The 123,476-nt window shown below is 37.9% G+C and overlaps 11 protein-coding genes, 3 long non-coding RNA genes and 1 pseudogene across 38 annotated transcripts, besides 67 other annotated features; 7 read left to right on the plus strand and 8 right to left on the minus strand.

Moving 5' to 3' along the window:
• Window positions 1-3,661: 3,661 nt before the first annotated feature.
• tplus3b (testis-specific Plus3 domain b) lies at window positions 3,662-5,437 on the minus strand. The gene is made up of 2 exons (NM_165407.2): window positions 4,008-5,437; window positions 3,662-3,958 (listed from the first exon to the last, which is right to left on the minus strand). Exons 1-2 carry the CDS (start codon window positions 5,257-5,259, stop codon window positions 3,891-3,893), a joined length of 1,320 nt encoding a protein of 439 aa, NP_724376.1. The 5' UTR covers window positions 5,260-5,437; the 3' UTR covers window positions 3,662-3,890.
• Window positions 5,438-5,487: 50 nt separating this feature from the next.
• Window positions 5,488-5,608: a mobile genetic element.
• Window positions 5,609-5,926: 318 nt separating this feature from the next.
• On the minus strand, window positions 5,927-6,548 carry CG15219 (uncharacterized protein). 2 transcript variants are annotated; one of them, NM_143919.2, is made up of 3 exons: window positions 6,387-6,548; window positions 6,152-6,333; window positions 5,927-6,087 (listed from the first exon to the last, which is right to left on the minus strand). In NM_143919.2, exons 1-3 carry the CDS (start codon window positions 6,435-6,437, stop codon window positions 5,961-5,963), a joined length of 360 nt encoding a protein of 119 aa, NP_652176.1. In that variant the 5' UTR covers window positions 6,438-6,548; the 3' UTR covers window positions 5,927-5,960. The 2 variants fall into 2 exon arrangements, with proteins under 2 accessions (NP_652176.1, NP_724378.1); NM_165408.3 differs by having other exon boundaries at window positions 5,927-6,103.
• A 169-nt stretch (window positions 6,549-6,717) lies between these two features.
• Window positions 6,718-6,806: a mobile genetic element.
• Window positions 6,807-7,897: 1,091 nt separating this feature from the next.
• Window positions 7,898-8,340, minus strand: CG10834 (uncharacterized protein). Its single transcript, NM_136287.4, has one exon. It carries the CDS (start codon window positions 8,278-8,280, stop codon window positions 7,987-7,989), a length of 294 nt encoding a protein of 97 aa, NP_610131.1. The 5' UTR covers window positions 8,281-8,340; the 3' UTR covers window positions 7,898-7,986.
• A 1,659-nt stretch (window positions 8,341-9,999) lies between these two features.
• On the plus strand, window positions 10,000-11,485 carry CG6675 (uncharacterized protein). 2 transcript variants are annotated; one of them, NM_136288.2, is made up of 2 exons: window positions 10,000-10,197; window positions 10,259-11,485. In NM_136288.2, the coding sequence occupies exons 1-2, from the start codon at window positions 10,152-10,154 to the stop codon at window positions 11,383-11,385; spliced, it is 1,173 nt and encodes a 390-aa protein (NP_610132.3). In that variant the 5' UTR covers window positions 10,000-10,151; the 3' UTR covers window positions 11,386-11,485. The 2 variants fall into 2 exon arrangements, with proteins under 2 accessions (NP_610132.3, NP_001286130.1); NM_001299201.1 differs by having other exon boundaries at window positions 10,271-11,485.
• A 201-nt stretch (window positions 11,486-11,686) lies between these two features.
• Window positions 11,687-11,801: a mobile genetic element.
• A 223-nt stretch (window positions 11,802-12,024) lies between these two features.
• Window positions 12,025-14,028: a mobile genetic element.
• A 53-nt stretch (window positions 14,029-14,081) lies between these two features.
• Window positions 14,082-15,680: a mobile genetic element.
• A 1-nt stretch (window position 15,681) lies between these two features.
• Window positions 15,682-15,831: a mobile genetic element.
• A 260-nt stretch (window positions 15,832-16,091) lies between these two features.
• Window positions 16,092-16,483: a mobile genetic element.
• Window positions 16,473-22,219, minus strand: lncRNA:CR46480 (long non-coding RNA:CR46480). Of its 2 annotated transcripts, NR_167867.1 has the most exons (2): window positions 21,971-22,219; window positions 16,473-16,752 (listed from the first exon to the last, which is right to left on the minus strand). It is a non-coding gene; the product is annotated as a long non-coding RNA:CR46480 (long non-coding RNA). The 2 variants fall into 2 exon arrangements; NR_167868.1 differs by lacking the exon at window positions 16,473-16,752 and having other exon boundaries at window positions 21,684-22,184.
• Window positions 16,481-16,720: a mobile genetic element.
• Window positions 16,717-18,186: a mobile genetic element.
• Window positions 18,192-21,984: a mobile genetic element.
• Window positions 19,913-21,786: a mobile genetic element.
• A 154-nt stretch (window positions 22,220-22,373) lies between the features above and the next one.
• On the plus strand, window positions 22,374-27,650 carry CG3651 (uncharacterized protein). 3 transcript variants are annotated; one of them, NM_001273752.1, is made up of 6 exons: window positions 22,374-22,449; window positions 22,982-23,216; window positions 23,287-24,717; window positions 24,777-25,064; window positions 25,126-25,252; window positions 25,818-26,187. In NM_001273752.1, the coding sequence occupies exons 2-6, from the start codon at window positions 23,073-23,075 to the stop codon at window positions 25,973-25,975; spliced, it is 2,148 nt and encodes a 715-aa protein (NP_001260681.1). In that variant the 5' UTR covers window positions 22,374-22,449; window positions 22,982-23,072; the 3' UTR covers window positions 25,976-26,187. The 3 variants fall into 3 exon arrangements, with proteins under 3 accessions (NP_001260681.1, NP_001260682.1, NP_610133.3); NM_001273753.1 differs by lacking the exon at window positions 22,374-22,449 and having other exon boundaries at window positions 22,876-23,216; window positions 25,818-27,650; NM_136289.4 differs by lacking the exon at window positions 22,374-22,449 and having other exon boundaries at window positions 22,876-23,216; window positions 25,818-26,156.
• Window positions 22,519-22,638: a mobile genetic element.
• On the minus strand, window positions 25,321-31,178 carry CycK (Cyclin K). Of its 3 annotated transcripts, NM_176069.4 has the most exons (2): window positions 31,135-31,178; window positions 29,300-30,934 (listed from the first exon to the last, which is right to left on the minus strand). In NM_176069.4, the coding sequence occupies exon 2, from the start codon at window positions 30,757-30,759 to the stop codon at window positions 29,557-29,559; it is 1,203 nt and encodes a 400-aa protein (NP_788083.1). In that variant the 5' UTR covers window positions 30,760-30,934; window positions 31,135-31,178; the 3' UTR covers window positions 29,300-29,556. The 3 variants fall into 3 exon arrangements, with proteins under 3 accessions (NP_001286131.1, NP_788083.1, NP_788082.1); NM_001299202.1 differs by having other exon boundaries at window positions 25,321-31,178; NM_176068.3 differs by having other exon boundaries at window positions 29,300-31,178.
• Window positions 25,367-25,467: a mobile genetic element.
• Window positions 25,663-25,718: a mobile genetic element.
• Window positions 28,809-29,172: a mobile genetic element.
• A 438-nt stretch (window positions 31,179-31,616) lies between the features above and the next one.
• Window positions 31,617-31,759: a mobile genetic element.
• Window positions 31,760-32,061: 302 nt separating this feature from the next.
• On the minus strand, window positions 32,062-32,163 carry CR43240 (annotated as a pseudogene).
• Window positions 32,164-32,256: 93 nt separating this feature from the next.
• On the plus strand, window positions 32,257-33,471 carry lncRNA:CR43241 (long non-coding RNA:CR43241). 3 transcript variants are annotated; one of them, NR_048037.1, is made up of 3 exons: window positions 32,257-32,483; window positions 32,539-32,735; window positions 33,154-33,471. It is a non-coding gene; the product is annotated as a long non-coding RNA:CR43241 (long non-coding RNA). The 3 variants fall into 3 exon arrangements; NR_048038.1 differs by having other exon boundaries at window positions 33,269-33,471; NR_048039.1 differs by lacking the exon at window positions 33,154-33,471 and having other exon boundaries at window positions 32,539-32,992.
• CG42748 (uncharacterized protein) lies at window positions 32,257-67,257 on the plus strand. Of its 11 annotated transcripts, NM_001273755.1 has the most exons (10): window positions 35,369-36,143; window positions 41,755-42,007; window positions 42,631-42,804; window positions 42,867-45,316; window positions 46,707-48,032; window positions 55,834-56,444; window positions 57,657-57,851; window positions 59,549-59,757; window positions 61,226-61,375; window positions 62,714-65,874. In NM_001273755.1, the coding sequence occupies exons 2-10, from the start codon at window positions 41,860-41,862 to the stop codon at window positions 64,021-64,023; spliced, it is 6,573 nt and encodes a 2,190-aa protein (NP_001260684.1). In that variant the 5' UTR covers window positions 35,369-36,143; window positions 41,755-41,859; the 3' UTR covers window positions 64,024-65,874. The 11 variants fall into 11 exon arrangements, with proteins under 11 accessions (NP_001260683.1, NP_001260684.1, NP_001097190.2 ...); NM_001273754.1 differs by lacking the exons at window positions 35,369-36,143; window positions 61,226-61,375; window positions 62,714-65,874 and adding exons at window positions 32,257-32,483; window positions 32,539-32,735 and having other exon boundaries at window positions 42,870-45,316; window positions 59,528-60,647; NM_001103720.3 differs by lacking the exon at window positions 61,226-61,375 and having other exon boundaries at window positions 42,870-45,316; window positions 62,714-67,257.
• Window positions 33,187-33,738: a mobile genetic element.
• Window positions 34,582-34,881: a mobile genetic element.
• Window positions 36,486-37,117: a mobile genetic element.
• Window positions 46,071-46,163: a mobile genetic element.
• Window positions 46,316-46,550: a mobile genetic element.
• Window positions 49,097-49,170: a mobile genetic element.
• Window positions 49,211-49,352: a mobile genetic element.
• Window positions 50,940-51,652: a mobile genetic element.
• Window positions 52,659-53,676, plus strand: dunk (disrupted underground network). Of its 2 annotated transcripts, NM_001042919.3 has the most exons (2): window positions 52,659-52,663; window positions 52,790-53,676. In NM_001042919.3, exon 2 carries the CDS (start codon window positions 52,862-52,864, stop codon window positions 53,600-53,602), a length of 741 nt encoding a protein of 246 aa, NP_001036384.1. In that variant the 5' UTR covers window positions 52,659-52,663; window positions 52,790-52,861; the 3' UTR covers window positions 53,603-53,676. The 2 variants fall into 2 exon arrangements, with proteins under 2 accessions (NP_001036384.1, NP_001188863.1); NM_001201934.2 differs by lacking the exon at window positions 52,659-52,663.
• Window positions 55,135-57,504: a mobile genetic element.
• Window positions 60,459-60,514: a mobile genetic element.
• Window positions 61,004-61,045: a mobile genetic element.
• Window positions 64,294-64,842: a mobile genetic element.
• On the minus strand, window positions 66,756-70,179 carry Clamp (Chromatin-linked adaptor for MSL proteins). Of its 2 annotated transcripts, none has more exons than NM_001014498.3 (7): window positions 69,924-70,179; window positions 69,416-69,679; window positions 69,156-69,356; window positions 68,673-69,102; window positions 68,339-68,612; window positions 68,086-68,289; window positions 66,756-68,023 (listed from the first exon to the last, which is right to left on the minus strand). In NM_001014498.3, exons 2-7 carry the CDS (start codon window positions 69,569-69,571, stop codon window positions 67,588-67,590), a joined length of 1,701 nt encoding a protein of 566 aa, NP_001014498.1. In that variant the 5' UTR covers window positions 69,572-69,679; window positions 69,924-70,179; the 3' UTR covers window positions 66,756-67,587. The 2 variants fall into 2 exon arrangements, with proteins under 2 accessions (NP_001014498.1, NP_610137.1); NM_136293.4 differs by having other exon boundaries at window positions 67,002-68,023; window positions 68,086-68,274.
• A 367-nt stretch (window positions 70,180-70,546) lies between these two features.
• Window positions 70,547-70,576: a mobile genetic element.
• Window positions 70,577-70,703: 127 nt separating this feature from the next.
• On the plus strand, window positions 70,704-71,240 carry lncRNA:CR44809 (long non-coding RNA:CR44809). Its single transcript, NR_124437.1, has one exon. It is a non-coding gene; the product is annotated as a long non-coding RNA:CR44809 (long non-coding RNA).
• A 1,056-nt stretch (window positions 71,241-72,296) lies between these two features.
• Window positions 72,297-72,372: a mobile genetic element.
• Window positions 72,373-73,867: a mobile genetic element.
• A 112-nt stretch (window positions 73,868-73,979) lies between these two features.
• Window positions 73,980-74,295: a mobile genetic element.
• Window positions 74,296-74,428: 133 nt separating this feature from the next.
• Window positions 74,429-74,664: a mobile genetic element.
• A 419-nt stretch (window positions 74,665-75,083) lies between these two features.
• Window positions 75,084-75,238: a mobile genetic element.
• A 144-nt stretch (window positions 75,239-75,382) lies between these two features.
• Window positions 75,383-75,853: a mobile genetic element.
• Window positions 75,854-76,450: 597 nt separating this feature from the next.
• CG3635 (uncharacterized protein) lies at window positions 76,451-85,027 on the plus strand. Of its 2 annotated transcripts, none has more exons than NM_136294.5 (3): window positions 76,451-76,638; window positions 83,774-84,502; window positions 84,564-85,027. In NM_136294.5, the coding sequence occupies exons 1-3, from the start codon at window positions 76,486-76,488 to the stop codon at window positions 84,957-84,959; spliced, it is 1,278 nt and encodes a 425-aa protein (NP_610138.4). In that variant the 5' UTR covers window positions 76,451-76,485; the 3' UTR covers window positions 84,960-85,027. The 2 variants fall into 2 exon arrangements, with proteins under 2 accessions (NP_610138.4, NP_001246131.1); NM_001259202.1 differs by having other exon boundaries at window positions 84,644-85,027.
• Window positions 77,032-77,078: a mobile genetic element.
• Window positions 77,541-78,678: a mobile genetic element.
• Window positions 77,765-77,993: a mobile genetic element.
• Window positions 78,284-78,429: a mobile genetic element.
• Window positions 78,738-78,859: a mobile genetic element.
• Window positions 78,884-79,061: a mobile genetic element.
• Window positions 79,824-80,196: a mobile genetic element.
• Window positions 81,629-81,998: a mobile genetic element.
• Window positions 83,193-83,684: a mobile genetic element.
• Window positions 85,028-85,180: 153 nt separating the features above from the next.
• Window positions 85,181-87,006: a mobile genetic element.
• Window positions 87,007-89,002: 1,996 nt separating this feature from the next.
• Window positions 89,003-89,277: a mobile genetic element.
• A 19-nt stretch (window positions 89,278-89,296) lies between these two features.
• Window positions 89,297-90,104: a mobile genetic element.
• Window positions 90,105-90,561: 457 nt separating this feature from the next.
• Window positions 90,562-115,412, minus strand: Ir40a (Ionotropic receptor 40a). Of its 3 annotated transcripts, NM_136296.4 has the most exons (7): window positions 115,199-115,412; window positions 114,567-115,135; window positions 114,242-114,505; window positions 113,761-114,184; window positions 97,287-97,791; window positions 90,781-91,010; window positions 90,562-90,723 (listed from the first exon to the last, which is right to left on the minus strand). In NM_136296.4, the coding sequence occupies exons 1-7, from the start codon at window positions 115,299-115,301 to the stop codon at window positions 90,620-90,622; spliced, it is 2,199 nt and encodes a 732-aa protein (NP_610140.4). In that variant the 5' UTR covers window positions 115,302-115,412; the 3' UTR covers window positions 90,562-90,619. The 3 variants fall into 3 exon arrangements, with proteins under 3 accessions (NP_610140.4, NP_001286132.1, NP_001260687.1); NM_001299203.1 differs by lacking the exons at window positions 113,761-114,184; window positions 114,242-114,505; window positions 114,567-115,135; window positions 115,199-115,412 and adding an exon at window positions 99,327-99,589; NM_001273758.2 differs by lacking the exons at window positions 113,761-114,184; window positions 114,242-114,505; window positions 114,567-115,135; window positions 115,199-115,412 and adding an exon at window positions 98,894-99,225.
• Window positions 91,986-92,198: a mobile genetic element.
• Window positions 92,570-92,835: a mobile genetic element.
• Window positions 93,688-93,768: a mobile genetic element.
• Window positions 93,944-94,351: a mobile genetic element.
• Window positions 94,803-94,925: a mobile genetic element.
• Window positions 95,601-95,650: a mobile genetic element.
• Window positions 96,703-97,100: a mobile genetic element.
• Window positions 101,026-101,659: a mobile genetic element.
• Window positions 101,894-110,526: a mobile genetic element.
• Window positions 102,141-108,125: a mobile genetic element.
• Window positions 102,444-107,587: a mobile genetic element.
• Window positions 110,527-110,956: a mobile genetic element.
• Window positions 113,514-113,567: a mobile genetic element.
• A 335-nt stretch (window positions 115,413-115,747) lies between the features above and the next one.
• Window positions 115,748-115,919: a mobile genetic element.
• Window positions 115,920-116,463: 544 nt separating this feature from the next.
• Window positions 116,464-116,789: a mobile genetic element.
• A 407-nt stretch (window positions 116,790-117,196) lies between these two features.
• Window positions 117,197-117,583: a mobile genetic element.
• Window positions 117,584-119,312: 1,729 nt separating this feature from the next.
• Window positions 119,313-123,476: part of a mobile genetic element that runs on past the window's edge.
• Window positions 119,346-123,476: part of a mobile genetic element that runs on past the window's edge.
• Window positions 119,510-121,955: a mobile genetic element.
• Window positions 120,269-120,614: a mobile genetic element.

Consider the following 123,476-nt stretch of genomic DNA (forward strand, 5'->3'; position numbering starts at 1 on the left):
CTGGCCAAAGGAACTGGGAACAATTATGAAGAGCTGATATAAAGAATTAAAGAGACGCTGCGTCCCAACACCGTTTTGAATTATTTTTTTAAATGATGCTCAAATGTGGTAGGAACTTTTGAGACATCTTAATTCCAATCTAGATAAATTAGACGTTTATGGAAGGGGGCCCGCCATCTAAACACTAGTATTTCTATTTTCATATTTTTGTTGGATTATGCATTTTTATGAGCTGCCACCATCCGTCCACTCACTTCGGGGATCCTCCTTCAGCTTGTTTGCGTGTTGTGGGCTTATCCTTTCATAAATGGGTCCAACGGCCAGCTGATTTATGCTACCGCAAGCTGAAGCTGTAGTTGTTGTTCGTGGTGCATCCTCGGCAAACGGGCGTCCTGATGTAGATGGCGGTGTGCAACAATATAACAAAAGAACAGAACAGAAATTCCACAAAACAACATAAAACCGATTGATTTATTTTGACAATACTGCCATGCAGCGCCAGTCCTCTCCGAAACACCAGTTTTCATCCTCACAACACCCACCCACCGATGCCACGATCCCCGAGTGCTACAAATTCTAGTTGCAGCTTCTGTCTGGTTACCTTTGTTGGTCGTAGTGACCTACCCATGCTGGGTGTGCTCTGTCTGGGCTTCAGAATCGGACCCATGCCAGTCCACATCGACATGCTTATGTTTCGTTCGCAATTTGGCCCGAACGCCGCTCATAACCACTTTCTACTCCCGGCGCAGGACAAAAGTTTTCCGCTTTGTAAAATATTATATTTGCACATCTTTCTTATTTTAATCCTTCATTACATTCGTTGGTCGTGGGCATGGCACAGCTATCATCCCCATCTGAATAGTTTTCATTCCTCACAATTGGATGGGTCCACTTTGCTAATTGGCCTTAACAAGTGTCAACTGTTGTGTCTGGCTCATTAATCTATACTCATAGTCCTTATTTGGTTTTTATACCAATATACTGTAGACTATGCTAGACCAGCTTAGTTTACACGTAAATTGATTTATTCGAATAAATACAAATTCGTACATAGGCTAAGACGATTATTACATTGATCTAATTTTGGATGATTACTAATAATTAAGAATAATATACGTATGTATATGTATTACACTGTTAAACGGTCGAAGGAGCATCGCACACAAGATATATTACAACAATTTGTTAAAAACACCTTATTTGTTAAAGTCCAAATGAGAAATCTGTGGCGGAGCAATTGCTTCTCTCTATCAGGCCCATGTGGCTAACATCTCCCATATTAATTCCAGCTTGGAGGACTCCGATGGTCATTTGACTTGCATTCCTCATTCATGGTTTCCAGCAATGTACACCTGTCTCATGATATTATTGACCCAAATTAATAATGTTGTCAATGTTTCGCGCAAGTTACTTGATTTAATTTATACCAGTTCTCTTCTTAGCTCCTCAATTGCTCTCGCCGAAATTACTATTTCCTGTTCTGACCAGCCATTATGTTTTAGCATCAGGTTTTTAACTTTTCTCCCGTTTGTTAGGGAAATTCCAAAATTTAATCTAAGTTCTGCCAACTTAAATCTCCATAATATCGAATGCTTGTGTAGAGACTAACTGCAACAACTTCGTATTAGCTCTCAGATCGACTCTTGACAGCTGTACGACTTCAACCGAGGTGCGTCGTTCCGACAAATTGCCGTGGAATACAAAAGTCCTTACGAAGCTAAAAAATTATATTTTATTATAAGAGGTTTGTTCAATGGGGTAATCCAGTTGATGGGGAAAGCTACAGAAAACACAAAAGGCAATTTGAGATCCTGAGCAAGTTCTTATATTGTATAATCAGTATATCTCTGAAGTTGAAATAACCTCAAGACCCATTCTGGCGCCTTGATAATTCCAAATAGAATTATTCGTCAATTTCTTCAGCGATGACATATGTATGGCAACATTTCAGCTAACACTGATGTTGGCATCTGTAATGACGACATTATCGATGATATTTGTTATTGCTTACAATTCTCTAATTACATGCTGTACGCAGATGATCTTAAAATATAGATGACAATTAACACTAACAGAGACAGCTTCTTGTTTTAGTCTGATTTGGACCGAATTTGAAAGGGTGCACTAAAAATAAACTGCCTTTAAATATAAACAAATGCAATGTTGTTACATAAAGCAAATGCATATACAAATGCAAGGTTGTAACATATAGCAAATGCTTGTCAACAATTGCTCCTTCTCACTCCATAAATAATTCAACTTTGTCCTTGTTAAATGTGATTGTCGACCTGGGGGTTCTTTTTGGTAGGAAATCCCAGTTTTTTGCGCATTTGAATTATATTCTTCCGAAGGCGTATGCAATTTTTGGTTTGTTAGGTGAACATGTTACATACATATGTACGTTTCAACGAATCTAGTATATCCTTGTGCTCTACGAGTGACTGGTATAATAAAGAAAAGAAAAATTTGACGGAGACTCGGTTTTAACATAACATTTAAGATAACATTTCATTTATTTAGTTCATTCATAATATGAACATGAAATTTTCGTCCTCTATTAGTATCATACCCAGTGGTATAGCTTCTTTACAAGTTAATAGAACCAAATGACTGTTTTTGTGACTCTATTCGCCGAGCGATTCAGAGACAACTAAACTTCCTTTAGAGCTCCCTGTGATGATATCTTTCTCGTCTCTACAACCTGTCCATTTACGCAGCCAGCACCTTGCACATTGCGACTACAAAACTAAAACTGTTTGAAGTTGCTGCTGGTAAAAATTTCGAAAAAATATGGATCGGGCTCAACCATTTGGTAGATCTTTATAGTTCGCTGTCCCTCTTTGGAGTAGAGTTTCTATGTGTAGGGTTACTATTGGCTGCCTTCGTGTCTTCACCCATTTTGATTCTTATGGCCTGGTTTGCTACAAAAATGGCACTTCATGCGCAATGATAACTTCCGCTTCTAGCGTTCTGGACCACTAGTACTAGTGTCTTTGGCGACTTTTGATCAGTAAGGCATACACAGACAAAGACTCATTAACAAAATGACTACCGGTGTCTCTACACTATCGTATCGTTCTCGGAATTCTGGCCACTTAAATTCTGTAGCCAATTGTAGCAAATTTTGTATAATCGCATGGACGCTAATCCTTCTAATGAGTTGTTTAGTGCCAATAACAAAGATCTTCTTTCCAAAATATTTTCTAACATAACTATGTCGACAATTTTGCACCACGCAGCAGCATCGTCATTGGCAGTGTCATGGTTAAACTTTAAACGTGCTTTTTCTTTCTTCTTCTATTTAATTATTGGTCTTTCCAATATCTATCGATATTCCAAAAACATATTGGCCACGCCCACTCTAACGTCACACCCACTTTGCGTCCACCATCGTAGACGTCCATCCACCGAAAAGCCGTAGGAGTCATTAAACAATAAAAACTTTAACGATAAAAAAATTTGAAATTATTGTTCCGCTCTGTCCCGAGCTGAGTAAAGGGCATGCACTTACTTAGTTGATACGACAAATGAAATCACTAAAACCTGGTTTTATTGCCCGAACTTCGTAGAGTAAACATTTGATCCGTCGTAGATGGAAGAGTTTTTGACCCCATAAAATTTATATTTCCAATTTCCATCGATATGCCAAAAACATTTGTAAAACGATTTGCAAAAACGTCGTATTATTATAATGTTATTCCTAAAGGGGGGTAGCTTTACGTTACACAGGGATATAAACTTTTAAAATACACGACTTAATTCTGGGCAAGCACATATTAAGTCGGCACTTCCATTTGCCGCTCGATAAATAGATAGAATAGGTAGAAATAGCTCGATAGAACTACCGAACATGTCAACAAAACATCAATAGATTGCACTGCCCGTGCAATCTAGCCTTTCATTATCTCGTCCCAAGGGCTATTGAACTTCACATTCGGGAAAATTTCATGAAAAGGAACTATAAAGAAATAGTATTACTTTCGTTACATCTAGTAAAAAGCCCTTACCCAATCCCGTGGTATCTAATTCAATATTAAAAGTGTGTAACCTTTGCGAATGGAGATCTTTCTCTGTCCCTTTCTCCGTCTCCGTCTCCGTCTCGACATCACCCTCTTTCTGTTGACTTTCCATATGAATATCGTTGACCATAGCTGAAGAATCCACGCAATCTTCAAATGCTTTTTTAAATCGACTGCGACTGACTACAGCACTTTTTTTATACTTTCGTCGCATATACTTCTCCAACTCATGTTGTTCGGGCTTCGCGGTTCGCTTAACAAAGGAACTTTTGCCGCCGGAAGGCACACCCAACTCGTGCCGGTAAATGGTAGGCACATGGACCCCGCGTGTAGAACTAAGGACTTGGTACCGATGCTGGCCAGTTTTTTCGATCTGGGGTCTGGGTTCCTCGTCGATCTCTAGGATTTTCTTCTCCAACACTTGCACTTTTTCCACGTCGTTCATACCCGCTGCCATATCACGCTCTATAATTAGACTAATTTTTCTGTAAGCGGCATTCTGTTTTATACCAGCTTCTTTTTTGTCTTGAATCAGCTTCTCCACATCAGTTTCAGTGTACGAGTATTTACAGGCATTTTTTACCTGCACCTGTTTTTTGGCGATGTCATTAAGCGTTGGTAAAGTGCATCGATTGCGCAGATTGGTTTCCAACCACAACAAGAATTCCTTTTGTGTAATTGGCTGATTTGAAACCACGTCTATACGTGAATAACGCTTTTCGGAACCGCACCTCAAGACCAGGATCAGATTGGTACGCTTACCGTCTACCCGGTAGTCCTTACTGTCCTGATGCAGAGCAATAGTTTCGTAGATGGAGTAGACTTTTCCAACATTTAGCCGCACAAAGGATCCGATCACAGCCTCCGCAAAAATAGGTTTACCCAGTAAGTTCTTTATGTCGTTCCGTTTTAACACTGCTCGACTCAGCTGTTCCAGGTTGGATACGCGTTCTTCGCTTTCTACGTTCATTTGCGGATCGTTTTGGGCTGTATTCTCGCTCTCACTGTTAGGCGAGGAATCGCCGGAATAAGTCTCTTTGACCTCGATATTTACATCCTTACGCGTTTGTGCCTTGCAATCATCACTAGACTTCGTCTGCTCTGCACTGTCTTCGGAACATTTTCCCTTGCTCAATTTAATGGTGCGAATTGCCAATAATCGCTCAAAAGCATGTGCTGTTTTGCCACCAGACTCCAGTTTATTTGCGATCTTACGTCTTGTCCGTAAGCGCTCATCCATTCTGCAATCCTCTTCGTGTCGCTGCGATGTCCCTGCGCTCTTTCCCAACTTCAATGGAATGTTGAATACTCCTCCCACTCATAAATCGAGTTCGATCTAATTCAGCGAGACATTCAAATTTGGAAGGATCAGCTGTAACATGAATTACCAATTACTTTTAGGCTGAGCATACTTTGTTCGGAATAAAATGTTACTCGTATATTAATATATATATATATTAATATATATATTCGTTGAACAGTATGTAACAGGCAGAAGGCGTTTCCGACCATATATTCTCGATCTGGATCTCTAGCCGAGTCGATCTAGAAATGTCCGTCTGACCGTATAAAAGTCATATCTCAGGAACGCAGCTTGCAGAGGCTGCGTGTTCCCACGCATCTTTTTAATTGGTTTTCAATATTGCAATGTCAAAGACATTCTGGTGAATATTAACATGCACATTTTTTAAAATATACATATTTTTCTAACGTGTATATATTTCCCTTTCCCACTTTTGAAAAAGGTGTTGATATTTTTTTAAATATAAAAAAAAATATAAAATAAAATAAAATATAAGTTATATTATATATAAATATAAAACTACCACGACCACAATTTTTCAAAATTTTCTTTGTCTTGTAAATTTCTATCCGCCCAAAACTGGAATAATAAGGCATACACATTTCAAAATTTATTTTATTAAATTATATCAACAATTTCTACGAAGTGCATGGGTTTACTTTAGTAGTATGGATTTCCATTGCCCCGCGACTGATAAGCTTGACCTTCTGGGCCGCCAAGGCCGGGCAATGTATTATAGTAGTCGCCTTGCCCACTGCTCCGCTGCTGTTCCATTGGAGAGCTAAAAAGAGCTACACGAATTCGAGGAATATATTGTATATATACATACTAAAGCCCGTTGCGAGAGTTCATCTCACGAAGCATTTTTGTGTATCGCAAGGGACTGCGATAGCCAGGACCACCAAGCGATGCAGATGCACCATTAAAATTTGAAGAACCTTGTCCGCAATTACTCTGCTGCTGGCTATATCCATGGCCACTGCTCGTTTGGTTGTACAGCATTTCAAAGCCCTTTAAAAGCAAAGATTGTTTGGGCACAACAAAAACTCTTGCTGTATACTTACCTCGCCACCTTGGCTATAACCATCGTATTGCATACCATTTCCGTATTCCATGACTGAAAATTTTGAAAAAAGATTTTACTTGACTTTCTTATAAAATTTTTACAATTTTTTTTTTTTTTGTTTTTTAGAGATGTTTACAGTCCGAAACCTGAAATGAAACTGGAAAAAACTGACAAAATGCCTGGGAGGTGTACAAAATCAAATGTCACTTCTATCATAGATAGTGTGATGAAAAAAAGGAATAAAATTTAAATTATTAAAATTTACATTTTTTTTTTTATTTGTAAAAGTAAAGTCGTATATTTCCACACACATATTACTTACCCTAAAAAGTATATACAATATATTCTGGAATAGGATCAATAGCCGAGTTAATCTAGGCATGTCCGTCTGTATGAATGTCGAGATCTCAAAGACTATGCAACTTATGGATTAAGAATGCAGATTCTGATAAAGCCTATGCTATGCAATATTGCTTTAGTTACTTATTTTATTATTTGTTTTGCTTTTCCTATGGATATGTCAAAAAGATTTGGGCCACGTTCATGCTATTACGGCCAAAATTTTGAAAAATGTTTGGATACTTTTCTATTCACTTTTAAACTTCCTCAGTTCTAAGATATGAACAAGAGAGAATGCTTTAGCAAAAGTGTCTTTAGTCTGGCTGTAACTTGTATTGTTAATAATGTGTTCATTTGTGTTCTCCAACTCTTGGAGCTTTTACATTTTTGGATAATATATTTTTATGTATTTCGATTATAGCTGTCTCTCTTGTTTTATTTATAGTTTCATCAAATAAAAATATAAGTTAGTCCGTTAGTCTTGATATCTTTTAATTTGGTAATGAAATACGTTAATATGACGTTCGGTTATATTGTATAATTGCAATCACCCATGGCACCGTCTGATGTCTGATGTCTGCTATATCGCATATCAATGGAAAATTTCAAAGAAAATAACAAAATAGAAAATATTATTATATAAACATTTTTTGGCATATTGCTAGAAATGTAAGGCCAATAGTAAGATACAGAGTGAATGCACTTTTCAAAGTTGTGAACATTACAGGTTTGTTGTAATCTTTTGGCTCTTTCTGGCCATTTTTTATAAGCGATCCGGATACCTTATCTAGACCATTGCAGCCAAAGTTCCTGCGGGGTAAGGACACGGATAAAGTCTGTAAAATCGCCATAATGGTAATCAAAGCAATGCAAGTCCGGACAATATGGCCTTCCCTCCCTAGGAAAAAGCAATGAATATGCAAACGGCACAGAGTGAGAACGTCGCCGAATAATTAAAATCGAGCTGGATACCGTTTTTAAGCCAGCGGGAGTGAGATCTTCTTTGGCCGGATTAGAGATACCGGCAAACACTTTACGGCGGACAATTAAGTGCGGCTCGTAATCGGTCTGTCGTAATTATAGCGACGCGCCGCGTATTTATCTAGAGCAATTAACGCCAAGCCGGGGAGGGCCAAGTCGTATATTTTACATCACCAAAGATGCGCAATTGGACCAGACGCTTTCTCAACTTTAATTAAAACTATATAAGGGCAAATACATTCAGCGAAAAAGAATATTACATGGCTTAATACAATGATTTAGGTGCCTGGATTTTGCACTACAATAATGATGTAGTTCTCGGAGGGCAGCACAATCACCTCGTGAACCTTGGTGCGCAGACGTATTGTCACCAGCTCATTGCTGGCATCCAAATTGGTAATCATTTTGGCCGCCTTATAAGTTAAGGTGCTGATCAAGGCCGCGTAATGCACGGTCAAGGTGTACTCCATGGTGGTCTTGATTGGTATAGCGAACGGGTCCAAAATAATTATGCCAGAAACATTGGGGTAGTTTTGATAGCGTTTCAGCAAATCCTCGATTTCCGCGGACATTATATATAGGACAGTAGTGTACTTTTAAATGTAATTTATCGATATATATGTATATATGATATTTGATGTGAGTGTTGATAAGTCGCACACTAAGGTAATCGATTATACGACTACTTTATAAATACAGCTCTAAGGCAGATAAAATAATATACATAAATATAAAAAATTAATTGATACGGCGTTTTAACCGACGTATACACCACCCATGAATCTATGTAGGTCAACTATAGCTCAACTATGATGGGATAAATACCATCTTAAGTGTCCTGAAATAATTTTATCTCATCAGATTTAAGAACATCTCACTATGGGAAGTTGTACCACTTTTTCTGGCCGAAATTAATAACTCAAGAACGGGTAGAGATATTAAGATAATTTTTGCAATGGGGTTTATTTTTTGTGGCTTATAATTCCAGACCGGAAAAATATATTTCATTATTTTTTTTTGCATCGGGTTACACTAGCCAATTTCTTTTATGATACCAAAAGTTGTGTCCGCGGCACCGCCCCTTATATTTAATTAACTAATTTTGTATAGGGATTTCCCTAATTCCCTATGCTTTTTCTAGTCCAAGCTAAAAAAAATTAATCTCGTGGTAGTGATTGCATATTAAATTATTTTACCAATAATAACCACAAAAATAATAACAAATTAATTAAACAATTCAACAACAGCCTTGCTCTTATGCTGAAATTACTCTGAATTTGAAAAGGTAGGGTTCATCATAAGCATTTAAACTCCAGTTTACCGCGTTTTCGATTGCATTTACACGCATTTGGCTTCGGCAGCAAATATCGTCAGAATAATCCAATCCAAATTAATTAGACAAAAGATGTAGCCTGGAAACCTTTTTATCTGGCCACAAATTGTCCAAGCCCGCGGCGCTAACACCAATAAAAGCCTTAGTTATACGACTAATGTATTTGTAAAATCAGTTATACATTCTCAGCTACGATCACGATCATACTATTCATTCTTGATGGATTGTACATAGATCAAGACAACTGCTTTCAAATTTAAGCTTTATTATCGTTATCAGATTAAGAACTATCTTTGCAAAGCATATGAAACGACTTGGACTTCACTTTTACTTTCGTCTTATCTGTATACTACACTTTAGATAAACAATGTAAGGTTAATGTATGGTAAGAACTATTGATTGTAAACGTCACATTGATAATTAAAATCAGGTGTAAATAAGGCGTTTAACCTTTCCGATGTGCGCCGAGAATGTGCCATGCCTTTTGAGTCTGTTATAATCGGTGCAGTGCAACGTCATAAAGATCATATATGTACATGCATATGTAGAACCGGTCATTCGAACGAAAACACACGTTTCAGTGGGAATAAACGCGTGTCTGTTTTAGAATACGGGCAATGCAATGCATGAGATGGGCAATTCTTAATCAGGGGCTGAGTTATGGGGCTTTCCTACCTCCGCTGTAATAACGTTCATCTGTGGCAAGTTTATACATATCTGGTTTGGGCTGAATTTGTATGTTGGTATTAATATGAAATATGTTATTTACGAAAAAGTTGTGAAAATTTGCATAAATCGGGTGCGCGCAAATGTAGCTACATCTAATTTTTGCGTGGTTCTCTTTGCCGCCCCCCTTGAGCACTCTATTACAACTCCTCCTCTGTTCGAGCGAGATGCCGATCTGAGTCGCTTGAGCTTTTCCATTAGTTGGCGTTGCCCAGCTATGACGTACTGGGTTTGTCTCCGAACATAGTCGATCAAAACCCAGTATGCATCGCGCTATTAAAGCATATAAAGCCACTTAGCCCGATCGAACAGATCCACAAAGTGCAAAAGCCATTTGGATGGAAAGCTTCTATAGCTGCAGCTGATTCAATAAGTTTACTAATAATGCGGACGCATCTTTTTGCGCTTTGCCTGTCTATGGCTACAATAGGTGAGTTGATTCGAATTGGCAAAGAATTGTGTCGCCTCTTAAAAAAAGCTTTAACGTAAAGGCATACCCAAAGCTAATGGAGTCATGGACGATTACGATGCTGAGATGGGGGAGTTCATGAATGCTCTACCGAACCTCGATGATACCCCCTATGGCTTAGGACAGCGATCAGATATCTCAACGGAACCGGAAGAGGATGATATTTTGGCAAGCCTGGATGATGAGTATGAGGAGGCTAAGCATTGCGTCTGGAACACTTGTGACAAGGATCTCAGCGAATCGCGGGGAATCGGAAAGTTTCTGGACCTACCCTTTATAAAGAAGATAGCAAGTAACCTGAATCCATTCGGCAGCAAGAAACTTCGCATGCACTTCTATCTCTTTAAGAGGGAGTTCCCTGAGTGTGGCAGAGAGGTGGATTTCTCAATCGAGCGCAAATGGAGGCATTGTGGCTTTAATGCTTCTCTGCCCACACGACTGATGATACACGGTTGGATGAGCCAGTCGCGTGGCTCTTTCAATCGGGATGTGAAGAATGCATACCTAAAAAAAGGGGAGTACAATGTGATCGTTGTCGATTGGAGCGCAAGCTCAGCCAACATAAACTACTTTTCGGTGGTAAAGCTTATAGAGACCTTTGGAGCTGAGTTGGCCCAATTTATAAGGAACCTCAATCGTCAGTTTGGAGCTGACTTCGACAGCATGTATCTTATTGGTCACTCCTTGGGAGCTCAGATCGCTGGTTCTGCCGGGAAACGTTTGAAACCGGTTAAAGTAAATACAATATTTGCTTTGGATCCCGCAGGTCCAAAGTTCCGTCATCGCGGAACTGAATTTCGGATAGATCCCAGCGATGCAAAGTATGTGGAGTCCATGCATACGAGTGCTAACTTTGGGTTTCGTCGGCCTACAGGCAGTGCCACCTTTTATCCAAACTACGGGGCCTATCAGCATAGCTGCTACTACCTAGGTTGCTCCCATATTCGATCATATCAGATGTTCGCCGAGTCCATCAATTCGCCTTTGGGATTCTGGGGGACCCCTTGCATCCGAGACAATGGAAGGTGGCAGTGCGATTATAGCCAGCGACAGTCCATCCAGATGGCCGGTGAGCCATCGATTCATAAAGAAGGCATATTCTACGTGAAGACCTCCAGCAGTGATCCATTCGCCCTTGGAAAGCAATAAGGCTGTAACAGATTATCTTTTTAAGAGGAGCTTTGTTGTACGTGCATCTTTAATTCACTAGTCCTTTAGTAAAAGAGTATATTGCAAAAGATTTAACATTATATATATAACAACTTATGCATATCTAAGTCTGAAACTTAACTTACGAATTAATGATTTATAAAAATGCTTTTACCTTGAATCTTTTTTATACCCTTACAGAGGGTATATATTGATGTTAGTCTGAAGCTAAAATGGAGTTAAGGATACATTCATATAAAGTATAAAAATATAAAATTGTTGTTTGTTGGAGTACAATTGTTTTTATACCCGTTACTCGAAGAGTATAAGGTATACCCATTCGTTGAAAAGTATGTAACAGGCACAAGGAAGCTTTTCCGACCATATGAGGAATTTATATTCCTGATCAGGATCAACAAGATCAATTACAAAAATGAGGACGTGGCAGTTTTGGGTGGTTTGTGAACGGTTTTTCTGTTTAATTCTCAATATGAAGACTTAACTTCTACCAACTTTAAAACTACCTTTTAGTTCAGCGGGAAAACTGAAGTAACGTAACCATAACATTTGAGTGCTTGCGGATGGATACTTTCCAGAAAGGTATTTATGTTTTTCAAACCAATTTTGTAAGATATTTTTTGATTTTGGTATGGATTGCATTGATTGTGGTCTTAATTCATAATTCATAATAATACGGTTGAATTTGTTTTAATCTAATAGCGTCAATAGACATTTTGGTTTGTTCACTGTCCGATGGTCGTAGTCGTTTAGTAAACGGGAAGTTAGTATTTTTAGGTGTTGTAGTAGTAGGGTATGTATTTCCTCTAAAATGTGCTGCTTGAGGATTTTGGGTTTCGTTGGGATGTTGTGCGGAAGGCTTTTTTGAATAATTGGTTGTGTGACACACACCATATGTGTTCATGTATTGGCTGGGACTGAAGTAATAAGGTGGGTGCCACATAGGTGGGTTGTTAGTCATCTGCTGCGTAACCATTTAGACGGTTGCGTGTATTGATAAAAATTAGGCTGGGCGATATTGAGTTTCGATATTTTTATTGAATTTATGTGATTTAGAATTCTGATTAGGATCTAAGTTTTTATTACGGTATTCTGGGTTTTTATTAAATTCAAAATTAATGTGTTCTTCATAAATGCCAACATTTTGTGCAATAGTTATTAAAGATCTGTAATATCGTTATCTTTAATATCGTTATGAGCAAAAATAGTAAATAATTATATCAGAATATAAATTGAATCTTAATTAATCTTATATTCAGGCTATAAATGAGAAAATCCTTCAAGGTGTAATTTCGAAACCAACAATTGACGTCGTCTTTCCGCTTCTTCCCAGAATACTCTTAAGTTTTCTTTGTATGGTGTCTCCCTGAAGTTCTCTAGTGGCTTGAAGTCGGTGTTTGGTGTTTAAATTCTGAGATTAGTCTGTATTTGAGGGTTGGCAAATCTTCAATGTTCGGAAGTCCAATAAATCGTGTTACTTTTCCGTCCAAGTTCCTTTCGATGGCACCAAGTAGAATCCTCTGTTGTCGCACATAATTGGTTTGGTAGAGTGAAATTACGTTATCCACTCTGCAAACGAAGGTGTGAAGGGTTTCTGGATCACTCTTGAATGTCTTTAAGCTGCCGACGGCCGTCAGCGAATTTTTTGTCGCTTAGCGCAACGATTTGGAGGACGGTAATAATTGGTTGTGCCATTGTAATTTTTTATTTACTTAAAATATTTTTTGGTTTGTTTTTATTTATTAACGTTTTCAGAGTTTACGAGAGTTTTCAGGATATAATCGCTTAGAATTTAACAACTAATATTTAAAATTTTGTAAATTGTAAAATTGTATTCTGTTGTAGTTTTATCTTATTTTAACTTGTTTTAACTTCTTGTAGTATTTATTTCGAATAATAATTTACTTATGTTTGTATTATTTATTTTAACTTGTTTCTTATTATTGCTTTTATTTCAAATATTTATTCACTTATGTTTGTATCGTTTACATGTTTTTGGACTTATTGGATTGGATTATTGGACAACCGAATTGGATTCATGATCCAAGTTGAAGTTTAAGAAGAGTCACAAATCATGTTGCGTAATTAATTGCGAGAATTACGGATTATAAAATTTAATTTATTATCAATCGCGGTTCATTTTATTTAAATACTTTTGTATTCTACCGACTGCTCCAGAGAAATATGGTAAAAAAAAAAAAGTAAAAAATAGCTGTTATGGTCATTGAATCAAATAAATGTCCCGTCAGTTGACTAAGGACAACGCTGAGAAGAAATATTTGATACTTTTATTGAACTTCTCTATTGGGATAGCAGCAGACTAAAAATTAAATGTAAGTGAGATTAAAGAGAAGCTTCAATGTTTTAAGAATATTGTATTTCGGGAGAGCATGTCTCTTGGATCCTTAAGATTAGAAAAAGATTCAAAGAGAGCAGTAAAATCTGCTTAGGTCAGGCTTTAGGATTTGTTTACAAGAACGGCTAAGTGTTGTTGCCAAAGAAATGTTTATTAAAACGCAAACTGCGCAGATGGCATAAAGTATGAAAATCAATTAAGTGCCTTATTGTTTAAAGTTATTCGAAATAATGAATTGGCCAGTGTGGGTGGCGCAAAAATACGTCACTAAATACCTGTTACATACTTGGCAACGAATATACCTTTTAGTATACCGTTTTACCAAAGACACTAGAATAACAAGAGGCGTAATGGCCATACATTGGTTTGGCACTATGCAGCGTAAGAAATCTAAAAATAGAATTTGCTTGCTTGTTAGGTAAAAACAAGAGACGAGAACGTGTATATGTGTGCGTACTTGTGTAAGAAGACGGTTTTCTGGCCGAAATCAATTCTGATCGAAGAAACGACTTTACGTATTTGGGGAGTTTTGGCCAATTTCGTAGCAATATGATGAAAACAACATAACAATTAAAAATTCACGCCCTGACTATTAAGAGTTTGAAGTTTTTTAAATTCGTTTGTTAAGATCGCCGCTCGAATTAGCTACCGTTTACATATTTATATTTATGTTGATAATTAATTATGTGTAATATGCGTAATAATCGGTACCCAGGGAACACCACGGGCAGGACATTACAATTGTAATGGGGTCCGATATTTACATATATGACCTTCGAGTCGACTTGAAATATTTTAATGTTTAACATTAAAACATTTCCATGTTCCCCAAATAAGTTCTTTTTCTAACTATTGTTTCTTATTATATATTGCTCGATTTTTCAGTCGTCAATTATTTAAATATCGCTAATTTTTTTTATTTATGAGATAGAATGCTGAGCTTAGCTTGCTTTTTTTGTCTATCAGCTATCACAGTTCACTTACAATGCTTAAAAAGCAAAACTTTTATAAGTATGTGCATAACATTCATTATATTCATAAAACCATAATGAGAATTGCTCAACAATACATTTTTTTATACACATTTGTTTTTTATTATTTTTAAAAATATTTTCGAAAGCTTTAATGTGTATTTTGCAAATATTAAAAAATAAATCAGGTGGTGCATTTAATTTGCCGAAGTCCGATTCTATTGATTAGTTTTTCTCATGTATAAAAAAGTCTGATGGAGCTGTTAAATGCTCGGATTCTTTTAAAATTGCCGATCTGCATTTATCGCAACTGGATCCCTTAGCAATATATCCAACAAAATGTCTACAGGAAGTTAATTCAATGGGTACATCATTGCACAAAAAGTTATCTACATTTTGGTCAAAGTACCTCTCATTGTCTTGCACAATTTCGGAAAATAATACAGAGTATTCTTGTTGCTGTATTTCTCTTTTTTCAATGAAGGGCTGATATATTATCGAATCGAACTCTATTGTCAACATAACATCATCATCTGATTCGCAATTCGACTTTTGTAAAAATTTAAAAATTTAAAAATAAATTACCAAAAAATAAAAATAATAAAAAATAAATATACTAAATAATTAAAGGAAGAACAATAGAAATTATTATAAATACTGTAATTTCATAAATTTTCCAAAAAGAAGACATTACATTGAGAAATAAATATTTCATAAAAATAATACGAAGTAGAAAATAAAAATTTATAAAATAAATAAAAATATGAAAACTTTGTATTGCAAAAGTCATATCAAAGACACTAGAATTATTCTAGAATTAGAATAGAATCACACGCCGCAAGCTGAATACTCTAATGACAAATATTCTAATATAAAGTCATTTTTGAAATTTATTTTGTGATAATATGTACATAGATTTGGCTATTTATAATCTATTTTCAAATAATAATGTTATTATTTAAATATAGCTTAGAAATAGTAATACATAATGTCACCTAATAAATTTCAAAAATTACTTAATATAAGAATATTTGTCATTAGAGTACTCGGCTTGCGAAGTGTGAAAAATTCAGATGGCAATGATTGTTGAGTGCTCGTGTCTAATGTCTTTGGTTTTACTCGGCAAGTAAGGGATATAAATATATGTGATGACTTTTAATTAAGAGCAGCTGAGAACGCCTTGATCACGACAAGCTTTCGACGATTGAAAAAAATTCACAGACGGCGGTGGAAAATGTATTTAAGTCCTACGTGGCTTGATGCTAATTTTAGTTGTTGTTGAGTTGATATCAATTGCGACTCAAATGGGTGATGGCAACTTTTACATCTCGGTCACCACCCACTAGTTGGAGTTGATTAAAAAAAATAATGAATGCTATAGTCGTGTTTTACCCGTTACTCAGCTAGTGTGAATGAGCCCGAGAAATTTAATCATTTTTCTGGAATATCTTAATATATATTTAAAAATTGCTTAAAAGTGTGGGCACGACCCTTTTAGGCGTTTTGCAGGTAAAAGAATGGGCGTAGCCACAGTGCGTTTATTATACAGATAAAAATTTGCATGACATTCAATATCACGAAGAAAAAACTAAACCTTTTTCAAAAGTGTGGGCGCGGCAGTTTTTGGCGGCTTTGGAGCGTAAAAGTGGGCGTGGCAAGAAGTATATTGGCAAATCGATAGAAATTAAAAAGACTAATATAATTACAAAAATATATCCAAAAAATTTTCAAAAATATGGTCGTCGCAGTTTTGAAAAACAATTTTTATTCAAATCGATAGAAATAAACAAGACTAATAAAAATATAAAAATATATCAACACAGTTTTAAAAAATTTGGGCGTGGGTCAACAACTTTGAGCTTCGTCTTTGTCTCTAGAATCTGTATGCTGAATCTCAACCTTCTAGCTGTTATAGTTCCTGAGATCTCGACGTTCATACGGACATAGCTAGATCGACTCGGCTATTGATCCTGAATATCAAGAACATACAGCTGTGATCATAAAAATAGCAGTGCTTGGGACCTGCAAGTTTAAGATAAAAAATTCTTATGAATTACAGTTTTAATGGGAATTTTTTTTTATAATATCATTAGGTATTTTATTTCAAACAATTCAACAAATGTTTAACTTTTATTTATTCAATAGTTTCGAAAATATAGATTAAAACAACATAATAGGCAGAAATTCTGGTGTTCAATGAAATAGCAGTGCTATGAAAAATTAGTAACAAAATTCAACTTGACCTAGAACTAACTTAGTTTTCCTTTTGAATACGTTAATTAGGGCATCCTGCACAACTTGCCAAATCTGAGCCTTAGACGTCGGGGAGTTCTTCGACACATTTTGTTTTATGTCCCCCCACAGGTTTTCAATCGGGCTTAAATCGGAAGATTGTGCTGGCCACGGCATTGCATCTATTCTATTTTGGGTGAACCTATTCTTAACCGATTTGCTTCTGCGTTTCGGATCATTATTCTGTTGGAATTTCCATTTTAAGGGCATATTATAATAAGAATATGACAGTAAGACATCACTTAGTATATTTACACATGCGTTTTGGTCTATAATACCATAAATCATAAGTCATGGACTCATACCATTGTAAAAAAAAACAAGCCCATACCAGGATTTTAGGTCCACCGTGATTGAAAGTCTTCAGTGAGTGTTTTGGATGGTACTCGGTGTTTGGAGGTCGTCAGATATACTGTAGTGAACCAGTTCCACCAAATAGCACTATTTTTGACCGATCAGTCTAAAGGATATTACGCCATTTGCAGACTGGCCAGTTTCGGTAGGTTTTAGCGAAGGTAAACCTTGCCTGAATAAGCCTTGGGCTAAGTGGGGGAACCTTTCGTGGACTCCTCGCACTGAAATTTTGATTCAGTAGTCGTCTCCGAATAGTAACGTCACTGATTCCAAAGTTCAGATCAGACTTTATCTCCCTAGGGGATGCAAAAGGATAGACTTTGGTATCACGGTTTTCGGCTTCTATTCATATTTAATGGTATTGGATACCATTTTTGACAGAATATTCAGGGGTTTTTGATTGCCCTTTATGTTTTTCCTTCCTTTCTTAGCTTAAGAATTAACATTCTTTTCTCCTGGGAGCAGTACTGTCCTCTACCCACTAAAATATAATTTTTTTTTAAATTTTTTGACCTTTTAAATACACGAACTTAACCAAACTCACTTTTTAGAAAATATTGATAATTTCGGGACTTTACGTTGATCAAAATCAGACACTGCTTTTCTTATGAACAGCCTAAAAGTTGTGATTTTACTCAAGAATGTAAATAAAAAAAGGATAGCATGAAAAACTAACGGGATTTTTTTTCCTATCTACACATTCAATTTAACAAAAATAAGTGGAATAAAAAGTCGATTCCAAAAAGGGACATGGAAAAATACCTTTGTATTACCTAGTTTCCCTCGCACTGCTATTTTTATGAACACAGCGGAAGTGCTTTGCCGTCTATATAGACCTTAAGTATATCAGCAATGACATCATATCCATCTCCAATCTTCATGATCGTTCTTCTTTTCCTGCTGGTCAACTCCAGGGAAATTAGTGACAAATTCGCCAAAGTGACCTCTTTACCCGGCTTATGCAAAATCGAGTGCAAGCTGCACAACACTCTTAACTTTGTCAAAGGCACAATTTACACACCCTGCCTTATTAACATTCCAGAAAACGAAATTGTTGAGGAACTAAAATCTCAAAATCTACACATCGTCTTCAAGTTCACCAAAATCATCGACGGCACAAGCCATTTGGAAAAATTCTCGTAACTTTTGACCGGTTCACTCTTCCCAGTAAACTAATCGTTTCCTGGCACACACATAGATTTTAGAATATACACCCAAGCCACACATGAAAGCACTGCAAAAACCCAGCCGGTTGTGTATCATGCAATCTCTCCCCCCACCTTTCCGTGCCAGGCATTCGCATTTTCTGTGCAAGCTGCACCGGCGAATACCCAGCTTCCTCACCCGAATGCCCACATTCCACAATATCAATCACAAAAACAACTTCTTCAGTTCAACAACTAAATCCATATTACAAACACCGACTTGGCCACCAGCTCGACAAAAGTACCAACCCCTCTCTCACAGAACGTATCCCACTTCTCGTGTCAACTCTTTGAATCTCGAAGAGAATCTTACTTCCTCACCAAGCACCTCTGCCAAAACAGATTTCTCTTACTTAAGCTCAACAAGTAAACTAAAAACATGTATGGAACAATCGTGCTCCCTTAGGTCGGAAGCAAATGCTCTAATCGGACAACGACGACAACACTACACAATCACCTCAAGATCCAACTCAAACGAATCAATTGCTTCACACACCTCAAACATACAAAAAATAATCAACACAAGACTCAGACGACACTATGGTTGTATCCTTTGCGACATTGACTTTAACAGCCGCACAATGAAAGATGTAAACTTTTTAAAAATCTTGGGGATAACCTTCGACTCCAAACTACTTTTTAAACAGTAATGTCAGATTCTAAGAAAACAACTGGAAACTACATTTAACATTATTATTATTTATCATCTAAATAGTCTTACACATATATTAAGAATTTCATAGATATTACGCGCGATTAATGCTATCTAAAATTGACTACGGTCTGCCAATCTTCGGTTGGTGTGCTAAGTTGCACTTAAAAAGGCAACAAGCCCGATATCATAGAGCGGTCCGTCGCGCCATTCACGCATTTCCCACATCTCCAGTACCGTGCACATTGGCAGAATCCGGTCTACCGAGTATCCAATCACGCGTAGAAGAAACTACATTGATGCTTATCCCGAAGCTGTACACCAACTGCCTGCTAACCAAGGACTTCGGAAAAGGGGAGCTTTAAATGCAAATCCACTCTAAGCGTTGCGCCAACTACTTCAAGCAACATGGCCTCCGCCTGCCTAAGCCCAGGAGGTCCTTCAAATCGCCAGCTCATTGGGATTTTAAACAGCCTAACATAAACCTTCAAATCTACAATGCTGCTAAAAATTATACATGACGCTTAGAATACCAAAAGTGCACAATACGATCTTGGTGAGAAAAACTGGATTTACACCGATGGTTCTAAAGTCATCGACTCAACCACGTTCGCCACGTAGTTGACTGCAACCGTAAAATAATTGCAGGAGGTAGGCTCCCTTCATGCAATTCCATATTAGCTCAAAGAAGCTGGGGTCGGAAAAATCGAATTTTTGAAATTTGAAAGCTGGAATCGTTTGCCCATTTTTTGCCCATGTTTGCCCACCAATTAGTTTTTTTTGCCCACGTCCAGTTTTTGAGATATGAATTTTCGAAAAAGTTCGAAAATTAAAAATTTTGCTTTTTTCAAATTTTTTTTTTTAAATCGCAATAATATCGTTTGCCCACGTTTGCCCACCCTTTAGAATTTTGAAAAAATTTATACTTTATAAAATATAAGGCTTTTAAGTTTACCTCGGTCTAATCAGAGAGTAAATCGTTTGCCCATCTCTTAAAACCAAATATTATCAACAAAAAACGTTTGCCCAACCATTATTATTAGTTTTTATCGTTTGCCTACCCTTTAAAAAACCTTTAACAAAAATTTTTTTCGATTGCCCACATTTAAAATACAACCAATTTCGTTAGCCCACCTCTTTAAAATAAAAATTTCCAATAAAAAACGTTTGCCCACCATTTAAAAATAAATAATTTCGATTGCCCACCTTTTAAAACTAAATAATTTCGTTTGCCCATCCTTTAAAATTCATTTTTAACGTTTGCCCACCCTTTAAAAATAAATTATTTCGTTTGCCCACCCTTTAAAATTTGTTTTTTTCGTTTGCCCACCTCTTAAAAATTATTTTTTCGATTTTTCACCTATTAAAACTAAATTTGTACATATGTATGTAATAATTGTAAGATGTGGCGCCAAAAGCACAGTTACAAAAGAACAGTTATTTACATATTTACATACATTTTCAATATTTCCATAGTGTTAATCATTCATGAATTGTAAAATCAATTTTTCTTAATCATTGAATCATTTCATGGAAAATATTTTATTCCAGAATTTTCTTGAGCTTGGAGAGTGTTGATAAACATACATAAATTTTTTTGCATATATATTTTTATGTACATATTATGTCTATATGATTGTATGTATGTTCATCATCATCATATAAGTAAGTGCTTCTATCCGCCGATCCTAAAATATGTGAATTGGCGCCACATCTTACAATTATTACATACATATGTACAAATTTAGTTTTAATAGGTGAAAAATCGAAAAAACCATTTTTAAGAGGTGGGCAAACGAAAAAAACATATTTTAAAGGGTGGGCAAACGAAATAATTTATTTTTAAAGGGTGGGCAAACGTTAAAAATGAATTTTAAAGGATGGGCAAACGAAATTATTTAGTTTTAAAAGGTGGACAATCGAAATTATTTAGTTTTAATAGTGGGCAAACGAAATAATTTATTTTTAAAGGGTGGGCAAACGTTAAAAATGAATTTTAAAGGATTGGCAAACGAAATTATTTAGTTTTAAAAGGTGGGCAATCGAAATTATTTATTTTTAAATGGTGGGCAAACGTTTTTTATTGGAAATTTTTATTTTAAAGAGGTGGGCTAACGAAATTGGTTGTATTTTAAATGTGGGCAATCGAAAAAAAAGGGTTTTTTAAAGGGTAGGCAAACGATAAAAACTGATAATAATGGTTGGGCGGGCAAAAGTTTTTTGTTGATAATATCTGGTTTTAAGAGATGGGCAAACGATTTACTCTCTGATTAGACCGAGGTAAACTTAAAAGCCTTATATTTTATAAAGTATAAATTTTTTCAAAATTCTAAAGGGTGGGCAAACGTGGGCAAACGATATTATTGCGATTTAAAAAAAAAAATTGAAAAAAGGGAAATTTTTGATTTTCGAAAATTTTCGAACTTTTTCGAAAATTTATATCTCAAAAACTGGACGTGGGCAAAAAAAACTAATTGGTGGGCAAAAATGGGCAAACGATTCCAGCTTTCAAATTTCAAAATTCGATTTTTCCGACCCCAACTTCTTTGAGCTTTCCATATTCACGGCCGAAGCTTTCGCTATTCTCAAAGCATGCCAATTCGCCTCCAAAAAGGCTGGAAAATCTGTTATATGCTGGCAGCCTCTCCTCCCTTTCCGCTACATGCAACTAGAATCACGATGACCCCACATCACAAGAAGTTCGGCACATTCTTAGTTCTCATCCAACAAAAATCACCTTACTCTGGGTTCTGGGTGCTCTAATAGACTCCAAAAAATATTTTGGGAACCTTTATGCTGTGATCCCGATGACTGCCTTTAATTCCAGGTATAAATATTTTGTAATGTAGGGACGCATTTAGGATATATCGAAAAGAATGAATATGCAAAACGAGAAGACATTTACTAATTTCAAAAGGTTGTGGCACAGTGGCAACATATGTGAAATGGAATACACCTATTGACCATATTGCTGCTTAGCCGAAGGATACAATCGATTATTCGTTTTGCTCATTTCTATCGATACTAAACCTAACTAAAATACGATAGGAAGCCTAACTTAAATGATCAAAAAATTATTTTACCATATCTTTGCCATTTCATTCAATATATTGAAAGGGTATCTGATATATGTGGAAATTCTTTTGTATTAGCTGTTAAATACGCCTATTGTCAGAGGAGTCCAGAAAAGCAATAAATTGAAAGAGATCAAAACTGGTGAATACTATTTGTCGTAAATTTAGCTCACCTGGTATATATATCATATATAATTATTTATTTATTTATTTATTATGATAGGTAGAATAGTTTACAATACTAGACTAACTTAAATAGTAAGCATAAGCTACAGCTATATTGATCTACAATGCTATTATATCTTTATCTACTTTATATCTAATTTGCTAAATATATCATATATATGCCTTTTTATCCTCTTCCGTTGCAGCGAAAACTTATTATACAAGAATAAAGAATCCGCATAATCTTTTTACTGAAACAATTAGCTTTAAATTAGTTGCCTTGCATTTTATCATTGAAATTGTTAACGTTCACGCATCAATTGGGCTGTGTGAATAGGTCGCATAATTGTTTTGGCATTAATTATTTTAAGAGGCTGTCGACGGTTTTTTTTTACCGTTATGCCATCTGGTAACACTGCCCAGGCCGCAAATGGAATGGATTTTCGAGAGCTAGATAAATTAAACTGGCGTTTGCATCTGAGTAACAATAACAATATCGTTAATTATAGTGCGAACCGACACCTCGGTCCTGATGCGGCTGAAGAGCGACGCCCGGAGCTCTTAGTCAGCCAAGTCAATTGTGGGACCGGTGTAAATACAATGGGCACAAATCAAAAACGAGCAGCAACAACATCAGCGCAGGCCGTAGCGGTGGACGAGCAGGTCGTGGGAGCCGTGGGTGGTGGCGGGGCAAAGGCAGAGGAGTGCCCTGCAGCGACCATGGCCGCAGAGGATGGTGATAAGGCAAGTGACTGCCGCTTTAAGCACAAAAAATTATGTTGATTATGTTATGTTCTGTTTATCCTTTAAAAAGGTGGAAAGTCCTTCTTACTGCGAACTGGATCTGGACGTGGCAAGCTACGGGCTAGCAGCAGCTGCCCTCTCATCCTTTGAAGCCGCCGCCTGTGGCTATAATTCCAGCCGAACTTCCATAAACAACTCAACCGAAAACCTGAGCTATGCCAGTGACAATATTTACGGCGACGATATAATTTTGCTGGACGACAACGACATGAACGCGGAGGAGATATCTATCAACTCCGACGACTGCGTCTACGCTTACCGTGGTGAAGGGGCTGATTTTGACATGAACATGGATATCATCGCCACGGGAAGGGTTGGCGGGCAACACTTCGACCTTGGCCGAGGACCAGTGAATGCTATGGGAGGCGATAGCCTCATTTACGGCGAAGATGAGACGGAGTTTCTTGAAATGGACTTTGAGCCAGACCCCTCATCAGAGTTGGAGCTTGTTGGCGGAACCACCGATATGACCATCCAGCCTCAGGCCAATTTGTTGTTAATGCAACGCGACTATAGCCAAATGAACAGCATAGGCGGAACTACTTCTACGCAGGAAGGAAAGCTGCACAGCTCGCCCATAGATGATTTTCCGCAGGAGGACCTAATGCAGCAGCAAAAGCTACGCCTTAGTAAGAAGTTCGCGCGCATCAGCTTGAATTTAGATAAAATCAAAGACGTTGGTGCTGGTGGAAGTGGCGTGGACATAGATTTAAATGAGCTAATAGTTATTGGCTCGGAAAAGCAGGCTGAATCCTCCGGAAGCTTTCGGTCAGTGAAGTCTTATCAGGCTCATTCCTTGCCCAACACATTGCACACAGGCTCAAATTTTTCGCGCAGCACTAGTGTCCCCAGCGAACACCCAGAGCCTAAGCTGACTGGTGCTAAGCCAAAGCGTTTTTTGCACACCTCGTCTGTGATGACTAAAAGCTCCTCATATAAGTCGCGGCGCTCTCATACATCAGCTAGCTTTGATGAACGTTGCTACAGCTGCACTGATTTCCGGGCAACAACATGTCAGCAGCAACAGTCAGGGTCGAAGTCAAAGCAAGATCAAGTGCCTCCTATACTGGTGGCTCCTGCGACTGTTGGGGCTTTGACCACGTCTTCTTCGTGCACGGGCCAATTTGACTTGGGAATAACCGAGGAGAACTGCTTAGACTGCCTAGAAAAGGAGTTCTTGGCCAATACCATAGGCAAAGTCGTAGACCCGGGAACATGTCCTAAGTGTCGTAGATCAGCTGGCAGTCGGGGCAGTAGTATTTCGCTTTACTCACGGTCGGACCAGGTTCGCTGTCGAAGCGGGTCCCCAGTATACTGCTATGGAGGTCCGTTCGCCGGCTGGCACAGCTTAATAGCAACCGGAATTGTTTCTGGTTCCAATTTGGGTCCACCCTGCAACCAAAGGTTTATTTCGTGTGATAATAGTTTCAACGGTCTACAGGTATGTAAACGCATGCTATAATAATTGTGTATAATGAATTTACCCGCTCTCGCGAATAGCTCCTCAATCAAGGCTATCTGACTGAGCCACTGGTGGCAAGTCTGTCTACAGGAAAGACGTGCGACGAGGAGCACCTAGTGCAAGCGCTAGATAAACTGCGCGTACCCTATGACAGGGAGCTACTTCATGGCTATTTCAAGCAATTGGCCAAGCGGCGACGGACGGAAAGTAGTGTCAATCTCAAGCAGCTATTAATACAGGCCTCAAAGCAGCAGGGAAACCATCGCAAGCTCAAACGGTTGATCGAGATGGCGACCCACCAACAGCTTATTGTACAATTTAAGGGGGTAAAATCAAATACATATTGTACACACTTTTTTAAACTAATGCAACACATTTTTCAAACAGAAAGCTGCAGACAAAACTGAATGGGTGCCTATAAATGTAAGGGACATACTTAATGCCTGGGCACGTTGTCGAGATCTTTCCCTCCTTCAGCAACTAGATGACCGCTTTCATTGCGCAAACGTGATGGGTAAGATGTTCTATAGAGTTGTTTTTTCATAGTTTGTATATAAAAGTTTTACTCGGTATTGATATATTACATATTTACATATTCAGTAAGAAAAATGTTTTCTAATCATAAAATAGAACGCTATAGTCGGCTTCGCCGATTTTAAGATACCCGTTACTCAGCTAGTAGAAATGCGATCGCGAAATTTCATAATTTTTCTGGAATATCGATAGATATACAAATATATATATATGGATTAGTAAGTATTGTTACCCCTGACACAGAGACACTAAACAAGTTCTTTTCTTTAATTGTAAACTAATGAAATTTTGCCAATATACGCAAGAGGGAAGCAATTTGACCTTAATTAGGCTAGTCCGTGAGACTACATAATTGCTACCCTAAGAACTTTAGGGAAGTCAATTAATGACGAGAGAATCTTATAGTCGATTTATTCAAATTTCAGATTTCCGTTACTTAGCCAGTGGGCGTAACAATTTTTGTAAGGTTAACGCAGAATACAAGTCATTTCAAATTGTATTAAATTGTTATTTTTTTTTACAAAATAACATTCTATTTTTTTCAGGAAAGGTTGGTCACATCGTGCGTCAGGCAACAGTAGCAGCATCCACACAAGCACAGGCATCGTCGTCAACCTCCTTTTGTAAACGCACCCTGCCCGAATATTTAATGATCCCGCAGTATTACATGAGTGGGGTACTGACTCTAACCCGCAAATGTTAGGACGTATTTGCACAACCACTCATTTATTTTCACATTAAGCCGGATACACATCATCTCTCTAGAAGTGCTTAGCCCAGTTTTATTGTTTAATTTTTTTTAATAAGTCATCTTCCATATTAAATCAGGTGATCGCATGGCCGTGACCCACCGCTTAAGTCGGGTTCAAAAGTCTCTCCGCTCTAAAAAAAAAAGAAAATAAAGAAACTCAAAGTTTAGTTGGTGTTTAAAGCTCAAAAATGTTTTCTATGTAGGCCATAATATACAGGTATCAATACAAATATATGTATCTGCCTCGCCTATCAACGCCTTATATTGTAATGTGCATATTTGTTTACGGAATACGTAATACATATGTATGTATGTACATATGTACATATACATATGTAATTATACCCGTTACTTGTAGAGTAGAAAGGTATACTAGAGTCGTTGAAACATATGTAACAGGTACATAGTTTTCCGGTCATATAAGGGAAATATATAGCATTCTCTCTTGTTTTGTTATTCGAATTTTGCATTAGATTGTTTTGCTAGCGAGTGAGCGCCATGCGTTAGAAATAATTGTGACACAGAAGCCTATTTAAAACAAACATGGCCAGCAAGGGTAACATAAGGTCACAGTTTTTTAATTGTTTGACAGCAAGAATTTTTAACGACTGCAATCCAAGTGCTTAAACTTTTCTCATAAGGCTGGCTGTGTTCTGCACGTCGTTCAAGGGCCGTGACGCAACATAATTGCTACTGCAGATTTTTGGATAATATAAATAAAAATAATATAATAAAAAACATTTTCTAACTCAACTCATCTCAGTTGATCATCATCTTCCTGAATTCTTCTTTCGTCTTCGTTGTTACCCGCCTTTCGTTTTTAATCTTACTTTAGCGTTATATATATATACATGTCTGAAAACAAAACAGTATGAGATACACACCACACATATATTGGAAAAAATATTTCTCGGATTGGTGGGCCAGCTCAAAGACAGGAAAAAGGCTCTACATTCGAATTAAGACAATCAGAATTTTATTATACTCTATGCTTTTTATAAGAAAGGGATCTTGCAAGCGGTTTATAACTACATTGAATTAGCTGATAAGTTTCTACTAAGAGTTCCCTGCGTATAGAACGACATATTTCTTGCTGGTCCAAATTTTTGTGTTGCTTTAAAACTCACAAGTTAGTTTCTAGCACGTATGAATGTCACTGTTACTTTACAACGAATCTAGTATACTCTCTCTATACGAGTCACGCGTATAGTTAGTAAGCCGGCTACTAAAAAACAAATCAAGAATTTCTGCTGTTTTAAATTTAAAATTCAATCTTCTTTAATTACTTATTTAACACTTCAACGGCCAGGAGAATGTTATTTTTCAGGTAAAAGTGTTAGTCCAACACGGACTATCGTTTTTCAGGTCGTGAACGACTTACTGGCATAAACATGTTCTGTCCAGTTGGCTATATAGCATTACCACTTACCCAAAATTTGTTGTCTTACACAATTCTGTTGGCATAAGCATATTATGTGAATCTTAACTCTTACTCTTAAGTACTGTTAGATTTACTCAATAAAATTAGTTGGAGTATTGACAAGTACGATCTTAATTTATTCCCTTCGACAGAGGTGGTCCTATATCATAACGACTTGAAGACTTGAACTGTACAGAACTGTATGCCAGGCATACTAGTAGAGCACAAACAAATGCAAACTTTTAATCCAGTCAGAACTGGCTTTTGTCTTTCACAAGGTCGACAAACGTGTAGATCCCTTGACAAAAACTCAGCTTCATTGGAAGTACCATAGCATTCTGGCGAAAAACATCAACGGAAGACCTTTCCTGCAACATATATGGCAATAAGTGGGTAGTGATCAGAACACAATGTAAATTTTAGTCTAATAGATTATGCCCTAGCTTTAAACCTTAATATATAATATAAAACTTTCCTTTTCCTATTGCACTATTTATTTAGATGTGTTATTTAGCCCTTGATAAAACGGCAATAAGTAATACTCTAAAGCTTATTCATATTCTTCATATTGATATTTATATAATATTTTATTATTTCTGAGAAATTATTTCTGCATTGAAAAATTTATGTATAACCGCAAAAATATTTTGTTAATTTTTTCGTGTTTTACCACTATATTTGCAATTGTTATAAAAATGAAGTATCCGAATACCTGGTCTAAATATAGCCAACTTACGGTAAAGCAACACTAGAATAATACCAAACTAAAATTATTTTGTTTAGTTAATTTATAAATTACTAAAATTATCATAGTGTCTTTGGTGAAATAGAGGTCCTTGGACCTAGAGCGCGGGAGAACTAAAAGTCAGCTAGATCTTTTAGCGAAAAGATCGAGACGTTTGTAACGAAGCAAGTCAACGAACTGAGACAAAGTAGTTGATGTTTCGAAAGCAGAGCGCGGTAAGTATCACATCAAAGAGCCTGGTTTCAGAGAAATCGACTTTATAAAATTTGAAAGATAAAAGGAAATTAATTATTTTTAACACCATTTAAAAATTAAATTAAATTGAAGAACATCGAACAAAGTCAATAATATTATTTTCGAACATTTTCGTCTTTAGCCTGGAAAACGAAACCGTTGGCCTACGACATAATTATATTTATAATAAACATACGAATCGAGGTAGCCTGGGCAGTCGTTATTATTCCAAGTGTACCATGGGCAAGAATAAAGTCCATGGAAACTGCAAAACTGCACTGTTGTTTCTGATAGCCGAGCAATCTTCGCACACTATGTATCATTCCAAAAATTATTCAAACATCTAAAGAGTTATTATACCCATTAATCGTAGAGTAAAAGGTGCAAGATTCGTTGTAAGTATGTATGTAACAGGCAGAAGGAAGCGTTTCCGACCATATAAAGTATATATATTCTTGATCAGGATCAATAGTCGAGTCGATCTGGCCATATCTGACTTTCCGACTGTCCGTCTGTCCGTATGAACGTCGAGATCTCATGAACTATAAAAGCTAGATGGTTGAGATTAAGCATACAGTTTGCGGAGACACATAGCGCCACACTATTTAAAAATTTTTAGATTTTTCTTCGTTTTATTGTTTGACTTGCCAATTTTTATCTGCATACCAAAAACACTGGCCACGCCCCTCCTTTTACATACAAAACCCCCAAAACTGCCACGCCCACACTTTTGAAAAATTGTTCTCACATATTTCTCATGTTTATCTTCCACTGTTATAAACTTCGCCGTTACTCCAATTCCGCTTTGTCTCAACGTTTCGCCAATTTTAATAAGAATCTATTTTTGTTAGTGCCCCAATGTCCAAAATATTTTTTTCTAGTTCATTTGGTTTTATTCAGTTTTGGAAACATCATTTCAGCAAAATTCTGCTAACAAGTACATGTGAAAGGGTAAGGACTTAAAATAAGGGAATAAAAATCATTGATAAATACCCCGGGACAATATTGGGCCTAGAGTGTAACCAAAAAAGAAAACCGAACCGTACGAAGATCCCCGCTCTAAATCCTATTCCGAACGGTTCGCTAGTTTTAATATACAAATTTTTTTTACTTGTTTATTAGTCATTGCATCTACTAGTAGCGCTGCTGCGATGGACGCCCACCGGCGTTGTAGTATCCACTGGCTCCTGGAGGCAAGCTAGGCGGCATTGGTGGTGGTGGTGCAGCGCTCCCGCTATAGTGTCCGACCACTGTCTGCTGGACTCCCCATCCGGAAGAGGGGTACGGCGGCATAGGCACTACCGGCGGGGGCGGCGGTGGAGGAGCATGATAAATGTGGTACCCGGATGGCTGACCTGGTGGTGTTGGGCCCTGTAACAGGTTCTGGGAGTCGCTAGGACCAATGATTGGCACGCCACTGGCTAGGGATTTAATGCTCTGAATGTTGCTAACTTCCAGCACGCCACCGTTGCCACATACGGGGGGCGGCGGCTGTTGTGGAACGGAAAGTGGTCCAATACCCGTAGAATTGGTAAGCTTGCCGGATTTTGGACTGTCGGCTCTGCTTGGTGGCTTTTGGGGCGGACTGGTTGGCTGGAGCGCTTCTTTTTGGGTTGATTGGTACAGGTCCAGAACTTGGTGGCAGATGTCTTCGAGTATTTCCATCGTTACATCAGACACAAACATATCCCACCAACGCTGCTGCTGTGGCTGGCGGCCCTCCCAGTCTTGCACAGTGAATTTGCTTAGCTTGCTGGCCAAATGGATAAGAGCCACGGCGATAATCTCCGGCTCCCACTGTAGACAAACTACTGTGCTGAGAGAGTCGTTGACGAAGTTCCACGCCATTTGCACCATCTTTTGCAGCTTCTGCTGGTCGCCTTTGAAACACTTAGCGTACTTTAGGAGAAAGGTGTAAGGATGCTCTACTTGCAAATCGAATTTGATGGTCTGCAGCAGAATACGCTCTAGCGTCATCACCTCCTCCTTAGGGTCGTCGCCAAACGAGTAGAAGTAATTGTCGGTAAGGATGCCACGCGCAGTTTTAATAATGTCGCGACACTTCTTTGGCGTCTCCTCCACCTTGCCAGCAAAGAACAGGCAGCAGCACGCAGTCACGTACCGGGGGAAACTCCGGAACGAATGAAACATGTAAAATCGGTGAAAATATACAACGCCGGTGGCCATCGTGTTGTGGCCCAAGCCCATTTTGGTGCCACATTCCATAATAAATCGAGCACCTTCTTTTCTGTACCGCCGCTCCGTTTCGAAGCTTATTCCATCCAAGATCGAGGGCGTCTCCCGCAGCTCCTTTTTGTCGTAATACCAGCACGGCATCGCGGCAATTTAGGCTGCGGGTACTACCAGTAGTCCGCGTCGTTGGAAGGAATTTGTGTTAAACCTTTAGCCAAATGGTTGTCAGCATATGCGCGTCCTGGAGCCGATAAGCGCTTTTGTTTATTGTAAATAAATCAGTTTTCGATTTTTATGTTCACTTGCAGTGTTACCATGTCTACGACGATGAAGAAAAAAACTTTATTGGAAGCCCCTTTTACACCAAGACCACGACGATTTTGAGTATATGGAACAACTTTATTGGTAAATAGATAACGCAAAAATTTTCGATCTCTTGCGGGTCAAACTGAATATTTTTTGTGCGTTTGCTAGTTTTGGTGACTTAATTTTGGGATATAATTAAACAGATATATTTACACGTGGTTTTGGCCGTCCTTTGACTGTTACGAGGAACAAATGGGATGTTTACACTGGAATCGCATTTCCATGTTTTGGAGATATCAAACCAAGCATAGGGATTAGTGATGGGAATTGCGCAATTTGTTTTGTTGTTAAATGGTATATTGAAATAATTCATTATGTATAATCCTACTGGATAACAAGTATTTCAATTTAAAGCATAGATAGCATTCGTTAAACATTATAAAATGTAATAACAAGATTATGAGCAGTGTAAGCGCTTTCTATTTAATAGTAATTACTTCTAGTAATGTGGTGATGAATTTATTATAACCGTTAGTCGTATTTTCGTATTCCGACCATTTAAGGTATATATATTCTTGATCAGGACCAATATCCTAGTCGATCTGACTATAATTTAATTAGTCTTTTTAATTTCTATCGATTTGTCAATAAAATTTTTGCCACGCGCACTCTAACGCCCTAATGCCACACTTTGGAACAATTTTGAAATTTTTTATCATTTTATATCCCATTATCTATCGATATTCCATAAAATTGATGCAATTTCGCGTTTGTATTCACACTAGCTGGTAACGGTTATTTGATAGCCTTGGAACTCGACTATAGTATTCTTTCTTTTATTATTAATATAAACGCGAGTGATGGCACTATAATTTTATTATGTTTCTATATTTTTTATGTTTCTATAATGTGTGTTAAATTCTTAAAAATCGATATATATCACTCAAATTACATAATAATGGAAAACCGAAACGTGAGCTTGATAGAGCGAAACAACCAAATCAGTCGAGATGCTTCTTTTTAACGTAGAAAATGTTATGTATATTTTTCTTTGAATCATGCACTTAGGCTAGTGAACATATTTTCAAACCTTACCGCTCAAGTGATCATTGACTTAAATAAAATTTTACAAAACTCAAAGAACATCCAGCAGCACGCAGACACGTATCAGGGGAAACTCAAGAATGAATGAAACACGTAAAATCGGTGAAAATATACAACGCCGGTGGGGATCGTATTGTTTTAATAATATTATATTTTTTAATGAAGTACAGATAATATGGAATTGACTTTGATTGAATTTAAAAATGTATATTAAAATTTATCAGTGATAACAAACATTTTATATTTCTTTCACCAAGTGATTCAGTATATGTATACAATTCTAGTATTTTAACTTCTATTTAACGAGCACTTAGGGAATGTGAATTTCCGTCATTCGACTGCGCCAATTGCATGCTAAGTATTTGGTTGCGGTTAACAACCAAGGCCGGAGTACCCCCAACGTTGAAAACTATCTACGTCTCACAAGACAAGCAATTACGATCTCGAACTTCAAAAAGGTAAACAAACCCAAATGTTGTGCAAATTCTAACGTTTGATCACCCCTGATCGCAGATTCCGTCTATGCGGATTGTGTTGTTATCCTGGGAAAGCTACAAATACCGCGTATAAATTTGCTATATTCGTAATTGGGTTCGAAGCTAAGCGATGCCCAGCCTACCAGTTCGGCGTACACGGAAGGATTCCCAATTGGAGAACGATGACGATCTTGGTCGTATTGCCCAAATTTATCCCACCTATGCTACACTCAGGTAGATATTTTTGGATCAGCCGCAAATTTCCTGGCTTGGCTATGTCAAATGACTTAATCGACATTTGATTTCACGGTTTTATTTATACGGACATACATACATGTATTTCATATTTTAAAATATACATATTTGCCTTATTTAAAAAATAATAATTAATGCTTACTGACTAGTACCTTCCGATTTTGTTTAAAATAAACACGTAATTATTATCTCCTAAAACTAGTGCAGGCTCACAATTACCACCTGCCTTTCAAAAATGACTTAAAGATAAAGAAATGTGAAAAATTCATTTACTCACTAATTTGAAACTTAAACTAATAATATACACACATTTGTAATATTTTAAGCATAAGAAAAGTTAGTATGCATTCAATTTTATTGTTTGTGCATTAATATGTAGTTATTTTTACGCTTTTAGGTATTTAAATATAGTCCGACATCAAATTAAAACAAGAGAGGACGCAATAATCAAGTTGCCCGACTATTACATATCCGTTACTTAGCAGTCAAATTAAAAATCTTTTTGCTTTTAGCTTTTGATTAAAATTTTGAAATCGGTACCCAGGGTACCACTTGGAGGATCATGAGTTGCAACGGGGTCGTTTAAAACAAAATCAATGTTTGGGACCTACTTGAGTTTTCAAACTCCAAACCAAAAATTTGGTTTTCGTAGCATACGGAGGCATACATAATGTTAATATTAAAAATTAAATATTTGTAAAATAAAAAAAAAATTAAATTTCAACGCTTTTTCAAAACTGTGGGTGTTTACTAATGAAGAAATGGAAAAACATTTTACAAAAGTGTGAGCGTGACTTGCGTGGCTGGAATCTGTATGCTTGATCTCAACTCTATAGGCTTCCATAGTTCCTGAGTTCATACGGACGGACAGACGAACAAGACCAGATCGACTCGACTATTGATCCTGATCAAGAATATATTTACTTTACATGGTCAGAAACTCTTCCTTCTGCCTCTTACATATTTTTCAACGAATCTGGTACACCCATTTTACTCTACGAAAATAGGGCAGGGGTATAAAAAGTTGAAGATAACTGTGCCGATTAAAAACTGTGTCGATTAAAAAATTGCTACATTTTTATAAAGAAAGTCCGTATATACCAAATGTATATGTTAGAATGTTACTATTTTTTATACCCGTTATATAGGGTGTATATATTCTTGATCAGGATTAAACGATCTGTCCGTCTGAACGCCTGGATCTTAAGAACTTATAAAGTTAGAGAGTTGAGATTTGACATGCAGATTCCTAAGACGCCAAACAATTTTTGGCCACGCCCACTCAGGTTTAGCGGTTTTTTCCAATTGGTGAATATCTTGTTGATTGGAAAGCTGCCGCAGATTTCCATGTAGTTTTTCGAGTATAACATACATATGTACATTACATACATATGTACACATAATAGTCGCCTTCGCACACTTTTCTAGTGCGCTTCGTCACTATCGTCCACGGTAGTATATTAAGGGTACTTCAGGCACTACAAAAAATATCTTATTGCCTTCGATGTAAGAGATATATCGCAGAATGGTAATAATATCTACACTTGCAATATAGTTATTATCCATAGTCACAATAGGTCTTACCGCACTTACTACATAAATATGTACATACATATGTTGGTCGCCAAGGACTTTTACAGATTTTAATTTGTTTTGTAATATACAAGAAATAAAAATAAAATTTAAAAAAAAGCTCTTTTGTTTGCAAACAATAATCTGATTTTGTATTGATTACTTAAAAAAATTTTACGAACATTTACATATACATATTTAACCTATATTTCAAATAATTGGTATTAAATATACGCGTATATATATGGGGAACATACTAAAACTTTTAAAATTTTAATAAAATAATTAAAAAATTTAGAATTAAACTTCGATTTAGTGTTTTGTGTAAAGAGTTTCTTGACAGTCTCAAATATGTGCAAACTTGGAATTTGGTGTTTATTTTCTTGTATATTTAATATTTTTAATTTGATTTGATTTATAAGTAAAATAAATATTGTTTAATTATATTGAATAAAAAAATTGCGTTTAATTAAGCAAAAAACCTTTAATTTTTAGCTTTAAAGTCAAAAATTCAACTTATTTCACAGTGTGTAAACAGTTTCTTGACAAACTGTATATATTATTGCGTATATTTGTATGTATTTAATTGAACTATTCTAATATGTATAATATTTTAAAAAATGTTGTTAGTTTCAACGTTTGCATACATACTTTCAACCCGCTTTCAACCCATTCTACCGCTCCACTGCAGCGGTAATGTCAGATATACGTGCATATATATATGCAACATACATAATTATGTATGTATGTACAAAAATCGCAAAGCTGTCTGCGTATTTTGTTTTTGGCTTAAGTCATACCCATTTAAGTGGGTATAAAAAGGGTTCATGCCATTTTCGTCGCGCCCTTCTCTAGCCGAGATTCTTCTTTGATTCCCAATGTTTTGGAACAAGCCTGCCTGTATTCTAACCAGTTTCTTTGTTCGCCTTGCTCATGGCTTTAAACGGATCTCTCTCGTGCCTCTTTCGTGTCTCCGCTTTATCTCGGTTCTCTCGGCCACGTTTAGTCTAAGACACGTTTACAGCTTTGCTCCGCTCAATTCAGTCTCTATCTGAGCGTTGTCTTTGCGAGTTAGCCATTTGCAATCGTGCGGTCTTTTCAATGTGTCTGTAGCCGCCCCAATTACATATGTATTTCGTCTGTGGATATATGTACGATGTACATATGTATATAGGATGTACACATTTGTACATATAAATATATGAACAATGCCTATTTCTCCAGCTTTCGTTTACAGTAGTTTTGAGAAAGAAGTGTATCTGAGTGTTTACGTGAATATTGAGGGCACAAAACAAAATAGCAGAGCAAAGAAAAAATAGCTCGTTGTAAATTAGACATGGAGAACATACAATGCCTTTCAAAAAGTTATAAAAGTGACCAGAAGACCGCGGAGATTTCGTTGTCGCGCTTGTCATATTGCCCAACCGGTCAGGACTCTTTCTACTGAACATTCTATTGTTATTTTATATAAGTATCTATGTACAGATGTATGTATGTTGAAGCCGAATAAAAAATTAAGCATGGATTTGTATATAAATAAAAATGTTTACTGCATTCCCGACATATCAACAACACAATACATGTAAATGTATGTGTATGTACATGCATATGATCACATTTGCTACTAGAAAGCTCTTAGAGACCTCACCGCTTTCTATTTGAAAATACATTTACACAGTTACACAAAAAAGATATGTTTAATACGGCCATATAAAATACTGCCATCCACTGCGAAGTACATAGTACAATTTTGACTAAAACGATTCCTTTCTATGGCAGCTACGTATAACATAAAGTCAGCGATCCGCAAACAAGGTATACCGATGTATATATATTTTATACATGTATATTTTAAAATAAATAAATAAAAGCTGTGTAAATTTATTACCATAATGGTCATGTAAAAAAAACGAACCGAATAAATTATGTTTATTCCAATTTTTGTGCGGTTTGTTGTTTTGAACTTACACTGCCGCATAATTGAATAGGTTTGACTATTTTAAATTTTTTATAAAGAAAACAGTCCTCCTTGGAATAGCAAAGATTTGGTTCTGTAAATTTTGTTTTTATATTATATGTTTTTATATTATGTATGTTTTTATATTATTTATATTATATAAGAAGAAATCTCCATTGTTTTTGGCTCATCTGAATAGCTTTTACCCTTTTGACTTCTCTTTTTGTTGGACCGTGTGGTTGAAAAAGGTTGCATTCTTTTGTATTCTATTATTTAAGACATTCAATACCTGTTTATTTATAAAATGGCCGTGGAAAAGCTTTAACCGAGGTAAAGTAAAAGGCTATATGGATATGGAATCTGCGAAGAAAATAGGTCGAAGTCAAAGCAATTAGCAATTTTGATCGTAACTAAGCAGACTATATAAAAAATGAGTGGAGGGAAAAACATGCAACAACAGCATCGGAGGAAAGACTTATCATACGAACTTACCAAATTCCACTCATTCTGATGGTAAAATAAGGGAAGAATGCGAACTTAAAGAATTTGAAAAAAAAAACTCCATTATGATGCTCGAAAAAAAATCACGACTTCGATTTGCCCGAAAACACGGAGTGGAACAAGGAGTGGAAGACGGTAACCTTCTCCGACGAAAAGAAGTTCAACCTTGATGGACCTGATGGTTATAATTACTAATTTCACGATATCTTTTTATGGAACATGGTCCAGTTCCAGTTTGTCACCTCGAAGATGAACGCAAATGCGTACTAGGCTGTACCTTAAAAGGGTTTTCCAACGGTTTCTGAGATTTATGTTCATATTCAATTGACGTTCCATTATGACACTGATTTGAATCGTAAAACAGTGGATTAAGATTGCTTGAGTGGCCGCCTTGCTCCCCTCACATCAACACTATCAAACACATTTGGGGACCCTTGTTATGGAGAGTATAAATTAAAATAAAAAGTATTAAAAGTATTAAATTAAAATAAAAAAATAATATAAAAACAAAACTAACAGAACCAAAACTATTTTAAAAATGACGTTTTTTTTATACAACAACAACAACGACAATTTATTTCGCTTAAATCGTAGTCCACTTTAAGGAGCTGCAACGTTTCGAAAATTGGAAAAGGTCAAACCATAGACATTACAATAATTATTCGAAGTTCTAAATTAAATAAATTATTCTAGTGTCTTTCGTGAAACCTACTGTAAGCGGTACTGTATGTTTTCAAAGCCTCAAAAGCGTTTTTTGTCCCCAAAAGATTTAGCTTAAAGAAATTATAATTCAACTAGATGTATAAACAATTATAAAATACGTCATTTAAATTTTAGGTTAAAGTAGCAAAAAGGTCTGTTTTCGACCATATAAAGTATATATATATTCTTGGATCAACTCGGCTGAATATGACTTTCAATTCAACTTTCGGATATATATCTTTCTAGTTCTTTGTAAAACGTTATAATACTTCAAATTCAATTTATGTAACTATTTACACTGCACGAAATGCTTTTCAAATGCTGTTATGAAAGAAAAAGTGTGTTTGGAACGTTTTTTGTCTAAGCAACAGCAGATTAGAAAATATGATTAAAACAAATATATATCTTCTTAATTTCTGTTGGATTTCTTGAAAACGATTCGATCAATTTCAATTCCTAAATATTCAAATATTTAGAACACATTTCCGTAGAAAATTCGCGAAGGATAATTATTATAATTATTTAGCAACAAACACGATCACTATCCATTTTGAGCAATAGATTTTGTATGAGCGAATACACAAGTTGTTTCAGGCCCTTGCACACATTTTTATTACACTAAATTGCTCGATATAAAAAATTAATTCTATGACTTTTGAAAAACCCGCTACTTTACTGCATTAGCTTTTTAAGCTAGAGATACAATGACGGTAAACTAAACATTTGATAAGGCTCGTTCCAAAATATTACATTTTTTATAGTGTATTGTGAAGTCACAAAACACTAGACTCTTTTTACGCAATTATTAAAAACGAATTAAATAAAAAATGTCTTAAAATAGCGGGCGTGTCAAAAACATCTATACAAATCAAGGAAAAATATTCAAAAGTTTGGACGTTGAGCTGCTTGAAAGCTTTCGAGAGGGTTTATGATGCGGTTCGGAAACGCCTCATTTTACCTATTTCTAATCTATTTATATATTTTTTTTACTGTACAAGTATATTTATTTTTACGTTGATTGTTTTTAATCCCGAAAAATAAACTTAATTTAACTGGCTACAATTACATACAAATTCGAAACGAAGAATCGTAAATATATTCTTACATTTTGATTCGAATATCATAAAACAAGGCGATTTCCATTTCCTGCAATTGGGTTCAAGGTTCAAGCAGTAAGGGTATGTTAGTCTCGGTATTGTGGCTTTGTAAATTTTTTCCTCTTTTGGGCTTTATGCTTAAAAATGTGGGACGTTGCCAATTACTACTAGGGCCACAACAATACCGAAATATGTGAAAAAACTTTCAGAGGCTCTGTAGCGTGAACGAGTGAAAAAAGTCAATGAACCCATGCTGTATGGTACAATTGCCTCTTTTTTCATTGCTTTTTCCCAGCAACACAATACAAGAAATTATAACAGAAAGGACCATATATTTTTCAAAAACACAGTAACTAAAATCGTAAGATCTGTTTGAAGCCAAAATCCGAAATAGCCGATACTTATTACTTGTACTTAAGTAGAATGCAGAAAAAAGATTTTGCTTATGTTTTAAGTTATACCCTTGCCGTAAATATACATACATATGTATGTACATATATTGAAATTTCTATCAGTATGTCACCTTTTTTTTGCCACTTCCAAAACTCTCACTCCCACAATTTCGAAAAATGTGCTGATATTATCTTTTTTAATAATTCCTGTGCCAATTTCTGTGGATATGCCAAAGAATTTTTTAATTTCTCGTTCGCACACCAAATAGCTTAGTAACGAGTAACCCGCCTACATCGCTCTTTCTTGCTTAGTTTATAATACTCCATATGCATACATATATTCAACATAGACATAATATAAAATAAAAATAAAAGGCTCCCAAGCCTCGTTACTAAATATGTTAGGTGTACCCACACATGTACATACATATGTAGATGTGCATGTGATAATCACACCCCAGATGTGCAATTGTAGCAACCAAACAATTGCTTGGAAAAGTTGGTTTCGCATGAAAGGTAATCAGAGATTAGGTAGTGTTGTAAATAAAATAAAATCTCTACGTTTGTGATGCCATGAACTGTAAAATCCCTGCTGAGCATAAAAATTGCTAAACCCACAAACCGCTTAAAACTTTTCCGTTCACACTGTTGAAAAACGTATTTATTTTTGTATGCCCTTGCACAGGGTATTTTGATTTCAGTCAGAAGTTTGCAGCGCATGAATTAAAGTTTATATATTCTTGATCTATATGAGCTGCCTATCGGATGTAGACATGCTTATCTGTCCGTCCATTTCAACAGAAATTCGGTCTGAGTTTTAAAGCTATTCTCATGAAAGTTGTCCAAAAGTCTTCGAGCCGGTTCGGTCGACAAATATGTAATTAGCTGCCATTGGAACATTGATAATGAATTGATAATAAAAGAAAAGAATATTCGGAGAATGTTCACCTGATTTTTGACAGCATCAGATTTAATTTTTAATTTCATCAAAATGCATTTTATCATGCAGTTGCAAAGAAGCTGCCTAAAAAAAATCTTTTGCGTGACAGCACTTCGGCTTGATAAAAGATCCAAAAAACTCTGCAGCTCTTTTAGTTCTTGAGATTTGGACTCGGCTGGTCAAGATAACTTCTGAACATCTGGGGGTAGAGACTTGGTCAATATTTCGTCAAAAAAATTTACGCATGTTTCTCATCCACTAAGTACCATTGCGCACGTCCAGTTTTAAAAATATACAATTTAAAGATGTTGAAAACAGCACTGAGAAAACTAAAATCTCTGTTTAATTCCATTAATACTCTATTTTTATACGTTTTCTTTTAAAAAAAATGTATTCATACACAGTTACATTCAACCCTTTATTTTAAAACTTATAATTTCTGTATATAAGCATCGGCTTGCCGATGCTTACTCTCTTCCTTGTTAAATTTTCTTACTTTTCTATCCAATTTATATCGCTACTCCAAACGATTATATTTAAGAATGGTTTGCTTATAAAGGAAGTTTGTCTATGTTGTATCAATAAATAAACGCCGTGATAATGTGAAACAAAATATCTTATCACTGAGTAGTATCTTATCCGTATACACTGAGTTTCCATGTGGCTGAATCATTATTTACCTGCGTTCTTTAATCTCCAACTGCGCGTATACATACCACTGTGGACGAGAGTCCACGTCGTTATGAATCGCTTCAGGACAGTGTGCGAAGGGGAATTCTATACAAACATATTATTAAATTAAAACTGACAATTAATTAATTAATTAATTAAAAAGTTATATGGTTCAGGAGACATGGTAGTGAAAGTGTATTAAAAATAAATTTTAAATATTGGTGCTAATAGGTGCTTCTAGTTGTTAACATCACCCACAAAAACACTATTCCATTTTTTTCAAATACCAAAAATTTCCTACTCCCATATATTGTCATTGTATGCTGTTTCACTTTGTCTAAATAGAAAAAATTAAAAATTTTAAAGGTAATATTATTTTTCCTCTTTTGATGCATATTTTCAAAAACTTGTCTAAAGATTTCCTTTGAAATTGAAAACTGTAGAAAGCAGTTAAAATATTTTTAGGTCTTACTGTCGAATGTGTCACCGTCTTACCGTTTTATCTTTCCTCGGTAACGAGTCTACAATACCCTTTTACTCTACAAGTAAGTAAGAATGTATCGTTAGCTAGTTGCAAAGCGTACCTCAAGCGCATTGGTTGGTGCAGCGTTTTGATTCGAGTCTCTGCAGAGTCTGCTCGCATTTTCTTCGTCTTTTTTGGCATGCGACGGTTCTAGGGAGTTCCGGCTACCTTTAAGCTGTGCGTGCACACTTTTCACACACTAGTGTATGTTTTTATTAACATTTGAGAACTACAAAGACGTGTAGTGCTCCGCTCCCAGAATTTTAGCACTTCACGGCGTGTCGATAGTAAGTTAGATAACGCTTATCATTGCTTACCATACAACTTTGTAGTGTGTTTTCAAAATTCTGTGTTATTCGCATATATGTACATAGCTTGTGTTATTCAAGAACGCCAAGAGCTTGTGATCTAATACTCAGAAAGGTCGCTAAAACCATCAAAATATGAATAAATATGAATAACAATATCGATTAATCATTGGGTTAATTGCGACTTGTCTTTCGTGGTTATATCAAATTATATTAAATGGGGCGGAGCCGAACGTTCTGTTGGCACTAAGAGATTATAATCATGGATGGCCTTGTTATGCTTTACGATTACAAATATTGCAACCTATTTAATAATGCATTTTTTTTATTGCAGATGAGATGAAAACGCAATGATTAAATCAAATTTGCATTTGCCAATTAAATACGACAGCGGAAGTGCCGATAGTGCCAATTAGCATTATTGCCACGACGCCGATCTATGGTCACAATTTGTTCCTTGTCAGCTGCACTAAGTTGTAACATTGCTTATAGATTTCCTATCTATGAAATGGAGCATTTAGATCTTGCCGGCTATCTTGGCCACACGCCTCAAAGTTGGAATACCCTGGGAACCTTTCAGGATCAAGGTGAGTGTTGCGATATTGAGAGTGAAATATTAAAATTTATGAAGATTAAAAGAAGTGAAAGCGATGTGTTGAGTTATTACAAAAAAATAAACTAACTACAACGTTTTTTACTGCCAAAATCACATTATCTTTAACAAAAATTAATTCATACTTTAGCTAAATTTCTTTTTAACATTTGATAATAAAAAAGTTTAACTGCAAATTGTAATTATTGATCCAAATCAGTAGTACTGCAATACCGAAATTAAGAATTACTTTAAAAATTCCCAATCCCGCTTTTGTGGTCAATTGTTAATAGGAGTGAACTAGAATTTATGCCCGATTTTTAAATAAGAAACTGTTTAGAAATTGCGGCGCTAACCAAAAGTCGTAGAAAAAAAATTAAAAAAAAAACCCTAAAAAACAATTTTAAAAAGATATACTACTATACTACCTGCTACTATTTATATACTACTAAAATATACTACGACGAAAAATGTCAATTTGTTAATGAAATGAGGTGTTGAAGTTGAGTAATTGAAGCATTATTCTGGAAAGGTTAAACAAGATATTATAAAAACGATTATATATGACAACCAGTGTTACGCTTCTAATAATTTAGTCTTTGTTTTAACTTCTTGCAGATGCTGTTTACCTATCTAGCTCGCGACAAATGTTGGAACCAATTTTGGAGGAGACTAGCGAGGATGAGGAACGTGCCCGAAGTAGCTTGATTGTAAGCCTAGATCGCCGCTCCACCCTCTGGAGCTCTACGGAGTCTGAAACTGGATCAGTCTTACGCATAGAAACGATTAAGGGTAAGCTAATAGAGCGTTGGTTCTGTCATTCTGAACAATCGACTATACTAGCACTTTAAAAGCAGATATCGATGCTGTTTCTGAGAGGGACTTTGTCTGCCCACCCAAGCGACCAAGGCGCAGCCATGACTTAAATTCTGGCCAGATTTCAGAGGATTGCGTGCAACTTCGCCGCCCTATGCCTTACGATCCCGAGTACCACAATAGCTTTGAACGCTTTCTGGCTTTGGAGGCATGTGCTCGCGATAGCTTCGGAAGCCAGGGCCAACGCAGCAGTATAGGCAGTAGGCGAGGGGGCACCTTCGAGGACTTTTATTCGGACAGGGACTCCTCCCACTCGCTATCGCGCAGCTCCTCCTTGGTACAGTTCGAGTCCTTGGAACGCCAGCTCACGCTCCAGGAGCAGCATCAGAGTATGAACAGTCTGGGCAACAGTTCGCCCTCGCTCACCTGCGAGTCTGGTGCTTCAACGCGGGCCAGGACCAGGGACAGCAGTCCAGAGAGTAGGAAGGGATCAGCCCCGACGCTGTCCCTGCTAAAGCGTTATGAATCCAGCGACTGTAGTCATCTGCACCAGACATACTATGAGCTGAACAATCTCAATTTTGAATATAAGCAGCAGCAGGAACTTCTCTCCAGAAGCCTGCGAGAGGCGGAGCTAAAATCTGACCTAGAGAGCTCCTCTAGCTCCAGCTCGTCCAGCGATAGCAGTGGTCACAGCCTTCTAAGCTCTTGCCTTGTTCCCGGAGATGCAGTAGCAACCGAAAGGGGGAAACAGGACGGGACGAATTCTCGTCGAATTCCCCCCAACTCAGCTGAGAACCTGTCCGAGGACTCCGGCTACTGCGAGCCAAGAACCCTAAAGCGGGAAAAGTCCAAATCCATACCAAAGAATTTCGAGAAACTTTGCGAAGAGGAGGAGGAGCTGCTGTTACTGGAGGAGGGCGCTCCGCATTCTCGCGACTTCAAAGACGAGCATGATTTGTGTCAGACCGAAATAGAGCAGACTGCGGATACGGCTGCATTAGCATGCTCTCCGTCGTCTATAAATAGTTCCCCGGAGAGGGCCAGCTCCGAATCGGAATCGGCATCGCCGCTGCCATCGCCGACCGGATCGGCATCAACGTCGTCTGCCGCCTCGTTCACTTGGCTACACAACAGTTTGCCAGATATCCGCGAGCCACGAGGTCCACTCTCTGTGGAAATTAACAATTCAAAGCCCAAGACAAACGGCAGCGTTCTGGCCACCACCAGACAAAATAGTGGCAGCACCCGGAGCAGCAGCTCCGCCGATAGCTGTGACGGTATATCGCTCCTCGGCCCCACCCATTCACTCAACGAGCTCCAGGTGCTTGAACGGAGGCGACGACCACGTCATATTCGCCCCAGCCAGAGAAACTGTCACAGCAACAGTTCCAGTGAGGAACTGGAGGAGCTGGACAACTTATTTGTTGCCTGCCACACCCCGCCAAGGATCCGACGCAGTTGCAGCTGGAACGAACGAGCTAGAAAAGTAGTGGGTGTGGCAAGTGCCGGATATTTGAACGCTAGTTACCAAAACCTAACTCTATTGAACTACACGGATAACTGGCTGCCGGCAGAGATTCTTCAGAAGAACCACAAGAGGAGCCCAGCAGAAGAAATGTCGAAACAAAGCAGTAATACCTGCGGAAATTACGAGCACATGATATGTAAGGGAAACTTTTTGCTGGATGAGATCAGCAAGGTTTATGACAAAAATGTGTCTATACTGACGGATAAGCCGGTGCTGGATACCAAGCTCCCTGCGCCAGTGGAATGTGATTTAAATGAACCTATTGAATGTTCGAAGGTGCAGCACGTGCAGCTAAACATAAAGCCACCGCCGCGCCAGAAACGTTTGACTCAACAGCCGCCAGCCGCCATGACCTTTAATGGCCTTGTTAAAACATTTGACCAGGATCCCACTAACTTGCGAACCTCGTACACCCAAAGCCTAGAGCAGTGCCACCTTGACGAGCAAGAAACGGCAAAGCCTGCTTCGTACCCGCCGTCAGCCATCTCACAACGGTTCCTGCCCAAGCGGCGATTCCAGTCCCAGACGTCGGCGGCTAAGCAGCGAAGTCTGGTAAGCAGCACGCCAAATCTCGCGGCCAGCGACGACGGGCAGCCGGAATCCGAGTACGATATCTACGTGAGCAGTGCACACGCCTCAATGCACCAGTTGCCGCAGACAACAACGCTCCCGAAGCCGCTGGGGATTCTGCTTCCAGCCGGATCGCGCCATTCTTTTGGCAAGGAGGTAAGCTTCTGCCCAGTGGTAAGCAAGTACTGTTGGCAGGAGCAGTCCTCCGAGGAGCCCACCGAGGACCAGTTCCACTCCAGCGAGGGCGAGCAGGGGCCGCCCAGCGATGACGAACTGATGGACCCCACATTGGTGCACAACACCAGAGAGAACGAAAACATCGCTGCGCTCTTCGAGCCCGAGCCAGAGCAGGCGCATCGTCTAAGAGAGCCGGCGATCGCACAAAAGGTATCTATTAATGTACATACATATGTACATATAAATAGGCGTTGGTTTCTAGATGTATGTACGTAGTACATACTCGAATGTACATGCATATTTACATAATATACGTAGGTACATGACGGCGAACGTATTTATGTGTGTATGTATATGTATACAACTATGTATACCAATAGGCATTGTTCGGAAAAGAGCATTCCAGCCCTCTTAATTAAATGTTGAAAAAAATTGTTTGTGCTTGCTTGAAGAATGAAATGAAGAAATCTTTCTGCCTTAAAAAACATTTGACCAAATATGGACTAAAATATAGTGATGTTGTCTAAATAAGACTTTTAAAATTTCATTAAAACAATGTGAAGTTGAACTCTCTGTTTCACATTATATTTTTATTTCCATATATTAGGAAAAGCTTCAAATGTAATACCTTTTTTTCAATTTAAATTACAAATGATAGCTGTTTTGTAGTCTTATAAATTTCTTTCAAACACGATGAGAGATGGCTAAAAATAAAAGCCCCAATCAAGGCTGTTACACATTTTACATTAAGCAAGAAAAGACAATCCGAAGTTTATACACCCTTGCAGTAATTAAACATTTAAGAAAACCTCGTATTATTTAAAAACATTGAAACAATTTTTCTAAGGTGTTTTCATAAAGCAGCTATATGATGCATCATCAAATGAAAACCGATAAAATATCGTGTAAGAAGTCGGGTGTTTATTGAGTTAGAGCGTTTTGTGATTTAAAACAACTACTAAAGCTATCAGATACCCGTTACTCAGCTAGATTGAAAACAGGAAATTCTACAATTTGTTTTTGGGCAAATCGGTAAAATAGATAGGCAAGAATAAAAAAATGTCCTAGTTTTGGGCGGTTTGTGGGCGTTAGAGTGGGCGTGGGAACACATGGGTCAACAAACCTGCGCTTTGTACTCTTTGCCTCTAGAATCGGTGTGCTTAATCTCAAAAAATCTTTTTCTAGCAAAAAAAGTTTTCCATTTTTGAACCACATTTATGAAAAATTGTTGGATTTTTTTTTCATAATTTAATTAGTTGTTCTATCGATTTGCCATAAAAAAATTTTTTGCCACGCCCACTCTAACACCCTAAAGCCGCCAAATCGCTCACGCCCGCACTTTTGAACATTTTTTTTTACCAATAAAATTTTCCGTTCGCATTTACACTAGCTGAGTAATGGGTATCTGATAGCCGAGGAACTCGACTATTCTATTCTATTTTTTCTATTACAAGCGAAGCAAAACATGTTCATTCTGCAAATCGCAAGTATGTACATACATATGTAAATAAGAAGTTATGTTTTTTGGGTTGTGTACCCCATTGAAATTTGATTCTCTTTCTTCACGGCATTTATAATTTAACAAAATCTCTTTTTCCAGTTTACCGGTTTCCATACCAATGCGCTCTTGTCCGCCTCCACACACGCAGAGAAAAACTTATCATGTGAAGAGAGCGCCAATGTCAAAAACAAAGCAAACTTAGCCACACCCGATTGCCGCGATCAAAGAACCGAAGCTAAGACCACCCTGGAACCTGAGCCCGCTTTAAGCAGCACAGTCAGTCTAAAACCTTGTGCCGTTGCGAACTCGTCTTGTCGAGAAGAAACTCCGAGCGATGCTATTAATGAACCTGCATCTGCGACTGCACGACCACTTAGCTTGCCGATTCTTAGCGAGCCGCCTACCAACCGCGCGCACCGCATCCTATACTCATCCCAACAACTAAGGCGATACGAACCGAAGGCGTCACCGATTAACAAGATGCCGCCGGCCAACGAACTTAGCCCGCAAGCCGCGGCTGTTGCGAGAACGGACGAGAAACATCCAACCTCCAGAAGCCTCTTCTCCAGGTTCACCCACGGGCTGAGATTTTCGTTGCGTCGCAAAAAGAAGCAGCAGCAACAAGAGCCTTCGCAGGTCAAAGAGTCGCCAAAGGAGTTAAGGCAGAGCCCCGAGGAGAGCCAACCGGTCGACTTTGTGCACATCCCTTTAAAGCCGCCAAGAAGTTCGCAATGTGGCCGACTGGACGATACTATCGTGTCAGAGACAAGCAGTGGCCACGTGCACAGCTGGCAGCAACAGGAACAGCTGGGCAAGACCTCAACTCTGCAAAAGGTGACTGGCAAGCCGCCACTGCCCAAGATGCCACCACGCAGTGGCATCCTAACGCATGCGCCTCAGGAAACGACCGGTGAAACTGTCAATTGCCATCGCACCGAGGCGTTGCCGAGCGTCGAACGAGAACACTGCAATCAGTTAACCGGACAGTTGGTGGCTAAGGTTCAAGCACAGAGAATGCGGGACACCGGGCTCAGCTCGCAGATAGTAGTCGCCGAAGAGACACATACGGTTAATCGACTGGCCGGACACGGCGACGCGACTAGGCCCACTGTGGTTACCGCCGTTCCGGTTTCCGTTGCTCCTGTCGCAGAGGTCGACAAGATGGGTTTGATCGAGACCAATCTGGACACTCATGAAACGGTTATATCGGGAAAGACACGGTCTCTTATGGATATAACTTGCAACCCACTTAGCATGCCACACAAGCGATACATCGTAAAGCGTCTAAATGTAAACAGCGTTGCGTATGACGTAGATGAATTGGACGCAGAGGTTAAACCCTCGCCTGGTGGAATGGCATCCGTACGCAGGCCGCACAAGAGTATGGAATTTCTGCTGGACAAGGAGAACCAGAAAAATATTCTGGTAAGTTTCGATTTTTCGTGGCTGCAATTTTTGACATAATATTTTACTGGTTAATTTGTATACATACTTGTATACCTTTTTAAAGTTACTTGTATCTTTCTGTGAAAAATTATTTTCAATTCTTTCGAAAAATACCCTTACTATTATTATTATATATATAATAATTTAAATAATAATATTGTAACATTAATTAATATAATAATATTAATATGTAATATTATTAAATAGAGAACTCTAGCATTCTCTTGTACGATTTGTTTTGCCTCGTTGCGTTGGGCAATGTGTGTCGCCCAAATGACATTGTATTTAATTCGTATTGAGGCAAATGCTTAAATACATATCATTTGGTTTGTTGAGCTAAAATATATATATTCAACCGGATTAAAGTTTGCTTACATTATTTTTTAAATACTGAAAAATAAGACTGAATTTACGTTAGAAAACGTTCATAGTTTCAAGTTTGCTAAGGGATGTATGATATTGATATTTTATAGCTGTAATACACTTTTGAGAAATAGTTGTCATACTATTTATACCCGTTACTAAAACGTGGAAAGTAAAAAGTGGATTCGCTGACTATTTTTCTATGAAATACATATGTATGTTCTTTGATTAGGTCGTTCTGTCCGTATACTTTAATCGTACAGAACTTGGGAACTATAACGATGATATTGAGCTTCTATTGGCAAACCGGCTAAAATTGTCAAATGAATCCCAAACAAATCAGCTTTTATTCTTATAGGATATTTATGAATGAATTTAATTCATATGATCGAATCAAGCAGACACAAATACGTGTTTTTTTTAATATCAGTCAGCTATTAGCAGCGTTGCTAAGTTTCGGACAGGATAGTATTGGAAAAAACTACCCCAAAGTCTATTTTTGCGCATCTTGCTGCCCTATTGCGAGAGTTTTTGTTTTTGTTTAGGTAGATTTAAACCGTTAAGGCTTATTTAAAACTAAACGGAGCAAAAACATTTTTAAAGTAAACTAAATCGTCTAAGTATTTAATTTCTGTGCGCAAATGATTGATGATATTTGAGGGATGATGTCATCTTTGATGAAAGAGGGAACGCTATAGTCGACTTCTTCGACTATATTACACTTACCCGTTACTCATCTGGTGTAAGTGCGAAAGAGGAAATCGATATAAACGAGCAAAAAACAACAGGGAAATAAAGAGGAAATGCTTTAGTCAAGTTCTCCGATTATCAGATACCTGTTACTTAGCTAGTAGCAAAGAAAAAAATTTATATACATACATACATATACTTCCTTTTACCTGCAACATACTTTTCAACGAATCTAGAATAACGGGTTACAAGTAACGGGTATAAAATATAGTCAAACAAAGTTTAAAGGTGTTGTCACTAGAATTTGCATTTCTCATTTTAACTTACATTTCAACGGACAGGCGGACATTAGGCTTCCCACTCTATCACCTGCAGATTGAGAAAAGCTCAATAATATTGATGTACACATGTGCTGCGCAAAAGTACTTACATACATACATATGTATGTACATATACCCCACATTATGCATTTACCCAAAGTACACATAAATCTTTTAATACGTCCACCCTCAACCCTTTGTAGACAACAACATTGACCTCATTAGATTGTCATTTACTATGGACAAATGCTAACACCTCACAACAATAATAACAACATTCATTGGTATATATACCAACATACATACATATGTTTACATTCATATGCAAAAAAACCGCGTCCGACTTATTAAGTAATTTTTCAGTTTATGCATGCATATGTAGGTGGCTGTGTATGTAGATATCTATATGTAAGTATATCTACTTACATATACATTCTCACTCCGCTTGTGTAATGAAGTGAAAGCAAAATTCCAAATTGAGCAAAAACAAAGAGAACTTCTCTTTGTTCAATTCGCTTTCTTCAAAGATTGCTGCTCTTGCGGCAGCACTAGCTTTCTCTTAGCTCATCAATTGCGTTTTATTTTCGTAATCATATGCATATGTATACGTGCATATGCACATATGTATGTGTGTATTTACTATACTCACAACCGCCAATATTCTATCTTAAATAATGTACATACATAGTTAGCATGCGACTTTAGGGAATCTTCCCAATTATAATTTATAATATCAACGCTCAACAGAAACTATATGCTATGAATGTCCAAATAGAATATTTGATGGATCTTGCTACAATCTGTTATCATTTCGTGTTACTTCACTTCACTTACAGGCGAAGAATTGCAATATGTCGTTTCCAATGAATACAATACAATCCGATAAAAACAAATTTAGTATATAATTTTACCAACAAGGAAACATACATACATATATGTTCATATGTACATAAATATATACATGTACATAAACATAAAATGCAAACATAGACTTATACACAAAGACTGCTATAGTCGTGTTCCCTAAACAATTTGGGTGTTTTGTAGGTTGCGAAAACGGATGTTCCGCTACGGGTATACTGATTAAACAAAAAACTAGTGACGACTGCACCTTAAATGAACAAATCTGTGTCAACTTTATAACGAAGACTTATTATACGTTTAACTAAGCAAACAAGTTTATTCATCACTTTTGAATGCACGAATTATGCAACTTGAGCCATTAGACCCCTTTTACAACACCCAAACGAATCTTCTTAATTTTTACCCACATCCCGCCTGAACAACTTCCAAAACGTTCTTAACATCGGGCATCCTTATTGGAGTTCTCCCGGAGGCAACTCAAAAAGCAACATCCCAAACGACAAATCCCCGGCCTTCTACTCAACTCACACCTTCACGCATATTATCTTGCGACACTTTTGACCATTAGTGGAATAAAAACATACTGCACTTAAATAAGCTATTTAAATTTGTGACAGTGAGGACTTAAACTTTAATTTTTGACTACAGTTGACTACGCACAGTTTCGTGTGACACAGTTAGGTGACATTCTTGCCTGATATCCAGAGCAAGTGATCTGACCGAGATTCGGGGGTTCGCAATCACTATTCGCATAATAAAGCGGTCTACACGCTTTTTAATTTTAATTTTCCGCCCACCACCACTCTTAGGTTCAAGCCTGCCCTCTTTTTCCGAGCCTTTTAAAACATTGTAGACGGTGTTACGGGATACAGGAAACATTTATACTAATTCTGGAAAAGATTTTCCCAACTGGTGGTTATAGTTTATTAATTGGGTAACTTCAAAAGTTAATCTCTTTCCAGGCATTTTATTAAATTTAACAATTCGCTTTAAGCACGTTTGATCAGCAAAATTTCACAAGCAAAGTCAACAAATTTCAATAGAAGCGTTGTAAAAAGCAATGCAAAGCCAAAAAGAACGGAAAAATCGAGTTCGTCCTAAGAAAAAGAACAAAACAAAGTAGGAAAACAAAATGTGTAAAGAGTTTCTTGACAGTCTTAAGTGTAAACTTGAAATTTGTTGTTTATTTTCTTGTATATTTAATATTTTTAATTTTTTTTGATTTATAAGTAAAATAAATATTGTTTTATTATATTTTATAAAAAAAATTGCGTTTAATTAAGCAAAAAACTCTTAATTTTTAGCTTTAAAGTCAAAAATTCAACTTATTTCACAGTGTGTAAACAGTTTCTTGACAAACTGTATGTACCTTTAATATTTAGCAACGCTTTTGCGCTTACTACCTTCGTGAATAAAATCAACAAAACTGAAAGTTCCGATAGACTCTAACTGATGTGGTTTTACATAGTGTAACTAAAAAATGTATATTATTTGCCTGTGGAGATTAAAGCTCTAATTACTATTATTTGGAAATCATTTCTAGATTGTCGCCATTCTCCCAATATTTACCACATTTTTCGTATGCTTTTTATCTATACCTAGCGCATTGCCAGCAAATGGAAACAAAAAATTGATTGTTGGCCTTTGTTGAAATGGTAAGGTTCGATGAACTTCCTCTGACCGAGTGTCCCCAAAGGAACACTTTTATACCGACTTCCAATTACTTATCTTCGCGAAAGCAATTTCTTTATTTGCCGCTCACCACAAATAGTTTAATGGTTTAATGGCTAAAATGGGAGGCGTCGTTGTTGGCGTGTTGCCCAGGGCTAATTCAAAAACAAAAGAAAGGAACTGAAATGCAAACTTTTTAATTTTAATTTTTATGTTTGGTCTGAAATACGCGTGGATTGACACCTTAATTATCCCAAAAAATGTTTTTTTTTTATAAAAATATAATGCTGCGAAATAATTTTTAGTGGGCATGTTTACAATGACACTTGTCGTTTCGTTTTTGTCGCTGAAAAATTCGAGATAATATATTCAAGTGAAAGTTATTAAATTCGACATTTTATATTATTTTCTTGCTGTGAAACGTATTATTTAGTTCATAAATAATAATTGTCGATAAATGGCAGGAAATAGAAAATGTTATGCCAATATAACTTTATAGCCTATTATTTTTCACGTACCTCTTCTTTTAGATTAAGTGAGTGCACCAGGTGTGCTCGGTAGCATATGGTAAACGCCAAACAGGTAGCTTTAATGGATTTGCCGGGTGTGCAACATTTTGATTCTGAGTAGGCCCCCTTGGGACATATGGATTAGGGAAAACCTATCATTAAAACGGATTTAAAGAAATTCCATTAGGTTCCCGTTATTTGCTACCTGTTACAAAACATTTTGGTGTCCAGGTATGTAGGCATATAAACCGCGTAATGAGAGAAACAATTTGTCTACCTGTTACATATGTATAAATAAGATTGGGGCGCTGAAAACCAGCATCAGTTTTTAAAAGACTATCCTACCGACAAGAGCACTTCTTCAATCAGCATTCTAAAACATCTGAGCAGTATGTCAGCATTCACCTGCACACAGTACCTAAACCTCAATTCGAAGGACGTTTCGTCAATGTCCACCACCGTTACATTAAACGCAGCCTGCTTTGGGCGGCAGGACTTGAACCTATTTATTGAGAGTCTAGAAACCATATCTCGCCTGGAAAGGGAGAGACACGAGCGACGCCAGCTTCGGCGCGAGCAAAGACTACACCAGGCGCGAATTACTGAGTTGGCGGACGAACGATGCTCCAGTCCGACACCCACAGCCGAGGAAGCCGTAGACGAGCCGCTCTTATATCTGGAGGCCAAGTGCATACCGTATGCGGTTTCTGGCCATATTTTTGCACAGGGCGACAACACACCTTGTCCCGAATACCATATGTGTGACGACGAAGCGTACGGAAGTGCTTCGTATTCAGCACGCAGCAGCGTCACCTACTGTAGCTGTGGCGGAATCTCCAATCTGGATTCAGACAGCGGAGAATCCGAAGGGAAGATGAAACCGTTTGTGCATCCGAGCTCCCAGGCCAAACCAAAGAATAGGTATTCTTCAACGCGATCCCGCATAATTAACTTGATGTTAAAGAGAAATAGGGCTAAGCCCGCTCTCATCGAGCATCTGCAGCGACAGGGACACGGTGACACGTTATCCAGCGAGAACATCAGTCACCAGTTCCCACGGCTTACTTCTAGCCAAAAAAGGTCGGCTGAGCATAGTTTTCTGGATAAGGCCCTTCGATATCTTACATTATAATAAGCTTCTTTGTGTAAATATAATGTTTTAGGTTTGTTTATAAAATATTTCAATACATTAAAGTTAATTGCCACAAACCCTAAAATCATTATTATTGTGGGAAGTCTTTACATGTCGTATACGGGATATGAATATGTAAAAATTCATAGGCTTGAAGCGCTTGTAAACGAATCCAGTTAGCGACATTATATCCTGCCCATGCAAGTTGTCCAGTTGCCCAGCTATAGATTTGAGGTGGTCGCAAACAATGGCTACTTTTCAATTTTAAACATTCGTCAAATTGTACGTCTCTGCTCTTACCACTTTTATTCACCCGACATTTTTTGGAAATGTCACAGCGGAATATCCTACCACACTGATTTCAAAAGTTTGGAATGTTAAGTTTCTTTCAGTTTTAAATTAAAGGTGTTCAGAATCAATGGCATTTTAAAATGTAGCAAAATTTTAAAAATAATTTGTTTTGTTTTGGCATGCCTTAATAGGAAATGGACAAATAACTTTGTCTCACAACAGTTTATATAAATTTTTTTTTTGTTTTTTTGCTTATTTCAATACAATCTATTTTGAGCCAATGCCATATACATATACATATATATACATATGTACCTCATGTCAAGAAATGTTCTTTAAGAACTGACCAATTGGCAAGACACCAAGATAACTTACTTTTAATATATCACGAAATAATCTTATTACAATTGGCCATTGGTGCTGCTATGCACCATATAACTTCATTATTAGGACAGTACTTTTTTTTTTAATTTTTCCACCCCATACCCACCGATAGTTAGGCACTCTGGTGACAGCCTGTTGCTGCCATAAGAGGCGAACTCCTCCTGATACAGGGCGCTCCGTGCACCGAGCCTTGAATCCCTGTGCCCACATTCCGCGGAGATGCCATAAAGGCAATATCGGAAAGCTCCTTCTGTCTGCCATGCGCCAAAGCTCCCATAAATTGTGGCCCCATTTCGGTCGGCTGCCTCCTGGCCAATTGGCAAAAAACCCGCTAGTATCTACCACAAGTCCAAGCACGAAACATTTAATCGTGCGGGGTTTGGCAATAGGCGCTTAGTGTGTGCTGCGCCTGACGCAAGTGTATTTGCGTGTCGGTGTTGTGATTCTCGCGCCATGTTTGACCAAGTAATAGCCAAATTTATTTATTTAATTGCATCTTTGCGTACCATCCTAAAAAGTCAGCTTAAAACCAATGGCCAAATCGCATGCCGACTTTCTTTTCGGTTTGCGTTGTACTGTTGGTGCGTGCCATTCACACGTTTTCGATGGCTTTGCTTTCTCACACCCTTTGGGGTTGTGTGCTCTTTTTTATGCCTCGATTTAAACCATATACATATAAATTAGAGCGCTATTTTCACAACAAAAAATTATGTACACCCCGTCCGAAGTTAACTTTTTGGGTGTGACTTGGCTCTTCTCTATTTGCCAACTTAACCCAATCGCAGTTCTCTTATCCTAATTCAGTTTAACCTGCAGAGGGTATATTGATTTTAGAAGAAAGTTTGGAACGCCGTTTTTATACCCATTACTCGTTCAACCGTATGTAACCGGTAGAAGGAAGTGCTTCCGACCATATATATTGTATATATATTTTTGATCCGGATTAATAGCCGAGTCCGATTTGGCCCTGTCCGTCCGTTTGAACGTCGAGATCTTAGGAATTATAAGAGCTAGAAGGTGGAGATTTCAGATTCTAGAGACATAGAAGCAGCGCAAGTTTGTTAACCCATGCTGTCACGCCCACTATTACGCGCACTCTAACAGCCCACGCCCACACTTTTGAACAATTTTGAAATTTTTTCTAATTTTATTCACCAATATCTATTGATATCCCAGAAAAATTAGGAAATTTCGCGTTCGCATTTCCACTAGCGCTGAGCAACGGGTATCTGATAGTCGGGAAAGTCGACTAGTTCGTCTTGACAATTTCAATCGGTATACCGAAGACAGAGGGAATTCAGGGAATTCTGTAACTAAGTAATGATTAGTAATATGTGCCTAGTAATCTAACTATTTTGTTAGCTTTATGCCAATGTAAATAAATAAAGGTTATTTGTATCATTTTGTATTACAGTGTTATGGTTTTTCGGTTTGAATAAAAGTAGATTCTTTAACTTAACTACTGAACTAAAAATTATATATATATATATATATATATATATATATATATATGTACATGTATTTACCGTTTACATTTTTCATTTTCATTACAACAGCCCCCTGAAAACGAACTGCAGAAATCACATGACCACAATCCAGGCGCACTAAGCGAGCATCAACTGCGTGTCCAAGCTTCGCTTCAGCGGCTAAATATTCCCGACTGGTTCCGTCATTACAACAAAGGCCCCGAAAAGGCAGCAGATGGCGAAAACGCATGCACAAGTGCGACTGGCGGTGGTTACCGACCTGGCAACTTCACCCGCAAACGCGCACAGGAATCGGGTCGCTGGCAAGGGCTCAACTCAAAGACGACTTCCCTCAGCTCGCTGGGATCTCAACGCTCCGACCGAAGTCCTTTGTTGATGAGTCCCTCAGCGCACAGTCATCACGGCGGCCAAAGCTCCTATTCATGTGGGTCGACGACAATTCACGGTCCGGCACCTGTACAGATAGGCATGGGTGCAACTCGCTGGTCAACCTCTCATCTGAATTCCACTCAGATGTCTCCCGGTGCCTCGCAGCGCGGAAGCTTTACGCGCGGCGCCCCCATTAATAGCAGCTTTATATCTGTGGCCAGTGGTAGTGGCTTGTTGCGCAATTCCTACCGACAGCCGTATTTGGGTTGGCGCAGCACAGAGAAGCTCTCCCAACGAACTCCCCACGAACGGTAGGTTCCAATAACTCATTACCATAAGGTTTGGAGGTCAAAACTCTTGCTGCTTGCTAATATTGAGTGGATCGAGCTCGATTCTTAAAAACAAGCACGATGAAATTGAGACCTAAAAAACGAAAGGAGAACAATATTTTAGTTTAATTTTAGAGCAGCCATCCAAAGTTCTAGAGAACACTAAAGCTAAGTGCCTCGATTAGCAGGTACCTATCAATCAGCTAAGGGGATTGTGAAGTATATTAAGATATGCAGCAAAGCGACTACGTGTTGCACATAAGCTGTTACAATAATTGCTATGTTTCTCTAGCTTTTCTTTAGCGTATAAATGGCTATTGCTAACCAAACCACAATCTTGTTAACACAATTATGTCAGTGTTGTGTGCGTATGTGAGCTATAACGGCCAAAGTGGAGAGTAAAAGTTCTTGGGGCTTGTCGGGGTTTTATTGTAGTAAGTGAGTCACGGCTTAATAATACTAGAGTTACGCAAAAATCTGTTTAACTGATTCCTAGCTGTGCTCTAGCTCCGATCTAGTTCTTAACATGAGGGAAAGCTATTGTCGACTTTTGCCTGTTACATACAATACTTTTCAACTAATCCATTAGATAATTTTCAATTTACTACTCGTACTACTCCTAGGTTGAGTTCAAATTTGGTAAGCTAGGTAATAGTTGAGTATAAGAACTATTTTGTTCTTAAATCGTTGAGTTTAAAAAAACTATGTAGCAGGTAGAAGGAGGAGTTTCTGATAAAGTTGAGTAGACTTGTCCGTCTGTCTCTCTTTTTGAACGCTGTTATCCATTAAAAGCCAGAAAGTTGAGATTAGGCATTCGGATTCGAGTAACGATTTTGGTGTTCATATGGTCGTATCTCTCCATATAAACGCTGTGATCTCAGGAGATAGAAAAAAGTAGATTCTAGTAATGCTTTCTTATTGTAATATTTGTCTTGTCAATTTCTATCGTTATGCCACACAATTTAAAAAATATCTTCGCAGAACTTTCACTAGCTGAGTAACGGGTATTTGATGGTCGAGCAAATCAGCTATAGCGTTCTCTATATTAATAATTCTTTTGAGCGGTATTAAGTGTTATCGTATTAACTATTATTGTATAAAGTATATTATTGTTTCGTCCTAAACCCAATAACGTTCATAACTAAAAATCATGTAAAATATTCACGTTCGACTTTTTATATTTTGATCTTGCAGTCTGGCCAATTCGCTGCTAACCCAACGGACAGCTCCGCCCTCCACACGGGCGGGCAATGAAACCCGCACCTTACATTCTGTATCGACAGAGATTCAAAGCTCCATTAAGGAAGTCACATCCGCCATCGTTCACTTCGTGAACGACCAGCAGCAGTCCCAACATCCGCGGAGCCGTTCTACCAGTCCAAATTCAAGGTATACAAACGGCTACTAGCCGGCTACAAAAACAAAATTAAAGTTTACAGTATGGTATAGATCGCTCAGTGTGTCTGAGCCCTTCCTAGCTATCTGTTCACTGAGTGTCAAACTGTTGTTTTAGAGCACTCCTCAAACCATAGCCGTCTAGTGAGAATATCTATGCACATTATTAATGTTATTATTTAACAACTACACAATTCGTAGCTACCTGTAAAAGTATGCACCTCTTAGCCAAAGGTAAGACTTGTGCTTGGTTTATGTGAGCATTGTGATTAGTGTAGCTAACAGCTTTTAAAAACTAAATTACTTTAGCAAAAGCATCAGGTTATAAAACCGCAGGGGTGATACAACTTTAACGCGTTTCGGACCCTTTGAAGTATACATACATATATATTCTTGATAAATAGCCCTAGCCTAGTCGATCTGGCCATGCCTGTTCATAGCTCTTTACGTCCGTCTGTCTGTCGTTAAGAAGTTGAGATAAGAATTGCAGATTTTAGTGGCTCCTACGTTGCAAAAGTTTGTTTTAGATGGTGGGCACGCCCACTCCAACGCCCAATACTGACACGTCATAACTTTTTAAAATTGTCATGATGTTTTTTCATTATAAAGCTTGTCTTGCGAATTTCTATCGATATGTAGGCAAAGACTAGAGCACGCCCACTCAACTCCCACAAACCACCCAAATTTGCCATCTTGCCACCTGTAAGGCAACTTGAATAACCTAGCCGGATTTTTTTTAAAGACTACACTAGATAGGGGACTTAAAATATCATATAAATATCAACATATTTAAAAAGAATGCGTGTTCGTCTTCTAACCCTCGCCCAATGGTCAACCTTTGCCCATTCCATATTCAATTTGTTATCATAAGATACCCTGTAAAAGTAATCAAATATAATGAAATATAATTTTATTGTACATATATTTACATAGATTCAATTCCATATACATTGGTACATACAAACGTGTGTTCATCCAGTGGAACCATTCCGTTAAAACCTTTACTCTTGGGAAATAATCTTACTTTCAATGTCAGCATATCGATAGAATAAAAAGCACTTGAAAAGTTAAAGGGCAAGACAAGTAAAATAAACTCTACATACAAACTCTACGTAAAATAAACTCACAAGTGTTGGTGTGGAAGTTCAGTTTTTGTTATTTATCACGGCTTGGGAAAAACGATTTCTCGGTTTTAGTTTCCAATCCAATATGCATAGAAAGACGTTATTGAATTCTATTGGTAGAAACGTTTGTAACGAAACGTTATAACCACGTTATAGAAACGTTATAACCATTATAAAGTCTTTTTTGCAGTTAACAATAACCAGTGAGAAAGTAACTAATCAGCAATGTCAATTGCTTTTAGTAAATTTTCTGCTTTCTGAAGTACTTGTTCTGCTGCTTTCATATCTTTATCCGTACCAAGCTCAGATTTTTAGAATCTTTTAATTGGCTGACATACTCGTTTTTTCTCTCATTAAGATACCCAATTTCTTCGAACCGTCTAAATTTTCCCTATTACATCGTTTTAAATGCCATCAGTCAGGAAGAAAATATTATTTATAGGTGACTAACTTAATGTTTTTACATTTCCTAAAATAGCATGCTTTTAAGTATGTGTTTTATAAAATGTGGTTTCATATGATATGTTTATATTGGCCAACTCTCAGTTTTGTACTTTCTAACTCCAGGTGCTGGCTGGAAAGCAGCTTTGTTGGTACACGAACCCTGGACTCGCCGCAAACACCCGTCATTGACAACAGTCCTCCCGAATTGGCACGAAAGCAGCAGCAGCTCCACCCGCACCAAGTGCATCTGGATGTCGGTCTGTCGCCTGTAGTCTCCGCTGGTCAGCTGCCACATCGCATGAACGGAATAAATCGTATCGGCAACGGTGGCGGTGAGTCCGCCATCCAAGTTTGATAGTTTGCCAGAGTAGAAATACTGGTAACCGGCAGTTTATGCTTTTTGTTTGGTGCACGGCATTTTTGTAGCCTATCTGCAAACAGTAAATTAATTGTGTGAACACGTAGGCATCCACACCTTTATTCCGTATAAAAATCATCAGCCTATATGAACGCAAAAAAAATATTTTTATTTATCTTCTATAGTGGATCTTAATTGTTTTACATTTAATTATTAATTTATTAAATTCAAAGGAGCAGAAACTTTTGCTCTTCTAATTATTTATCGAATACTCATGATTTGCCTTTGCCTCGGGTATAGAAAATTGTAGATTTGGGCAGAAAACCATATCCGTTACTTCTGCAGTAAAATGTCAAATAGATCCGCGGAAAAAAATGTAATAGGTAGAAATATGTCTGTCACGTCTGTCCGTATTTCCATTTGTATAAACTTAGCGATAAGATTAGGCATGCAAATCGCTTTCATAATATTGGCATGAATAATTTTTGATATTTAAATTGGCATTTGTTTTTCTTGCTTAATTCTTAATATTTGTCACGAAAAACACTTTCCCACCATCATTTAACGCCCACAAACTTTACAACTATGGGCCGATAAATTGTTCGAATGGCACTATTACTTTAAAAGTTTTAATGACGTATCATGACATAATTGCGTCAAATACTTATGAGCAGATAGCTGAGTAACGGGTATACAATAGTCGAGGAACTCGACTATAGCCTAACTCTTTTACATTTCAATTAAACAACGAAATATGTACTAAGCCTTTCTTCTAATTTAATGATCAAACGAGACTAGAAACCCATCTTTACTTTAAATATGTGCCCAATTGATTAATAAACCCAAAATGAGACCACTAAGAATAAAATTGAACGCATGTCTTTATATGATTTGTTAGTTATGTGCATTTTATATTTTAATATGACTATACACAAAATCGGGCTAATCTTTGGTATTTGTTTCTATAATAAAGTCCAAATTCTATTATAAACTGGTATTATTTTATTTATTTTCATTATTATTCATATCTGTTATTCATTGAAGAGTACACTTGTAACAGTTAGCATTCGATCTTCGCCCGTCCGTATGAACGCCAAGATCTCTTAAAGCATTAAAGTAGTAAATTGGAGATTAAGCACGCTGGCGCAAGACTGTTTTAAAAACCGTTCACATCTAAATGCGCAGTTTTTAAAATGACTACTCTCCCTCATAGAAACTGCGAGTAACGGGTATCTGATAGTCGAGTTACTCGAGTAAGCGTTAAGGTTGTTTTTGTGTTTAATAACCATCCATAATACACATCCCTAAACTCATTTTCAGTGTGTTTGTAAGATATTTTATCGCCAGCGATATTTTTTTCATTCCTTACAATTTAATTTAATTGTTTGGTATTTATTTACAACCAAAAATGTTATTTCCTGGCCTGCTTAATCCACTAACAGTACCAACACGTAATATAGCACCCGAACGATCGTTAAGCAGCGCCTCGCTAGAAGATGTCCTAGCCTCGCTATTAGGACTACCAACTACCCTTTTATCCGGCCAGAACAGCAATTCCTACAGCAGCTACACTCCCAATGCGGCGACAACAGGTATGAACCTGTAAGTTTACTTTTAATATTACAATATTAACAATATTAGGTAGAGGGACTTACATCGTTAATTTTTTTTTTGTTTTGCTTGCTTTTTATTTGTCTTACGCAATATCACTGCGAAATATCGTCTTTGTACTTTGTTCAAATATAGACCGTTACTGTGATCTGAAGACTTATGGCCAAGAAGAGTTAGATACGCACGAAAAAGTGAAATTCTCCTGATTAACTTATCTAATGCGTATCTTATTCATCAATCAAAAGGCAGTCCAAAACAAAAAACTTACATGTAAAAAAAATGTTGAAAATTAGTCTCTGTTGAAATCGTATACATCGTTTAAAGAGTATAAAAAACACGAATTTGGATAGTTTTTCAAGATTAACAAAAAACTAAACTAAACTTTTTTTAATTTGGGGGATATAAAAAACTTTGGTTGTACGACTTTTTCAAAATTCAAAAATTAGGTATGATATGAATCTCTATGTCGAGTTAGTAGTGCAAATCAGGAAATTCAGCATTGATTACGAAGCCCATGCCCAGTTGACTAGCTGCAAAATGTCGTAGATTAATATAAGTTTTCATAGAGTTAAGTAAGTAAAGGCTCTAGGACTTATGAAACTTCATGTGCGTACCACTTAGTGCTTAGTTAGACACGCGGACTGACACGTAGTATCAAAGCAACTAGGAGAAATCCGAAAGTGACTACTAGAGAAAATTTGTCTGTTGTATGTTGTTTATGTACTCTGTGTCACTACCCAAGTCGATATGGACGCAAAAGTCCATCTGTCTAGCAAGTTGAGACTAAGCATGTAGATGCTGTAGCGGCTACGGATCGCGCTTATTTGTTTCACTGCTACTCCCCCCACTCCTTTTCCAATTTTCATTTTACATCTTACATTTTACTTATTTTTAATCCTATCATTTGTCTCGTCAATTTCCATCGATATGCCAGAAATATCATGAAATCAAATATCGAAAGTTGGTTTTATTAAAAATATAAATTTAAATAAAATCCACCGCACTCATATTTGCTATTGCGTTCTGTTCTTTAATTAATAGACCGAAGGCGCTACTTTTCCTTTTATTTTTAGTAAAGAAGTTCATAAAGAAAGAATAATGCGTGTGATGTTTCCTTATGTTCACGTTTATGTTTACTGAGAAACATAAGTTGTATAAATTGATTATGTCACTACTTTAATATATACTCCGTTAATATACATACATACATATGTATGTATACCTGCTCCCGCATGGGGAATGCTCTTTGTTGTTCTTTTTTAAAAACTTCCAATACCTAAGGGTAACTAATCTGAAAAAATATATATATTTTATATAAGCATGCGCAGCTTCTCGGCAGCAGCTGGAGGTGCAATCAGCCGCCGAACTGCAGCGGCTTCGTCGCCGGAGTGAAGGCGACGCACCCACGCAGGAGAAGCATTATTCCAAGGAGCAATCCCATAAGTCCAACTCGCATTCAGTTGAAGCTGTAGACAGTGCCCAGCCAAATAACCCCAAAGAGAGCCGGCGGGCATCGTTGGGTGACCCCGCCCTCGCAGCTACACGGTCGGACATAGGAAGCGGACAGCTGCAACTCATCGAGGGACCGACGACGGGCTTTGGATCGGGACAACATGTTCGCTGCCGCAACACCAAGTGCGACCAGAGTACCTCTCCCAGCGATGCAAAGAAACTCTACAAGTCGTGCCACAATTGTTCCCATTTATACTGCTCGCGTGAGTGTCGGCGGGCACACTGGGAAAAGCATAGGAAAGCTTGCCTGCACTCGCGTGCCTCCAATATTTGTCGCCAGGTGCTGGCCACGTGCAAGGACGACATCGACTCGCAGCGCCATCTAAGTCTTTTAGCCCGCAAAGGCAGCCTGTCTCAGGGACGTGGCGTTGTGCGTGTGCTTTTTCGTAGTGCCGAGGCGGCGGAAGGATTCATTAAGAACGGGTTCCAGTGCATGGGGGAGGCTTCGTACGTACGTTGGCCAGACCTTATGCCCGCCGAGATGGGCCTGGAGTTATACTCAGAGCTTCTTAAGCTCAGCACGGAGTACAAGCCGGAAACCAAAATGCTCATTTACGTTGCTATTTGCGTGGTATCCGAGGCACCGGGAATGGGACAGGCACCTGTGCGCTGGGAACGCCAACTGGTGAGTCGTTGTGCCAAGCTGAAACTCTGCAAGACAGTTCTGGCTGAACTAGAGCAACATCAGGCGGCGCTCCTGCAACCGGTGTCTGTTGTGGCAGTGCCGGAGCGGACGGAAATCCTCATTCTAACTTTCAATCCCGGACAGCATAGTAATAGAGAGCTGATCCTTTCAAATATTCTGGATATTTTGTCTAGGCGCGGCGTCATGCTAAGCAAACACTATCCGGAGGTCTTCGAGCGCCTGCAAACGTACTCTGAGGGACAGAGTGATAAGTTTAATCCGGTGACACTGCATCCGCGGGACACGCAAACTGGGCAAAACTTTGTATGCATAATTATGGCGGTGCATACGGACAATGAGCTAACGAAGCTTCCATCAGCAGCGGATGGCGGCAATCGAGTTACTACCATAGATGTAGGATCTACTTCGGCTCTTGTGCAACTGGAACTGGGCGATGATCAGATTTGCAAAACCAAATCCAGGGAAAGTTGATTAAGAGCTTACAAAAATCAAAACAATGAGCTTCGGAGAGCAAACGCTGGCAACGGTCACTCTTTTCATTCCGGCCATTTCAACGACCCCTTGGGGTGTCCCATAGAAAGTACCCGCATGTAAGGAAGCATTATTCAAATTTCAATTATGAAATTGATCATATTTTCAACCTAAAATCTGGCTAAATTCGTTTATTTTATTCCACTATAAATCCCAAAAATTATTCAAAGAGTTATTATAAATACCCGTTACTCGTAGAGTAAAAGGTTATACAAGATACGTTGAAAAGTATGTAACAGGCAGAAGGAAGAGTTTCCGACCATATAAAGTATATATATTCTTGATCAGGATCATAATCCGCGTCGATCTGGCCCTGTCCGTCTGTCTATCCTTATGAACGTCGATTTAGGAACTATAAAAGCTAGAAGGTTGAGACTAAGCATTCAGATTCTAGAGAGACAGACGCAGCGCAAGTTTGTTGGCCCATGTTGCCACGCCCACTCTAATGCCCACTAACCGCCCAAAAGTGCCACTCCCACACTTTTAAAAAACGTGTTGATATATTTTAATATTTTAATTATTCTGAAAGATTTCTATCGATTTGCCAAAAAACATTTTGTCACGGTCACTCTAACGCCAAAAGTTTCCCAAAACTGCAACGCTTTTGAACAATTAAAAAATTTTTTCTCATTTTCTTCACCAATATCTATCGATATCCCAGAAAAATTATTATTGAATTCTCGCGTTCGCATTTGCACTAGTTGAGTAACGGGTATCTGATAGTCTGTTAAGTTGACTATAGCATTCTCTCTTGTTTTGTGTTAGTGTCATTAAAAAGTGATGAGCAAATTAAAAAATGAATTTCTTTTATAGTTAGTAAAAACATCAAAAGAGCAAGTTCTAGCTCGAAAAGTAATTTACAAATGGAATTGAAAGTTTGTTTGAATAATAAGTATTTGATTAAGAGGACTGTGAACCAAATACATTTTGCTGAAATTATCCAGATCTTTTAAAGAAAAGTTACGAACAAATGAATCCTAAGAACCTCGTCTAAAACCAATATTCCCTAAAATAACTACTTCAGGACTGCATTTTTTTCAAAATATGTAAAAGGTTACTTTAAAATAGCAACAAACTATCCTACAACCTTGAACGAATAGACGCAATAGTATGTCTGCCTTTTTAACCGGTTTTTCATTTTTATTTGGCAACCATTTTGCTAATGAATGGGTTTTCACGAAAGCACGCTTATGCGAGTTTGACAAAAAAAAGTGTTACCCAAAGCATTAAGTCGACAGACAGGCTTAAGAAAATTACCTAAATTATTTGTAATAAAAGTATTTATGTTATGAAGCCCAAATTATTTATGCCGAGAAGTCATCATTTATGTAGGTAACTGTTGAAATTGCTTTTTTGTTATTGTTTTTAATCGCATAAAAACCGCCATTCTGGACAGGAGATTTCGGTTACATACTGCAATACATTAAGTAGCACTCGAATGGTTTGGTTAACTTGATTATTGTCCAATATTGCATAACAGCAGGATAGGGCTTAGGCCAGGACTTTTAATTCTTCTGAATTTAGTGGGTGAGTGGAGTGGGAAGCTGTAACACACTTGCAAAGGACGGTTGGCATGGTAGGCAGTCGAAAAATGAAATTGTTGTTTAACTAAAAACTAAATACTAAATAGCCAAGATCGGTTCACCAAAATGACAAATATAAGCCAATAGCATAGTCATTTAAATGAAAATGTTACTATAAAATCGTATAATTACTTACTTGTTTAATGGCGTGCCTGCACCATAAAATTTAAGCTTGAGGAACGAGTTAATCTAAAATATTTATGTTTTCAAGAAAAAAAATTTAAAAAAGAAAATACGGAAATTTAACAGTGAAAAGTATATATATTGTTTTGTGTGACTTTCAATTTAGCTTAAAAATGAGTTTGAAATGCTTTGTTATATTTTGAACATATATATAACATCTATTTTAGATGTTGCTTATATTGTTTATCCACAGCTTTAAAATAATTTGATATCAAATTGGAAAAATAATTGGCACGAATAAAAGGACTCTACCAAGCGGCAAAGACCATGGTCAAATTTAATTGGCCGGATAAATATGGATTGTGGTACGCATCCTTTCCGTAACTTTGTAACGATTTAGTTTTTAAGCTGTAGCAGAAATATTAAATAAAAAGTGGACCAACCACAGACACAGATCTTCCTATATAATCATGATTGCATAGTGCATGCAAACCAGTTGACATTAAAAGAAACAAAACTACAATCCCGTGTAACTAAAATGTATTCATTCTTGAATAATCCTATATACATATGAATATAAGTTTGTAATGACCGCAAATTCAAAAATGGACCCTAAGCAAAGTCCATGTTCGCAAATGTATACGTATACGTATTTATCTTGATTTAACTGATGGCGAATTCTAGTAATTTAAAGCTTTATTATACAAGCCATGAATCCTAATTCTTAAACACTTGGTTTTGATTATTGTAAAAAATTCGTTGCCACTTCACAACTTTACTTTAAATATGTAAAAATATTTTATTTTTAACAGATAATACGCAAAAATATAAATATAAGAAGTTTAAAAGAGTGCGTCCATTTTACAAATCAACAGCTCTAATTTTTTTGAAAAGACAGCAGTAATTCACATCATCTAATTTTCGATAAATTTTAACTTTATTTTACTCTTTTACGTCTATGAATATTTAAAGTTTTGTGTATTTATTAATTATATTATTGCCAACATTAAAATTTACTGACCTTATAGCTTCACGTAAGAATAAGATGAACGTGGCAAAACACTAAAAAAATTATATTTAAAGTGAAATGGTGCTTACATTAATAAAAAAAAAACGCATAAGACGTCGAAAACGGTGGAAAATGTGCCTATTTCTGGGATCCCTCTATTCTTCGTTAAGGCACTTGCAAATGGAGTAGGTTAGTAAAAAATTGTATTTTATTCAAATATTTATTTGATTTTATGCATTATTTAATACATACTTATATTAGATAGATTTAATTAAAATATATTTAAGCTTACAACTTTCAACTTATATGTGTGTGTTTATTACCTGTGCATATTCATACGTATCGGATTTGCTCGTATCGTCACCTAATAAATCCATATTTTACACCTACAATTTGTATAAGAGAATAGCCTATAACACTTATAAATACGATGCCTATACATATATGCGTTTAATGTTTAAAGATGTTTAAGTATATTATACAAGCTATCAAATAAATTAGGTTCATTTGTATGCTTATCGTAAAAAGCGTTTTTGGGTTTCGCCCATTTTTGAAGATCCCACATGAAAGTGGAGAAAGGACATATGCAGCTGAAGTGTTAACGATGGAACATCGTTTTCTATTCTTTAATATCATTGTGGTGATATATGCGCCCTTAGAGATGGTTCTGGGGCTAGCATAGGTGGAGGCAGATGATCATAGTAACGCTCGATAAACTGAAGCTAAGCAGGGTGGACTCCAGTGTCTGTGACTTCATTAAGCTGCCTGTCACCTCTGCATTTAAACTATCTATAACCCACCGATAATCACTTCCTGTTGGGCCTCATCCTCCATGTCAGGAATCTCCTGCTTATGCACTATCATCCCATCGCTGCTGGTCTGGCGAGGAGCAGTTTGGCCGTACTTTTGGTGTATGCCGCGGTGACGCTTGAGTGCAAAACGATCAGCGAATGCTGCAGAGCAAATCTCGCACTTGTAGGGTTTTTCTCCGGAGTGCACCTTTGCGTGGTTCTTAAGGTGCGCCGCCTGAGAAAAGGCCGATCCACAAATTTCACACTTGTATGGCTTTTCGCCCGTGTGAATGCGCCTATGATTCCAAAGAGTAGCGTGGCGCGCAAATCCTTTGTCGCAAACACCGCACACATAGGGCCGCTCGCCACTGTGCGTGCGTTCATGGTTCTTGAGGTGTGGTGACTGTGAAAACTGCATGCCGCAGGTTTGGCATCTATGTAAAGATAACGGTAATTAGTATAAAGAGTATAATTTCAAGTAGAAGATTGGTATTACTTATAGGGTTTCTCGCCTGTATGAATGCGCGCGTGGTTTTTCAAATATACGGCTTTAGCAAAGGCCAATCCACAGATGCTGCACTTGTAGTTTTTTTCACCGCTGTGCAGCTTTTTATGGGACCACAGACTTGAGTAACGTGAAAACAGACCACCACATATATTACAACTGAAGGGTTTGGACGGATTTCTGCAGGACAAACACCTTGGTTTTGTTAGCGTAGGATAAGGTTGCAATTTCATGTTATACTCACTCAGTTTTAACAGTAACTGATTGCTTTACCGATCCGCCCACCCCGCTGTGTGAAGCATGGGAGTGCTGCCCCACTAGCACCACGCCGGAGCCATTGCATTTCTGGCATTTGGTCATCTGCTGGGAATTTCGTTTTTTCACAGGATGATGGCCAGACCCACTGCTCGCCTCTCGCTTTGGCGTTGTACCGCCAGTCTGTGCAGCCACAATTTGCTGAAGTTGTGCTTGGGCCTGAGGAGTCGTTGATATGATTTGCACGGGATGCGCCATTTGACCTGCAAAAGATGCGATGAAGTTAGTTATGGTCCATTTAGAATGTAATCTTTCACAACTACCGTCTTGGGCGACGAAGAGCTGCTGTTGTTGTTGCGCTGTTTGTTCAGCCTGCATGCAGGACTCGCAGCGCACCTGCTTTGGACCTTTGCGTTTGGACTGCTGCAGCATAGAGCTTCCACAATTTATGCACTTGCTTGCCTTTGACTCATGTTGCTGCTGCTGCATTACAGATTGCTGAACCGGCTCCAGCGTGTCAGAAGACACAATCTGTATCTGGCCCATCTGACCATTTCCAATAATGTTCTGTGCCTGCACAAGCCCCTGCGCGCTGACCACGGCAATAGAATCGCCGCCCGCTTGGGCGTTATGTTGCTGTTGTTGCTGCTGTTCCCCGTCTGTATGCATCCGCTTATGAGCATTAAGAAGTGCCAAATGAGGGAACATATCTGAACATACGTCACACTTAAAGCTTATGTTGGATATGGTGTTCTGCAAAGAAGAAAATCTTTAGGCTTTGCTTAACGAGTCTTCCTTTTACATACAGCTGCAATTGGCTTATTTTGATTGACAATCTGGATGCGGCCTTGTGCGTCTACCGTGGCGATGCCAAGAGCTGCACCCTGATTGAGAGGCATTCCGTTGACCAGGGCGTAATTGTATCCGCCCACGGGCTGGGCTATATAACACGTCTTATTGTCGTCTGTGGTGGCCAGCTGTGCGAGATTGACGGTACCGCCATTGCCCTATGTGAAGACAATATGAAAAGTCAGCACCAATAACATATAGTAAGTAAACTACTTACATTTGTCGTGTAATAGAAGGTAGGCTGCTGCTCCGTTTTTTGGCCCTCTATTTTGGGCTGTTTAAGAATGGTGCCATCCGCCGTCTGGTATTGAATTGTGGCCGGTTGCCCATTAATGGCATTTGTGAAGATAATGTTTTTGGTAAGGTCTTCCATGGTCCCCAAAATTCGAGTATGCTCAAAAATTAACTTTTATCATACGTTGGCCTTTTATTTACTGCAGCTCTGTCGCGCTTTTCAACACTGCATCACGCGACGCTAATTCTATAAAAGAGAAAAAGAGATGAATATAGTGCCATAGGAACCCAGCGAAAACGACTGATTAAAAATGGCGACGGTGAGACAAAAAATATGTACATACGCGACACAAAACATACACAGACGAACGTTTAATGCAGCAGCTCTTTACATTAACAGACTCTAGTATCTAAACTGGAGTCTAGCACATTTGTTTTTTTATCATACAATATTACACTACATGTGTTATTTTTTTCATTATTAAAATTACCTTTTACGCAACCGGACCACACCATAAATTGCGCACTGCCTGCTCCACAATAAAATTGTTAAGATTTGAGTGGTGTAAAATTGTATTCGTGAATTGATAACGTATTTTAACGATATATTGTTTGGAATAATACAAGATATATATTTAAATAGTGTTATCTTTTTCTAACAAATTCCAGCACTTTAACTTTCAGTCCATCATTTTTTACGATTGCTAAAGAGAGATGGAGACAGAACAACGCTCAGAGATAGAGCAGACGAGCAGCAGTTTTACTTTTTAAAAGTGTGACCGTTTCACGACTCATGAAAATAATCATTTCCCTCGAAAATATACCAAAATTCACAAAGAACTGGTAGGATTTCTTAGAGCCCTTTTACACTAATTCGATAACTCAGAAAACATAAATATTTTTATATACGTTTTGTACTTCGTAATTTGGATTACATCACATGTTGTCTTACATGTTGTCTCTTACTCAAAAGGCAAACGCTACGATCAGTAGAATCTGGCTGTTACTAGCTTTCGAAAAGAAATATCTTGTGCTGAGCTGCGTTAAAAACACGTTTTAAATTTATTGAGACTTAACTTTTAATATTCTACAAGCTAAGGTAACACTGTAAGAGCAAAGACACTAGAATATTCTAGTGTCTTTGGTAAGATCATGGGCCATGGTTGATAACAAATTCCATAAGATAACGAAATTTTACAGGCACTCGACTTTTAACTAATTCTTAAAGATTCCATATAAAACGTACTTATTTTTGTATACTTAAATCTTTTAGGAATTCCTATTTATCTTTATCACTCGATGTAGGGGAGTGAGTTAAGGGACAACAGATTTTTTATGCCCCACGTAGTGACGCAAGTTATCCAACCCATAAATATAGCACTCTACCAAAAGCTAAACAAATTTCTAACTCCAATCTCAGCAGCGTTGCCTTTGCCCTTGTTTTTGACGCCAACACTTAGCCACCCGATATATAACCAAACTTAAAGTAAACACAACTTCCACTTGGAGACCAAGCCATGGTCAACTTATTGCGCTTCAGTCAAACTGCGTCAGTCAGCAAATTTGAATTTCACAATGCTGGGAAATAATTTCAGTGTAAAGCTTTTATCCTAAACATATTAAAAAGCTTAAGAGAATCCTAAAGAAAAGCTTCTGGCCGAGGTTGAGTGGATTAGGATTAAGATTTAGAAGATCAGTCTGAGTCGGGACGAGATCGTGAACAGCTTCAAATCAAAGATAAGCTAGTAATAAAGTGTCTTGTAATAGTATAAGTGAGGAAGTCTGTCGCCGAATAAATATTAATTAATAAAAAATAAAAACTATTCTTTTAAATAATTAAATAGCAGCAATTTTAATTCGCATACGTTTTGGTTTTGAGCTTAAGATCCTGGATGAACAAAGTTCTGCGAGTCCTGTTTGGTGTTGGAAAATTTCAGCTTCCAAAAGATTTAAATACTCTCGGCGCCCAAATTCAAAAATTTATTAGTGTTGGCAAGGCAACCAACGTGGTCAAATGTTTTTTATGACAACAGCATTTAAGGGAATGTCTTGAGATAGTAAGCTTATTTATTAGCTATTTTTGAGGAATGAAAAGACAAGTTTTATGGTAGTGATTTCGAACGATTATGTGTATGGTTTTGGAAAAAATTATGTCAGAAGGAACGGAAGGAAGCGTTTCGGGCATTATAACGTGCTTATATTCTTGTCTTCGGCTACCAATCCTTCTGTTCGTATACTTTTGAAAAGTTCTTTATCTTAAAAAATTAAGTTGTTTTTCTTGATAATTTGTATTGATATGCTTGAACTATTTCGCCACGACCAATTCAACACCCAAAACTTTTTGTTTTCATTGTTTATATTTTGCATTCCTTCTGGCTGTGTAAACGGTATCTCAATGTCCAACAAATTTGCTTAAGCGTTCTCTCTTATTTAAAAATAATTTGGTGGTAATAGAACTTAAATGAAATATATGTATATCTGTTTAGCTGCTTGTGATGTAAAAGAAATTAGAAATTAATTATGTGTTTACATTAAGATATATATCTTTCCCGCTTTTATTCTGTGTTCAAACCGCATGTGTTTTATATCGGCTTAATATACATATGTATGTCGGAGATTGAGTAGATCTAACGCAGTATTTGAATGTAACCGAAATTATGTTTTTGAACCGTTATGTTAAGAATGAGTTAAGAGTAATGAAATTCATGGAAATCGTTCCGTTATTGAGTAAAAATCCTTTGTGTATGTATTCAAATGAGCATGGCGCCAGTTGTTGTTTTGGTAGAGTTTCGTGGAAACGAAGTGAGGATGAAATAATTCAGTGAAGTTGAGGAATAGAAGAAAATCATCGAGGGCAACAACACACGTGTTAGACTTAAATGGCTCCAAGTGTAAAGTTATGACCTTTTGTCGTGCCAACCCAATACGCACGACTTAAACTCCTTAAACCTCCTTGGTTTAATAAAGAGTTGACACACCTAAGAATTGTAAAGTCCAGACTCTATATAAAATTTAAAAATACCGGTTCTCAGTCCACCCTCTGTAAATATTTAAGCGCTAGGTTAAGCTTTACCGGGCTTAATGATCAGTGCTACAATAATTATTTAAACCGTTGTAAGTTCCAGTTTGCACAGGATCCGAAACAGTTTTATAATTTCGTTAGCACTAAGCGAAAAACAAGTTCTTACCCTTCCTCGTTATTTTTAGAAAACACTACGGTTACATCGGATCAGGCAATAGCCCTATTCGCCAAGTTTTTTCAAACAACATATTCAACTTTACCTCATTCCGAACAGCCATACTCTTATGCGGTATCTAAGTCGAATCTAATATTTTGCCCCATTATAAACGAAAGCTCACTGCTTAACGATCTTCAGCGTGTTAAACCGGTCTATTCGCCAGGTCCTGATGGAATCCCTGCCTGTGTGCTCAGATTCTGTGCGGAAGCCTTGTGCAAACCTCTACTGAAACTGTTTACCTTATCTCCGGAATCTTCACAGTTCCCTCATATATGGAAGGAGTCCTTTATGATTCCTCTGCATAAAAAAGGTAGCAAACTGGATGCAAGCAATTACTGAGGAATCTCTAAATTGTCGGCTATCCCAAAACTTTTTGAAAATGTTATCACTCCTCATTTGAAGCACCTTTGTAGATCAATCATATCACCGTGTCAACACGGTTTTATGAAACGCAGATCAATAACCACTAACCTCTTGGAGCTAACTTCTTTCGTAATACAAGGTTTCAAAACTAATCTTTAAACAGATGTCATCTACACTGATTTTAGTAAAGCATTTGACTCTTTTAATCATTATCTTCTAATAAGAAAACCTGATCTTATAGGTTTCCCCGTTGATCTTCTAAATTGGATTTCAAGCTATCTGAATGGCAGGACACAACAAGTCCTCTTTAAAAATTCTTTATCTTCTATTCTCCGAGTCTACTACTTTTCCGAGACTACTTTTAATTAATTTATCGTCCCTAGCTAACCGTAGAACTATGCTTGGAACAGTCTTTATTTGTAAGCTTATTCGTGTTGATGTTGAGAGTCCCGACTTGATTAGTCGGCTTTACTTCTCTGTTCCAAGTAGATTCACTAGAAACTATTTACCCCTTATCTTAAATCATTGTAGATCTAACTATGAGTTGCATGACCCTTACAGAGTTTTATGTTCTGACTACAATAGACTTTATCCTATTATCTGTAATCTTGACTCTCTGCCGCTCTTAAAGCAATCGATTTTAACTTTTCTATTACATAATTAGATCCTACTAACACTAATATTTAATATAGTTATTTTACAATTTATTCATTTCCTCGTTCCTGTTCTCTTTTTTATATCGCGTCTATATCTTCTCGCGAATCGAGCTGTACGGCAGCGCCCCTCGGTCGGTTGGGCGGGAGGTGTGGCCGTGGGACCCGTGCGAAACAAAAAAAACACACAGGCTACGTGCTGTGCTGGACAATATGGACACTGAAGTGAATGAAAAATCGCACTCGGCTTCTCCGACATGCATAAATATGTATGTATGGAGTCCATACTATAGACGCCCTTTTTCCTCTTCACTATTCTCGTTGTCTGCGCAACGTTTTCTGGCGCGTAAGCGAGGCATGTCTGTTCTGCATCTCTTCACAAAATCGGAATTATGCATAGTTCCTAACTCTACACGCATCACCAACACATTTTGGAGACCCACTCCAGTCGACATACATCAATACTAATGCACACCGCATTTTTCTGTACTCTTTCGTTATTCCTGCAGACATCTACTTCCCCCCGCTCCTACCAGCGACCAGACTACGGTGCCAAGCAGAAACACGCAATTACTAGAAATGTCGTTATATTTAAATTATCAGCGACATATACATATGTATATATTTAGAAGCTTTGTGTTGTAAGAAGGCGTTGCGTTCACATAATTGATACATTTTCTTTTATTAAATTATTAGTATTTCGTAATTTATTGCTAATATGTCATCATTTTTTCAGTTGACAGTTTTGGGTGGTTTGTGTGGGCGTTATGGTGGGCGTGGCATAAAGTTGTTTGACTAATCGATAGAAATTTACAAGACTTATAAAAATATGAAATACTATCAACAAATTTTCAAAAGTGAGGCCGTGGCACTTATGAGCGATTTGTGGGCGTCGTAAGTAGTTATTTGAAGATAAAAATGTACACGAAAATCAAAATATGAAAAAATATCAAAACATTTTTCAAAAGTGGGGGCGTTAGAGAAGGCGCGGCAAATGTTTGAAAGCTGCAAATTTAAGTTGTTTATATTTAATTATTAAAAAAATAGTTTTTATATTTTATTAATTAATATTTATTCGGTAATAGACTTTTTCTCTTATACTATTACAAGACACTTTATTACTAGCTTATCTTTGATTTAAAGCTGTTCACGATCTTGTCCCGATTCAGACTGATCTCCTAAATCCTAATCCTCATCCACCCAACCTCGGCCAAAAGCTTTTCTTTAGGATTTTTTTGAGCTTTTAAATATGTTTAGGATAAAAGCTTTACACTGAAATTATTTCCCAGCATTGTGAAATTCAAATTTGCTGACTGACGCAGTTTGACTGAAGCGCAATAAGTTGACCATGGCTTGGTCTCCAAGTGGAAGTTGTGTTTACTTTAAGTTTGGTCCCCTACTGATACAATGACGACGTCAAAAAAAAGCTAACGCTTGTGACCAATACTCGCGATGACACATGGGCAAGAGGGAGCTGATCTGCTCAACGCCTAAGTTAGAGCCGACGACCTGCAGGTCAGGTCTCAAAAAAATCGCGAAGAACTGTGATCTGATCGAAAAAGGAGGTTGATCAATGGAGGTTGTGTGTGGATTTCCGACAAATAAAAGGTCCGTGAAGAACGCGAACCCGATGCCGATGATGAACTACATTTTGGACCAGTTAAGGAAGGCAAAGTACATGAACAGACTGGCTCGAGGGCCCGTCCGACAGAATCGCAAGGTGGGCGCTAGAACTGCAACAGTAAGATTTCGTAATTTCGTTTAGGAAGGGACAGCGGACGCGCTATCAAGACAACTTCTGCAGGAGACGAGCCGCAGGGTGAGTGAGAAGAACGAAGGTCATACAGGCGAGCATCAGGGATGCAGATGGACGGAGGAGATGCTATGACAGGTGAGGCTGGAACCGCAAAAATTACCTGAGAACCACGACATGCCGGCGTGCTCGCCTGTATGACTGCAGGACATATACGAAGTCGAAAGACGATTGCAAGTGTGGCAGCTCTATACCATTGGCCGGGAATGTACCGAGACGTAAGGAAGTACGTACGGAACTGCGAGAGCTGTATGAAGTACACATCTAACAAACTACAGGCAGCCGGATAGATGCTGATCCAGGTGCCAGAGGAACCATGGGCAACCGTGTGTGCAGATTTCGTGAGCCCCCTGTCGTACACATTCTAAAAACAAATTTTCTCGAAGGTTTGCTAAATATTTCTGCGCAGCACCAAAAACTGGGTTTTAATTTCATACATTTCCATTTTCCTTGAAAAAATAATGATTTTTAAGATAATGAAATTCAGTTGAAATTTAGCAGTTAGGGTCATTGTGTTGACCTTTAATATCGCTACCTTAATATTAATCGACTATGAAGAGCCGAATTTAAATACTTTTCAACAAAGCTTTATACTATGATTTCAAATGTTTTGTGCATGGTCAACCACGTAAATGCTAGTTGCCCCATTTCTATTGTATAGAATAATGAGTTTCGCCAGAACAATTGCTTCTGAACGAAGTCCAACAGCCGCTGATTAAGTGTCAGTGCCTATACTGGGACGGAGAGAATTTTAAGTTATCAGCATGAAAACGATTGAGAGCATTGTCCAATAAAATGTATGAGTGCAACTAGAATGGACGGAGCTAGACATAGCTGTCGAATCGCTATCACTAAAATCTAATGGTAACATATTTGTGTACATACATATGAACATTTAACTGATCAGTTTCAACTTTGCCGTATATTATCAACAAAGAAGGCAACAGGGAAATTAAAGTTTGCAGTTCGCTGTAGTTCAACGCAGATGTTGGACAATAATTCTTGTGCGCAAACCAATATTTTAACCAGTAAAGAAATGGCGAATAACAGCCCGACCCGCGGCTCTGTCATGCTGCTGACGCTGGTTTTGCTGCTACTGAGTAGAAAAATCGGTTTGGTAGATGGGCACAAAGTTACGGTAAGATTGTACACTGCTTGGGTCGTTAAAAAATTGTGTATAGAAAGTTAGCAATTTCCATGCTTATTATTTTTCAGTTTGACAACATTAAAAGTAAATAAGCATTTTGGATTTGAATTTATAGAAATTACATTTTTTCAATTCCTGAGTTAACAAATAAAAGTACTACCCCTACGGCTAAGTTTCAGTTTATGATCCTAACGAAATTACATGGTCTCTGGTTACAGAAATGCTTTTAACCATCTTTAAATATAATTATATATGTATCGTGCGAAATATGTTTGCCCTAATCCATAAAAGCGATAAGTGTTAATTGTCATATAACAACAATCAGCTAAAAGGGGTCCGAAAGTGCGCTTACACTTAACCACGATTGACAATTAAAAACATCAAAGTTTCCCGACTTTCAGATACCCATTACTCACTAGTGGAAGTGCGAACGTCAGATTTCCTCATTCATATCGATAAAATTAAACTAAATTAGCCATTTTTTTTGAGATTGTCTGCGAGACGGTTTTGGATGGAAGACATTAGAAGTGGCTTCGGTATATAAAAAAATATTCCAAAAGCTTGTGGGCTTGTGGGCGTTAAAATGGGTGTGACAAAATATTTTTTTGCCCGTCCTATAGAAATTTACTAACTGACTAATCAAAACACGAAAAAATATCTAAACATAAAAAAAACATTTTATAGGCGTTAGAATGGGCGTGAAGAAAAACTTGCGCTGCGTCGATGTCTCTTGAATCTGTATATCTTATCTTAACTCAGATCGACACGGCTAATGAATCTGACCAAGAATATATTTACTTTATACGGTCGGAAACGCTTCCTTCTACCTGTTACATACTTTTAAACGAGTCTATATACCCTTTTACTCTACGAATAACGGGTATAAAAAACATGTTTTAGCGGCTGAGCAAGTTTTGACTTAGCTCCAAATCTGAAATCTGTTGAGATTCTTGTCTGCGTTTGCGAACGAGATGAAATCGTTTATGAGCCATACTATAGCTGGCTAGAGATAGTTTTAGTTGCTATAATTGCTTTAAAATAGTAGCGGAGTCTCCAAAACCTTTGGCCAGAGTGAGCCAGAACCAAGTGATAACCAGAGCTAGAGGAGTTTAGTTTTCACCACCCTCAAGACCTGACTGACCGGAACATGACATAAATCCTACTTAATTCAAATCTTCTAAATATTACTGCCTAAAAATTCAATTTCTTTAATACTCTTAATCATATAATCTTTGTAAATAACTTATATAATTAAAATCGTTAAAATTGATACCGATTAGATTAAGTTGTCCAAGAAGGGTAACAGTACGCTAGTCAATTAAATAAAATAATATCGTTAAAAAAATGAGTTTAGGCATGTTGTTTATATGACATGACCGAATTCCCAGAATATTTTAATCATTTGCCTGTTATCCAGACATTGTCAAAAGGGCGATACGATAGACATCAATTGGTAGTTTTAGGAGATTTTATATATGCAAACCGATGAAATCTAGCAAATATAAAACCATAGTTTTGGGCTTTAGAAATTGACAAGACTTATGCAAAAATTAAACCTAATCTCAAAAGTGTGGGTGTGGCAGTGGTGGCCGAAGTGGGCATGGCAACGGATAACCCAAACGTGCACACTATAAAATTTTAAATTCCCCGAAATCACCTCGTTCATACAAATAGACAGCCGAATAAAACAGACTCGACTAGTTATCCGAATCAGGAAAATACATACTTTATATAGTCGGAAACGGGTCCTCCTACTTATCTTGTTTTCAAAGAATCTAGTAAGCTATTTATTGATAGGAGTAATGGGATTCTTCTCCGTAAAGCTCAATTTCTTTATCGACGGATTGCTTGACAATTCCTTTCTTCATTAAATAGGTAACAGGAATGTCTTTAAATATTTGGCTATTTCGAAGCTCCTTTGAAATGTACTGACTCCCCATATCCAGCACCTTTGTATGTAAATTATATCATTACCTAACACAGATGCAACTAACAACCACTAACCTTTTGGAGTTTATTTCATTTGTAATAACTCTAACGCCCTAAAGCCGCCGTTCCGGTCAAGCCAACACTTTGGAACAATTTCTTAGTTTTTTCTTATTTTATTCCCCAATATCTATCGATATCCCAGAAAAATTATGAAATTTCGCGTTTGCATTCAGTAACGGGTATCTGATTGTCAGGAAACTCGACTATCGCATTCTTTCTTTTTTTTTAATGCTGTAGCTTCGCGCTCGAAATTGCCTTAAACGGCTACTCCACACCGTCGATCCCGAGGGAAAGGACAGACTATTTTGTAATAGTAAGTTCGTTTTATTCTGAAATAAAGCTAAGTCTAACTTCGCACATTAGCAACTACTTAACTTATCTTACTGCAGTGTGTCCTCCAACTTTTTACGCGACAATAAAAGCTATCACACTCTTTCTTATGAGCGTTCCTAAGTAAATCTTGGCTGTGTTTCGACGTACGAAATGGGGTATCTACGGTCAGCAGTATTTTGTACCTGCTGCAGAACCCAATTTTCGATGTTTTGCCGTCTAACGGCGTCGATTAAAGGCAGATTTACCCGCCTTTCGCTACTTTGTAATTTGTAAATGTTGTAAATTAGTACTACTTGTCTACCGATACGGAGTGCAGAAGCCAAAGGTCTTGACTTACAAGACACAATATAAGCTTCCGGATCTGAATCCCTGAGTAACAAATCTCTAGTTTGAGATACTGTGCTTATCTATCTATCTGTGCAAATTTTTCAATTTCCTTTTTTATCCTTGTTGAGCTAATAAGCTTTTTATTAGCTATTTTAAGCTATGAAAAGATGAATTGTCATTTCAAACGATATGACTCTATTGGCTTTAGCGAGCGAGATTCTTTAGGTAACGAAAGCCAATGGTAATGAGGAACATAATTGCGAACAGCAGAACCAAAGCCAAAGGTGTAGGTGCAAGAGTACTAGGGAGGATTGCTTAGATAACGAAACTAAGCCCAGCTAAGGTGCCTTAATGTTTAACAGTCCCCAATGTTGGCAGGTAAACAAATGACAAATTAGGAATTGATTAGGGCAGCGTGACCCGGCAATCCTATTTGTTAACATTTGCCATTTTGCACATTGAGAAGCATTGGTTCTTTTTAGCGAGGGACTTACATAGACTCAGCGCATGTTAGTTGATTCATGTTGCACGCCCACTTTAACGCCCACAAGAAGCCCAAAACTGTCACGCCCTCACTTTTGAAAAATGTTTTGAATGTTTTCAAAATTTTATTAGTCTTGTAAATGTCTATTGATTTGCCAAAAAAAACTTTTTGCTACGCGCACTCTTACGCCTACAAACCGCCCACACTTTTGCAAAATGTTGTGATATTTTTTCCTATTTTTATTAGTCTTGTAAATTTCTATCGATTTGCCAAAAAAATGTTGCCACATTTTATAATTTTATTCTATCGATATCCCAGAAAAATTCTGATATTTCGCGTTGTCATTTTCATTAGCTGAGTATCGGGTATCTGATAGTCGCGGAAGTCGACCTTAGCATTCTCCCATGTTAAAATTGTATTGATATTTTTCATTTTATTTTTATATCCCTTACACGTAGAGTAAAGGGGTATTCAAGGGTCGTTGAAAAGTATGTAATAGGTGGAAGCGTTTCCGACCCTTTAAAGTGTATTTTGTGACTGCGCCGAATTTGACGGGACTCAAAGATGGTCTATAAATTAATCTCCGAGGATTTGCTGCTGCATTGCTGAACAAAATATGCTGATAATAATCTGATTGATTCATTTGTGGGGCGAAAACTTAAAAGCGAAAGCAATGTAATGTGAAGAAAAAGCGAGTATGCGAGCGACTAGCTTTTTAGAGATATGTTCTTCTCTTCGATAGATGAATAATCGTCCGTGCATGCCGCCCTCCAAAACTGCGTCCAGTAAGAAGCCATCCTTGCTGATGATACCTAACAAGAAGTAAGTGTTTACTATTGGGAATTTGATATCATCGTGAGTGTTGACTTTTTTTTCTTTGCTCTTAGCAACTTCCGAATAGCTTGGGATGGGTAAACGACATATTTTGTCACCGACCTTTAAATTGGTTTCTTCCTGTCGCCATTTTGGACGTGCTAGTTGGTGTGAGTCTAAGCCAGTCTGAACAACATCGTCGTAGGATCCGTTGTCCGTCTAGAAATCGAGTGTAAGGGTCTCATCCTGGGTGCTGGCTTCTGGTTCTGCCAGGTTCGAGTCTCCGATAAGAAAGTGTGGAAGTTATCCAACCCATAAACATAGCACCCTTCCACAGTTTATAAACAAATTTTAATTCTCAATCTCGTCGGCATTACCTTTGCCAGCGCTTAGCTACCCGCTAATATAAACAACCCAAACTTAACGTAAACATAGCTTCCGCTTGGAGACCAAACCACAGCCAACTTATTGCGCTTCAATCAAAAACTGCATCGATCAGCATAATTGAATTTCACAATGCAGTGGAATAATTTCAGCATAAAGCTTTTATCGAAAGTTCAGAAAGTTTCAAGGAAAAGCTTTTGGCGAGGTTGATTGGATTAGGACTTAGAATTTGAAGATCAGTCTGATTCGGGAGGATTAAAAGAACGGTTTACAAATGAATCACTAGATAAGAATAAGTGTCTTGTAATAAAGTGATAACTTAAAAAGTTTAACACCAATAATGATATTAAAATTTAAAAATAAAAAATTATTTTTTTGAAATAAATAAAAATTAAATAAATTTATACCACAAAAAGTTAATTTGCATGAGTTAGCGCCTGCTGGTCATCCTTGTCTGCAGTGAAGGACATGCTTCTACGAGTAGTACAGTACAGTTGAGCCGTTACACAAAATTGCGCTTAAATATCTTAAATTCCTTTTTTTATTACTGTGTGGTGGTGAATTGTGCTACAGAAAATGCAGATCTCCCCTTGAGTTAAGTTACACATGGCTGTCTTCACGAGAAACGATTTACTGTATCTGGTGTACTCACCGTGTGGTTAGCAGGCGAGAATACTACCACAGTCCGCTGTTGCTTGTCGTAAGAGGCGACTAATACAGCGATAGGTTCCTCCAACCATGCTTGTCGGCGCAATTGGAGGAGGCCCACCGAACCCCTTTTTTCGGTTCCACAGGTTGTGCAGCTAGCCAAGACTGTTCATTAAGGTAGGCCCGTGGTGGGAGTATCGTGGTGGCAGAAGAGATTTTAGGTAGATCTCGCTCCTCAGCAAGGGGTAGTGCTTGCCCGGCAAGCAAGTACTCGAATTGCTACCGGGGTGGTCGCTATGTACATAGCTATAGGTGCTAGTCCGGGACACTTGTCTGGCGTATCCCCAGGCACATGCACCATATGCTCACTTGTTGTTATGCTCAGTGTGGAACACGCCATGTTAAACAAGGTCGGATCCGAAAGTCATCATGTATCTGGTGTAGTTTAAAATACTCCCCGATTGCACTTGCATACTGCTAACGTGTTTTCTGCTAAAGTTTTTGTTTCAAGGCGTGGAAACTATTTAAGGCGATATGTCTTTTATATATCTAGACATATATAAATATAAAGTTTTGAACGTCAGGCGGATCTGTAATTTCCGATTGGCTGACGAACATGGGTGTCCACAAAATGTTTTTCACACCATTTTTCCTCTATAGTTAGTTGGCGCTCTTTGGGCACGTGATCTATTTCGGGAAACTTGTGCACCATCTGGTCTATCGTCACGAGATTACAGCGCATGGCGAATTCGTATACCCCCGATCTAGTCACTGGTCCGAAAACAATCTAACCTATCTTCCTGAGTGCCTCTTCGAATCTCTGAAATCTGTTGAATGAAATACACACCCACGGGGACGACGATCCGTCCACAGCGGGTAAAGTTTGAATCGGCTAACTGCAATCCTTGAATCCACTGAGAAGTTGCGTCTCCGAGAAACAAATGAGCTGTAAGCTGCGCTGTGTTGGTCGGCCTGCGTTGTCGCGCTAGAGTAGGACTTGGAGGAGATGTTGCAATGGGATAGTGTAGTATTGGGTAAACCTAGATCAATTTGGGGAATAAGTTCGTTCGTGCGTTTAAAATCAATGAACTAGGTCGTTTATTATGTTCAATCGTTCATTTTTTAAACTTGCCTAAAGGTGCTTCACAAAAAAAAAAAAATGTTATGAATTTACTTCATACAATGCTGTCAATGAAAATTAATATTATTAGTACTTACTTAGACATAATAATAATATGAAATAATAAAGAGTTTACAACTATATTGAACTAAGTGAACTTCAGTTCGTTCAGTTTGGTGAATAGTTCAATTTAGTTCGTTCGTTTACGAACACTAGTATGGTGTGATGGCTCTTGCCGTACTGGAAACAATTGGTAAAGCTGAGAGCGTCGGCCGGACGGTCAGAGCCATGTGAAAAAGGAATATTTGAAATGGACGCTGTTGCATCGATGGTTTTCTGGTTAAGGTTAAGGTTTACTACGCACGTTTCATTTACCTACAGAAGCACTTACTTCTTTCAGTCAGTTGCGGGAAACCGAAAATAAAGCTTGTTTTTAATATATATATAGTAACATATCCATAAGTCCCTATGACTTAAGAACATGCCTACACACTAATACACACACAACATGTACAACCAAATACACCCTACACTACTCCGGATATACCCAACAGATACCAGATAAGAATAAGACTACCATATGTTTCTCGAGAGTGGAAAAACCCCAACTCTAGATAAGTCACCCACTGGTAGACTAAACATCCATCCCCTCACCCCATCGTTATAAGAATCTAAGAGCACTTGTATCCAAGAGCGAATGCACTTCTAAGAGAAACGCAAAGCCCTTTCTCTTCATGATCAGAACCCTAAAGTCTAAAGTCCATATCAGAAAAGCTCGATACCGAGGCTTGAACGTCAATCAGATCAGAGTATGAAGTTAAGTTTAGTTTGAGACCTAATTGTAATTGGTCGGTCTTCTTCGAAAATCTAAATATTGTAATCATTTAGTAAAATAAAATTATATTTTTTTTCACATATAAATATTGCAAACATTTAATTATATTGTATATAATTAACTGCAGGGTCTGATTAGCTTCAGCATGCAGTTGAGAACTTTATAACCAATCACTTTTTTAAATCATTGATAGGCTACGTCAATTTCCAATCACAATTACCCGGTAGAAGAGCATACAGTCATCACCCATGATGACTACATCCTTACTATTTACCGCATCCCATCATCCCCAAACCGAAGTCATCTAAATAGAGCTGGGCGAAGGGCTGTAGTGTTTTTGCAACATGGCATCCTGAGTGCTTCCGACGACTGGATTATAAACGGACCAGAGGCGTCTCTGGCCTACATGCTTGCAGACGCCGGCTACGATGTCTGGCTGGGCAATGCACGTGGCAACACGTACTCACGGCAGCACAAGCATATCCATCCGGACACGTCCGACTTTTGGCGTTTCAGCTGGCACGAGATAGGTGTCTATGACCTCGCAGCCATGCTAGACTATGCGCTGGCGAAGAGTCAGTCCAGCTCTTTGCATTTTGTTGCACACTCGCAGGGTACCACGGCGTTCTTTGTACTTATGTCTTCTCTGCCTTTGTACAACGAAAAGTTGCGTTCCGTGCACCTATTGGCGCCCATAGCTTACATGCGTGACCACTCTTTTATTCTGTCCAAGCTGGGTGGCATTTTTCTGGGAACGCCGTCCTTTCTTAGCTGGGTATTAGGAAGTATGGAGCTGCTACCTATTACTAATTTACAGAAACTGATATGTGAGCACATCTGTTCCAGTAGCTCCATGTTTAACTTTCTGTGCTCTGGTCTGCTGGACTTCATCGGAGGGTGGGGAACACGACACTTGAACCAGGTTAGTGGCCATATGGATCTTAAATGATCGTACCTTGTTAAATAGTCTTGACACCCTGTAGACTCTGTTGCCGGACGTTTGTGCAACACACCCAGCAGGGGCATCTTCGAGCCAAGTAATCCACTACCTCCAGCTTTACAGGTCAGGCGACTTCCGACAGTATGATCATGGACCGGAGCTAAACGAAATCATTTACCAGCAGCCAACGCCTCCATCTTACAACGTTCAATACATTAAGAGCTGTGTGGATATGTACTACAGCGAAAATGACTATATGTCCGCTGTTGGGGATGTGAAGTATCTGGCCTCACTCCTACCATGCGCCCAACTATACCGTATTCCATTCAGAGACTGGAACCATTACGATTTTTTGTGGTCCAACAATGTAAAGGAGGTTATTAATAATAAGATAATTCAGAAGATTCGTAAATACGATGAAGATGGTGTAGGTTTCTAGTATCTTACGAATTGTTTGATATGTATATGAATTACGTTTTAAAGGAAACCCATTTTATTTTCATATGTATAAAAGCGGTGTTTTATTGTTAAGGTTCATCATAGTTGGATCCTCAATTTAAAATTGATTTTAGAAACATATGTATTATTCTTACAACTATGGCGTTTATCGGTGACAGCGACGCGAGCAGCAAAATGGAGTTTCACTTGGTAAAACTGTGGGAAAAAACATGGCCGTTAAGCAGTTTGCAGTACCTAAGAATGTGAAAGCTGTTCAATCCTTTTTCGGTCTAACGGGATTCTTCAGGAAGTTTGTAAGAGACTATGCCATCATTGCGCGACCTTTAACCAATCTATTAAAAAAGGATGCCACCTTCAAATTGGAGTCTAAAGAATACGCAGCTATTGAGAATCTGAAGAGTGAATTGTGTGAAGAATCTATTTTAAGGATTTATTGTAGAGGTGCATCAACGGAGCTGCACTTAGATGCTTCAAAGAACGGATTTGGGGCCACATTGCTGCAGAATATTGAAAATCAATTGCACCCCTTATTTTATTGGAGCAAAAAGGCGAGTCCAAGTGAATCAGGAAGACACAGTTACATTTTGGAAGTAAAGGCTGCTTATTTAGCTATGAATAAATTTCGCCATTATTTACTTGGAGTTCCGTTCAAGCTAGATACTGACGGTTGTCAATAACATAGCGCTTACGCAGACCATCAAGAAGAAAGACGTTCCTCGCGAGGTAGCAGAATGGATTTTGTATATGGCAGATTTAGACTTCAAGACAGAGCATCGTGCGGGTGAGAGAATGCGTCACGTGGACTGTCTCAGCCGTTATGTCAAAGAGATTTTTTTTTTATATCGTCTAAGATATCTTGTCGGTTGAAGGCTGCCCAACAAAAAGATGAATATATTCAGGCCATACTCACGATATTGGAAGAACGACCTTACAACGACTTTAATCTGAAGGGAGGAGTTTTGTTCCAGTTTGTCGAAGGAAATGATTAGCTTGTTGTACTTAAAATAATGGAACGTGAGATTATAAGCGAAGCTCATACAACAGCAGTTTTGGATTCCACACCCAGAGAGCACGGTCGCAAAGCTTAAAAACGCGTGTATTTCGTGCATTATTACGAACAAAAAGCTGGGCAAACAGGATGGACTTTTATGCTGCATTGAGAAAGGTGGATGGACTCGTCTCTGAAACTATATAAGAACATCTTCGCACTTGTTGATGGATTTTTGAAATTAGTGTGGATTTTTGCTACAAAATCAACTTGAGCTGACGAAGTTTTGAAAAAATGGAAGAATGGTCAAACGTATTTGGTAATCCGAGCAGAATAATAACCGACAGAGGAGTTGCGTTTACTTTAGGAGCATTTGAAGATTACCTCAAGAGAAATGGAATCGAGCACGTCTTAACAACAACTGGAGTTGCCAGAGGAAATGGGCAGGTAGAGAGAATAAATAGGTCTATCTTGTCTATTATTTCTAATTTATAGGCTGAAGATTCTTCAAAGTGGTATAAGTTCACATCACAAGTGCAAAGAGCTATTAATTCCTTAATTTAATTTATTTAAGTTGCTCTAAAAAGAAGTCACCATTTGAGATTATGTTTGGAGTAAAAATGCAGAATAAGTCTAACGCCAGACTATTGAAACTTTTGGAAAATGAAATGCTTGAAGAATTTGACAAAGAGAGGCAGATATTACGACAAGCGGTTAAGGGACAAATACTAAAGGCTGAAGATGTTTTTAAAAAACAGTACGACAAGAAACTTAAAGAAGAAGTTGTATACAAAGAAGGTGATCTTGTAGCAGTAAAACGTACTCAGTTTGTTGCTGGGAAAAAGTTGACAAGCGCTTTTCTAGGACCTTTTGAAGTAATAAGATATGTAGTTCGTAAAGCTGTCAAAGGAGAAGGCCCCACCAACAAGACGCATACGAGTGCTGATAAAATGAAGCTATGGAAGTATGCTCAGAATAATGAGGATGACTTATCGTCTGGGACAGACGATGATGAGCAGGATGAACAGGCCGAGTGTAAACAATGAGAGTGATGGCAGCGCGATAGCATTCATTTTTTCAAATATTACATATTTGTCAATACTCTTAAACTTATCTTTGAAATAATAAATAAATATTACATAAATATATTATAACTAATTTAATACTTTATTATTAATTTTAGCAAATTATGGACAGATTCAAGCAAAGCTGACTTATTATTTTTTCCAAGCTCCCTCTGTCCGGTTATAAATGGATCTGAGCGTAAAAGGAGTGCATTCAAAATGTCGGTGTTTGTAATAATCCGTGACATTTTCCGGCTGTGATAATACATTTTGGTACATTTTTTATTTATTTGTTGTTGGATTCGGCAGTTTCCTCGGAAAGCTCTCCAATTGATATAACTGCATGCTCTATAATAGCAGGTCCATAAATAAACACGTTATGAACTGTTCCCGGCAAGAAGTACAATGGATATTTTTTGATCAGTTTTTTGCAGTTTCTAAAGCGTATTCGTTAAATTTATAGGCATTAATTTTGTGGCCCGATGCAATAGCTTGAGGTATAGTGGCACAACGATGGATCAGGTTTTCATCTACTCCTGTAATCTCAAATGACAATTTTGGATTAGAAAATAATTTTCTAGCGACATTTCCGTCGTTTAATGATCCTCTATCTCCATCTCTGCGCTTGTCAACTATAAATCCCATTTCTTTTCGAAAATTCTTTTGCATTTTATGCTTCCTTAACTTTATTTTTAATTTTTGTTCCGGATCCCTTACCTGCCACATCTTGACGGTGGACTTTAAGAAATATGTAAAAAGTATTCAAAGAATTGTATTTTTGCATGAAGGGGAGATAAGCAAAACTCGAAATGTTTTTTGTTTAAAACTTTATTTAAACATTTGTCCAAATCGTTTATTTCCTTTGGACTTGCACCACATATGTAACATATGGCAGAGACTCAGTTAGGACATTGCAAACGTTTTCATCCACCATAGTCAGTTGTAAACTATGTTGAACGTTTATCTTTCTATCATGAACAAAAACCACTGATTGCTTTAGAAGGTTTATTTTCTCTTTAAAATATTTCTCCTCTTCAAAAGAAAGTTGACTTGTCTCTCTTTGGAGATGGAATCAAATTGGCCTGCAGTAACGTGTTGAAGACGGCCGATATTTTTCCAAATTATTTTATTTTGAGATTTTGAAATTAATTCTAAATTATTGTTGGAAAATGTTTGTTTGTATTCCCTATGACCTGTACTTCCGTCAAATCCCCATTTTTCAATTAATACTAAATTTTCAATAGAATCGGCATTTTCTGTTTCCACAACATTAGCTTGTAGCTCTAAAATACTCGAGAATCACACAGACGGCACAATAAAAACACAAAACAGAGACTTCGTTTGCAAATTTGACCTTGAAAAAATAAGAGATTGGGTTCGTATATTAACGATTACAAGCACATCCGCAACTTTCCGCAAAAATCTTTAACAGTTTTTTTTTACCTCAAGAAACTCTTTAATACAATGACATAAACATATATATATACATAAACATACATAAACATATATACATACATATATATATATATATATATATATATATATATATATAAACTAAAACCTTACGTAAACATAAAAAAGATGTTCACAAAATACACAAAAAAGGTTAAATCAAATATAATTACACAAAAAATATTAAATCAATAAAAAAAACGTGACATAAAGAATTTATTAAAGTAAATACCTTCAAATTTAAATTCCATTTTAAATTATGTCAACCAGATAACTATCACCGACGTTTTCACTCTTTGAAGTTCGCCTTGTTCTCAATAAAAATGCAATGTGTCCATATAAACGTAGCAAAAAACATGCTCGCGATTTCAGTTCTATTTTTAGAAAGTACCGTTAGCTTTCTAGACATAACCTGTTTTGTCTTGATATGTTCGGATACTTTAGATGATTTGTTTACTTTTCGCAAATCTATTCTGATTCTTTTTTTTCTTAATTTTGGCCTTTGGGTGAACCACTATGCATTGACGTCCCGGGTAGGCTAACGTGTCATGTTGTAGCTGTACAGGTAATAAAGCAGCGGACCAAGGTGGAGTTGCTTTTAGGGTGGAGTTGCAGATAGTATCATGCAATTGAGCTTTTTTGGGGTTTTGTTTGGCGATGACGTTGGCAACCTCGGTGGGGGTGATCGGCAGGTCCATTTGGAGTGCTTGGGACAGCTGGTCGTGATTCGCGTCAACATCCTGGGGACTGGTGAGGTTCAGTGGCTGGAATAGCTCCGCGAGGTGAACAATAAAAAAAGATCCATCCATCCAACCATCTTTTGCGTAAACGCCTATTCTCAGTTAAAAGGAGCAGAATCTCTCTGGTAATCGGGATTTTAGCTGCTGTGGGCCTATGCAGTAGTAGCCAGTCTGGCTGCAGCCTTAATAATAAGGGTGAGAGTGTCAACAGCTTCGTCTAGTTCTCTTTCTGAGTTTATCGCCGTACTCAGGTTCAGAGAGGACTCAATCATGATCATGGAATCGTTACAGGACAGAGTGCCTACCGATTAGTCGCTCCATCTTGAGATAAGCTGTAGCTGTTGCATCTATAAGCGGTAGGTGGTCGGAGCTGAGCTCAGCAACGGAACGTATTTCATCGTGCATATCCAGAATGCCCTTGCTGACAGCAAAATCTATATAGCCTGGGGAGCCTCTACTGCCGAACGGGAATCTTGTAGGACCTCCGGTGGCTAGGGAGCTTATATCTAAGCTTAGGACCAGATTCGCTAGCTCACGCCCTCTTCGATTGGATCTCCCCGCTCCCCATAGCCAGTGGGATGCAGTCCAGTCGCCCGCGACGAGGAGTTTGGAACATTGTTGATTCAGAATGCATTTAAATTCGCTCGTATTCCATATGAACCTCGTAGGGCAGACGCGAGTTGCTCCTCGTCAGTGGCTATTGGTGTAAGAGGAAAGTGGACTAGGCCGGATTTGACCAGGATCGCTGCAACACCTTTGGCGTTACCGTCGCTCAGGTCGTTGGCAGTGTAAGACTCAAATCCAAATATTTTGGGTGCCTGTGCCTCCTTGCAATGAGTCTCGCTGAGCAGCAGAATATCGATCTCGTAGCGCCGCACAAATTCCTGCTAAAATTCACGATGCACTATTTCGTCCATGTGCAGCCAGTTGCGTGCAAGCCTGGCGCATGAGTATCATAAACGGAATTCCGCTCAACGTCTTATGTTAGGTGGATATACTGGATGTACACTGCTCTCGATTGGAGCCAATAAGCCAGCACTCCTGCAGCTTCAATTGGCGTTACTCCATTTGCACTTTGCATAGGCTTTCGTTGCGCTTTGCACAAAAAATAGTCTGCATCACGCGTGTTTCGGCTGTTTTATACTCGGGAACCGCATTAAAGAAGAATAGTGTCATTCACCCAAAAATGGCATTCCCTTCCCTGTGTTGCGAATACTGGTTTTATGCCAGAGTTGATAGATCCCCACCAAACCTCTGTTAAAGTAATACCAAAGTAGTAATACCAAGTAATACCAAATCTTAACCGGACCACCACAAATGAATTTGTCTCTCGAATTTAAGGATCTGACGTTTATTGTATTATTTAAAGCGGCTGCAGCAAATAAAATACACTGACTTACACTTTCCTGTCATATCTAATCCATTGCAGCCGTGAGCACAGCATCCACAATCGCGCTTGATCCAGTTTTATAAATACTATCTCTAACAGCAAAATTACACCTAAGCAGAAGAAATACCTATACAGTTTTGGAATAATTTAATAATATAGATCAGTACCTGCAGCCAATGAACCAACTCCGAGAGCGATAAAAGCGCCCTGCAGCATTCGTAGATTAAGCGGACTGATAACCGTGCTGTCATAGCTTTCGGTTCGACTGTAAGCCTCACTGTTTTTCGCCTGCACGCTGCCCTTGTATATTCTCGTGGCTTCTACCTCCTGGTACTGCTTTGCGTATTCGGCAGCGGTCATCTTATCTAGGATTCCGCTCTCAAACAACTGCATCAAGCTACAAAAATGTTTAAGATGCTGTTTTTTAAAACAATAATTTAGTGGACTAATATTAACTATATAATTAGATATAACTTCCCCGTTCTTATATTCTGTATGGCGTATTCGTATCCCAAGTTATTTGTAAAAAAAAAAACTTAATTATAATGTATAATGTTGTGGTATAATTGCTGACTGGTTGGATCTCTTGCTAGTTTTGTACCACTCTAATTTCAGAGCACTATTTTATTTACTATCTACAATATGTGCCTCAATTTTTGGAATTATTAAAAGTGTTTATCGCAGAAGATAACACAAGCATTCCACTTATTTATTACGGTTTTAGCATGAAAACAGATCTCTTTACTATGAAAATATGTGTTATTTGAGGTAAACAATAACGAGCATCCTTATTGTTCATGGCCGTGCGATTAGATGGCTTACCATTTAAATTTTTGGAAAAATCACTTTACAATCCTGCTTTCCTGCGGAGCTTTTTAAATGAGAGCGCACGTAAGATATGATTTAAACCATCATACTCCCCACAATTACTCCCCCGATTACGTTACGTAAATTTGGTGGGTTACGTAATAGCCGCGCGAACTAACTAGTTCACTACAATGGATAATGGGCCCTAATATTAAACGGCGAGGAGAGATTGACGAATGAAATGACGAAATAGATGAAGATATCTACGAGTAATCGTCCAGTGTGAAGTAGGATGATGAAGATCCTAAGAGTAAGGGATAAGATATAATCAAAATTCTTTACATTCACATTGGGTACCGATTTTGAAGGGTAGGTCCACCACCAAAGTGCATTGCGTTGTGTCTTGCAATGGATCTTTTGATGGGACCGGAGGATCCCCCAGTTGACAAGTTACAATTGGGAGAGTTTGATGCTTCCGTTTTGAAGGAAATAAGCAAGCGAACAAGAAATGTTATCTGTGCGATTAAGAAAAGAGCTGTGCTGCTGCTCAGAAGAGAAGAAGAGGAGGAAATATAAAGGCTAGAAGGTTGAGATTCAGTATACAGATTCTAGAGACAAAGACGAAGTGCAAGTTTGTTGAGCCATGTTGCCACGCCCACTCCAAAGCCCACAAACCGCACAAAACTGCCACTCCCACACTTTTGAACCATTTTTCAAAATTTTTTCATAATTTTATTAGCTATGTAAATTTTTTATCGATTTAAAAAAATGTTTGCCATGCCAATTAAAATTTTCACATTATTACAAGACACTTTTTTAATTGCTTATCTTTGGTTTGAAACTGTTCACGATCTCGTCCCGATTCAGAGTAATCTTCTAAATCTTAATCATAATCCACTCAACCTCGGCCAGAAGCTTTTCTTTAGGATTTTCTTGAACTTTGAAATATGTTTAAGATAACAGCTTCTGCAATTATTTCACAGCATTGTGAAATTCAAATTTGCTGACTTGTGTTTACTTTAGGTTTGGTTATTTATCGGGTGGCTAAGTGTTGGCGACAAAAACGGACAAAGGGAATGCTGCTGAGATTAAAGTTTGAAATTTGTTTATCAACTGGGGCAGAGTTCTATATTTACGGGTTAGATAAATTGCCCACTCTAACGCCCTTAAACCGTACAAAACTGCCACGCCCACAAATTTGAATCATTTTTCGAATTTTTTTTCATAATTTTATTAGTATTGTAAATTTCAATTGATTTGCCAAAAAACGTTTTGCCACGCCCACTCAAACGCCCTTAAGACGCCGAACCGGTCACGCCCATTTTCTCATAAATGATGAAATTTCGCGTTCGCATTCACACTGGCTGAATTACGGGTCGGGGAACTCGATATATTCTCATATTCTCTCTTGTTTGTGGAATATGCCAGCACCCTTTTTGGTGATTCTGAGTTTTTCTCGGTTTCGAGAGTTCAAGCGACATTCTTTCATGGACTTTCTACGCATAAGGATCCCTGACCCGTTGGAACTATTAAGATGATTTAAAAAGGATAGATATGGAAATTTATGGGGAACTGTGATGGAAACTTTCCTAATACCCTACATTGCACTCTAGGGTAGCCAAATAGTTTGTGTTGCGTGTGTTGTCCAATGTGTTTATTCACTGTGCACTTTTGGTCTGGCGGTCACGAGTTAAAAGAATAGGGCCAAGAAAAAATTCTTAATCTCTCAAGAAATTTTGCAAGACCGTACCCGTGAGCTTAAAAAAAACCATTCGAATTGAGGGATAAGTCCGATAATTTAGAGCTGGGCTTACTAAGTGGTGAATGTTACAAAAAACTTAATCCGAACCCATATGTAATATCGGAGATTTAAAGCTAGAAAGGCGTATACTTTAAGGGTTAAATTCATATTGGATAAATATATTTGATAATTATAGTAGATATAGTTTAAATCAAGCGTTCTACACCTAGTTCTGATTTTAGGAACCGATCAACATCATTCTCAAAGAAGTCTACTGATCTGTGCAGGCTTCAAACCGTTGTGACTTCCGGTATTTCCCCGCTGAGCCCTGCAAACTCCATCCTCGCTCCCACACTTATGGATTGTGTGAATTATGTTATGTTCCTACAATTTCGTTCTGCGAGGTGACTTCTTTATAACGCCCATCTGCACATAAATACTAGTGAGTACGATCCATCGCAGCCTGCAACCTGCCAGGTCTTCGCTAGTAAAACCAGCAGTGGCGCCGATGTCCATCGTGGTCTTGGTGGCCTTCATTCCTTCTATGAGCAATGGCGGAAAGTTGAGGAGCAGCAATTTGCGAACCCTGCTTGCCCATTTGAGGCTGTTCGAAAAACGTTCCTTTTGGGTGTCCAGCTTTTCGAATTCGTCGGCCAACGTCATCAGGGCAAGAAGAAGATCTAGCATATTCTGGAGGCTTGCTTCAGAAGATTGCCACGCCCATTTAAACGCTCCCAATTTTCCCCTAGATTGTTTAGCACAATTTTTTTTTGATAAAAACCAGAGAGAATGATATAGTAGAGTTTGGCAACTATCAGATACCTGTAACTCAACTAATGAAAGTGCGAACGCGAAATTGTATTATTTTTCTAGCATATCGATAGATATAAGAAATAAAATGAGAATAAATTTAAAAATTGTTTGAAGGTGTAGGCGCGACAGTTTTGGGCGGTTTGTGGGCGTGTGTGCCGAAAAGTTTTTTGCAAATCCATAAAAATTTACCAAACTAATAAAAACTAATTAGTTCCTGAGATCGAGGCGGACGAACGGACATGTCCAGATCGATTCGGCTATTGATCCTGATCAGAAATATATATACTTTATTTGGTCGGAAAAGCTTTATTTTACCTGTTACATACTTTTCAACCAATATGGTATACCCTTTAAATCTACGAGTAACGGGTATAAAAACTTTGACACATTTCACAAGCCGCGGATATCTTGCAGAACAAGCTTGTTCATGCATTACAAGACGATAACGATACAGCACTAAGTGATGACGGGTTGAAAAAACTTCGACTAGATGCAAAGCAAAACGATAATATAATGCCAAAAATAAGCCACCGACTATGTATGTATATGTCATTATATAATTTTTGTGGGACATGAGCCTGCCGCCACTATTAATAAAAAGTATGTTCATTGTTGAATAAGATTTCGATCGGCATTAACGCGCCACGCCTAAAAACCATGACACACATAGCATCCTCTTCAAAAAAAAAAAAACATAAAAAATGTTTGAAAATTTAAATATTAAAAAAAAATGTCTTTTACGTACATATGTATATACGAAGGTTGAAGACAAAAAATGTTATTCTTCCTAGCGCAAACAATGTCGGACATTTAGTGTCCTCCTACTTACAAAGAAAGCAACTGTAGAGGAGAGATCCCTGGTCAGTTCCAAATGTATCAAATTGCTGTGAGGCAAATAAAAGCACAAACATTGAACTGCAAAGGAGCGTTATTGCGCGCTTCAGACTTGTGGCTTTCGATATGATCTTTGGATAGTTCCGCCATACTGTGGTCAAAAGCGAAAACGTTGTGCACAATTTCCAAAGTTGGGATGCTCACAACACTTAACTCTTAGAAATGAAATGAAAAAATGGACAAAGTAAAAAAACTGAAGAAAAGAGCAAAGACAAAATTATCAACATTTAAAACGAAGTCTTCACAGCTGAATCCCATACACCTCTTATTCCGATTGGAAATTTTGATATTCCAAGATAATTTTTCCCCAGATGATATTGGGTATAAATGTCAAAGGAAAGGAACAATTCCAGGTCGCAACCTTTTTAAATATAATAGTTGCAATAATGATGAAATTGATTTTAGTGCTGTCAGATTGCCGCTCACAGTCCTCTGTTGAATTTTGTCGCCAGTGATATAAAAACACGAAAACATTAAAAGTGTTAAAAAAAAATATTTGTCTCATAAAAAATTTTCGGATGAAGGAGAAACTCGAATTAAACCAGAGCGCGGCATTTAACAAAACCATAAAAAATTTAAATAATAGTCAGGGCATACATTTTTAAATAATATTTTATAAGATCATAATGCAACGAATTTGGCCAAACCTCTATATATGTAAATTCGTACGCACACATATACACCAGTGCATTCCGCTTTAAGATTTGTACGCCAGCGGAGAGAAAGGAATTTTGCAAGACCAACGTATAGCAGTTACGCATATTGTGTTTCTAATGTCTTTGCCACATTCCTGTCACACGGAGCTACGCTGGTATAGAGTTCGCCTGTTCATACCTGTTGACACACCCATCCATCGGAGGTGATTTTTGGGACATCATGCCGCTGAGTGGCCGGTGGCCCACCTGTTGTTCCACACCTTTCGACGGTGACATGGCGTAAGGTGGTTTGATCATTCCACCGGGTCCTATTCGTGGCAATCCTGGAGATGGGACGCAGCCGTGGGATGCCTGTTGCCGCTGTGGTTGTGGCTATTGGTGCTGATGGGCCGGCATGCCGGCCATCATATTCTGCTGGCCTGGTTCCTAGGAGCTTATTCCGTAGTCCTACGCTCTTCGGTAAGACACTGGCATCCTGCCCCTGACCCTGAAGTATTTAGAATTTCGTGTTGGTCGGTGGACCAATGTTGATTTCCTCAAACTCAAGTTCTACGAGCTCATTGAGAATTTTTCTAAATGTTTGTTGAAGCACTTGGATCAGCTCCAACCTTACATGAAGAACGAAGTCGTTAAAGGAAACTAACGCAAAACTTGACAAAGAATCCGCTAATCGTCCCACTTGATTATAAATTGTAGTTACCTAGCGCTTTAAAAATGGCACCCTGTTTGCATCAGCAGTAACATTTCCAGAATTCTCAGCAGTCATGACAAAAGCAACAACAACTAGCTATTTTGAGAAATGAAAAACGTTTCAAATCACATAAGAGATTTGATGATTTTAAACGATAATTTGTTGGTTTTAGCGAGCGAGAATTTGCTTCGATGCGTATATGCGTAGGTAACGAAAGCGAATGATAATGAGCGCCTTAATTGCAGCGCGCAAATCAGAACGCTAACCCAAAGGTATAGTGCGCGAGTCCAAGAGAAAGCTTGATAGGAGAGAGCTTAGATAACGAAAGATAATGTCACAGCCGTCACAGTTGGCAAACGAATAATAAATTTAGGAATTGCTAGCGGCTGCGTGATCCGACAATATTACTTCTTTGAATTTTATTTTAAATTTGAGTTTTTTTTTGTTATTTGAAAGCGGAAAAGGTGGAAGCAGAATTTTTAACAGATTTTGGCGGTTTTAGGGCGTTACAGTGGGAGTGGCAAATTTGCTAATTTGCAATAGAAATCTACAAGACTAACAAAAATGTGAAAAAATATCAACACGTTTTTCAAAAATGTGGGCGTGGCAGTTTCGTGCGGTTTTTGGGCGTTAGAGTGGGGCGTGGCAACATGGGTCAACAAACTTGCGCTGCGTCCTTTTCTCTAGAATCTGTATACTGAATCTCAGCCTTCTACCTTTTATGGTTCCTGAGATCTCGACATTCATACGGAGACGGAGACAGACGGACATGGCCAGATCGACTCGGCTATTGATCCTAAAGAAGAATATATGTACATGTTAACTTTATATGGTCGGAAACGATTTCTTCTGCCTGTTACTTATTTTCAACTAGTATCGGGTATAAAAAAATAGTGACATTCTTTTGGATACCATTGAGTCTTGGGATAGTGTTGGCCGTTCTTCAATTTAGATAGCGTATAATGCAAAAAGCCGTACGATTTTCGTTACGATGGAGAAAAATATAATCACTTTACGACGACGTTATTATGAAATACTTTCAGATATATTATTTGAAATTCATTTACTTACACATTATTGAGGCTACCTAGAAAGGGACATCCGATTTGAACAGCCACAGCCGAATAACGAGTGTAAAGTTTTTGACTGAGCTGAAAGTTGTTTGATCCGTATTGCTGAACGTTGAAAAACAGTGTTTCACGCCCTCCGAGTACTGCCTTGTCCTCGCCGCCCTCTGCAATTAGTTTAATTCCCGCTTCCACAGAGTCAATAAAAAATCCTTGAGGGTCATTGATCACCTGCTGCCTCATCAGAGCATAAAGCTGACGAAACAGTTCTGTCCCATTCTCCAACATCTCCAATGAACTGCTTTCCTTCTCCACATATAGCCGGTAACCGTCATGAATCATCGCTGCTTGCAGGCGCTGAAGAGTATTGATTGGTGGCTCGCGAGCTGGACGTGCAAATTGGCTGGTCAGTTGAGCTGAATATACATCGGCCAAAACATAGGTCGCTGCTATCCAATACACTATGGTCAAAAACTTGGCTCGGTATCCGTTATGTAGTTCATTGCATGCTGTAAAAATCAAAACATGTTTAAAAGTCATTTAAAGTTTGAATACGTTCTTCTTAGCTGATACTCCCAAAATATTACGAAAAATTTGTTCAAATATTCTAGTCGAGTTCAGCAGTTTTTAAATTGATTAATTTTTAACATTCCTGTGCATAATATCTATCTTTATCTTTTATGCTATTCTATTCTATATTCTATTTATATAATATAATATTCTAGTTATTCTAGTGTCTTTGGTCCAGTAATCAAAGTCCAAGATATTTATTTTTTCTCCACAAGCTGTCCTGGAAGCCAGAAAGCCAAAGCTTTCCTTTGGGCCAAGATTCAGAATAGACTAAGCCAGGGTACTAAGGTGCTTCGTGACGGACCATAAATGAAACTTTGTTCAACGATTTATTTCTTGGTGCTCCGGCCATTCAAAAAGATCTACAGTATATCATCGCCGCAGATGTCACTAAAATGACCGCAAATGCCCCCAAATGCAGTTTTGAATATCAAGTAACAAGTAAACTTATGGAAAAAACTATAAAAGTGGCAATTACAGTGTCTTTAACGCGGCTGATCGCAGGTCCTCACGTCGAATACCTTGTATTTTCGGTCGAGGAGAAATTAATCTGGAGAAACCAGACCACTATAGTCATTACTATCTTGATTTGCGTAAAGGGGACCAAATTCTGGTTCGCTTTCACAGTCGGGTTGGAGGTGTTATGGCATGGTAATGGTTTCCGTAAAAACATGGATTCAATGCGAAAATGTTAAAGTTCTGGAATGGCCACCATACTCCCAGGACCTTAATACAACAGAAAACGTGTGGGTATGGTTGGGTGGGAAGGTATACGAGGGTGGTAAACAATATACCACTCAAGAGGAATCGATCACCGGAATAAAACTCGGTTGGTCTACGATTACTTTGGATTATCTACAAAAAATATATGATTCACATCCCAGACGAATGTGTGAAGTCCTTGGAAACAAAGGAGGATCAACTCATTATTAATTCTCTATAAAAATATTCTAATTAAAATATTTAAGTTTTAATCATCTAATTTTTTTTCGAAATGAATCGAAAAAACTTAAATTATCTGATGACGCAATTTTGACTTACCCATTTATTGATTGTTTTTCTTTTTTATTGAAATAAAAATCTATAGACAACAAACTGCATCCTATATACACTTTTTATTTATAGAGATGTTCAACTTTTGAGGGAAAAAAATTTCCATAGCTCTCGCTCGAACCGTTTTCCAAATATCTCATATCCAAAATTTTTGCTCAGGGGGCGCTAACCTACATCAGTTTAACAACATATTCTGCATCTAGATACCGCTTGAGAACAAACTTAAATTAGAGGGCTAAGAGTTAAGAACAATAATGTTAAGATTAGAACAATAAATCCCAATATTTAAGCTACACCTGTAAGCTTGCCGTATGTTAAATTTGTAAAATTATTTCGACTGAGTATATTATATATTGTAGATGGCAAAGAAACTGTCAAAATATTAATTTTAAAAAATTAAATGTTCTGACTCGGAACACACCTGTTTTTAAAATTACGGATAACGCATCCTTTCCTACGTGGCTGATGGATTCAAAGCGGAGTACTTAGGAATGTAGGTGAACCTGGATGTATAAATGCAAAAAGCTTTTGTATATGTGTAGTGTCGTGGTGGAATTCACAAGAGTTGAAATTCACGAGATCTGTTGGGAAATAGCGATCATACCGAGGTGCAAACGATTCTGGTTGTGCGTACATAGGAAGGAAAACTGTCAACGGAAAGGAACGATCATTTTTGGAGAAGATGGTTAAGATAGCGGAGCTCAAGGCAGTAGTTGCGTTTCTGCTAAGAGACAGGAACTTGGGAGTTGCAGGCTTCAGAGCAGAACTATTGCAGAGACTAGTGGAACAAGTGAGTTCTGAAAAAGTGGACTTGCCAGAAGCAGTTTGAATTATGAGCCAACACGAGGAATCATTCGCAGCCAGGCGGTTGCGATTTCACAACTACAACAGTAGATGACAAATATGTTAGCGCAGTTTGTCAGCAATATGCCAACAGCTAATCGGCAGCAGCAAAGGAAGATGAGATTGATATAGACGAGTTTGTCAAACGTAACCCAGGAGATCAAGCGCCGATCAGCCATGGTAAATAAGCGTCGGTTAAGAGTATTGCGAATACCTTACTTATAACCCCGGAGATGAGAATTTGATCGCCGTAAATCAGTTGATCGCCGTTGTCAACAAAGTCGTAGATGCGTATTAAAGCTACGAAAAATGTGTAATTTTTGCAATGTATACGCAAAGCTGAAGGGTCCTTTCAAAGTGTGGCTTGATTCTTGGCAGATTTTACACACAACATGAAACAGTTTTACAGCAGCAATCCGATAGAAATTCGGACCAGAGCCTGACGAGGTATAAATCCATTGTAAATGCAACCAGAAGATCGAAGGAAACCGTAAAGGAGTATTGTTTCCGTATGTCTACAGGTATACAGCACAGAGAGTTGCAAAACAATACTGCAGCCATTAATTTTTCGTCGATGAAGGAGTTTCGCGACGCTACCGAGTCATATTTTATAAACAGAGGGAGGCACAATACAAATAAGGAGTTTTTACCCAAACTCAATACTTTTGAGGTAAGGCTAAAAAATTATATGAACCAATCAAAGCCAAGAGAAGCTAGGTTTCTTGCCACCGATGAAATATGCCAAGCCGCACAGGTGATGCGTTTGGGCACATCCAATCAGGATAAGCTGTTCACACGGATGATCTACATCAACGATAACGGCTATAACGCTTTCATTGATACTGGAAGGTATAATTCGCAAATCAGTATAATCAGTAAAATTCGCAAATCGATTGCGGACGAGATCGACAGGAGTGCCTCATAAAAATAGTAGGCATATGTGGAGGTTCACGTATCCTTACCGAAGCTATGGTTGTGCGTTTTGAAATCGCGGAAAAAATGGTTACAGCCAAAGTTTTGTTGTTTGGGACAAGATGTCATTACATGTGCTGAGTTTGGAAATTCGAGCCAAGCGAGATAGAAGTCAAGTAAACCGTTTAAAAACCGTGTTCATTTTCAGAAAGAATACGAACGGAACAAAGTATGTAGTTTTCTAGACAAGTTTACGGACGTATTTTCCACAGAATTGGTAAGCATCGGCAAGACGAATGCGATTGTATGCGAATAATTAAAATTATGGAAATATGGGGCCACAACTTCCAATTATAACATACTGATTTTAAAGGATGGGCAAACGAAAAAATGCATTTTTAAAGGGTGGGCAAACGTTAAAAATGAATTTTAAAGGATGGGCAAACGAAATTATTAAGTTTTAAGAGGTGGGCAATCGAAATTATTCAGTTTTAAGAGTTGGCAAACGAAAAAAACTAATTTTAAAGGGTGGGCAAATGAAAAAAATTATTTTTAAAGGGTGGGCAAATGTTTTTTAATGGAAAATCTTATTTTAAAGAGGTGGGCTAACGAAATTGGTTGTATTTTAAGTGTGGGCAATCGAAAAAAATTTTGTTTAAGGTTTTTTTAAGGGTGGGCAAACGATAAAAACTAAAAATAATGGTTGGGCAAACGTTCTTTGTTGATAATATTTGGTTTTAAGAGGTGGGCAAAGGATTACCCTCTGATTCGATCGGGGTAAACTTAAAAGCCTTATATTTTCTAAAGTATAAACTTTTTCAAAATTCTAATGGGTGGGCAAACGATGTAATTGCGATAAAAAAAATTTTGAAAAAAGTGAAATTTTTGATTTTCATAAATTTTCGAACTTTTTCGAAAATTCATATCTCAAAAACTGGACGTGGTTCCAGCTTTCAAATTTCAAAAATTCGATTTTTCCGAACCCAGCTTCTTTGAGCTCCACGGATGGATTGTTTGAGTATAAACGTCTTCCGTTCCGTCCACATACTGCATTCATCAGACAGATTGCAGAGTTACAGAAGCGTGTAAAGAAAGGTGACATGATGCATTACATCGACGATGCCGATAGCCAAACTTTTGATGAGATGTATGAAAAACTAGAGAATACTCTGCAAGTTTTGCGAGATGGAGGATTGACTTTGATTCTAGAGAAATGTGAGTTGTTGTTATTATTTTTTTTTCGCACGGGTCCCACGCCCGCACTTCTCGCCCAACCGACCGAGGGGCGCTACCGTGTGTCGTACGGCTCGATTCGCGAAAAGATAGACGCGATATAGAAAAAAAAAACATAAACGCGATGTACTTAAAATCACGCGTGATGACTGATGCCGAATTAGAGAAGCTCCGAGATGACGCTGCGACCACTGTGAACGACCACATCTCAGTTTTCTAGAAGAGATACGATGCCACTCGTTCTGTTCAACGGATTGATCGGATTGCTCCGAATCTTTTTTAGCTACAAATCTTAGCAACATTTGAGGTATTTGCTGCGATCGACAGCTGATCAGCTGTGAAGTCCTGTTGATCACTTGCCAGAGGCTGCGGGGCGCTTCCCTTTCAGCTTTCTGGCGCTGTGGAGATTCATATAATAGGTTAAGGCTATTAAACTGCGAGTCTGCAGTTAAATGCGGAAAAGAAACGACGATGAAAACTGTCTATAACTGCGCCAAATAACTGCTGATCAGATCTTTCAATCCACCTTTAGTCTGGCCCATAGGGAGTTTGTTGTAATTTATAATTTATATTTCCTTTCTTAATAAATAAATAAATAGTCAAGTTTATGTTTGAGTTTTATGATTTATATTTTAAGTTATTTCAACTGCAACACCAGCACCACGACCTACTCACAGCAAAAAACGTACAAGAAGGAAAGAAGGAATAAAAAGAGTGGTATTCTCTTACAATATGTTTTATGGCATAAAAGGTGTGGCCATTCATATCAAATATAAAGTAGTGTTGTTTAACGTTATTTTTGTAGGTTGAATAGTATATTCCAACACGCCCCCTCAAAAATAACGTCTATAATTAAAAACATAACAATAATATTCATTAGTAACTATCAAATGTGGGTGGTGTGCATTCTGGGAAGTGTTAACTGATCCAGCATTTGCTGCGAGGATACGGGGAAAACCCAGAAAAACCCGATCAGATCATTGTAACAAAATATGTTTACAGGAATTTAAATTTGAAAAATATATATAAAAATTTCATTCAGCATTCGATTGGTCGTCTTGCAGCAAACCCAATTTGTCTCGTAACTCCACAAATCTCGCAGCAGGCAACGGTTTTGTAAATATGTCAGCCAGTTGATTCTCTGTAGGAATATACTCAAGACAAATCACATTATTCTGAACTTGCTCTCTGGCAAAATGATATTTAATATCAATATGTTTAGCTCGTTTATGACATGAGGGGTTGTTTGCTATGCTAATACAGCCTTGATTGTCTTCGTAAATTTTAATGGGGTTTTCTAGTTTAATGTTAATACTAGTTAATAAAAATTTAAGCCATAGAGCTTCTCTCACGGCTTCAAATAGGGCCATATACTCAGCTTCAGTTGATGAGGCTGCTACTGAGTTCTGTCTCTTTGTATTCCAACAAATGAGATTAAAATCAAACATTTTGAATAAATACCCTGTTGTACTTTTTCTATCAATTTCACTACCAGCCCAATCAGAATCCACATAACCAATAATTTTATTTTCAAATGCCAAGTTCTTTTTAAAAATCAATTTCATATCGATAGTGCCCTTCAAATATCTAAGAACTCTTTTTAAGTTCTGCCATAATTCGGAGTTATTTTTGCTACTATATCTGCTCAAGATATTTACTGCAGTAGTTAAATCTGGGCGTGTACAAAGCATTATGTACATTAAACATCCTATGAGGCTACGGCATGGGGTATTGCAGTCTTCATCTGAATTAAGTAATTCATAATTTATTTTACTAGGTAAAGGAGTACTAACTGCATTACAATTTTCCATGTTAAATTTACTTAAAATTTTTTTAACATATGCAGATTGGCTTAAATAGATTTTATCTTCCTGCATCTCTATCCTAATTCCAATAAAATGTTTTATTTCATTTAGGTCAGTCATCCTAAACTTTTCCATTAAATACCTTTTGAAGTTATTCATTCTTGTCATATCTCCTGTAGCTATAACCACATCATCTACATATAATAATACATATATGTTTTCATTGATGTTACCTTTGTCTAAAATATATATACAGCGATCAACTGAAGAGTTTACAAACTCACACTCTTTCAATGCTTGCTCAAATACTTCAAACCAGCATCTAGCCGCTTGCTTGAGTCCGTAAATTGCCTTATTCAATTTACACACATTGTCACTATTACACGATATACCTTGAGGAAGTCTCATATAAATTTCCTCTTTTAACGTGCCATTTAAGAAAGCTGTTTTTACATCCATTTGATGGACTTTCAAGTTATACTGTATTACTAATGACAATATAAATCGGAAACTTGAAATTCTAGCTACAGGAGCAAATGTCTCTTCATAGTCTATTTGGTATTTTTGAGTGAATCCTCGTGCAACCAATCTAGCTTTGTATCTAATTGGATTTCCAAGTTCATTATATTTAACAGAAAATACCCATCTGCTATCTACAATATTTTTGTTTTCAGGCCTTTTTGTAATTGTCCAAGTATTATTAATTTTATGAGCATTTAACTCTGTATTGATGGCTTCTTCCCAAGAAGATTTATCATCCCTATATTGAATTTCATCAAATGAATTTGGGACATCGTTAAATATAGTGTGAGCATTTAGAACAACTTTATTTAGACTATTATCCTCTTCATTATAGGATATCTGAGGCTTAGTCTTTAATCTCTCACTTCTTCTATTAATAATTTCTATGCCATCATTTTTAGTTGGATTATCAATTCCAATTTCTTTTAAGTGCTCTGCTGTTTCGCTTTCCCTACTCTCATTCGGGTTGCCTGATCCCTTACTTTCATTCAGGTGATCATCTCGCTTTCTTTTCTTACTCTCATTCAGAAAATATTTATTACTTTCCTTACTATCTTTCAGGAATTGTATGTTGTCGCATTCCTTACTCTCATTCGGGAATTCTGTTTGTATTATTTTCCTACTGTCATTCGGAAAATTTTTATTTTCACTTTCCTTACTATCTTTCAGGAATTGTATGTTGTCGCATTCCTTACTCTCATTCGGGAACTCTGTTTGTATTATTTTCCTACTGTCATTCGGAAAATTTTTATTTTCACTTTCCTTACTATCTTTCAGGAACACTGTTTCAAATTTAACAGCTCTAGAATTAACCATATTGGTTTCATCGACAACAACATCTCTTGCGACAATAAATTTTTCATTTACAGCATCCCACAACTTAAAACCATTGGGTTCATAGCCCACAAAAATACTTTTAAATGATTTATCATCAAACTTTCCTTGTTTGTTTTTAATATGCACATAAACAGTTGCACCAAACACTCTCAAATGTTTTAAGTATGGCTTCTTATTGTGCCACATCTCATATGGGGTCTTTGAACTATCAACAAGTGCTCTGCTAGGAATTCTGTTGATTAAATAAGTAGCAGTTAATACTGCTTCGCCCCAAAAGCTTTTATCTAGCTTTGCACCACTAACCATGGTTCGAGCTTTTTCCGTAATGGTTCTTATCATTCTCTCAGAAACACCATTTAACTGAGGTGTATGTGGCACTGTTAAGTGATAAGAAATTCCTTTCTTAACACAAAATTGTCTCATCTCATTTGACAAGTATTCTCTACCATTGTCAATGTATAAGTACACAACCTTTAAATTAAAATGAGCTTCACTCTTGGCTACAAAATCTTGAAACATGCTAAACACATCAGATTTATATTTAATTAAATAAGTTACACAATAATGTGTAAACTGATCAACAAAGATCACAAAATAATTTTTATCATCTAAAGTAACTGGAGTAATAGGCCCACAGACATCTGAGTGTACTACAAAAAGTGGTCTTTTAATATGGGTCTTATCTTTCAATTGTTTAAAAGGAAGTCTTGCCTGTTTACCATTTAGACAGGGTTCACAAATTTCACATGATAACTCTAAGTTGTTTAGAAGACTTTGATCACTAAACATATTCTTTCGTTTTATTTCTAATAATTTGCCATCGCTTATATGGCCAAACCTCTCATGCCATAAACGAAAATTATTTTTATGCTTAGCATTTATAGAATATGCTTGAAAATTGATCACAGGTACATTGTTTAACATACCTGAATTTTTGACAACCATTAACCCATTTTTCGAAATGGTTACACCGCTTTTGTCAAATTCGATCGACATTCCTGCCTCTTGGAGACGCTTTACGGACATCAAATTACCAGCAGCTTCCTTACAAAAGAGTACATCCTCCAGTGTAATCTCATGGTCATTCCGTAGTCGGACAATACCACGCTTAGTGGCATAAATAAATTCGCCTTGCTTGGCCACTGCAATCTTAAGTGGAGGCACAACCTCCACACTGTCGGTATACAGCGACTCATCATTTATAAGATGGTCACTAGCACCAGAATCAAGGACAAACCCGCAGTTGTCCATCACTGAAGTATTATTCACTTCTTTTACCATAAACGCAATGCCGTGTGATGTTGCAGTTTGAACTTGTTTTTCATTTTCTTTATTTTTATTATTTAATATTCTTTTATAATGGAAACAATCTTTTTTAATGTGGCCTTCTCTGCCACAGTGGTGACACTTGACTTTATACTTTGAATTTCCCTTGAATATTTTCTTTGGTTTAGTTACCCGATTTTTAAACAAATTATTTTTATAAGTGTTATTATTGTTGTGCACGATCGCGTTCATAACTTTCTTGCTTGTATCGTTGTGGTCATTTTTAATTTTAATTTCTTGATCCAGCAATCTATTTTTCACAAACGCCAATGTCAAATTTTCTTCAGATAATGTCTCTATCGCTGTAATAATTCCATCGTAACACGAAGGCAATGTGATCAGTAGATGAGAAATTTTATCCATCTCTTCTATTTTTGCACCAGCTGCCAACAATTCACTTATAAGTTCGTCAAAAATATGAAAATGGCTTAATAGTGACATCTCACTCGATAGCTTCAGAGAAAGCAAACGTTTTCGCAGCGCCAGTTGCGACGCCAAACTTTTTCGTTCATAAACGGCGTCCAAATTCTCAAGAATCTGACGCGCCGTAATGTCGCTTGTTGCGAAATTTAAAAACGAGTCGCTTAGGTACTCTATTATTGTACTTTTTGCACAACGCTCTGCCTTTTTCCAGGAGTCATCTACCTCGTTAGGCATTAAACCATCAACTACTTTAAGCACATCTTGCTCGGCTAAAAGAGCCCTAATTCTAAATTTCCAAATCGCGTACTTCTCGCCATCAAACGGCTTAATATTACGTTTAGCCTTGTCCATTTTTCACTCAAATTCTGAGAAGGAAATAATTTCACAAGAATGTGAAAAAAAAGCTATTTCACAAGAATGTGAAAAAATGCTATTTCACAATTTATTTTCACAATCTTTAATTCACAATTTAATTGTTTATTAGGCATGGACTGGGCCCATAACCTGTTGTAATTTATAATTTATATTTCCTTTCTTAATAAATAAATAAATAGTCAAGTTTATGTTTGAGTTTTATGATTTATATTTTAAGTTATTTCAACTGCAACACCAGCACCACGACCTACTCACAGCAAAAAACGTACAAGAAGGAAAGAAGGAATAAAAAGAGTGGTATTCTCTTACAATATGTTTTATGGCATAAAAGGTGTGGCCATTCATATCAAATATAAAGTAGTGTTGTTTAACGTTATTTTTGTAGGTTGAATAGTATATTCCAACAGAGTTTCATCTCGTTCGCAAGTTGAGAGAGTTGGCCCCTAAGTGTCGTCACTGGTTCGGCCGCTAAAACACTCAGTGTGCACCATTTTGTCACATAGCCAACAAGTCATTTTTGGCTAGTCGGGCTTTATAACCAGGCGGCAATTATTTTAAAAGCATACGATTTAGTATCCTAAATTTCTCAATTCGAACCACTGTACAAAGACACAAATCAAAACTTGCAAGAGAGCTGTTCAAAGTACCGAAAGAGAACAGTTTGCACGCTTAGACTTTAAATTTTGTGTTGGATGTCAAGAGAGTGGGTGCCCAGTGCAGTTTATGTGCATAAAAAAACAACACAAAACAGCATTGCGAACAACGCAAGAAAGATAGAGTAAACAAGACACAAAGACAGAAAGACAAAAGAATTTGTTAATTTGTTTAAGCTCGCGCATAAATCAAAACAAAATTCACTCGCTAAGTGAACGGAGTTTTAATAATTATGTTAAAAAAATAGAATTATAATAAACCTCAGCTGGTTTTACAAACCCAAAAGTAAATTCGATTTGAAGCTAGACGATGCGACGGGTTCGGTTTGGTACCGCCAGTTGTCTGGCGTCTCGATCTGACCACATAGTTAGATCTACAATGATTTAAGATTAGGAGTATGTGGTTTCTAGTGAATCTGCTTGGCTACCTTACCACCTAACTAACCAAGTCGGGACTATCACATTCACCACGAATAAGCCTACATATGAAGGCTGTTGCAAGCATCGTTCTACGGTTGGCTAGGGAGATTAAATTAATTAAAATTAGTCTACTGGAATACGAAGGTAACATAAGGCTTGCATCCCTACTTGGGCGCCGCAAGGCGAACAGTAAGAAGGCTCTATGGTCCGAGTTAACTACGGCTTGAGGACTCCAAATACGCGATCAATACTCAACAATCGGACGGACCACCGAAATGAATAAGGTTTCGGCCGTGTCAGGATCATCAAATTCTTTTGACCACCTTTTTATAAAACCAAACACACCACTGGCCACTTGACAATAGTCGAAATATGGCCTGAAAATGTTTGTTTTGAGTCCAGAAGAACACCAAGATTATCAACCCGTGTTTTTCTGTCCAATGAGCACATCTTTGGGTGCTATTGGGTATAATTGATCTACAAAAGTGCTGCAAATAATTTGTGATAACATTTTCAAAAAGCTTAGGGACAGCCGACAATTAATAGAACAGTTAGAGTAGAGACTTGCACAAGGCTTCCGCACAGAATCTAAGAATCATCTATGGGGGTAAGAAGGTTTGGGGCCGCCGTCTATATTCGGTTCCCAGAACTAAAATTGGGGCAGAACAAGAATTCTTCGGGTCAAGAATATCGGATTCAAAGAGGCAACAGAGCTGATTGTCAGTTCCATGGGAATGGCGGTGGGACTTAGAGAGAGAGAGAGAGAGATGGCTTCGGCCGGCATCCGAAGGCCAAGATTGTTTTCTTCCATTTCTGACGAAGCAGTGAGACGGAAAAGTTTTTTTTGGTTGGCCATCGAAACGAGAAAAAAATTAAATTATCATCGAGGCGCTGGATTCGGAATAAAGGGTAAGCGAGTGCCGGGGCAAATTCTGGTTAGATATCTCTAAAACATAATCTAAATATAATGGGTCAACTGGGTCTTGCAAGCGAACAAAGTTGAAGTCGTTTGGACTGACGCATTGGATCACCAATAGAAGTCCTGGTGGGACACCAAGACAGGGGGCCTTGAAGCCTGCATTTGTGAGGGTCGCCGTTGGTTTTTTAACATTTAAGAAGGAAAGTGGAACAAGCGAGAATTTTCTTTTCGTAAGTGGCATGTCTCCGTGTTATTTAGTTTTTTTTATTATAAACTATTTGTTTGCATAAGCCTTGAATTCCACAGGAAGATCACCCGGAAGCAAAAGTGGGTAAGTGAATTTATTTACTGATTTATTTAATAATAAAAAAAGGCATGCGATAAAGAAGTGAAATTAAATTCACATAATCGCGGTCCTGGCGCCACGGTGACGAAGGCGCCGCAATATTTTTATCGCCTAATTATTGGTGGAATCAGTGGTGGAATTGTTTTTCAAAAGGCAGAATTTTTCTTTGCAATTTAATTTGTCTTTGGAATTTACAGATTGATACCGCTTATTTCTTTGTTTCTTTTTGGTCCGTTTAATTTTTGGCTGCTGGCCGTGCACTCGCACATACATATGTCCGAAAGAAATGTATGTTTATATTTAATTGATTTTTGAACGGTCAAAATTGTCTTTCCACTCTAGAAGTATTTTATCTAAATTAAGTATTTATTTTATGGGAAATCGAAAGCTGTAAATTGAAATGATTTAACTTGTTTGCCTATGACTAGGAGGTATTCCCTGTGAGCCGCGGTTAGCGACCAAAGGGGCCATTCGGGATGACAACTGTTTGTGGTTTTTTGTAAAGAATGGCCAAGGTAGGGCATTACGCAACCACATTAGTAGAATGAAATTAGGTTGAGATTCCAGGACAAGACAACCACCCCAGCTGGACCTTCGCGTGTGCGTCCTGGAATATCTCACAACACCACCCTAGCCTTATGAATCGTTACAAACACAGGCAGGGACTCCGTTGGGACTTGGCGAATAGACACGCTGAAGATCGTAAAGCAGTGTGATATCGTTTAGTGTGGGGCAAAATATTAGATATCAACCACAGTTAAGACTTCACCTCCCTGTCTGGAGGGATGATCATATATGTATATTATCTTACTTATATTACATTAATATATATATCTGTGTCAAGGCACGATTGTGCTTGAGATCATCAGCGAAAGCCGAGGCAACAAAGAGTAGCTGTAAATTACTGTACAATGACTCGCTGCTGTTCTCAATCATTGTTAGTGCAAAATATTAACTTCGACTTTGATACCGCTTAGGCGTATGGCTGTTCGGAATAAGGTAACGCAAAATTTTGAAAAAATACCCAAAAGTTTTTTTTAAATGTGGCCGCGGCAGATTTTGGTGGTTTTAGGGCGTTAAAGTGGGACTGGCAAAAAGTTTCTTGGCCAATGGATAGAAATTTTATAGGACTAACAAAAATATGAAAAAAATATCAAGACATTTTTTAAAAGGCGGGCGTGAAAGTTTTGTTCGGTTTGCGGGCGTTTGAGTGGGCGTGGCAACATAGGTCATCAAACTTGCGCTGCGTCTATGTTTCGAGAATTTGTATGGTGAATCTTAACCCTCTAGCTTTTATAGTTACTGGGATCTCGAGGTTCATACGGACAGACGGACATGGCCAGATCGACTCGGCTAATGATCCTGACCAAGGATTTACTTAATATGGTCGGAAACGCTTCATTCTGCCTGCTAAATACTTTTCAACGAACTTAGTAAAAAAAAAAAAAAAGGATGTTAAGTGGAGGTTTCGTACGTGGCTAATCCCGGCTAATATTGTATCATGAGGCGCAACTGCATCAGAACTCAACACAGCTTCGTGGTTCTTGGGACCAGAAGCAGGCCTAGCCAATGTCGTCGGCATTGATACGGACGCCGTCGAATCAGAACAGAAAACTATGCCGAAAACTATGTTCTTCTTCGCATACGTCTTACTTTTCGCCCGATTTACACACTGGCCCAATAATCTTGGCACACTTTTGTGACCTGAAGAGCTTGGACGAGTATCATTTTGCATTATTTGGAATGTGCAGCACCAACAAATAAATACAAACCAATTACAAGTAACTTTAAAATCATATATTCATTTCTTGTTAGGTCGTCAGGATATTTGCTTATCCGTGAGATTGGAGAACGCTAGATATTACTAAACAGTAAATCACATTTCTCATAGATATACGCTCGTTATTTGCATTTACGGAATTGCATTGCTGGACCATCCTAGAATTCTGAATTAGAAACGCCAGAGATCTAGGTCTTCGAATCGTACACAATCGTATACAAAACAATAATTGGATTTTTAACCTGTTGAACGACTGATCCACAACAACCCATTCAAAGGTGCGATATTGACTTTTGTGGACCAATCAGAACATCGTAAGACAGGGTCGTCCTAGAAAGTGGCATTTAAATGTGTTTATTTGATTGATAACCAAATAAATTTACATCAAAGCGGTTTCAAATGCGTAGGCCAAAGCATTTGCCGCAGCGCTGAAGACAGTGCTTATGCGTTCGCCGCCCACAGACATCTACTGTGACAACGGAAATAAATTTCTTTGGAGAATCACCTGGGGAACAATTCTACTCTAGAGACTATCGCGACGTATTAGTTTTATCTTCATAGAAATCCTTACTTTGGAGGCCTCTGGGAAGCGGCGGAAGTGACTTTACGAAACCTGACAGCGTCAGGCGCGAAAACAAAACTGAGGAAGTCTTTAGGATACAATTTAATATCCTCACCAATAAACTACATACAGTAGACTGAAAATACAAAAACCTACCCCTTTAAGTGGTTACAACATTAGTTAAACCACGAATGAGGATCTCTAATGGCTAGCTAGTGAAAACTTTGTAATCATATGATACATTATATGATATATCAAATTAAAGCAGATAACAAATTTAAAGGAGACCTACTTTATCTGCCTTTCTTTATAGACAAAGTTAACGAACTGGACATTACCCTACAACTGTGAATGCAACGCAAAAAACGGGAAAAAAATTAGAAATTTAAAAATTGTTCAAAACTGTGGGCAAGACCGGTTTGGTCGTTTTGTAGGTGAAAACAGGGTCGTTTGGTATACAGATAAAAATTGGCAAGACAAACAATAAAACGAAAATAAACAAAAAATTTACCAGTCAAAATATTTGTCAAATATGATATTTTAACAACTCTTAACTTAAAACAAAAGAGAATGCTTAGGTCGACTTTCCAGAATATCAGATAAGGAGGGCGTGGGCACATTTTTTCCGGTATACCAAGGAAAATACAACGAGGAAAAATCACATTAAAAAAAGTTTTAAATATGTGGGTGTTGCAGTTTTAGGGCGGTAGAATAGAATACATACTTTTCAACGAATCTAGTACAATAATATGAAACAGAAAGCTAGGTAAGAAATCCATTTTGAAATACAGGACCTTTAGAACAAAAAGACAAAAAGCACTTGCACTTATAGGGGATCATTAATCTGTAAAGCGCGAATGAATATTTAAAAAAAAAGATATAAATTCTATCTCGTCAATACAGGAAAACTGATAATTCTGCTTTTATAATTAAAAGCAATAGTGAAGTTGACGAAAATACCACTGACGAGAAAATAACAAATAAGTTCTATTCCCATAACTTCAGAAAACGGTTATTTACTTCTGAACACAGTGAAATACCTCTTAGCTGTCAACATCATATGATGAAAATATATCAAAAGAATATCACATATCAAAAATATTATGATGATGATGATGACAAAAAATAATTAAAAGATTAAAATAATAAAAAATTCTATTATAAAATAATATTCTTAAAACACAAAGAAGGAGATGCCTTATGCATTAATAGATATTAACGGAAGTGATAAGTAGATAATAAGATAATAAATTGTGTAGGTCCCATTCAGCATATTTTAACAATTAATAATTTTAATTATTTTCAATTTCAAAGTTAACCTTTCAGTGGCGATTATGAACAATCACAAACTCTTCAGAGCGTCATTTGTAGTTTTCATATGTTGAATTGCCATCTCTTTTCTGGTGGTAAAGTAGCGTTAATGTACCAGAATTTACTTGCATTTTACTCACTACAATTTATAAAAACGAATACATCTTCATTTTGTGCTAAACCAATTTATCCACTGTGACAACCCCTCATTACCAAAAAGATACATTCTCGTTTGGTGCCATGTTGATCGCTAGTTCTACAAGTTTAGACTTTCTAGTGTTGTAGTTTGCCATTTTAGGTACAAACCTTTAGGTACTCGTTAATCGTTGGGTAAAAGAGTATACTATATTCGTTGAAAAGAATGCAGCAGGTAAAAAGATGCGTTTTTGACCGTAAAATATCCCAAAACGTGTTGGACACGCGCACTTAAGCGCCTTTTGAAATAATTAACATTTTTTCATTTTCGGAATTTCTTGCTCACACACCCACTGTGTGACGGGAACTGTAACTGATAGATCGGAATAAAAGCTGATAGATTAATTAAATTGATTACCTAAAAATATTACCTTACAAATAATTGCTACTTACATTGTTTTAAAAACAGACGTAAAGTGAACCATATGCACTTCTGAAAAAGTTGATGGGGCATCTGGTGGGCAGACAGCACAGTTCTGGGTTTGAGCTTTAATAAGCGTGGGGTTATCTCTTTTAAGTACGTCATATGGATATATAATTCTCCGAGATGTTCAACATCTGAGTTCGCCCATCGTCGACGCCAAATATAAGGCAGGGCAATAATGCCATAAAAAATAGGGCCGGAGAAAATTATCGTAAGGATTAGATGGGGCCAGATGTCTTGCTTAAACGGGCGCATAATCGCCAGGGCCTCATTAAGGCGTCTGGGAGCGTGTGTAGCAAACGCTCCTGAATCAGCCAGTGTGAAAAAAGAGAACTCGATGGCCTTCCGCCGTTCCCAGCTTAGACCGACATCTCCCAAAAAAAAGTCAGCTTGCTGCTGAGCCATAATATCTAAATTTAACTGTTTAAGAAAAGGTTAAAGACCACTTACTCCACTTTGCAGCAATCCAATGCCCCCTGTGAAACTGTCGTTCGAATCCTTGCCATCTTCTGACCTCATTGAGCCCTGGGTTCGACCGGGTGCTTCGATATACTTAAACCGAAAGTTCATATGCTTAGATAGCAGCATGAGTAGGCGGTGATCGCGGCCACCAGTGACCCGAACCTTTCTCTTCTCTATGCTGTCTAGGCTGTTAAACTCCTCGTCCTCTTCGAAGCTGTTATTGCAATACGTTACCCAAAACCACGGCGGAGACTGCAATCAAATATAGCATAGATTAGGACCTGCATTGGTGTTTCAAGCCACAAAGCGTTACATGAAATACGGGCACCCGAAAGGTACGACCTTTAAAGTTGGCGTACACGGATAATGCAGTCGGGAGGAGGGGAATTCGTTGCAGACCAAGGTTATCGCCGTCGTACCAATTAACCAACTGTAGCTGACTGTCGCTACAGGGTCTAGCCTGGTTGTAGTAAATGCGGAAGGCCTTCTTGCGAGGACGAGTTACGACTACCACTCGAAGCGGCTCTCTAAAACGAATTACACGGGAGCTGGGTGGCCAGCGTGCTCCCCAATAGAAAATAAATAGGCTTAAGCGATGTCCGAGATGTCGATCGTGGAGGCTATTCAACAGCTGGTTGGGCTCGTCCAAAATCAGGCTGATGCACTCGTTTGCACCTTGAAGGTTTTCCTCAATGTGTTGAAAAAAGAGCTCCGTCTGGCTGAATACCACCGACTTGTAGTTACTGCGATGAAGACGCTGCAGAAAATCGTCAAGATAAACGTTGCGCTCTTTCTGGCAAACTCCATCAGATAGAGCGAGGCTTGGTAGCGCCAATATGGCAAGAGAAGATTGTTGCAAGCCTCTTACAATTTGGGTGAGCGCTAGGAGCCAAAGGCTATGAAAACTTTTTGCTTAGAAAAAATGAGTATACCTTGTGTACAAACCTATTGCAGTGTCTGACTCATCGTTACCAATAAAAGTCAGCCTTGTGCTGTTTAGCAATCCCAAAAGGTAGGGCAGCAGGCCCAATGCCAGAAACTTATGCATCTTGAATCATCGGACCAGGGCTATGCTCCTTTTTTATATACTCCTTTTGACAATTATTTGGTGTCCAATTATGGCATCAACTTCTATATATCAAATGTCAAACGTCTCAAAGGAGCATTTCGATGTACGGTACTGACAACTCGGACAGCTTGAAAAGCTATTAAGAGTGCACATGGCTAAAAATCGATTTTATTTTAGACTGTAAGAAAGCGGGTTAAAATAAAACTATTGTTAATAGCACTAAGTTTCGTACTTTTTTTTACTAGTTTTGCTTACAAAAATTAAGTAAGAATAACAAAATACAATCGTCTAAAATTAAAGATTTATAATTTTTCAATACTGAAATTTATAATTATAACCTTTGGACATACATAGTGACGTGCCCAAACCTGCCAATTCAATCATTTGGCAGGACCATAAACAATAGAGTATTTAATTGCTTTCAGTACTGTCCAATTCTGCGATGTATGTGTTCTTATAAACAATTGCAACGGCACTTATCGACTATTGTAAACATCTTAAAGCCTTACACATGTAAGCAGTTTTGCGTGCTGTCTCTGAAGCAGCGCCAACTGTAGCATCCAAGTGCAATGCTCTCCCAAAATACACTAACATATTTGTATGACAATTTTACATACCTTAAACTACAATAGTATACCCTTACCAGTCAAAAAAAAAAAAATATTGTACACGGCTTCTTTCTCACGGAACACCGACCATTTTTTTAACAACAAAGAATTTTATGAGAAGTATTATATGTAATGCATTTAGTTGTATTAAATTAAGAAACAGGAAATTTGTCGATTGCTCATATTTTTAAAATCATGCATATTTGGGTACAAGCCGAAACTATGTTTTGTCTACACACACAAAGTTTCTACAGAAATACTATAATCTTTTACTTTTGTAAAGGAAATATAAATTGAATTTGTTTATAACTGTGAAAACTTTTATCTTTCGGAGAAGGAGATGTTGTTTCCAGAAAGGCGCCTAATCGAATAGTTATTTAGACCTATCGATAAGAGAGCCAGGTATTGTATTCGATTGGACTTAATAGATAGATAGATAGATCGAGTGTAGCCTTGACACAGTTGCAAGAGGAGGTTTCGCGACGGATGTGTAAAGATGAATAAGAATAACACGCGCCAAGGAAAATAAAAAAAGGTAAGCTTGGTGGTAAAAGCGATCGTAAAGAACTAATAGAAAAGATTGATGCATTTACCAAATATTGTATGTTTATCTATATCACACTTTCACATTCAGTGCAGCAACTTCTGTAATGGCGTTAAAATCTTTGATTTCGTTATTCGGAGTCCATATTCGTATTGTGGCTGATCAGGGAAGGAGTTTTACAGGTCCTAAGTTTGCTGAATTTTGCTCTTTACAAAAGATTAAACTGCATTTAATTGCAACTGGAGCATGTCGTGGTAATGACCAGGTTGACAGGGTTATGAGCACATTGAAAAATGTACTTACAGCTGTTAAAACAAGTTTTCGATCGTTCCAAGAGGCACTAGCTGACGTGCAATTAGCCAATAAGTGTACTGTTAAAAAGATAACTAAATCGAGTTCTATAGAATTATTAATGGGAAAGGTTGCTCGCTCTTTAGGCCTTGTCCTTATGTAGGTTTCGGATATATGTAGATATAAATTTCGCTGAGATAAGAATCCAAGCTTTGGAGAATATTGAAAAAGCAGGAATCAACAGAAAAGTTTTGATAGAGGCAGAGCGAAACTAGTAAAATTTAGTGTTACAGATTTTGTAAGGGGACAATGGTTACTGTCAACCAAGAATGTGGCGTTTCGATCGGCCTTTTCACATCCAGGCGTCATAGAGTACAGTCAAGTTATACCCTAAGTTATATAAGTAAACGTAAAAAAACGGGAAATTGTCTTGCTTAGCTATTGAGCTTTTTCAATAGCTGTTGCGAATAATAAATAGCCGAAGAAAGTTTGTTTATTTTACGATACTGTTTATTTTGCGAATTGTTTACGGCAGCTAGGGCCGACAAAGAGCTATATCGAATGCACAATTTTAGTCTCTTCCGACAGACGAAGAAGTGGCAATTGGCGGGACAGACAGCCGAAAAACGCAGCGCCCAAGCTTAACGTAGGTAGATAACAAAAGGAACAAGGACTGAGCGCCGTACAGATAAATGCGTGCGAAAACAGCGGTTTGCACTATGTGCAACGCAACTGCTACCACTGACTACTTCAGCTTACAATATTAAAGAGTATCAGATTAGTCTACTGCACAGTTTTGGCGGCTGCATGACCCAACAGTCTATTAGCAGCCTGGGATTCTGGAAATGAAAAGTAGCGCAAGGTGGTAAAACCTAAGCTTCAGCTTGACGCTTAATTGTGACTTTAAAATAAATTTTATGTTTTAAATAAAAAAACTGTTGACTGACCGTGACATAAACTCTCAAGACTTCTGAAGGGGCCGCCCTACAAAAAAAAGGAAGGAATAATTTTATTTGCAAGGCAGCAACTCCAAAGGTATGGAGGGCGAAATGATCTCACAATCAACCGAGAAAGGAAGAAGTGCTTCAAACCCCCTATTAGTAATTCTCTTAACTTTTGGCAAAAATTTGTTCGTTCCTTTAAAATTAGCTCGTCTTATTTCTTTTTCTTATTTCTTGTCCAATTTCTTTTTAAATTTGTAATGATTACGCGGCGCGAAAGAAGTATCAAAGAGCTACCCTATTAGTCGACGAGCTCAGCCAGAGAATATTCGCGTGAGCGATTCCTTCGAGGAACATCCAGTCCAGAACATCCTTTGTTGAATGTTTATCATAAGAAATATAATAAAAAATGGAGTATGAAATAATTTAATTGATGAATACTAAAAGGGGTGTTTTTAGAAATTTTATGTTAAAAAATAAAAGTATTTGAGTTAAAACACCCAAACAATAAGAATTCAAAGAATGAATTAAGTTGAAATAAGATTTATTGTATTAAGATGAATAATGATTAAGATTATGTTAATGAAAAAAACAGATTGATTGAATAAGCAATTACTATAACTAAAATATAGCCTGTAGCACGTATACGAGGGCGTCAAATTTATCAGAATGACCGTGTCGGAGAAGGAGATGTTGTTTTAAAAAAGACCCTTTATTGAAGAAATATTTAGACATATCGATATCGAAATCGGATTTCATAAAGTTATGTAAAGTTTTTATTTTATATTACTTGTTTAATAACCATGTACATGTGTAGAATGTATGGAATATAGTATATAAAAGTATAGAAGTGTATCTTTTCTTACACTATAAATTATAAGAAATGCAAGCGAATTTTTTACGAAACATGTAACGCGCAAAAATTTTGAAAAATGTTTTGAAGTCTTAAGGTTAATATTTTCAGTGCCAGTATGCCAAAAACAGGACACTATAAAACAATTTTAACATATAAAGAAAAAATCGGGAAAACATAAGTGGCTATAATATATTGTATTTATTAAATTAATTTAAATGAATCACCAACTCTATATTTGTAACGTGTTCTGTTTGGTTATGCAAACAAAATGTGAAACTTGCTCATTTGCCTTCTGCATAGCAAAGTTAGTTAGAAATTGAGTGTTGATCACACGTGTTGTGATGCACTTTAACTCCTAATTGGTTCGGTATACATTACAGCCCTATGTGGCAAAATATATTGAAATAAAACTGAAATATTAATTGAAACATTAACTTCACCGTGTTTATAAATTGCCACACCACTTCTCCAAGTCAATGAAATAGCTCATTGCCTCGATATTTGGTGACCCCGACGTGACATTTCTTTATCGTGAACTCAAAAACAGTTTATCTAATTTCGGTGCACTTTGTGTGGCTGTACTTTTCGCCCTAGCTACTTTTCGTTTATCGCAAGCATTTTCGCATAGCGGCAGTTGCAGCCGTTTCGCTTGCTATCGTTCCGTGTTCGGTTTCTTTGCTTACGCACATAAGCATTCAGTATAACCCGTCTCGCTCGCCTCCGTCTTCGGTTTCCTTTATTGCCTACCGCCAAATTCGTGTCGTTTTGGCTTTGCAAAAAGAAGAGCGGTATATCTCCCACCGTCGCAACTTTCCCCTGCTCACCCCCCCCCCCCCCCCCCCACTAAGTCCACGGCGCGTCTGACCCAAAGTGGACGGCTACGTGGCCTGTGCCTGTTCTCTTGACATCCGGGCAGCAGCATAATAAAAACCCATTCTGCGTCTGAGCAAAGGCACTAGAATAACAAGATGCGTAACGGCCATTGGTTTGGCACTATGCAGCCACTTTTTTGGTGACGGCCAAAATTGCTCTCTTTCCGCTCGCTTACGCTGAGAGCGTAAGAAATCTAAAAATAGAATTTGCTTGCTTGTGTGGGTAAAAACAGGAGACGAGAACGTGTATATGTGTGCGTACTTGTGTAAGAAGACGGTTTTCTGGCCGAAATCAATTCTGATCGAAGAAACGACTTTATGTATTAGGGGAGTTTTGGCCAACTTCGTAGCAATATGATGAAAAAAAAATAACAATTAAAAATTCACGCCCTGATTATTATAATTTTAAAGTTTTTTAAATTCGTTTGTTAAGATCGCCGCTCGAATTAGCTACCGTTTACATATTTATATTTATGTTGATAATTAATTATGTGTAATATGCGTAATAGTCGGTACCCAGGGAACACCACGGGCAGGACATTACAATTGTAATGGGGTCCGATATTTACATATATGACCTTCGAGTCGACTTGAAATATTTTAATGTTTAACATTAAAACATTTCCATGTTCCCCAATTAAGTTATTTTTCTAACTATTGGTTTTTATTATACATTGCTCAGTCGTCAATTATTTAAATATCGCTAATTTTTTTATTTATGAGATAGAATGCTGAGCTTAGCTTGCTTTTTTTGTCTATCAGCTAACACAGTTCACTTACAATGCTTAAAAAGCAAAACTTTTATAAGTTATTATGACAGATCTGTTTTATATGTGTCGGCGAGACAGGAGTCTCAGCCATTTCATTTATTCACTTCGCGATTTTGTGCGTCAGCGCAGCAAGTTCCGATCGACGTCAGCAGTCAAACTTCACTGAAGGGATCTTCTTACATGTCCCTTCTTCATCATATTCTCTAATGTCTATACACACTGGCGTGTGCCACATTGTCATCTCGTTCTAACACACTATTTATGACCACTCGATCGGACCTCACTCAGCTGCAGAGGCTGTTCGTGCCTCTGCCGCAGCGCTCGACAGAATTTTACCGCAATATTACAATTTCATCAGAATATGAAATCACAGAAGGAATTTCTGGAATGCGAAGAGTCGCGCTCCGACATATGCATAACATTCATTATTTTCATATAACCATAATGGGGGAAGGCACAACTTTCATTTTTGCGACACAAAATCTTCTGTAAATTGGCATTTTTCCGCCCATCTTATTAACATCGTTGGATCCCTTTCAGGAAATCTAAACAAATCTAAATAAATCTAAAACAGAGCGGGGAAATCGCGCCTAGATTTCCGACAGTGGGGTAAGCTGCACTTGTTCCCACTTATGTATCTTTTTTTTTTGACCATATCCACAAGGTTATTCAAATGGGCCATTAAAATGTTTTTTTTTTTTCACTTACAATTTATAAATTTCAACTCAAACCTTTGTCGAAAAGCAGCAGTACGTTGTATTAGCGCGTATTTATCGAAACTACTATTTGCGCTTATATTTCCGTACTTTACTATTGCAACAAAACGACTTTAGTTAAATATAAATGTGATTAAATAGCGAAAAGATCAAAAAATCGATAAGCTCTGCGTAAAGCCAACTTTAAGCAAACGGGCTAAAGAAATTAAAAGGAAAAACAAAAAAAAATTGGTGCGCCTCTCTTTCCACCCAAAATTGCGCGCTTTTTAAAATTATCAAATTAGAATATAACCAAAAACTGAAAAACAACGTAATGTAATTGGCATTTTAAATGATAAAAATAGATCATTTACATACATCATATTAAGTCAAATGACTTAATAAATATAATTATTAAAGAAAATACAAGGGAATTATTATAACTACTATAATTTAAAACACAAGTTTTACAAATAGAAGACATTACATTGAGTAATAAATATTTCATAAAAATAATACGTATTAGAAATAAAAATTTATAAAATAAATAAAAATTTAAAAACTGTTTACTGCAAAAGTCATATCTTGAGGCACGAAATGCGGACACTAGCCCTCAATAATGCCTTTTAAATTTTTCACACGTCGCAAGCTGAATACTCTAATGACAAATATTCTAATATCAAGTCATTTTTGAAATTTATTGTGATATAATGTACATAGATTCGGCTATTTCTAAGCTATATTTAAATAATAATAACGTTAAGGCAATGCAAAACAATTTTTTACATGATGCCAATTGATCGAAATATTGATTTAAAGTCTATGAACTTCTAAGATGAAGGGCATATTTTATAAAATTCGCAATGCATGAGCACACATACAGTTGTCGGCTGTCACTGTATAAGCAGAAAAGAGCTGTTCGCTTTATAGCTCTCCGCTCTCTCGCTCTTGAACAAAAATTGGAGAGAGTCTTGAGCCATCTCTAGAGCCGCGGCGAAAAAATTGTGTGCAAAAAAATTGTATGGCGTTACGCATCTTGTTATTCTAGTGTCTTTGGTCTGAGCCAAGTTAGCCGGCGGAATGGTCTGCGTCTGCGCCGCTTCGGCCGGCAGAATATCCAAACCTGACGAAAGGTATAAAGGCGCAAACCTGGCAGGAGGTATAAAATGCAACACTTAACTGGATTGTCTGTAAACAACTATATTACTCCAGGTGGCAGCCACACATGTGGAAATCCACCCTCGGCTAATCCCGAGGCAAGGGCACGGATTCTGGAGGCCAAGCATTCTCCCCAAACCCACCCCGACGGCGGCACACTTGGCCGTCGGCCTAAGCAATGCAACAAGTGCACCCACAACTGAAGAAGAAAGTTTGGTTTTTGGCTCCTAAGGAGCCCTCCCTAGAACCTGAGCGATGGCAACCCCAAGAGGCCATTAGAAGCGACATCCCCCCTACCAGAGCTCAACTAGCGAAGCGGTTAAAGACCGCCCAGCTAGGAATCGAGGAGATAGGAGCAATCCTGGACGACCTTCTGACGAAGGTCAACCACAACGGGGTGAGGAGCGTCAACCTGGCAATGAAAAACTCATTCTCCAGATTGAAGGAGCTCCAACTAAAGCTGCGCACAAGGCTGCCGGAGGCGGAGGACTCGCATGTCGGACGCACGGCTAGAATAGATGCTAGCCAACAGACCACCCCTAAGCGCCCCTCCAACCACGAAGAACCGAGTATGGGAAAGGGAGGAAAGAAAGCCCAGCTATCCGACCACCAGAAGGCAGCGGGACCCCAGCGCCTACTTAGGGCTCCGCCCCAAGCCACTGCAGCGGGAAGTAAGCCACAACCCAGAATGCAGCAACGAAGGAGAGGCCTGATGCGCTGGTTATCACCCCATCAGCTGGCTTACCGTACAGCGAAGTGCTGTCGCTGGCCACAAGAGACCATGACGCCAGGCTCAGGGCCATTGGGGAAAACGTAACGAGGGTTAAGAGCACGGCCAAAGGTGAACTGCTCGTCGAGCTATGTGCAGAAGCTCAAGGTAGACATGGGAGCGGTGCTAGGAGACCGCGCCAGAATTCGCGCGGAAACACAATCAAAAGTATTTTTGATTCGCGACCTTGACGAGCTTACGACTAAAGACGAGCTGAAGAGGGTCCTGGAGTCCCAGGCAGAGATTCCAGCAGCAGTGGTGGCTATCAAGAGCCTCCGTCAAAGGCAGTAGGAGGGAAGACTGCGGTAATAGCAGTTCCAGCCAATCTGGGGGATCCGCCGATAAAGCGTGGTAAGCTGAGGGTAGGATGGTCCCAAAGTCTGATCAAGGAACTGGAGCCACGCCAAAGATGCTTCAAATGCCTGGAGGAAGGCCACATAACGGCCCACTGTAGAAGCACCGTAGACAGAAGCCAGTGCTGCTTCAGATGCGGGTCCGCGGGACAAAAGGCCGCTGAGTGCCCCAACGAGGCTAAGTGCTTCCTGTGCGCAAGCAGGAAGCACTGCCTCTCCGCTAGACGTCGCTATCAACGCGATAGAAGTGCGGAGTCCTTTGCCGAACTCTAATCCGAGTATAGAGCCCGCAGGAAA

Source organism: Drosophila melanogaster, chromosome 2L (assembly GCF_000001215.4).
Source record: "Drosophila melanogaster chromosome 2L".
Taxonomy (NCBI): domain Eukaryota; kingdom Metazoa; phylum Arthropoda; class Insecta; order Diptera; family Drosophilidae; genus Drosophila; species Drosophila melanogaster.

Coding starts and splice junctions, on each gene's coding strand:
- tplus3b (NM_165407.2), bottom strand. CDS start 5,259: ATGGATGAGCGCTTACGGACAAGACGTAAGATCGCAAATAAACTGGAG. Junction 3,959..4,007: donor ATTAGATACCACGGGATTGG/GTAAGGGCTTTT, acceptor ATTTCTTTATAG/TTCCTTTTCATGAAATTTTC.
- CG15219 (NM_143919.2), bottom strand. CDS start 6,437: ATGGAATACGGAAATGGTATGCAATACGATGGTTATAGCCAAGGTGGC. Junction 6,334..6,386: donor GTTATAGCCAAGGTGGCGAG/GTAAGTATACAG, acceptor TTGCTTTTAAAG/GGCTTTGAAATGCTGTACAA. Junction 6,088..6,151: donor AACTCTCGCAACGGGCTTTA/GTATGTATATAT, acceptor CCAATGGAACAG/CAGCGGAGCAGTGGGCAAGG.
- CG10834 (NM_136287.4), bottom strand. CDS start 8,280: ATGTCCGCGGAAATCGAGGATTTGCTGAAACGCTATCAAAACTACCCC.
- CG6675 (NM_136288.2), top strand. CDS start 10,152: ATGCGGACGCATCTTTTTGCGCTTTGCCTGTCTATGGCTACAATAG. Junction 10,198..10,258: donor CCTGTCTATGGCTACAATAG/GTGAGTTGATTC, acceptor TTTAACGTAAAG/GCATACCCAAAGCTAATGGA.
- CG3651 (NM_001273753.1), top strand. CDS start 22,908: ATGGATTTTCGAGAGCTAGATAAATTAAACTGGCGTTTGCATCTGAGT. Junction 25,065..25,125: donor TTATTGTACAATTTAAGGGG/GTAAAATCAAAT, acceptor TTTTTCAAACAG/AAAGCTGCAGACAAAACTGA. Junction 25,253..25,817: donor TCATTGCGCAAACGTGATGG/GTAAGATGTTCT, acceptor TATTTTTTTCAG/GAAAGGTTGGTCACATCGTG.
- CycK (NM_001299202.1), bottom strand. CDS start 30,759: ATGCCGTGCTGGTATTACGACAAAAAGGAGCTGCGGGAGACGCCCTCG.
- CG42748 (NM_001273755.1), top strand. CDS start 41,860: ATGGTCACAATTTGTTCCTTGTCAGCTGCACTAAGTTGTAACATTGCT. Junction 42,008..42,630: donor GGGAACCTTTCAGGATCAAG/GTGAGTGTTGCG, acceptor AACTTCTTGCAG/ATGCTGTTTACCTATCTAGC. Junction 56,445..57,656: donor CAACGAACTCCCCACGAACG/GTAGGTTCCAAT, acceptor TTGATCTTGCAG/TCTGGCCAATTCGCTGCTAA.
- dunk (NM_001042919.3), top strand. CDS start 52,862: ATGTCAGCATTCACCTGCACACAGTACCTAAACCTCAATTCGAAGGAC.
- Clamp (NM_001014498.3), bottom strand. CDS start 69,571: ATGGAAGACCTTACCAAAAACATTATCTTCACAAATGCCATTAATGGG. Junction 69,103..69,155: donor AAAATAAGCCAATTGCAGCT/GTATGTAAAAGG, acceptor TCTTCTTTGCAG/AACACCATATCCAACATAAG. Junction 68,613..68,672: donor GCTCTTCGTCGCCCAAGACG/GTAGTTGTGAAA, acceptor CATCTTTTGCAG/GTCAAATGGCGCATCCCGTG.
- CG3635 (NM_136294.5), top strand. CDS start 76,486: ATGTTGGACAATAATTCTTGTGCGCAAACCAATATTTTAACCAGTAAA. Junction 76,639..83,773: donor TAGATGGGCACAAAGTTACG/GTAAGATTGTAC, acceptor AATCATTGATAG/GCTACGTCAATTTCCAATCA. Junction 84,503..84,563: donor GAACACGACACTTGAACCAG/GTTAGTGGCCAT, acceptor GACACCCTGTAG/ACTCTGTTGCCGGACGTTTG.
- Ir40a (NM_136296.4), bottom strand. CDS start 115,301: ATGCATAAGTTTCTGGCATTGGGCCTGCTGCCCTACCTTTTGGGATTG. Junction 114,185..114,241: donor TTGGATTGCTGCAAAGTGGA/GTAAGTGGTCTT, acceptor ATGGCTCAGCAG/CAAGCTGACTTTTTTTTGGG. Junction 90,724..90,780: donor AGTTGGTTCATTGGCTGCAG/GTACTGATCTAT, acceptor TCTTCTGCTTAG/GTGTAATTTTGCTGTTAGAG.